The sequence below is a fragment of the Camelus dromedarius genome, chromosome 21 (genome assembly GCF_036321535.1).
Source record: "Camelus dromedarius isolate mCamDro1 chromosome 21, mCamDro1.pat, whole genome shotgun sequence".
In the NCBI taxonomy this organism is placed as follows: Eukaryota; Metazoa; Chordata; class Mammalia; order Artiodactyla; family Camelidae; genus Camelus; species Camelus dromedarius.
Genome location: NC_087456.1, coordinates 11,988,456 through 12,106,838, shown reverse-complemented (window position 1 = coordinate 12,106,838; position 118,383 = coordinate 11,988,456). Strand labels below are relative to the sequence as shown.

At 39.5% G+C, this 118,383-nt stretch overlaps 2 protein-coding genes across 4 annotated transcripts; one reads left to right on the top strand and one right to left on the bottom strand.

The window, feature by feature from the left end:
* Positions 1-31,813: 31,813 nt before the first annotated feature.
* Positions 31,814-116,263, top strand: LPGAT1 (lysophosphatidylglycerol acyltransferase 1). Of its 3 annotated transcripts, none has more exons than XM_010992137.3 (9): positions 31,814-31,914; positions 61,911-62,175; positions 84,838-84,956; positions 87,925-88,020; positions 90,631-90,904; positions 93,921-94,047; positions 103,284-103,331; positions 109,004-109,110; positions 111,445-116,263. In XM_010992137.3, exons 2-9 carry the CDS (start codon positions 61,920-61,922, stop codon positions 111,594-111,596), a joined length of 1,179 nt encoding a protein of 392 aa, XP_010990439.1. In that variant the 5' UTR covers positions 31,814-31,914; positions 61,911-61,919; the 3' UTR covers positions 111,597-116,263. The 3 variants fall into 3 exon arrangements, with proteins under 3 accessions (XP_010990439.1, XP_064333236.1, XP_031294475.1); XM_064477166.1 differs by lacking the exons at positions 31,814-31,914; positions 103,284-103,331 and adding exons at positions 60,447-60,581; positions 60,828-61,016; XM_031438615.2 differs by lacking the exon at positions 31,814-31,914 and adding an exon at positions 60,949-61,016.
* LOC116148606 (small nuclear ribonucleoprotein G-like) lies at positions 107,198-108,072 on the bottom strand. The gene is given in 3 exon segments (XM_064477347.1): positions 107,198-107,651; positions 107,654-107,823; positions 108,068-108,072. Coding segments are annotated over 3 exon segments (228 nt in total). The 3' UTR covers positions 107,198-107,598.
* Positions 116,264-118,383: the final 2,120 nt, after the last annotated feature.

The following is a 118,383-nucleotide window of genomic DNA, read 5'->3' as shown; positions in this document are numbered from 1 at the left end:
CTGCTGCCTATAGAAATGGTCAGTGCAAGAGTAAGGAGTGAAGAAGTGAGATTCACCACTACCTTAGGACCTAGATAATCCTTAAGTAGGTTTCCAGTTAAGGGGTCTACTTTGGAAATCTTTGACACACCAAAGCTTTCACAGGGAAGAGTGTGGATGACAAGACATCAGGGGTCTGTGTGTTTGCTTTGCTTCTAATAATACAATACTGTGTTGCTCAACCACCCAGCCCTGTTCTTTCTATAATTATAGTGCCCTTGGATTTAACCTTTATCATTCACCAACGTTAAAAGTATGATGGGATGTACTGAGAAGTCCGAAAGTCTGGTGAAGTGGCTTGGATTTCCTACCAGCAGCACTCCAGGCGGTTACAGTCTTCCTCTCCATTTCTCGCCCAAGGACACACAGACATTTCCATGCGCTGTCTGTGTATTTTATTGGCATGACTGGCGCTGGTCCACTAACTGTGGTATCTCCTGTCTAAAGTACTTTCATTCTTAATTGTAACTGAGATTTAAGCAAAGTCATGCTTTTTTCCTTAAATAACATACCAAGATCTAGAGTCCTTGATTTTCACATTGTAATGAAGAATGCTAAATATTGTAAATTTACTTTTTTCAAATCTACTACAGTTATAAAATATTTTTCAGTCTACATTTTTCCCCTTATCCTCCTACTTACTTGCTAATGTCTCCCAGAGCAGTTCTCTCCTGTGTAATCATGTTTGTTCAGCAGTAATTGTCCTCTTTGCTTATTATTTAGATCTGGTTAAAGATTGAGAGTTAGTGAAATGAGTTTAGGGACTGTCTTCCTTACAGGTCATGACTGTGGGTCTAACTTCTGTATAATGATACTTAACTGGCGATCTGAGACTAAGAATATTTTTAATTGTTGCTTCCAGATAATTTTTTAAAGTAAAATTAGAAAGTGGAGTTAATACCAAATGAATTAGAACAGTCAGGAAGATGAACGCAATACCCTCAAAAGTCAGGATGGGTTAAAGAAAATCATTGTATGCAGAGAAGAAAATACTCTACTTCACCTTTGGGTTTTCTTAGGATATTTCGTTTGTGGATTTTGATAAAATTTGTCTGTGGCTTATTTGTGTTTTAAAGAAAAGTGTTTAAAATAGAGGACTGTGACAACTAAAATAGTTAGACTGAGTTAGACTGAGGAATTATGAGAAGATAGCAATGTTTAGTTCTGTTTCCTAAGACCGTGGATGGTGGGAGGAGGCTGGATGCCTTGAGTTCCACCCACCTTCCTCCTCACCCCCTCATTGGAAGCAGCAAGGCTAAAGATGCTTCCTGTTTATGTGTCATCTCACCCTGAGGAGATGAGCAAAGTGATGGTGAATTGTTAACACTTGTGTCCCCCACCCTTGCTTCCCCTTCCCCACGCCCATCACCAGCAAAGGCTGATATCATGTGATTAAGGAGGGTCCGCTCTGAAGTACTCCCCCCCTCACCATGACAGGAGAAGTGATGAAAAGCCTACTGTGGCAATGCAAGTGGGGGACAATGGGGGTCCCTGAGCTGGGGTGGGAAATGCAGGCAGAAACTGACAGGGAGAACCCTCAAGCAACTAGTAGTCTCATTTGACAGAAAAGACCTACTTTTAGAGAATGTGGTGAGGGCTTTATAAAAGCTGTTGACAAAGCACAAAAGATGCCATTTCTGAAGTTCTAACAACACCTCTCCTTGTATGTAACAGTCAGGACAGGCTCTTAGGTAATTAAAAAACTGGCCCTCATTCGGCGTTTTCTCCTTTTGCAGCACTTGGAATTCAGTGTCCCTTCCTTTTCAGTGAGCCTCTTTTTGACATAATCAGAGACAACTGGGTACCGACTAGGAAGCCAGAGAGGAACAAAAGAACATGGGGAAAAAGATACACCCCTAAAGTGCAAAGTCAATATTTAGCCTGGAGGAGATAGAGGCTTACTCAGAATTAAATGTCTCATGTTGCAGAAACTGCTGCTGCTTCTGGCCAGGCCATTGGAAGACACGAACCGTGCAATGTCACATTTCAGGGTATGGGGCATTAGGCAGAAATCACTGTAATCTCAGAATCACTTAAGCAAGATCAGCTCTATCCTACTTAGTGGTCACAGCGTCCCTCAGGTTGCTCAAGAGTGTATTAGCCCTGCCTAGAACTGTCTTTCTCAGGGAGTGAGTGCATCTGGAATCTCCTTAAGGGCCCTTGACACAGGAGAGGGCCCACAGGTCTGTCCCAAACACCACCTCCCCCTGCCCTGCTCCCTCATGTGGCAGTCCAAGTTAGCTGATAGAAAGCAATTTTCCTCCATCCTAAGCACCAAGGTAACTCGGCTGACATCACAGGGCACTGTAGCTCAGTCAGTAACCTTTGTCTGTTTGTCTGAGTAGGAGTTTGTAAACTTGGACAGATTTCCCAGATCTGTGTGAAAGGCACAGCGAACAAGCACACAAACAATTTTGAAAACAGGTGATCATTTATTTACTCACCAAGTACTGACTGAACACGTACAGGGTGCTAGGACCTGGGAATACGGCGATGGGCGAGCTCCATGGGTTCATGGCCGTGGCACTCCTTGTTTTTGCTCAGACCACAGACCATCGGAGGGCAGGCTGTGGGAAACCCTCCCTGGCCTTCATTATGCCAGTTGGGCCTGAGCTTCCTCGGTGGTTGATCACTTTCTCCAGTGAAAGGGGAGAGGAGTGGGCCTGGACAGGGCTCTCCAGGTCAGAGTCGCTGCTAGTTCCTGGGTGGCCTTCAGAAAAGCTCTCTCAGCCTGAGCGTCTGCTCCTTTGGTATCTAACCATCTTCTCAGTTCACTAAGCCTTTCTTTATATCCCACCTAAACCCCTCATGACAATCTTAACCTCCTGCTTCAATTCTCTGCATTTGAAGGGATGGAAAGCTCCCCAAAATCTTGGTCATAGAGAAATAGTTCTAATCAGAATGCAGTCTCCCCTTGACCCTAGCTACACCACATTGGAAAACCCATCTAGCCCTCCGGACCCAGCAAATACCCTGGCCCTGATTCCTCCAACCAGACATGATGCTCTGTTTTCCTCTGCAACCAGTATCAAATCCAGTCTTGTGTATGATCTGCTGCTCCCTTGGAGTGGGCCTGAATGTGCATAAATGGTGGCTAAAGTGCCTGTCTCCTGTTAATAGGAACAAACAGCTTCCTCTACCGACCCACGCCCAACATCAGACCTCAAGCTATTCTCTGAGTCTTGGATTCCTCTCATCAACATCCGTAGCTTCCTCATCTGTGAAATGCGGGTACCTGCCTGTTGAATAGTTGTGAAGATTAAACAAAGCCGGCTACTGACGGGCCCACCAAACATTGGTTGCCTTACACGTCTGTGGTCGAGTGGCCGGCGTGGCCTGGTGGCCCAGAGAACAGTGGGGAAAGAAACATCAGTCTTACAAAGCAGAGATGTTTCAGATCAGCTCTGCCTTGAAGGAAGTCGATGTTCCAGGTTGGAGGACTTAACGGGACTAACATTTCTTAGACTCAAGGAATGTCTGCTTTTCTTGTGGGAGGAGGGTGTTTACACCCATAAGGCTCCCCTGTCAGTACAAGCCGTGAGCCCTGGGAGAGGGAAACAACTGAGAATGATGAGCCAACCCAGGCTTCTTGGTCATTCTGAGCTATTTAGCAACTGCAAAAGAAATGGGCTTATATCCCAAGTTGGTCCTTGCCATCTAATATATTGAACATAAGCCCCATGATTCAATGGACATTTACCACCTGACTGATCAGAATGACTTCCCCACTGACAAGGTTTTGGAGAGCTTACCATCTCCCCCAAACACAGACATGAAATAAAAAGACTTAAAACTGCAGTAGAAAAGTTTAGGTTGGGCATAAGGAGAAGTTGGTGAACTGTGAAAACAATTAAATACTAAAGGAAGGAGGCATTGGATTGTGAGCTATTCTGTTTAACCACAGGGATGCATTTGCCAACAGCCTTACTAGAGGCAGAGGGATGGATTGTCTAACTCCTCAGCCCCATTCTACCAGCAGGGACTCATGCAGGCTGCAGGCTGCCCAGCGAGGGTTTTTTGCCTGGGAAATGGGGTGTGACCCAACTTCCCACCAAGCACGTGCCCTCCAGACAGAGGGCTCAGGCATGGCAGCAGATATAAATAACCTCGCATGACTCTTCCTGTCCTTAGAGCAAATGCCTCTGGCCATTGCCCAGGATGGGATCAGGGGAACAGAACAGGAGAAGTGGGAGGAAGTGGGAGGAACTGGGGGGAGGGAGGGGTGGCCTTGACAGCTGAGAGGAGGGGTGGTGAAGAGGTGGTTTTCTCTCACCTCCTAAGTGTGTGTCTGAGTGTGTTTGTATGAGATATGTGTCTGGGCAGGGAGCAGAGCTGTCCTACTTTTGAGGAAGGGGGACTGTCCTTTATGGTGTCACCTCCCTTCTGTTCCCACTACCATCACCCTCGCTCGCAGCCTCGTGATGTCTGCCTGGAATATCGCTTTCATTTCCTGTTTTCTCTGCTGCTAGTATCTGTCTCCTCTCTTCCCACTGCTTCCTAATTCACTCGTCTTGTTCAAAACCTTTACTTCCCCTGGTTCCCAATACAGCCCAAATTCTTCAACGTAAGACCCTCCACGATGAAACTGCAGCCTGGCAGCCAGACCTCTCACCCTCCGTGGATATCCCAGTCTGTAATAAAACCAGCTTCCTGGGCATCCCGTGAGCTCAGTGTGCACATTCTTACCATTGTGACTTTTTTCCTTTTATCCCACCACCTAAACATTCTTTTCTCCACCACTGACACCCCTGTCCATCACTCCATGGTCTGATTCTCCAGCCAGGCACAATACGATAGTCAGGGTTCCTCCATGGCCTGTATCATTTCAACCTTGTGTGTAGCAGTCAGACTGCCTGGCCCTCAGGAGCAGCGTAAAGGTGGACACGTGGTGGCTAATATGACTGTGTCCAGCTGATGAGAACAAACGGTTCCCTCCACTGTCCCCGCCCTCCATGACTGTTCTCTGGCCTCCAGCCCTGGTTCACATCCCTGCATGGAGCAGTCCCGACTGGTCTGCTTGACTCAGCGTTCACCTCAGAGGCAAGAGATGGAGATAAAGTTTTCTACTCTTTCTGAGCTGCCAGCAGGGTAAAGGCAGGAACATAGCCCGCCGACATTGCAGATGCCCAGAGAGGGCCTGGGGTGCATCGCGGGCGCTGATCTGAGGTTGGAGGCTGGACGGAGGGGACCAGAGCCTAGACTCGCAAGAAAGTTTAAAAAAGAAAAAGAAAAAAAACCATTCATCTGTCTTTTTCCTTAGAGTCATGTCCATACTCCTCCAGCAAATGCCTTCTTTCTCTTGGTCAGAATTTGGAATACGTTGTTCCTGTGGGTGATTTGGGTTTCACTGTTTTCCAGCCAGGCTCTTCCCTGTCCACGTTCCTCCCTCCTTCCTTCCCTCTTTCTCAAGGACTAAGCGTGTGCCTGTTGCATGCAAAGTCCTGCAGCAGGTAGAGACCCTGCTCTTGGGAAGCTTTGTCAGCAGCTGTCATATATGTCAGCTTGATCTTTGTCCACGGTGCCGAGGGGCTGCGGTGCCACAGAGGTGAAACTTGAGAAGTCCACCGCGCTGTATAAGGTACTGCCCAGAAGATCCTTTAGGAGGTGGAGTGGGTAATGGAAGGTACCAAGGCAGAGAAAGGCAAGGGGAGGATTCTCTCTGCTCCAACCCAACCGGAGCCAGCTGCAGACCAGACTCAGCTCCAATCTGATGATTTCACTCCTCTGCGGGTCATCTAGCAGATCGCTGGCCAGCTCATGTTTCCCTGTCACCTCCAGTCCCCCATCTGCTCTGATCTACAGCTTCTGCCCCACAAGCTTTAGACCACAGACCTCCTGGGTGGCTGGACTTGTGACAGGATAACCTTGGAGGTCATCCAAGACCATGTTTTTTTGCTATATGTACAGATGATATAAAAAGACAGCCCAACTGAGTTCCTGCCCAAGGTTCCCTGAGCTGACCTTATATCCTTATAATGCAGTGAAATATTCATCTTTGTGCTTTTTTTTTTTTGGACACTCCCCAGCACATGATCTTTCCCTAGTCAGAAGCATCCACAGCGCCCTGAGAAGTAGAGGATTAAAGCAATAATACAAAGACAAAACATAACCAAAAAAAAAAAATGTTCAGTCTTTTTAACATCCAGAATAAGATATTGAGAACATAAAGGGACTGAGTTTGGGCTAAAAAATTGAAAAGAAAAAGAACAGTGGGATAACCATGGCTGCTTTAGACGTATTGACTTTCTCATTGTTCCCTGAACCCCAGTGCCTATCACATCTCCCGGCCTTTGCTGGCACTTGGCATCCAGCATACGATGCTCTTTCCCACATAGTTCTGCCTATCAAGCTTATTCCATCTCTGAAGATGTACCCAGGTTGAAAGTCCTCCTCCCCAAAAAGCTTTCCCTGAAAGCCCCACAGAGCTGGGTGCTACCCTAGCCTTCTGGTCTACTCACCACTTACATACATCTCCTTGCTCACATAGCTCTCTCCTCTTCCACCTAGACTGTGAACATCCAGCAGGAGGGTTGTGAGTTCATCTCTGCATGCCTGGCGTCCACCATGGTGCCTGGCACATAGTTAAGTAGTCAATCAAGTTTAATGACTTGGTGCAGAATTCCGTTTCAAATGACCTAGTCTTAGTACAATTTCTGGTCCTAGGAGCCTCGCCACTGAGAATGGATTGTAAACTCAAGAGCTATCGCCCAGTCAGCGCTGGACATTTCTAGTTCTCAGTCCTCAACTCAATAGCTCAACTGCGGTCCTGCAAAGGGCCCAGCACTCAGGCAGCCTAACACTGCAGCCACGGCTACAGGGATGCACTTGTGACCTGGCCCAGACGCTGCAGCCTCCGAGTAAGAGTCAGACCTGGGCTCGGCTCCTTTGTGACCAAGGTGAAGCTTTGTCTTCCCTGTCTCTGGTCTTTGGTATCTCCATCTGTCATGTGCTCGTAGATCCTAATTAGAAAGCTCTTAGAGGTTCCTGAAAGGACTGTTATTGTACAGCGGCACAAAGGGTATTATGTCACAGTGGTGTAACAGCACGGCAAATAACGTAAACTAGGAATAATAAGGGCACTTATTCCCAGAAGCACATTGATTGAAACCACAAAAGCTCCTTGGAACAGGGCTTGAGGATTATAAAAGCCTGAGCAGTCAACAACCCCTGTGGGAGGGGAGCCCATGCCAGGCTATGCTGGAGAGTTCCTTTGGTCAAGGTGGGCAGGCCAGTTTTTTCCGTCAAGTGATCTTACTTTGGTGAAATTTCCCTGCTGGAAAGAGCCCAGCCTATTTGCTGGGTTCTGGGGAGAAACGGCCATTACTTCCGCAACCTGTGCCTAAGAAGCAAAGAATTGGCCTTAGCACAGCTCGGTTCACTTTACATTCTCTCTAGAAGATGGATCTCCAGACAATGGAAATATCATTGCCACTTTGCTTCTAAAATTCACATAGCAGAAAAGTCATCTGGGGTCACATCTTGACCTGCCATTGCTACCGCTGGATCAGCAGCTTTGGGAAACCACCCAGATGTGCTGTGTCTATAAAAAATAGAGCCACCTTAACAAACAGGTCATCTTGGAGTGGAAAAGTATGTTTAAGCATGGCTCCAACAGCAGGAAAAGCAGAATCTACAAAGAAAAAGAATGATGGTTCTGATTGCACAACTTCTGAATAACAAAGCACCCTAAACCAAACTAAAAGAAAAAAAAAAACATTATGCTAAGTGTTATGTTAAATGAAATAAAACAGAGAAAGACAAATACTGTAGGATCTCACTTATATGTGGAATCTTAAAAAAACCACTCGGATGCAGTGAACAGACTGGTGGTTGCTATAGGTGGGGTGGGTGCAATGAGTGAAGGTGGTCAAAAGGTACAAACTTGCAATCAGAAAATAAAAAGTCATGGGGATGTAATGTACAGAACGGTGACTATAGTTAATAACACTGTACTGTATATTTGAAAGTTGTTAAGAGAGTAGATCTTAAATGTTCTCATCACAAGACAAAAACAGTTGTAACTGTGTGCAGTGATGGATGTTGACCAGACTTACCGTGATTTTACTTCACAATATATACAAATATTGATTCATTATATTGTACATATGAAACTAACATAATGTTATATGTCAATTATATCTCAATAAAAAAAATTGTACCTTCTCTCTGCATCCTTTCCTAACTGAGCTAGCAAGTTGTCTGATTTCATATGTGTGTGTGTGTGTGTGTATGTGTGTGTTTTGTTTCATAGAGAGTCTATTTATTTCCATGTTGCATGCTTCTGTGTTGTGCCAGCCCCAGGAAAGACAATTACTGGGGCTGATCTAGGGTCTGCAGCAGCGGGCAGGGGTGGGTTTCCCTCCAGGGGGCTGCCATTCATGAACCTGCCCTCCCTAGACAACCCCCTTTCTTTGTGTCTCTATATTCCAAATTCCAAATTTCAGGGAGAAAAAAAAACTGGTCGGTCCAATCTGAGCAAGTCACAGCATAAACTTGGTTGCCTGGAAACCCCGAGGGATGTGGAGATGGCACACATATTTGAAGAGGGGCTAGGGGAGGTTGAAATGTTCCCAGAGCAGAGCAGCTGAGCAGATAACCCAGTGTGTCCACTGCAATTCTGAAGTGTGTGTATTGGCCTTTAAAAAAATTTAGATACAATTGACATATAACATTATATTAATTTCAGGTATACAACATAGTGATTTGCTATGTGAATATACTACAAAATGATCACCACAATAAATCTGATTAACATCCATCACCACACAGTTACAATTTTTTTCCTTGTGTTAAGAACTTTTAAGATCTACTCTTTCAGCAATTTCCAAATATACAATACAGAATTACTATATTGTCACCATGCTGCACATTACATCCTCAAGATCTGGCCTTTCTCATTAGTGTCATTAAATCACTGAAATGTGAAAAGCAGAAGGCATGAAGGTGACCGATGATTGCCTTCATATTTATCAAATGTGTGGTAGATTCTATTTGGTTTATTTCTCTCTGATAGTGAAAAGCACCAGGTAATCATTTGCTGTTAAGTGATAGTAGTCGGACTTCTAGGTTACTTTTTGATATAATGTGTGTTACTGTTGTATTAGGTACTGTAAGGATTACATGTCCTGATTTTAAGTCATTCACTCAGCAAGCACGGAGTGAAGCTACGTGCGGAGACATGGTGGCTTTGCTAGAATAGCCCGCCATCCAAGGTAGGAGCTCCTGATGCACAGCGGCAATAAACCAACGGGAGTTAACGTTCATCTTATCTTTTAACCCCTGGCCTGTGTTAGTGATGTTGTACCTGTTTCCAAACAGACAAGATTCCTTACTCGGGACAGTGAGCACAGCCAGCTATTCCAGCAGGAGGTGCAGGAACACATGCTCATTGCAGGTCTGCACTGGGCAGAGCCTTCCTCACATTCTGGGGGCATCAGAGAGAGGTGGAGGTCTATTTTCTGCTCACAGTCTCCTGGAAGAGACAGGTACACGTCCTGGTGGCTCCAGAGTTTCTACACAGGAAGGCCTGAGGGCCCTCAGTGGTTGAAAGGGGGCTTGGGAGCCCACTTGCTGTGTTGGCACAGGATTTTATCCAAACTGGGAAAACATCAGTTGTTCATGACAAAAATGGGGGTGAATGTGTGTGGGGATGGGGTGCTGGTGGAGGTGAACAGGGGGGTGGCTAAAGCCCCCACCCTGCTCTGGAAATCAGCACTAGGCACAGGGAAAGACGCATCCCACATACACGAAAGAAACATTTAAACACACAATGGGAGTTCGAGAACCAGGCCCCCTGGGACAAGCTCCGCCGCTCACAGCCCAGGACAGGTCATTTTCCCACCTGGGCTGCAGTCAGGGCTTTGCTGGCTGCCCATGGCACTCCAGAAGGTTCCGAGGACAGAGGCAGGGCAGGTGTGATGTGTAGCTAAACAAAACAAACCTTGTCAAGCCAATCTCAAGTAAAGGCCACTGCTCACCTGGTTTCTCTGGTCAGGACATCTGACCTGGATTTCAGTGGCCTTGCAGAATCCACATGGCCCTAACACCCAGAGGAGTTATACAACTGGGGGATGTCTGTGGATGACAAAAGGAAGAGGTGAGGATAACAAAATCTGCATGACTGAAAGAAAACTGCATTGTTTAACTGTAAATTTATCCAACCAACTACTGATGTGATGTGATACATGACATGATATGCCATATGATGTGATGTGGTATGATATGCTGCATGACATGGTATGATATGATATGATGAGATAGGACATATGACATGGTATGATAGATGATATAATGATATACTATGCTGGCTTCCAATTCCCTTCTTACCAGCAAATTGGAAAAGCCCCTTAATCAAACATGGCTGAGGATGCGGGTAGAAGTACAGGGTTATATGTCGGAAAAGAACAGAGGTTGGGCTCACCATAAAGTGTCTGGCAGCCCAAATCTGCTACTTACGAGTTGTGCAGCTCAAGGCACATTAGTGGAGATCACGGGATCTCAATTCCCTCATTTGTAATTTGGAGAAAATACAACTACCTCACAGAGCTGAGGATTAGAGGTCAACATGGATACAAAGTATGTGGCATGTATAGATGCCCAGGACCAGAAGCTACTTGCTTTATTCTTGTTTGTAATACATTATTCTTTCTCTTGCACATTCCAGGATCTCCCAGTACTCTCCTGCTGTTCACGTCTCATGTCAAACCAGGCAGCAGTGTCCTTTCAAAAATTCAGGGTGCCTAATTCTGTACGGAGGAAAGTCTACTGTTAGACACTTGTCCCAGCTCTTAGACAGAGTCCCAGCAGAGGCCTGAGTCACCCATCCCAGCCTCTGCCTGCAGTGATGGGACAGTGGTACACGGCCACAGGGTCCCAGCTGAGGAGGTGGGGGTGGACGGAGATAAGCGAGGTCAGCTGCCTGGATTAAGGATAACTCCTCACGTTGCTTCCAAGCCTGGATACCACGACTTTAAAAACTGTCTCTGTTTGCTTCATTGATCCATATAGACTAGCCAAAGCCTTGAGAGACTAGGTGACTCCACCAAGGTCACACAGTGAGCAACAGCAGAGCTGGGATTAGTAGCTCTAGCCTTTGAGCCATTGCCACAGAGCTGGAGGAGACCTTGAGCTCATGCCAGTGGAAATTTCAAACCCAGGCATGCAGTGTCCAATGGGTCAGCAGCATACCATGTCGATTTTTAAAATATCCCCTGGTAATTTTCCCATCAAATAGTTTTTATATTAATTCATTAAAAATTTTTTTCTTTGGCATCAACTGTAGGTAACATACAGTGCCCATTAAGTTCTCTCTGAGAGTATTTATTTCCTCATCCAATGACGTTTCCTAAATGGAAATCAGGAGTGGCAGGCTCTGGCAGGATGTCCTGGCATTCGCCTTAGCTGGATGCCAGTTTATGTTAAATCTCCAGGCTGCTTGCCAGACACAGTCTTGTGATGGATGGGAGAGTAGGAAATAGTGTGAAAGTGAATCAGGCAGAGGCTAGAGGTAAGAGGAGCTTGCGACAGCAACTAACACAAAGGTAAGATGAGCAGAAACAGGATCAGATCTTCCCATGAATACATGGAGATGTGGAAAGATGAATGACCAGAGGGGAGGCGCACCGGGGAGGCAGAAGGACTGGGTGTGGACATGAAGCAAAGAAAAGAAGCAGGAAGCTCCTTAGTCTGGATTCACCCAGTGACATTTGTCTTAGTCAGGATTAAGTTATGGAAGCGGGAATACTATGAGTAATGTGGTACACGAAATTTATTATAAGAATTAGATCTTACACAATTTTGGGAGGAGCTGGGTAAGCAGAGATCTGAAAGTTGTCAAAAGACGACAGAAAAGTCACCCAGCAACCCTGGTGAGTGCAGGTAAACACAGCAGAGCTTATCAAAGCAAGACAGGTCTGGCTGCTGGTGTAGCATCTTTGGAAGGATGCTGGCTCTTTGCAGCTACTGCCTCTGAGTTTGCAGTAAGCCATCTGATGGTGTGTGTGGGGTCGCTGCTGATCAGCAGGACCGGTGGTCACGGAGGAGCAGGGGAGAGAGGGGCCACTCCCAAGCCAGATGCCGCTGCTGCACCGCTGCCTCCCACATCTCACGCAACTTTACTTTTGGCCAACTGTCACCAGAATCACACAGAGAAGTGGATGCTAGGAAATAGTCTCCAGTGTAACCAAGGTGACAGCTGAACATTCCAGCACTGATCTTGGAAAGACGGGAACACACCCAGTTCACAGATACACACAGCCTAGCATTTTTGAAGTTTCAGAAAAGCACATGGTAGAGAAGAAAGCTGTCAGAATGTTTCTGTTCATTATACCTCTGGGTTGCAAGTGAAAGAAATTCTAAAACAAAACTGGCTTAAGTGAAAATGAGGCTTTAAATGAAGCTTTGGGGAGGGAGACCTTGGGGGCAGCCCAAAGAATCCAAAGAATAATGGCCAGCCTAATGGGAGGGAACTTGACACTTCCTTGTTTCCGCCTCTGTCTCTCATAGCCTCATCTCTGGATGGTGGCCTCATTCTCCCAGGCTGCTCACATGGCAGCTCTGGGGTCACAGTTATATAGCAAGTTGACCAGAAAGAAGAGTTTATTCAGAAAAAATCCTGATTTTTTTTTTTTTTTTTGAACAGAGGGATGAGTCCGTTGATGAATCCCCAGACCAATTGCTATGGCCAGCTGAGTCAGATGTTGTTATGGTTAAGCTGGGGTCACATGTCCACCCCTGTGACCCTAGAGGAATGGGCCAGGGTGCTTTGATCAGCATCCCAGAACCATATGGAGGGAAAAAGGAGCAATTCCCCAAGGAAGGAGTTTCTGTCCCCAGAAGAGGGGAAGGACGTGCCGCGCAGACACAAGTAGCAGCTGTCCACCTTGGTGTCCCAGGGACTGACTGAAATGCTCCCCAAATCCATGCCTCTCATTCTTAGTCATTTTCTTTAATGTTACAACCCCTGCAGCAAGTTTCTGATTACACTTCACTGGTGCTCCTGAGAGAACTGCCACAAGGAGGGAAATACTGCCTTGTAAAGGGTGATGATCAGGTGATAATAATCATCTCAGAGACCTAAAGACTAAGCAGTTTGGTCAAGGCCACTCAATTATTTAAAAAGGAGAACTAGGGCTCTGACACATATTCCCAAGCAGTACATTAACAGCCTGCTTTATGGAGCGCCCTGTGGAGATTTGGGCCACTGTGAATCCATTTTCCAGAGCCTAATCAGATTGTTTTCTTGGACCCGAAAGAACAGACTGGGGCCAGAGTGATTACTCGGAGGTCAAAGAATAAAAGACATGATTTACAATCCGACTTCAGCACAGAGGCTGGGGGAGGTGATGCATGGTGTGTGTGGGGGGAGGTGCGTGTGTGTGGACTGCAAGGTAAGAGAAACGTCACTGAAGCAATATACTTCTTTTCTAGGAGGAAGGGAACCTGACATTAGGCTTTTGAGTGCCCTGAAAAAGGCAGGTAATTAGTTACCCACTCTAAACAGAGTTTACAATGCCCAGATAATCTAAGACTTCTATTTTAGCCAAAAGTGTAATTTGTGTCTCCTCTCCTATTTGTCTTTTATACTTTTCCACACTTGGCCGTGCATCAGAATCACCTGTGGAGATTAAAAAAAAACTTCCTGAACATCAGGTCCCAACCCCTAGTCCTCGCACCCTGCCCCGCACGCTCCAATTTCAAGCTCCATGGAGTGCATGCATAGGTGGGGTAGGAAACAGCTCCTCATGGTTCAAAGAGTTCTCCATCCTTCAGAGACATCTTGTGGGCTTTATCTTGCCTGATACCCCACAATAGTGGGAGTGAGCCCAGGCTGGGAAACCAGGGATACAACAGTTAACTGGCATTTTTAAAGGTCAGACAATTTATAAGTTGTGGAACCAGGCAAACCAGAATCTGGATTCTTCTGATCCTGATCCAGTCAAAAAGGGCACCGAGGGCTTCACCTTGACTCACTGCGGAGGAGTAGCCAGTAAAAGAGGTCTAACTAATAAGGGGAGGTCCACTTCCATGAGCAATCGATCAAAGTAATACTCTTAGGTAGCATCCAGAAATTAGCACCTCTGACAGGCAGGGCTCTTCCTCAAATGCACCATTCATGTAGTCTTTCCTTGCCCAATGAAGGTGCCCTCTTTCCTGCTGTGGCAGTTACTGCTGTGTGACCTTTGGAAAACTGCTTGACTTCACTGTTTGTTGGTTTCCTCATCTACACAATGAGAGTGTTGGGCTTGGGTCCTTTCTGCTCTCATGCTAGACTGTTATGTCTTTTGTGAGGAGCCCTTGGGCATGATAGGACTGCAATGGGATGAAAAGAGCCCTCTGTTTTCTTCATGTCCATTGGACAAAGCCCTTTATGTTGCAATATTGTATTTTAAAAAGTGTAAACTGTTATGATCCCTGGAAAAGGTGCATTATGACTCAGTCACAGTCAAGGAAAAACTGAAAATGATTGACAGCAAAGGGAGTGGGAAATGTGTGGAACAGAAGGCAGAGAGGCTGCAAATCCAGGAAGAGGAGTGGGGACAGAGCTGAAGAATCCCTCAGGGGCTGGACTGGACGAGAGAGGAGTAGCAGCAGCAAATGCAGCTGATTCATTCCAATTTTGCCTGAGGTATGTCGGTACTAGGTGGATTATTGGATGAAAATTTGAACTCTAATCGCTTACTTCTGCCTCAGCCCTTCTGGAATGATTTAAGATCATTCCTCCTAGATTTTCCACTACCCCGAGCCCAGCAACCATAAAATAGACATTAGTGCCCTGAAAGAGTGAAACATTTATGTTGGCCCTTGCTCAGCCCGGCTACCAGAACTGGGAGGAGAAACTCGGAAGCTAAGAGGGGGAATTCCAAAAGAGACACAAACCCATCAGAATGATGTCAGGAAGGTTAAAGCCTCTGCAAAGAAGGGCCTTGACAACCATGACCAGGGTAATAAAAAGGCCTATTGGGTCGTGTTCAGAGCAAGGAGATGGGCTCGTCCCAGAGCCTGGGAAGGAGCACAGTGTTAACAAATGACAGAGACAGAGGAGCCATTCAGCTCCCAAGTGCTTGCTCTCTTTCCACTACTGGAGACATGGGCAGATCTCTGAACACCCAGGCTGAGCTCAGGGCCTGCATGTAGTAGGAGTACAATGAAAGTTTGTTCAGTGAATGAAGAATGAATGGGAGGAAGAAGATGAAGGAATGTTTTTCTTGAGCTGAAAAGAGAGCCCAGGATGGTTGTAAAGGTCCTGAGAGGAGAGTCTGTGCTATCACTTTCATCCAAATCAGGAGCAAAAGGTCACTGTGGTCATCAGTTCCTTGGGAAACAGACTGAGATTGAGATTGTGGGCAGGAAGTTGGCTGAGCGCCCTTGGCATTGAGGCCTGTGGGTGAGTGAAGAGAGTAGAAATGACAGAGGGATGAATTGACTGATGCAGATGCAACAAAGGTCTCAGGTCAACCCCATGGGATGGTTTTTGAGAACTAGCTCACCTTGAGGCTAGAGGGCTGGGTCTTCACACTTCCGCATCAACCAGTCACTGGATATAGGTGACGCTTCTGGGGGAGATCTTGGGCTGCCTGTGAACTGTCAGCAGCCAACACTCCCAGCAATTGAGGGAACGAGTAACTCAGTCTTGAAGAAGGGATGTATGGGCACACCACAGCACTCACTATGACAATTAATCCAAGCTTCTCATTTTACAGATGAAAACATTCCAGAGATAAAATCATGTATCTGGTTAAGAGCAGAGCCAGAACATCTCTCAAATGGCTACCAGAAAATTCCCATAGACTTAGTGTGCATGGAACTTGGTACGGGATTTGACAGAGCTATCTGTATGGATGAGAAGGAGAAATGGAGAGTAGATCAGTGGTTCCCAAACCTGTCATCAGAATCATATGGAGGGCTGTTAGAATGCAGATTCCTGGGCCCCCTTTTCAGAGACTCTATTACTGGAAGGTCTGGGGCAAAGCCTGAGAATCTGTATTTTAACAAGTGCTTACATGATTTCTATGTGGCCTAGTTCCCAATCTGCACTTGGGAACCAGTGGCTAAGATAATACAACTCTGGGCAGATTCCAGATTGTTGAACAGTATGCATTTAAAGAGTATTACTAAATGATGTGTCTCTGAATGGAGATCTCAGATGAGTCCAAGGGAGCTCACTCCTAAACTCTGTTCTATTCAACAAATTTTGTCAACATCTTGAAGATTTTAACAGGAGTTAAATTCTCTTCATTTAACCAATGAAGAGAATTTCAAAACTAGAAGAGATTACTAATCCTATGCATAACTGAATCAAGATTTCAATAGATTTCAACATGTGGTTCTTAAGTATGATTTTATAGATTGATATTTATCGACATTGAAAGTTGTTCATATATCTTAAATGAGAGAAAGTAGAGAGGCAGTGGGATATGGTGGTTTAGAGTGAGACTCTGGAACCTAATGGACTGCATGGGTTCAAATCCCAGCCCCACCAATTACTCACTGTGTAGCCCCAGGCAAGGTTTCTTATTTCCCTGTGTCTCAGTTTCATCATCTGTAAAATGGGGACAATAATAGAAAATTATAGTACTTACTTCATAGGGCTATTGTGAGGATACATGAGTTAATATGTATAAAGAATTTAAAACTGTGCCTGGCACATAGAAAAGACTGTATATCCAGCAGTCTCACTCCTGGACATATATCTGGAAGGAATCAAATCAAAAAGATACATGCACCTCAGTGTTCACAGCAGTACTATATAAAATAGCCTAGACATAGAAGCAACCTAAATGTCCATTGACAAATGACGGATAAAGAAGTTGTGGTAGGGGGGACGGAGAAGATGGCGGAGTAGAAGGGCGCTCGCAGGTCACCCTCTCCCACAAATACACCAAGACCCACATCTACATACCCACTCAGCCAACCAGAGCACCTGTGGAACTCCGAAAGAACACCGCCCTCTTCAAAAGATAAAGATGCCAAAAATCTGGTAGGAGAAAAGGAAAAAAGAAAGAACAAGAGGCAAAGCAGCGCGGGACGGGTCCCGCGGGGACGGAGCGGCAAAGGTAGGACTGGCGCTCGCTCGCTGGGTCTCCCCTCTCCAACTGAGAGGCCAGCGGGACGGAGGGGGAGCCTCCGAGGCTCGGATCTGTACAGAGCAGCCCTTGACTAACAGAACTAAGTTAAACGGGCACAGAGCGTCCCCCCGACACCCAGCCTGAGACGCGGGCCGGCAGCCGCGGGCAGGGCCAGGCTGCACAAGCCGGGCGGAGGACGGAAGTGGCTGCACGGAGGCAGCCCCGGGGGAACACAAGGGGCTGCGCGCCGTGGCTGTGGGTGCACAGGGCAGAACAACCTGGGCCCTCCATAAAACAGCAAGGTTGATGTGCTCTCGGGGGAAGGGTGCACACCCCCATCTCTGAAAACCCGCGGAAAGTTTTCGGGGGAAGAGAGGCGGGGCTCAGGCACAGCCGCCATATCCTCCGCGCTGAGCACTCAGGCGGGGGCGGGGGCAAAACCTGCATCCACACCGAAGGGCTTAGCAGCCTCAAAGGCCAGACTGAGACTGGCCTGCAGCCCGGGGCAGATAGGATCCTTCCATCCTGGTCCCTCAGAGAACTTGCTCCACAAAGACAAACAAGGAGCTGGGTTCTGGCTCGGAGCAGGGACAGGGCTGTCCCTCGGTCTTCCCCGAGCCCACCCGCGGAGCGCCGACCAGGGCGGAGCGCGCAGCCGCACAGACAGCGGAACTACAGGTGGCGCAGGTAGAGGGAGAGCGGCCCTCCCGCCTTTCGGGCAGGAACACAGCCCCTGACCGAGGTGCTGGGAGGGGGCACGACCCGCCCTCCTACCCGGCCAGTCTGCAACATCTGACTGCGGCATCCGGAGGGGCAGCGACCTGCCCGCCCACAGCAGAGAGCTGCACCTCACCCAGTGTTAGGAGGAGGCGGGATCTGCTTGCCGACAGGTGGTGGGAGCAGCACAGAAGAGGGCGCCAACGGAGGGCCTCTGAAAACAGCAAGCTGAGCTTCGAAAACAGGACAAAGACAGAAAGACTTCACATTAAAAGCACACAGACTCCAGGAGAACACCGACAAACTGCCCCCCCCCTTTTTAAATCTGTTTTTACCTGTTCTATTTTCTATTACTCTCTTAATCTTTACTTCTTAATTCATTTCTATTTCTCTTGGGTGTTGATGTCCTGCTATTGATTTAGACACAGGTTTCAAATACATCTATTCGTCCCCCCCCCTTTTTTTGTAAAGGTTTCAAAAGGACGTCTCAACCCGATTAATACTCTGCTTCAACTCACTCTTCTATTATTCATTATACACTGTTTTCAAACCCTCTTTCTCCCTTCTTTTAAAATTCTTTCTCTCTCTCTCTTATTTTTTTTTTCTTTTTTTCCTAAGTTCTATTCCTAAATAGGCATCAGATAGATAAAATCCTTAAGGACCAAAATAAACAACTGATACTCCATAAACCACAGTGCCAAAGAGGTATGAGCAAGATGAAGAAGCAGAAAAACCTTTCCCAATTAAAAGAACAAGAGAAATCCCCTGAAAGAAAGATCAACGAAATAGACATCGATAGCCTACTAGATCAAGATTTCAAAAAAGGAGTGATCGAATTGCTGAAGGAATTAAAAGAGATAGTGTTTAGAGATATAAAATATGTCAAAAATGAAATTGAAGCTATAAAGAAGAGCCAAGTAGAATGGGTAAACTCATTGACAGAGATGAGGAATGACCTAATAGCTGTGCAAAGCTGACTAGATAATGCAGAGGAATGAATTAGTGATCTAGAAGACAGGGCAATAGAAAGCACTCATTCAGAAGAACTACAAGAGAAGCAAATAAAAAATAATGAAAATAGCATAAGGGACCTATGGGATAATATAAAGCATCCCAATCTTTGCATAATAGGGGTCCCAGAAGGAGGAGAAAGATCAAAGGGGATTGAAAAGGTTTTTGAAGAAATCATGACTGAAAACTTCCCAAACTTAAAGAAGGAATCAGATATCCAAGTACAGGAAGCTCAGAGGGTCCCAAACAGGAAGAACCCAAATAGACCCACACCAAGACATATCATAATCAAGATGGCCAGAGTCAAGGATAAAGAAAGGATTCTAAAGGCAGCAAGAGAAAAGCAAAGAGTAAGTTACAAGGGAACCCCCATAAGGCTCTCAGCTGATTTCTCTACACAAACACTACAGGCCAGAAGGGAGTGGCAAGATATATTCAAAGCCCTGAATGAAAAAAAGATGCAGCCTAAGATCCTTTATCCAGCAAGGCTATCCTTGAGGATAGAAGGAGAAATAAAGAGTTTCACAGACAAAAAAAAAGCTGCAGGAGTTTAGCAACACTAAACCCATGCTAAAAGAAATATGGAAAGGGCTATTCTAAATAGAAAAGCAGCAGGATGCTACAGAAATGAGAAACACACAACTGGAAAGGTGATAACTCATGAATTACAAATAAAGTAAACATGAAATTATAAAAGAAGACATACAAATCACTGAGAATGGGAGAGGGAGGCAGGGAAATATAGAATATTTTTTTCTTTCTTTTTTAAATTTTTTTAACAGTAGGATGGGTTTGAGATCATGTTACTATCAGTTTAATAAAAACAGTTATAGTAATGGGTTGACAGATTTACAAAAAAGAGTAACCACAAGCCAAAAATTTACAAAGGAGTCACAAAAATTAAATAAAATCCATGATAATACAAAGGAAAATTACCAAACCACAAAAGGAAGAAGAAAGGAACAAAGAGGATATACCAACTCAACTGCAAAGATAAGTTCAAAATGGCAATAAACACACATCTATCATTAATTACTGTAAATGTTAATGGACTAAATGCTCCAGTCAAAAGACACAGAGTGGCAGACTGGATAATAAAGCAAGAACCTTCAATATGCTGCATACAAGAGACCCACTTTAGGGAGAAGGACACATATAGATTGAGAGTGAAAGGATGGAAAAGGATATTCCATGCAAATGGAAAAGCCAAAAAAGCAGGTGTTGCAGTACTGATTTCAGACAAAATAGACTTTAAAACAAAGGCCATAAAGAAAGATAAAGAAGGACATTTTATAATGATTAAAGGAGTGATACAAGATGAGGATATTACACTCGTTAATATATATGCACCCAATATAGGAGCACCTAAGTACATACAAGAATTACTAACAGAGATAAAGGGGGATATTGATGGGGATACAATCATAGTTGGAGATTTTAACACTGCATTAACATCACTAGACAGATCTTCCAGACAGAAAATAAACAAGGCAACAGAGAAATTAAATACTACAATAGAAAAACTAGATTTGGTGGATATTTTCAGAGCATTACACCCCCCAAAAATAGGATATACATTCTTTTCAAGTGCACATGGAACATTTTCCAGGATCGATAATGTACTTGGGCACAAAAGAAACCTCAACAATTTTAAGAAGATAGAAATTATCTCAAGCATCTTTACTGACCACAATGCCATGAAACTGGAAATCAACAACAGAGAAACAAAGGAGAAAAATAGGAAAGCATGGAGATTAAACAATATGTTACTGAAAAAACAATGGATCAATGAGGAAATCAAAGCTGAAATTAAAAAATACCTTGAGACAAATGATAATGAAAGCACAACCACTCAAAACCTATGGGACACAGCAAAGGCAGTGCTAAGAGGGAAGTTTATAGCAATACAGGCCTTCCTCAAAAAAGAAGAACAATCTCAAATAAACAATTTAACCCACCACCTGAATGAATTAGAAAAAGAAGAACAAAAAGCCCCAAAAAGCAGCAGAAGGAAGGAAATAATAAAGATCAGAGAGGAATTAAATACAATAGAGATTAACAAGACCATAGAAAAAAATCAACCAAACCAAAAGCTGGTTTTTTGAAAAAGTAAATAAAATCGACAAACCTCTGGCCAAACTCACAAAGAAGAAAAAAGAGAGAGCACAAATTAGCAAAATAAGAAAGGAAAATGGAGAAATTACAACAAACAAAATAGAAATACAGAATATCATACGAGAATATTATGAAAAACTATATGGAACCAAACTGGATAACCTAGAGGAGATGGACAAGTTTCTGGAAACATACTGTCCACCAAAACTGAATCAAGAAGAATCTGAACACTTGAACAATCTGATCACTAGAAAGGAAATAGAAATAGCAATTAAAAACCTCCCTACAAATAAAAGTCCAGGACTGGACGGCTTCACCGGGGAATTCTACCAAACATACAAAGAAGAACTCATACCAGTCCTTCTCAAACTCTTCCAGACGATTGAAAAGGAGGGATTACTCCCAAACTCATTCTATGAAGCCACCATCACCCTGATACCAAAACCAGGCAAAGACACTACAAAAAAAGAGAATTATAGGCCAATATCACTGATGAACATAGACGCCAAAATCCTCACCAAAATTTTAGCAAATAGAATCCAACAACACATAAAAAAGATTATACATCATGACCAAGTGGGGTTCATCCCAGGGACACAAGGCTGGTTCAACATACACAAATCAATCAGTGTAATACATCACATCAACAAGAGAAAGGACAAAAACCACATGATCATCTCAATCGATGCAGAAAAAGCATTTGATAAAATTCAACACCCATTTATGATAAAAACTCTCACCAAAGTGGGTATAGAGGGAACATATCTCAACATAATAAAAGCTATATATGACAAACCTACAGCCAGCATAGTACTCAACGGTGAAAAACTCAAAAGCTTCCCACTAAAATCTGGGACAAGACAAGGATGCCCACTATCACCACTCCTATTCAACATAGTCCTGGAAGTCCAAGCCACAGCAGTCAGGCAAGAGAAAGAAATAAAAGGGATCCAAATTGGAAAAGAAGAGGTAAAAGTGTCATTATATGCTGATGACATGTTACTATATATAGAAAACCCTAAAAGGTCCACACAAAAGCTACTAGAGCTGATTGAAGAATTCAGCAAGGTAGCAGGTTACAAAATTAACGTTCAAAAATCAGTTGCATTTCTTTACACTAACGATAAATCAACAGAAGAAGAAAGTAAAGAAACAATCCCCTTTAAAATAGCACCCAAAGTAATAAAATATCTGGGAATAAATCTAACCAAGGAGGTGAAAGAATTATACACAGAAAACTATAAACCATTGATGAAGGAAATTAAAGAAGACTTTAAAAAATGGAAAGATATTCCATGCTCTTGGATTGGAAGAATCAATATTGTTAAAATGGTCACACTGCCCAAGGCAATCTACAGATTTAATGCAATCCCTATCCAATTACCCAGGACATATTTCACAGAACTAGAAAAAATCATAATAAAATTCATATGGAACCATCAATAACCTAGAATTGCCAAAGCATTACTGAAGAGAAAGAAAGAGGCTGGAGGAATAACTCTCCCAGACTTCAGACAATACTATAGAGCTACAGTCATCAAGACAGCATGGTATTGGTACCAAAACAGACATATAGACCAATGGAACAGAATAGAGAGCCCAGAAATGAACCCACAAACTTTTGGTCAACTCATCTTTGACAAAGGAGGCAAGAATATACAAAGGAATAAAGACAGTCTCTTCAGCAAATGGTGTTGGGAAAACTGGACAGCAGCATGTAAAACAATGAAGCTAGAACACTCCCTTACACCATATACAAAAATCAACTCAAAATGGATTAAAGACTTAAACATAAGACAAGATACAATAAACCTCCTAGAGGAAAACATAGGCAAAACATTATCTGACATACATTTCAAAAATTTTCTCCTAGAAGAAATAAAAGCAAGAATAAACAAATGGGACCTAATGAAACTTACAAGCTTCTGCACAGCAAAGGAAACCAGAAGTAAAACAAGAAGAAAACCTACGGAATGGGAGAAAATTTTTGCAAGTGAAACCGACAAAGGCTTGATCTCCAGAATATATAAGCAGCTCATATGACTCAATAAGAAAAAAATAAACAACCCAATCCAAAAAAGGGCAGAAGACCTAAACAAGCAATTCTCCAAGGAAGACATACAAATGATCAAAAAGCACATGAAAAAATGCTCAATATCACTAATTATCAGAGAAATGCAAATCAAAACTACAATGAGGTATCACCTCACACCAGTCAGAATGGCCGTCATTCAAAAATCCACAAATGACAAATGCTGGAGAGGCTGTGGAGAAAGGGGAACCCTCCTACACTGCTGGTGGGAATGCAGTTTGGTGCAGCCACTATAGAAAACAGTGTGGAGATTCCTCAAAAGACTAGGAATAGACTTACCATATGACCCAGGAATCCCACTCCTGGGCTTGTATCCAGAAGGAAATCTACTTCAGGATGACACCTGCACCCCAATGTTCATAGCAGCACTATTTACAATAGCCAAAACATGGCAACAGCCTAAATGTCCATCAACAGGTGACTGGATAAAGAAGATGTGGTATATTTATACAATGGAATACTACTCAGCCATAAAATCCGACAACATAATGCCATTTGCAGCAACATGGATGCTCCTGGAGAATGTCATTCTAAGTGAAGTAAGCCAGAAAGAGAAAGAAAAATACCATATGAGATCGCTCATATGTGGAATCTAAAAAACAAAAACAAAAACAAACAAACAAACAAAAACAAAGCGTAAATACAGGACAGAAATAGACTCACAGACAGAGAATACAGACTTGTGGTTACCAGGGGGGTGGAGGGTGGGAAGGGATAGACTGGGATTTCAAAATTGTAGAATAGACTACACTGTATAGCACAGGGAAATATACACAAAATGTTATGATAACTCACAGAGAAAAAAATGTGACAATGAGTGTGTATATGTCCATGAATGACTGAAAAATTGTGCTGAACACTGGAATTTGACACAACATTGTAAAATGATTATAAATCAATAAAAAATGTAAAAAAAAAAAAAAGAAGTTGTGGTATATTTGGAATACTACTCTCAGCCATAAAAAAGCATAAAATAATGCCATTTGCAGCAACATGGATGGACCCGGAGATCATCATTCTAAGTGAAGTAAGCCATAAAGGGAAAAGAAAATACCATATGATATCACACATATGTGCAATCTAAAAAAAGAAAGAAGACACTAATGAACTCATCTACAAAACAGAAATAGACTCGCAGACATAGTAAACAATCTTATGGTTACTGGGGGAAAGGGGATGGGAAGGGGTAAATTTGGGAGCTCAAGATTTGCAAATATTAACTACTATATTAAAAAAAATAGATAAAAAACAAATTTCTTCTGTATAGCACAAAGAACTACATTTAATGTCTTGTAATAACCTTTATGAAAAAGTATATGAAAATGAATGTATGTATATATATGCATGGCTGGGACATTATGCTGTACACCAGAAATTGACACACTGTAACTGACTATACTTCAATAAAAAAAAAGACTGTATAAACATTTGCTGTTATTACATGTAATTGTTTCCATTATCAATTGCTATTGTAACAAACAACCTAGAAACTTGGTTTAAAAGGACAGTTTATTACTTCTTATGATTCTGTGGATTTTTTTGCATCAGTTGGTACTGACTGGGACTCTGGGATGATTGGGAGGTCCTAAAGGACCTTACTCACATAGTTGATCGTTGATACCAGCTGCCAGCTGGGAGGCAGCTCTGTGTGTTCTCAGACACAGGCTTCAGCTCTCTAGGTGGCTGTTGGGCTTCCTCGCATGCTGGTTGGCCTCCATGAAGAGTCTCCCAAGAGATGCAGGCAGAAGCTGACATCTTTTTAGGTCCAGCCTCGAAAGTTACCCTGTTTACTTCCACTACATTCTATTGGTTAAAATAGCCCAGAAATAGGGGAGAAGAAATAGAGCCCACCTTTCAATGTGAGGAGTAGCAAAGAATTGCAACCATCTTTAATGTACCACAGAAGTCTAATCCATTTTTGTAAAAGTGTATGTATGTGTGTGTTCATGCATCAAAAATGATGTGTAGAAGAATATATACTAAATGTAAATGATAATTATCTTTAAAGGGAAGGGTTATAATATAGTTATTTCCTTCATGTTTTGCTTTTTGGTTTTCCCAAAATTTCCATGATGAATATATAATACATTTATTTTTTAAAGTAAGTTCCATGTTTTGAAAAAAATCAAGGATGATTTTAAAACTAATATGAGCCAAAATTATGATAGCTCACCCCTCAAAAGAAAACCTAGCTCAAATTTACACAGCATTTAAAAAAAAAATCACAGTAGCTAGATCTATAACAAGGGTCCTGGTTCCACTCCCCTCAGCAGTCAGTCCACACTGAGTGTTCTGGGCTGGGTTCTGAGCTCTAGGAAAGGGAAACAAAGAGAAACACAATGTATCACGGTGCCAAAGGCAAGACAAAATGTTTGTAAACCATTTCTTGTGGAGAAACACTTCAGGACACCGAAGAGAAGAGGCTCAGAGGGAATATGAGAGAGTGAACCAGGCCCTCATTCTGTGTGGGAGGAAGGCTGCCATGTGGGTAAGGCATTAGTCCTAGTCCTATAGAATTAGGAGCATTTAATGGAAGTGACACACAGGTAGGTTTGAGATTCTTCATACAAAGAAGAAATCCCTAAACAGTTAAAGAATAAAGCTGGAGCAAGCTTCCTAGGAAGGAAACAAGCTCCCTGTTCAAGTAGAAACCAGGTGGGCCCTTGTCTCCGGGAGGGAATCTTGCCTTGCAGAGGGGCCTGATCTGGAACCACCAAGTCCCTCCCAAATCCCAGGTTGTATGGCTGTTGGCCTACCTGAGTGTGGAAATAAAACACCTTGACGCTTAAACCTTATCCTACCCAAAGGCAGTGGCCCGAAATAAATGAGTTCTTGAGATTCCTTTCATGGGTCTATAAATGGATCTTGTCCTTGATGTGAAAACATGATCAATCAATAAATATTATCAAGTGAACGCTTTATGCATGGCAGTGTCCTGGGTGTTCAGATGTGGTCTTTCAGCCCACGGGTTTAAAGTCTGATAAAGAAGAAAGACGTATGATCACCATATAAACTTAACACTGCTAAATACAGCCATTGCCTGTGGGGGTGGCAAGGGCCCAGAGTAAATAATTGATTTGTAATAGCAAAAAAGCTGGGGTGGGGGGAGGAGGGGGTGGGGATGGGAGCTTTAAGCTGTATCTAAGAGATGAGAGATGAGAGGGATGGGATGGAAGTAAAGGAAGAGAGGTCTTGCCCCACATCTTTATGTTAATGTGAACAGCTTTGGTGGTTGGAAGAAGGCTGCCTGGCAGCCTCCTGGATTGGGTTTTCTTAGAAATAGATCACATTCTTTCTTTATTGACTAATGTGGTCATTATAATCACCTCCACTTACTAAGAACCTACTATATGGTAGTTGCTTTACACATATTAACTCCTCAAATCTATTAGATGACCAGCTAAGGCAATGACTGTTATCTTCAGGGTCCAGGGTCTGGAGATATGAAGAACTATGGTTGGCCTCCTTTGGGGTGACTGCCCAGGTCACAAGAACCTTTGCCCTCTGCCACAGTGGTAGCTCCCAGCAGCAATCTGTTCAGTATGAACCTTGCACTCCTTTCCTCTGCTGAGTCAGACCCCTAGCCCTCCCTGCCCAACTCCAGGCATCTGAAACTGTGTCCAAAGAGAAATCCAGGCTTTCCATGGAGTAGGAGCTGTAAGATGGATGCAAGGACACTGTGGGTGACCATATTTTGCTATGCCAAGACAGAGAAGGGAGACAGAGACAGACAGACAGAGAAAGCAGATGCCCAGAGAAGCAGAGACAGAGAAAGTGTACTGCGTGGTTCCTGGTGGGCAGCCAGCCACCAGTTCTAGTCCTTCCTGGGATCTAGTGTTAAGAGACAGCCTTATATCTTTGTTACATTGATCCTTTTCACTTACCCTATCTTGAGTGGCTATTACTTGCAACCAGTAAGTTCTTACTAATGCAAGTGTTTTTTCCATCTGTTACATAAGAAGCCAGGCTTCCAACTTCAGTATGTTTACCTCCAGAGACCATCCATGGCGACCTCTGGTCCTTTCTGCTCCAGAGTGGTAATTTTAGGGTAACACTTCCTAAAATGAGGTTTCATGGAACAGCTTGCTCTTTGCTTCATCAAGGTGGTTCCTGTGCCAATTGGGTAACACCAGTCTGACGAGGGCAAGGGGTTCCCAGCAACATAAAACTAGTTGCTATGGTTCTGTAGTTGTCCAACATCATATCCTCCTAGACTGTTGCCTTTCCCGTACAGCTGTTGCTTTCCAGGTTTCAATGGCCATGGAAGCACTTGCTTTGGGAGCTTGGCTTTCTGAGACCACAGTGGTTGCCCTGCCATCTCAGCCCCTGTGCCTGCTGTCGCCCTGCACCCCCTCTCAGAAGCCTCCTCTTGGCCTGTGCCCTCAGATGCCCCATGTGGTTTGAAGCACCCTGAACCTTGTACCCTTGTCTGTGAGAGCTCTGACAACACATCTGTGCTTTCATTTGCTTAGCCGCCTGCCTCCCACTTCCAGCTACGTGGGCAGGGTCTGTGTCCTGTTTGTTTCTGCATTTTCATTTTCTAAAGTAGTCCCTAGCAGAGTGGATGGCACAGAGTTAGTACTTAGTAAATGTTTGTGGAGTGAATGACTGACTGAGTAACTGAATCATTCAACAAACTCATTTCTTTTTTTCTTTTTTTCGGTTGTGCATTTATTTCAGTTGACATTATATAGTCCCTTACATCTCTTTTAGGGGGTGACCAAAGGCTGTCTTATAGTCCAGATATTTGTGTATCTATATCAAATATAATATTGTATATATTATACTGTATTATATAGTATAGTTTATTATGTAGTTTATATTATGTTGTTATATGAATGATCAAACTGATACTAGATGGAGCATTACCCTGCCTTAGTCTAGGTTTTTTTTTAAATTTTTTTATTGAGTTATAGTCATTTTACAATGTTGTGTCAAATTCCAGTGTAGAGCACAATTTTTCAGTTATACATGAACATACATATATTCATTGTCATTTTTTTTCACTGTGAGCTACAAGGTCTTGTATATATTTCCCTGTGCTATACAGTATAATCTTGTTTATCTATTCTACATATGCCTGTCAGTATCTACAAATTTTGAACTCCCAGTCTACCCCTTCCCACCCCACCCTTGGCAATCACAAGTTTGTATTCTATGTCTATGAGTCTAACAAACTCATTTCTTTTACTGACTCTTTAACAAATTTACTATGCTACATTATACTTCACTGTTTCTTTTAGGATAGTTTTGTCTTCCCTGTTTGTTTTTTTTTTTTCCTTGTCCACTTGAAGGATGATAAAGCAAAGACCTTCCTCCCACTTTCCTTCTCATAACTAGCACAAAGTTGTACGAACAGTAGGTGTTCATTCATGGAGTGTGTGTGTGTGTGTGTGTGTTGGCTTGTTTTACAGAGCTCAGAATAATAATCGTAGTGCTTATTCTCTCCCATATAATTTTGCAGGTGGTGATGTCTTAACTGTCCTGTCCTTTTCCCTCCTCTCCATGTGACCAGCCACCTCCTGACAGTAGACAAAGTCCAGTACAGGGCTTTAGATTCAATGAGAGTGACCTTTGGCATAGGCAACCCAGATGGGACTTAACTCAAATATCCAGAGAGAGAGGCATCTGTTTATTTGTCCTGATGGAAGTTGGGAAAATCAATCCCATCACATTCCTACATTTTCCAACTTGCCTGCACAGAGCAAACAAGAACCCGAGTGGCCACTGGGAGAGCACGTGTTCCCACCAGTCAGGCAGCGGGTGCACACAGCGCAGTAGGTGAACTCCCCCCAACCCCTGCGCCATGCACACCCTGCCTTTGCCTCCAGCCAGCTGCTGCAGCCCTTACAGGCTGTTTCCTTTACACTGGAAGGCAGAGAGAGTGGCTTAACAGGATGGAACTGGAGCAGACAGTCAATGAGGCTAGAGAAGAGAGAGGTGAGTAGAAGCTTGCCAGCCAAGAGAGGTCTCAATGAGTGAGAAATGGCTCTTCATGTTTTATAGTGGCCACCACTGCCCCATGGTGTTCAGGGTGCCACTCCCCAGTGGGCAACTCAAGGTGCTACATTGATGCTGCTGCCTTTATTCTTTGAATCTTTGGGTTCTCTGGGTTGCAGCAGCTCCCTTTGCTCTCCTGTACACATCAATTTTTTTTTTTTTAGGTGAGTCAGGACAGTTCCTGGAGAAGAATAAATACTCTGAAAGGGAACTCACAAGGGAAGGGAACTGACATTTAAGTGCCTACCTTATGCCAGGCATGGTGCAAAGCTTTTCTCCCTCCCTCCCTCCCTTCCTTCCCTCCTTCACTTCTTGTTCTTCTCCCCTCTCTTTCTTCCCCTCCCCACTCCTCCTCCTTCTTCTTTATATTAAAGATCATATCTATGAAATTTTATAGATCTGAAAATAGTAATAATGAGACCCATACAATTAATTTCCACTTACTATGTCTGGCCTAGAAGTTGTTTAAGATCTCAATATTCCACTGTTTAAGCCAGATCCTTGTGAAATTACTTGGCTTTTTTATTTTAATAGATATATACATGAGAGGAGAACTTCTTCCTGTAGTTTTGGTCTTCTATGTAGCTCTGACTTTATGGCAAATATCCTGAGTCTCATTCAATGTTTAGAGTTGCAAAGTAAATTGAAGGCTTGAGATTAAAAATTTGGGGATAAGTCAAATGGCCCACCAAAATCTGTTCTCTCCTTTTGAAATATGCTTTCAGCAGCAAAAACAAAAAATAAACAAGGACTTAGAACAAAGCCTTGTGCAGGTGTGGACATCCCCGATCCTGGGTGAAATGGCTCCCAGCGGCACTGAATCCATCGCCTGGGCCACACTTGCTACGTGCTCTGAAACCTGGTGAGCCAACCACCCCTGCCCCATCAGCGTCTTCTCTGCCACTGACTCAAAGGAAAGCCTTGTGGAGCAGGTTACTGCACTGAAACCTGCTATGCCCCCACCCCCAGGTCTCATCTGGGCCTGAATTAAATCACTCTTGCTCTCTGCTTCAACGCCTTAGCTCTTGACTGCAGTATTCCTGCTGCTGGGCCTCTGGCAAGGAGCATCGCCCAGAGTTCTCTGATCATGTAGAAACAACGGAGAAGAGAAAAAGGAGGGAAGGGAGACAGAGAAAGAGACAAGAAACTCTGCCCTTGTCAGTCGAACGGCACCTCTCTGAACCCTATCACTAATGCTCCCAGGACTTGCTGTGCCCCAGCTCATAACTGCTCAAGCATGAGAGAATAATAAGCCTGAGAATGGCCTCTTGGGGCTCGCTTTCCTTTCTTTCTGCTACAGCTTTCTGATGTCCCTGTGAACCTTCCTTCTATTCCAGATCGAAAGCATATTTTCTCTCCTGCCCCTGGAGAGAATAAAACAGGGCAAGGTCCTTTCAGCCCCCTTTGACCACAGCTCCCCAGCAGTCTCAGAATTGACTTTGGGTGTGGCTGGGATAAGGATATATAAGAAAGGAAGTAGGAGGTTCCAATAACAGAGGGACCTGGGAGCTACCAAAAGCAGGAAGAAATGCATGGCTCATTTCAGTAGCCGGCACTGTCACCTAACCTATGACATCCCACCCACTGAAATGGACAGTTGTTATTCTGTCTGCCCAAATTCAGCCCCCTCCCCACCCCCAACCCCAAATCCTGATTTTTGATAACAGCATTTACAAACACCCTTTCCTCTGGGGAATTTTCTCTCCCCACTCCACCAGAAGATTCTGGTGGGACTGCCCATCACAAAACCCTTCTCCCCTCCCCAGGGTGAGCTTGCAACCCAGATCTGGCCAATTAGAGACTTCCTTGGACTTGCATATACTGATACAGGAAAAGAGAAAATCTTTTCCCCTCTGGGTTGCTAAGCAGAAATGAAACGAAACAAATTGTTTACAAGCATTGCCACCACTTGTATGGAGGAAGCGCACGTGAAAGAAAATGAGGGCCATTAAGAAAGAAGCAGAATTGAGTGTGAATGTGAAGCTATGTATCTATCTCCCCACATCTGTCTAGCTCTCCATCCACCCGTCTATCTATTTATGAGACACAGAGAGAAAGAGATCTGAAAGTCTTTAGTCTCTGGATTAAGTCATAATGAAAACTAACAATACCTCTATGTATTAATACTTTTGGGGGTTGTTTTTCTGTGTGTAAGTGTAAATTTGAGTTGAGTTTTCAATACTTAGAATAGAAAGAATCCTAATAGACTCCTTCTAACGGTCAAAGCAGTCTTATGAAGTAGTCAAGGCTCAGAGAATTAACTTGTCCCAAAGTCATGAATTTTGTCAATCACTGGTGCTCCAAGACTCACTCCTGCTCTCTCTGACCCCTCAGCTCCGCTGCTGGCACTCTGCCAACCTGTCTCCTAAAAACGGGTAATATCTAGTCCTGCCCCAAAGAAGCAAAATCTGCAAGGAAGTTAGATCTTTATAAACCACTCTAAAGCAAGACAGAATACAATGAGATACAAATAAAATTCAGTGGGGTCCACAGGGAAGGGAGTATTTAAGACCACATTGTGCTTGAAGCCAGCCCAGACTCAGCTTTGAGGGATTTCTTAACACATGGATGCCCAGGCTTCCAAAGTCACTCCGGACTTTCAGGGTCACTGCCATTTACTAATGTACAACCAGTAGTTACCACAACCCTGCACAGAAACATATTGCTGCAGGCTTTGGCCACTGTTTGCAGAGCTCAGCATTGTTTGTGACTCTGCCTCTCATTATTTACAGATTCCCTGAGACCTTTGATCAGAACACTCAGTGCCCCCCACACTGCCATTCCTCACCACTGCTCTGCTGCCTGATCGGTCAGACTCCATTACTTTCTGCTACAACCACAGTGAGCCTACAGCTGAGCAGGGGGTGAAAAAAGGTAAGCGTGGATATTTATTTCCCAGGGATCTATCAAGGGAAAAGAGTTTGCACATGCCATTTACAAGCTATTTGCCAAATGTGCAGTACTTTCAGTTGCTTATTCCTCAAGTCTAAGAGTGGTTTTCAACCTTTTCTTTTCCATCTTGAGCCCACTTGAAGCCAGGCAAAATAGCCCACAGCCAATCAACCCCATCCTTTCTCACGTACCAGTGGAAAAATAAGCCAGGGATATGACTGAGGGGCCACTGTGAAGTATATTTGGTGGGATAAGTGTGCATGTGCCTTGGCAATTAGGGCATAAATGATTCATATTCAAATTGCAATGCATAATTGTCTTTAGGTATAATTGCTGGAAAATTAAAGGCCAAAAGTGCATTTGAAGCAAATATGCAACAGTAGTTGATTTAAGGTTAATCAAACAAATCACAGCTAACTTGATAACAATGAAGCTAAGTTAACATTAAAAAATTATAATTAAAAGCAAAAATGGCAGCGATTGAAGACCTTGACCCAGACGTTGCAACAATGACGGCAGACTAGTGACAAAGCAGTGGTCCAGAGACTATCAGGTGTGGGAAAGCCTTCATCAGAGTTTTCTCTGGAAGCCAGGCTTCCTGGTGGGATTAGAGGCCTCAATAAAAATTTGTATCTCATTAATTTTGGTTTATCAATTCCAAATTAGACTTACCCTTTAATAATTTACCTTCCAAGCTACTAGTAAGTAGGTCCTAGATGTACATAAAAAGCAGCATGTATGGATTTGAACTAAAGGAAAGACTTGCTTTCTTGAGTCAGTTTGAGGCCCATCAGGGTCGCCGTGGGTAGCTTTGAGAAACTCTGGTTGGAAGGCTCTGGGATACAGCTGAATTGTTATTCACCAGGTCTAAGGCCAAGGCAGGAGTGAAATATGAGATCTGAGAGCCAGAGACATTTATTCCAATTCTCTTGCCTTCTACAGTAAGAGTTTGCTGGGACCTCGGGAGAAAGTGGAGCGTTCCAACCTGACAATCCCACTTAGGGATTAGCTGGGAGGTTAATGTGACTTGGAAGTTTTTCACATTTCCTGATTAAGACAAATACCTCCTCAAAGCAATGAAGATGGATATTGGTGACTAACAGTAGAGTTATAATACTTTATTTGTGGCTAAAAAATTAAGTGAAGGGGAAGTCTAGGGAACAGTCGGCCAGAAAACATAGCAGTACCAGTCCCCAAAGGATATGATGCCTCGGTATTTCTGCCTTAGAAAACAACACTGTACAACTGCGTAACACTTTCAACCTTTCAAAACACACTTGCATGTGTTTCTTTGATCTCCAGCGAGGAGGTGAAACTTCTGAGGTGACGAGGCACTTTGCAGCTCTCTGACCTCTTTTTTTTCCTTTCTCTTTCCTCAACACTCTCTTTCCTTAACACTCTCTTTCCTTCTCCTTGGGTTCATGTCTCTCCTTGTGTCTCCTTTCTCCCATTCTTTCTGTTCAGTTTCTCAGTGGTTGCTTTAGTATCTGGCCCAGGCCTTGCTTATTCTTGAAATGAACTAACAGGACTTTTCAGGGTTACTCAGAGTTAAAGAGACAGCTGATTTTGTTGAATCAAAGTCTAATTCAATCTTGATTTGGGGGGACCTTTTTAAAAAATTAAAATATATGACTTTTCAGCGGGTTAAAAGACAAAATTCACTGAGTAGATTTCAGGATCCAATTGGCTTTATCTAACAATTCATGAATCGAGCAGTATCCCATCCAGCAATTAGAAAAGAGCTCCCAGGATCATACAAAATTGAAGGCGTTTATGAGGCAAAAAGGGTCAGGGAAAAGAAAGAGCAGATTATGACATCTTTCTTTGGAGGATGGAAGGGCTCTATTGGGGGATTACCACACTACTGCTGACCAGGAAGTTTCAGATTGACTGGTTTAAAATTACATTCCTGGAGAAGGCTGAAACTGTAATTTAATAGGCATTAAGTTTTACTTTGGTGACGGGGGTTTAGCACAAGTGACTCCATTTCGGGCCTGTTTTGTTTTGTCTTTAACAAATGAGTCAGGGAGAACACTTCACGTACAGTCCCTTCATTCTGGGATAATTGTCCTAGGTAAGTGGGTTTATGAAACGTGAGCGACTCCTGCATAGTATAGGCTGTCCCTGCCTCTATCTTCACTGAGTCAGCCAGCACCAGCTTAATGTATCTCTGTTGTGAAACCTACAGTTCACAACAAAGATACTCCTACAGTTGGGGAGCATTATGGGTTGAACTGTGTCCCTCCACCACTCACCTCCATTCTTGTGTTGAAGCCATAACCCCCAGTATCTCAGAATGGGAACTTATTTGGAGACAGGGTCTTTAAAGAGGTGATCAAGTTAAAATGAGATCAGTAGGGTGAGCCCTAATCCAATCTGACTGGTGTCATTATAAAAAGGGAAATTTGGCCACAGAGACAGACTCAAATAGAGGGAGGACAATGTGAAGAGACACAGGGAGAAGCCAAGTCAAGGGAGAGAGGTCTAGAACAGATGCACACCTCACAGCCCTCAGAAGGAGCCAACCCTGCAGATACTTTGATCTTGGACTTCTAGGCTCCAGAACCCATACGTATATAAAAAATAAAAAATAAAAATAAAAAAACCCAATTGAAAAATGGGCAGAAGACCTGAATGGAAGAAGACATTGCTCAACATCATTAATCAACAGAGAAATGCAAATCCAAACCACAATGAGATAGCACCTCACACTTGTCAGGATGACTATTATCAAAAAGACCACAAATAACAAATGTTGGTGAGGATGTCAAGGAAAGGGAACCATCATACACTGTTGGTGGAAATGTAAATTGGAGCAGCCACTGGGGAAAACAGTATGGAGATTCCTCAAAAAACTAAAAATAGAACTACCATGATCTAGCCATTCCACTCCTGGATATATAGCTGAAGAAAATGAAAACACTAATTCAAAAAGATACATGCACCTCAATATTCATAGAGGCATTATTTACAATAGCCAAGATATGGAAACAACCTAAATGTGCATCTATAGATAAATGGATTAAAAAGATGGGAGACACACACACACACACACACACACACACACACAAATGGAATATTATTCAGCCATAAAAAAGAAGGAAATTGTACCATTTGTGACATCATAGACGAACCTAGGGCGTATTATGCTAAGTGAAATAAGTCAGATAGAAAAAAAAATACCATATGTTCTCTTCTATATGTGGAATCTAAAAAAAGCTGAACTTATAGAAACAAAGTAGAATGGTGGCTGCCAGGGACTGGGTGGTGTGGGATACAGGGAGATATAGGTCAAAGGGAACAAATTTTCAGTTAGAAGATGAATAAGGTCTCGAGCTCTAACGTACAGCATGGTGACTATACTTAACAACACTGTATTATATACTTGAAAGCTGTTAAGAGATTTGATCTTAAATGTTCTTACCACAGCCACCACCACAACAAAATGGTAATTATGTGAGTTGATGGATGTGTTAACTAATCTTATTGTACTAATCTTTTGCAATATATGCATGTATGAAATCATCACACTGTACACCTTAAACTTACACAATGTTATATGTCAATTACATCTCAATAAAGCTGGGGGAAAAAATGAAAATTTTAATAAAGAAGTTACTTCCTAGGGCTGCTGACCTTGTAGCCTAAGCTGTGTCCATGAACAGTCAACAGTACTGAGTACTCAGAAGGAAAGCCACCTTCACCTGCTGTTTTGGGGACCCCAGCAAGTAGGCAGTGAGGCAACCATGAAGAGAAATAAAACAAAAATCAATAAGTCAGAGCAGGGATATGCAAAACGACTTCAAAGATAAAAAAAAAAATGAAAGCTCCTGGGTATACAAAACAGGAGTCTCATTTGATTAACATATTAGCATAACTCAAAACAGAATGAGTTCCCGTGGGGCTGAAGTGGGGAGTGTGGGTTGTCAACTAGAAACTTTGGTTAGGAAAGGGAGAACTGAGGTGCCTTTGTCAGCTGAGCCTGGCTAAGAGTGCCTGGACTGGAGATGAAGATATCACACTTTTCTGGGAAGTCTGGGGAAATAAGTCCCTGGGATCATAGGGGACCAGGTGAGCCAGGTGTGGCCAGGAAGTAGTGCCAAGGTAGGGTTCAAATATAGTAGAGTGATTCAGGGCAACAATCCTCTGTCTCTGTGAAACCTGGTGTTGCCGTGTACATTTAAAAAGGACAAAGCAGAGGAAGGAAAATCTGCAAAGGTCACTGTGCTCTAAGTGAAGAATTAAGGATCTCTGGCTAGTGGTCCTTGTCTGCAAAGAACATCGTGCTTGCCGGACTGACCGGCCTTCAGAGTTCCACAGTCCTGGGGACAGTAGTCACCCTTTTGTCCGTTCATTTGAACATTTTTGAGCCAGACTCTGTGCTAAACCCTGGAGATACAAAAATAAATGTTAACATCCAGTCCAACTAAGAACCTTAACCTCCTGGATCTGTGTAATCTATTATCCAGTTCAAACAAGCTTCTGCTGGCTTCCCCCGGGGATTAGGAAGGGCAGCTGTAACACAGAGGAGCACAAGGTTAATCCATCAGAGCAGACGCCATTAGTGGAGTAAAGTGCCAATCTTCCTGGGGACCTGGGTCCAAAGCCTCAGAACCTCCTGCTAGGAACATTAACTGGGACCCATTACAGCAGAAATACAGCCCTAATTAGGCTACAGGTACCACCACTGATTAGCCCTTAGCAAAATTATCATGAGCTAAACAAGTTCAGGTAAGCAGATGTTGACTGAAAAAAAAAAAAAGGCATAACCTAAAAGACGAGAATTATGTTTTATTCTGCAGACTTACTGAGGACTTAAGTCTGGGTACAGCCTCTCAGATAGCTTTGAGGGACCGTTCCAAAGACGTAAAGAAGGAGCCAGGATACATAGGAAGTTTTGCTAGGAAAAAACATGTACTTGAACATCAAGATTACTGCTAATCACAAAACAGACATCTCAAGTCAATGATTTTACCGCTTTTCTATGTATGAAAAGATGTAAAAGTTTGGGTTTATTGAAATCATTCCTTTGATATGCACCTTAACTATCTGGAGCCAGTATCCAGTTCTTCTCCATTTGGAATCCCCTCAAGGCGCACCATCAGGAGCGGCTGCAGGGACTGCACTGGTTGATGGCTTTATGGCCACAGTGTCCTTTGTTTACTAAAATAGCAGGTGACATTCTTTGTCCACACAGATCTTTCCAGAATGCCTGCAGGGGCCTTTCAGATATGTCCACTGACTGCCCCATAATGGGCTTACTTCCTAAATGAACAATCCCTGTTTGGTCCAGACAAACAAACCAATGCAAAGTCACCCAGGGCTCTGAGTCTAGGTGGCACTTTGCTAAGACTGTGTCTCCTATTTTCAAAATTTTGTTGTTGTTCAAGCCAAAGTTTACTGCTTTTTCAAGCGTGAATGTCAAGACCAGTGAACCTAAGAGTCACCTTTCTGGGATCAGAGTGCATGGAGAAAGTATATGATGCTCCACTGTCTGGCAAGGCAAAGGGTATTTTTTATGAATTTTGAGATTTATCTCTGGGTTCCTTTGGCTAAAGGAAACAGCTTTTCCATGGATTTATGCCCCTGCCCCCAACCAAATAGCAACATGTCCTTTTTCCCATTTTGAAATTCTGCTCAGTTATGCCCCTTGAAATTCTCCCTTTTAGGTAAGGCAAAAAGCTGCTGTTTAATACCTGAATAATAGTTTCTCTCTCAGGGCTTTGCATGAATTTGTATATCTCAACATACAACTTTCTATGGCTAGATTCCAAAGCATGATTCAAGTAGGCAAAATTAAACAAAGCAAAGCACTTTAGTCCTATTCCAGATCAGGCCTCATTTTCCTACCTATAAAATACAGAGATTAGTCTTGATAATCTTTATTTGCTAGGTCCTTCTATGCTAAGAGCCACTGAACTATATTGACCTGAAACAGCTAATTGAGACCTACTGGAAGCTATAACAGTTACCTCTCACTGTGAAACAAACTACCACAAAATTTAAAACAACAAATATGAATTGTCTGAGTTTCTCTGGGTCAGGAATTCGAAAGGAGCTTAATAGTTAATAGTTTTGCTCAGAGGTGGCTGTCAGGAGGCTGACAGGGTTGCAGCAATATTAAGGCTTGACTGCGGTTGGAGGATTCAATTCTAAGGTGGCTAAACTCACACAGCTGTGGGCAGGAGGTCTTAGTTCCATGCCACATGGACCTCTCCTCAAGACATGGCAGCTGGCTTCCCCCAGAGCAAGGGGTCCAAGAGAGAGAGTGGCCAAGATGAAAGTCACGTGACTTAGTCTCAGCAGTAACAGTTACTTCCGCCGTATTCTGTCCATTAGAAGGAGTCATTAAGTCTGGTCTATAATCAAGGGAAGGAAGATCAGGTGCCCTTCACCAGTTGAAGGGCAGCAGATCAAAGAATTCGTGGACATAATTCAAACTATCACAGAAGGGAATGGGTGTGCTACACGGGGCTACAGGGTGAGCCTGGAGCAAAATTGTGAACTGGAGTCTCATCTTGTTGCCGGTGTCACCCCAGAGCCCTCATGACCCCCATCCCCACTTTGGCTCAGTGTCTCAGATGTGTTCTCACTGCTCCTCGTCAGCCCCTGCCAGCCCATTAAGGATTTTATCTCTCCCTGTGGATAGCTGTGCCCCTAAGGAGATGGTCGGATAAGCTGATGTACTAATCCCTTCCCAGGTAACGCCAGCATTTCATCAGAGGAACCTGCCTCTGCTGTGAAAGTAAAAGCTATCCTCTTGGAGAGAGAATGAATTTAGAGGCAGCTCCCTGAGGACATTGTGGAGTAAGAGCCCAATGTGCTCACAAATATGGGGTCTCTCCTAGGGAGTCTGTGTGCAGCAAAGAACCAAGAATAAATGTTCAACAGGCTACATACCCCCAAGCCTACTCCGTCCCCTTCTAACCTCTGAGTGAACCTCTGGTGGCGCCCTCCAGGGAAGTCCTTCCTATCAGCTTGGGCTTCTGACCCTGCATTGGGACCACAGACCCAAGGGAGGTGCTTCCAGCCTTCCTGAGAGAGCTCAGTTCTGCTCCCTGAGCCCCCTGTTCCTGTCTCTCATGTTTCATCAGTTAAGCTGAACTACCTCCCATCCCAAAGTGGGCAGCAGATTCACACTTGTTTCTTGGAGTCCTTGTGGGTTGCGCTTCAGGAGCCACCATTAATAACTGTACTCTCTGGGGCCAACCTGCCAGGCCTGGATCCAGCAGGCCCACAGGGAGCTGGACCTGCGGTTAATCATTCTTTCTCAGATCTGCCTCCAGAAGTCAGTTCCAATCACCAGATGATGTTGTTCAGGTGTCCACAGAGAGAGTGGAGCCCACTTAACATCTCGGCTGAGTGCTGAGGGCTAGGTCTCCTCCATCCCATGTTTCCTCTGCTCTCCCTTAACCTGCCCGGGTTCAGGCTCCCGTGACCTCAAACCAGACAATTGCAAGGGCCTCCCTACTGCCCTGCAGGCTCTGCTTGGTGCACTTCAAACCACACGCTGCTTCTGGTTTGCTCGTCCGGTCATGACCCTGAACAAATTTCAGCTGCTCATTAATTTGTCCCTCAAACTAAGGATGCATTCTACTCCTTGATTCAACCACTTGACCCCCATGTGTGGTTATCATCGAAATCTCTGCCGATACCTTCCCACCTCTGCTGTGCTGTCCTCCCATCTGTAATGGCTTCCTTTCTCCTCCGATTCCATTTCTTTCTCCTTCAAATTTCTTCTCACTTTCACTTCAAGCCACATTACTCATGAATAGATAAAAACAATTTCGGCCAAAAGTTGAGCAAATCAAATCTAATGCCATCTAAAGGACAGTATCATAACCAAATAGAGTTTGTCCCAGGAATGTAAGCTTGGTTTAGCATTTGAAAGTCAACCAATGAACTTCATTGTATTCATTTACTATTGCATAAAATATTATCACCAACTTAGCAGTTCAAAACAACACAAATTCATTATCTCACAGTTGCTGTAAATCAGAAGCCCAAGCAGGGCTCAACTACTAGATTTGTTGCTCAGAGTCTCCCCAGGCTGGTGTCAAGGAGTTGGCCACAGCTGTGGTTCTCATGTGGGGTTGGGGTTCTCTTCCAGGCTTGAGATAGCCCTTTATTGTACCTCTTTCTATGGCTTTTTTTTTTTTTTTATTGTAGAAATACTTGTGTCTTTGTCTTATCCCTGCCGCATCCCCTACGCTGAAGGCAGAAACTGTCTTCTTTGTCTTGGTTTTATGAAATTGAACCAAGAAGTCCAAGTGTGCTGGTACTTTCCACCTCAGCATTTTCTAACAGTGAATTAAGAGAGGGTCATTTCAGGTTATATATGTATCTCCCATTTTGCCACAGAACTCATCTGCCTTCCTCCCATTTGGCAGTACTTTCCCCAGTCTGGTAGTCAGCATTTCTGACAACTGCTTGGCATGGCTTTCAATGAAAGACAGCCATCTGTGAAAGGGACATCACCACACAGCCTGTTCCTGCTCCAGAGACAGGGATGGCAGCAACAATCACCATTACTTATTTACAGTCTAATGGCCAAGGCACTTTTTTTTTTTTAATTCTTACCCAAACACGGGTCTATTATTTCTGGATAAAACTTTCATTTTAAGAAATTGCATCCATACAACATTGTAAATCAACTATGCTTCATTAAACAAAAAAGAAAAGAAAAGAAACTGCATCCAGCAAATTGAACTAGTCACAGACATATCTGAAGAACTAGAACAAATACCCGTACCAGCTGGGGGCCCATCCTTCGGCACACAGTTCAAAGCGGTTCTGTGCCTCTTCTCCCATGTCAGCTGTACCTATTTTGAGTCCTTTTCTCACTTTATTTTCATTTCTAAGGGATGAGGCAGACAAAGGATTGTGGTTCTGGGAGCCACCTGGGACTCTCCTTCCCTTCCAGAGATCTCTGTGGATGAAGTCAGCCAGTCCAAGATGTTCAGGTATATAATAGTAGTAGTTAGCTTAGGCTTTGGAGCCCAACTGTCTGGGATTGAATCCCAGGACACGTTTCTTAATATCTTGTACATCAATTTGTTCATCTGTAAAATGGGAACAATCATTCAATCAAGTACTGATCTCATAAGCTTATTCCAAAGACTAAATGAGTTAACTTAGAACAGTAGCACACAGTAGTAAAGGTGAGCTATTATTATTATCTGTGGCACTGTTGTTCTCAACCCTGTCCGTATGTTCAAATTAACTGGGAACATTTTGAAAATGCTGATACCCAGAGCCCCAGAGTCTAGATCAGGGCTTCTCATCTGCGACACTACTGACCCTTTTGATCAAATGATTCTTTCTTGTGGGAGCTCTCCTGTGCATTTGAAGATGTTTAGCAGCGTCCCTGGCCTTTACCCATTAGATGCCAACAGCAAACCTCCCCCTACTCTCAGTTGTGAGAACCCAAAACAGTCTCCAGACATTGCTAAATATCCACTAGAGGGGAAAACTGACCTCAGCTGAGATCTAGGGCCCCAGCAATGAAATCATAGTCTTTGGAGATGGAACTTGGCCACGAATCTTCATTAAGGGAAGATTCAGATTTTGTGGAGCTTGAAGTTTATAAAATTTAGGGGTCCCTCTTTTAGATAACTAATACAAATTACAAAATTAGGTATGGAAGTGAATGTTCACTTAGAATGAGTAAAGAAATCACAACAAAATACTGGTGACTTTTCATATCCTTTTCTCTTGAGATCACTGTAGGCAATTTACCAGCAAAAATTCTTGTTGATGACAACCTGGCTTTCTCTCCCCACAGAGAATATAGGGGCCCTGATGTCTAAGTGTCCAGAGCAAGCTCTGCAGGAGATTTTTCTCTGGGTCTTCCCTTGTTGCACGTAGCACACTGCTTTGGGACAGAGGCCCAGCTGGGCAGAACAGACACGAGGCCCGTGAGGCCCAATTACCTTCATCACAATCCAGGAAACTTGGCACCGGGAGGTAGGTCAGAGGTGGGAAGGAAGTAGAGCAAGACGAAATTGAGATTACAGCCTAAACCGGAAGTCTGGAGAATCGTGATCCTAATCATTAAATAAGTAGTTCCAAAGCTGTGCTGGGTTTTAATTTTCAGCCTCGTCATTGAGATTCTGGTCAATGTAACTGGTCAAAGTTCAGGGCTAGGGGTGGTGAGGCCAAGGCTGTGAGGAGAGATGTGCTTCACAGGTTAGCACAATAACTTTCCATGCATTCCTTAGGAACGCTAAGTCCCAACTCTGCTCGAAAACCAAAGAAACTGGGCAGCACACAGGTCAAAGAGGCACCCAGCAGTTATAACTAGGGAGCCAGACTCCAGGTCTTAGAGAGTAGACTTACTTCTTAGCCCCATGAAGTGAGGTTATAGGGAGAGACTAAGCCTATAAATACTGAACTCTGTTATAGACCAAATGTTTTTGTCCCCACTCACCACCACCCCCAAAAGAAAAGTTCATATGTTGAAATTCTAACCCCTAATGTGATCATATTAGAAACTGGGGCATTTGGAAGGTATTAGGTCATAAGAGTGGAGCCCTCATGAAGGGATTAGTGTCCTTATAAGAGACCCCAGAAGGTCCCTTCCCCTTTCCATCATGTGAGGACACAGTGAGAAGATGGCAGTCTGTGAACCAAGAAGCAGGCTTTCGCCAGACGCTGAATCTGCCGGCACCTTGATCTTGGACTTCCCAGCCTCCAGAACTGTAAGAAATAAATCTCTGCTTTTTATAAGCCACCTAGTCTACGGTGCTCTGTTACAGTAGCCCAAATAAACAAACTCCCTGCCTCAGTTAGAATGGGTTCCAGAACTGTGTGTGAGGAAGACCGGCTAGGACTGCATATAGGAATAAGCCCTGAACCTGGCCGTGATGTGCTGGGAACTGCAGAGGGAGGCAGAATGAGGCCAGGGCTGACACACGGTAAAGACCACTTAACAGATCTCTTGATCCTGTGGATGGAAAATGGGGCTAAATGAACCTCCCAGCTCTTCGTGACATCACTGAGATCGCCCAAGGAGGCACCATGGAACCTGCTAAGATAAAGGGATGAAGGAGGGGGTTTTCTAGACTCATGAAATCCAGAGTTGAACCCCGAAGATAATCCACAATTTGAGTGGGAATGAAGACTATTTGACTGTGAACTTTGCTCCTCAGTGCTAGACATGTAGACCAAAGGTCACATAGGTTATTTCTATGGACTGCCACCTTTAGCACACTTGATAGAGAGTGTCTATTTTATCGATATTATTACTGCTACAGTCCCAGTAACTAAGAGTCCTGACAAGTACTGTGCCTTTTTTGTAAGAAGGACAGATTCTTTTTCATTCAGAATTTCGTTGGTGTAGTTTCAGGTGAGGTTTTGGGGGGGATTGTGTGTGGCATGTGGGTCAAAAGCAAAGAAGGGTTTTTCCAGTCTGACGCCTGGATAACTGTACACGTATCCTCATCCTGTGTTCCAGTTATCCATGAGTATGGCTTCATGTGTTCTAATCTTCATATTACAAACCATCAGGGAAAAGGTGATCAGTAAAGTAAGACATATTTAGCTAATACTGTAGTCAAGTATGTCATCCTAATGAACCAACAGAATCTGTATTCTGGCTCCAAGTGTTCTTCTAACCACAGGTGTTTGAATCACTCAGCTAACCTAGAAAACTAATTTTAACCAGTGATTTCATCCTCTTCCCCATTCTTTTTATCAAAATATCCACTGGGACATGAATCCATCTTCCCCCCTCCTTCATTGCCCACTCATTGGGAATCCTGCAAATGGATAATAAAGTGGTCCAAAGCAGGCAAAGGTAAGAGAAAAAGCAACAGGTTTGGATAATTTTCAAACTAGAACTTCAAACCATCCCTTAAGCCATGAGGATAAGTTGCCTAACATTAGAAGTATGTCTTTCCCCCCCCAAATAATCAGTCTTTCCTGTCATATTCCATCATTCTAAGAACTCATTTTATGGGTAGTTGCTGTCTTATTCTTCCAGGTTTTTCAGGTTTGTTATTTGCAAAGAATGTTCAGATCTTTCTTAGAATTATGTTAATTGTCTAACACTGCCTCTTTCTACACTTTCTCTTTTAACCTCTCCAATACACATTAAAAGCCTGAGGTTTCACTCCACTCCCCCATAAACAAGCTGCTAAAAGGAAGGTGATTAAGGAGTTAGAGCATCAGTTGTGTTGCTTATAAGATCTTTCTTGTCGCTGTTGTCCCACGGTGGGATGTGATCCAAGTCTGAGAGAGCCAGGCACATCTGCCTTTGACACCTGTACTCTCTCCACTCTCCCTCACTGCCCGTTCTCACAGGAGAAGGATGAGGAGAAGGCAAAAGAGGAGGAGGAGGAGAAACAGAGATGCTAAAGTAGTTTGCTTTTGAGGAAATTCAATATCAACTTTTTATACTTTTGAATGTAACTCTCCAGCAAGATATTATTCATAATTAATAAGGTAATATCCTATAAATATCTGTAATAGCTACCTCACAGAATTGTTGTAAGGATACTATTAATATTTAATAAGATAATGGTACCTTATTAATATGTAGATATTATTTAAAGCTACTTCACAGGGTTGTAGTGAGGAATAAATATAAGTATACAAAGGGCCTGACACATAAATGGTATTTATTAAATAGTTATTATTACTGATACTATGAATTTGGTAGAAACACAGGCTCCAACTCTGGAGTCAGACAGACCAGAGTTTGTGTGACCTTGAACAAGTTATTCAAAGTCACAAAACCTCAGCTTCCTCATCTATAAATGGTAGGAAATAGTTCCTACTTCATAGTATTATTGTGACGATTAGATGTAATAATGCTATGATATTTTGCATTGTGCTTGTCACGTAGTAAATGTGGAGTAAACATTAGTTATTATGTGAACGTCGGTATGAGGAGCTTATCATTCTGTTTTTCTTTGTTTTGTTCCTGATGTCAGCACACGTGCTATTTCCTTGTTAATGAACCCACATGCCTTTTCCCCCTCTTTTGGAATATCGATGCTTTTGAAATTCTGAAACCAACTTGGAAGAATTCCACTGGATTCCTTCCTTTGCGCCTCACTGAGTAGACTTTGATTACTTTTTTCCCCTTAAATTCCCTAGGTCCTCTCTCTTTGCCATCATTATTGTAACTTAGGAACTCTCGATGCACAGACCATTATTCAATCCCAGCACATCTTGTATCATGGAAAGTCTGTTCAAAAACAGTCATGCCCTTGATTATAACCATGATACTAGATTCATGTCCATAGCGGTTGTTTTCTCCAATCTTCCACCTTAAGCCTTTATTTTCACATCATGAGTGAGAACCCACCATTATTTTTACATCACCTCAGTGGTACCTCTTCCCAGGTCCTTGGATGACCTTCTCTCACCTGTGGCTGTCATCCTACTTATCTTGTCTCTATTTATTACCCAATCATTCTTAAAATGATTTTTTTTTTCTATTTGTCTTTTTTCTTTGCAGTTTCCGCTTCTTTTTGAGGCTATAATAATATGATTTAAATGTTTGTGCCATTTACTAAACTCCAGATTCCAAATTAAAGAAGTCACTATGCTGAGTGACTTGGCTAGCAGAAAGACATAAGTCCACTATAATGCCTATATGATGATCATGTTCTAAACTATATACTGAGTTTTTGTACATAAAACTTAACTTTAAATATCCAAAAGGGAGTTTATTTCTCATAGTAAATTCCTTTGTAAAGCAGATAACTACCCACTAATTTAGGTTTATACATAAAGATATGAGAAAGATGATACTGTGTCAGATCTGTAATTCATTTGGGATTCTGTCTCCAGAAAGACTTTATGAAGATTGTAGCTATCGGACCTACTTAAAAGTTGGAAGAGATCCTACAGCTTACATTTTTTTGGTCCCATATGGCTAACCATAATTTTTTAAAGTAATGATATATGAAAAATAAATATGCTTCTGGATAACCTAAAGAATTAATCATATTTATTTATCCCTATTTTCTTCCAAAATCTCATTAAAAAGTTAAAGTCATGGGGGTAGGGCAGAGATAAAAAAAAAGATACAAATCTACGAGGGAAAAGACCACAGCAAATGAGAGATAACATTTTGGAAGACGGAAAGAGGGTAGATGATAGTAACTGATTTAGTAGAGAGGAGAAAGCAGAAACACCAAGGCTTTCTGGGAGGTAACAACAAGAACCAAACCAACACCCATGCAGGACCCCAGAAAGACTGTGGAGGTACCTGACTGGGGTGGCACTAAAAACCAAAGGATTGACTGAAGGTTTGTATAGAGGAGTACCAAGATTGCCTGCTGTTTCTGCGCAGGCACAAGTGCACACTTCCCCCACCCTAAGGGAAGACTAGATGGAGGTTTACTCTCTGGAGAGACTGAATCAGAGAGCTTTTGGACTCTGGAATTCCTTGATGTGGCTGAGGTCAGAGGGTGAAGCACTTTACTAAAAACAGAGAAATTACACGAGAAATGAAGAAAGTCTTTGATGGGCTCATTAGTAGACTAGATATAGCTGACGTGGCTGTATCCTGTGAAGTTACCCCTCTAAAGTAAAGAAAAAAAGACTTTCCCAAACAAAAATTGAGGTAATTTGTTTCCAGTAACCCTGCAAGAAATGCAAGAAATGTCCTGCAAGAAATGTTAAAAATTCTTCAAAGAGAAGAAAAATTATATAGATCAGAAATGGGTCTATATGAAGAAATAAAGAGCATTAGAGAGAGAATAATAAAAGGAAAAATAAAAACTTTTATTTTTCTTATTCTAGTTGATCTAACAGATAAAAGTTTTTTCAAAATAATAGCAACAACGTATTTGATTATGTATGCTTATGTAATGTATGTATATGTCTATGATAATATACATATTTGCATTTGCTTATATATTAGTGAACTAAATGACAGCAATGGTACAGGGATAAGAGGGAAGAATTAGAACTATTTTGTTGTTATAATGCACTTGTGCTACCCATAAAGTGGTACGGTGTTGTTTTTAAGTGGATTTTTATTAGTTGTAAATGTATATTGCCAACTCTGACAACCACTAAAAAATGCTTAAGACGAAGTATAATTGATATCTAAGAAAAGAGAGAAAATAAAATCATATAAAATGTTCAGTTAAAAATCACAAAAGGAAGGAAAAAAGTGTGGAAGATGAAAATATGAATAAAGAACAAGGGAAACAAAGAGTAAGCAGTAACAAATATGGTAGATATTAATCCAACTATGTCAATAATCACTTTGAATGTCAATGGTCTAAACACACTAACTAAAAGACAGATTGTCAGAGTGGATGAAAAGTAAGACTTAACTATATGTTGTCTATCAGAAACCCACTTTAAATATAAAGATACATGTAATTGAAAGTAAAGATATGAAAATACATACATATTAATACTAATCAAAAGAAAATGGGGGATCAGCCGTATTAAATTTTGGTAAAACAGACTTCAGACCAAAGAAAGTTATCAGGGATAAAGTCCTCACATTACAAAGTGATAAAGGGGTCAACAGTCCAAGAAGACATAACAATCCTCAATGTGTATATGCCTAACAACAGAACAAAATACCTGAGACACAAGCTGATAGAACAGCAAGGAGAAATAGATAAATCCTCTACTGTAGGTGGAGACATCAACACCCCTCTATCAGAAATGGACAGATGCAGAAGGCAGAAAACAGCAAGGACACTGTTGTACTCAACATCACCATTGATCAAATGAATACAATTGACATCTACAGACTGTTTCATCTGACGACTGCAGAATACACATTCATCTCAAGCTCACATGAAACATTCATCAATATAGGCTGCATTCTAGGTCATAAAGCATACCTTAACAAATTTAAAAGAATAGAAATTATTCAATGTCTGTTCTCAGCCCACAGTGGAATTAAACTAGAAATCAATAACAAAAAGATAGCTGGAAAATCCCAAAATATGTCGAGACTAAACAGTGCACGTCCTGATAACACACAGGATAGAAGAAGAAATCTCAAAATATTTTGAACTAAATGAAACTTAAAATACTACTTATCAATAGCTGTGGGATCCAGCAAAAGCAGTACTTAGAAGTAAATTTACAGCATTGGATGCATTTATTAGATGACAGATCTAAAACCAATGATCTAAACTTCACCTTATAAAACTAGAAAGAGAAAAGTAAACCAAATCCAAAGTAAGTAGAAAAAAATGAATATTAGAGCGGAAATCAATAAAATTGCAAACAGAAAATCAATAGAAACAACCATCCAAACCAAAACTGGTTCTTTGAAAAGATCAATAAAATCGATAAGCCTGCAGCCAGGCTAACTAACAGGGGGGAAAAAAAAAGGAGTAAGAAGAAAAAAATAAGGAGAAAGAAGAAATTAATAATATCAAAAATGAAAGAGGAAACATCACTATAGATCCCATAGACTTTAAATCAGTCACAATCCTAACCTTTCATTTCTAAAGTCATCAGTTAGTCTGTAAAGTTACAATGTTTGCCATTCCTGCTAGAAAGGTGGGACATCTTGCACAGAATGATAAAGTTATCATAAATCCACAATGACAATCATAAGCAAATAATAACTTCCTTCACTGTTTTCAGTTTAGAAATATGGGTTAAGAAGTAAGGCAGAAGCAAATGGTTATTTGGAAATACTGTCAGAAGCACAGTTCTCATACCAATAAAATCTAGATACATCTTTCATGGTGACTATTGGATCACATTCTGGTAAGAGGAAAAGTATTTTAGAGGAGGTGAGTTTCTGGCTTCACGTTGGGGTTAGATGTAGTTGTTAGACTATAAAGAAGACTGTTTTCCTTGGGACACAGGTTGATCTGAGGTGATTTAAATGGCCCTTGCCTGAAGGCAGCAAGTTAAGGCACCACAATTTTTTCTTTACAGCCTTTGATTCTTGAAAACAAGGGTTAGACCAGAGAGTTTATACTTGGGCTAAGGTGATATCCTCTTGGGTCTACCCTAGTATTTCAGTGCTTAGAAGAATATAATTAAAGTAGTTTCTATGTGGGATTTGAAGTTCAGATTTCACTTTTACACTTGAGTTAATCCACTTGGTCTTGGAAAATAGCATTTCCAACCTCTCACCATGTCTTGCCAATGTTACCTCCTAAATTTCTCTCAAATCCATCCTCTTCCCCTCAACTTCACTGCCACCACCCTGGCCCAAGCTACTGTCTTCTCTTGCCTGGGTTCTCCAACAAGCTAACCGGTGTTATTCATTCCATTCCTGTCCTCCTACACTTAGTTTTCCACACTGCAGCCAGATTGTGATCTTTAGGAAAAATTAGGTCACTAGGGTGATCAACCCCTTGGCTTGCCCGGAACTTTCCCAGTTTTAGCACTGAAAGTCTCCCATCCCTCAGTCCCAGGCAAACTGGGATGGTTGGCCACCCTAGAATTCTGCTGAAAACCTGCCAGCGGCTTCCAATCAGCCTTGGAATAGAGCCTTTTATGATGGTCTATGAGGCCCTATAGAACCTGTCTCTTGCCTTCATCTCCAACTTATCTCATACTAGGATCCCCAGTGGGCTGACCACTCCAGGTACGCTGGCTTTATCTTATTTATGAGAACTTATCATGCTCCTTTCCACCTCAGGGCCTTTGCCTTTCATTTCTCTGCAGGGGATGTACTTTCTGCCTCCTTTCACTTAGTCAACACAGGTCCAACCTTTGTATCTCAGCTTAATCCTACCTCACTATGTTAAGTGCCTCTAATGTAAGCTCTGAGAACATTCTGTTTCTTCCCTTCATAGCATTTACCATGGTCATGCCATTTCTCATTAGTAGTTTATAATATCTGACTCCCATACCAGGCTGTAAACTCTGTGAGTGTAAGAACCATGTGTGTTTTTGTTTATCACCGTGGCTTTAACTCCTAGAATGTGCCTGGGATGGAAAACGGGCTCAGTAAATATTTGCTTCAGTTCCACTGCTAATGCCGTGGGCTAGAGTTGAGATTTTTGCAGCATTTCCCTTCTTCTAGCCTATTCACCTTCCAAACCGTGAAGTCCAGTACTGCCAAACTAATACCCTCTGAATTCCCACAGCCATCACTGTCCCATTGGTCTGTTGATGTGCCCCTTTATATAATTAGAAAGAACACATTTATTAAGAGTGTGCTGTACACCTGTACTGTGCTAGATACTTTATATAGTTAATCCAGTTTGCTCCTCACAACCACTCTTGAGGAATGTTCTCCCTGTTTTACATGTGAGAAGACAAAGGCTTAGAGAGATTAGGTAACTAATCTCTCTGGGTTTAGGGCTGGTGACCTGCAACCAGGATGGTGCTTGATGCGTAAATGCCTGCAACTGTGGCTTTCAACTACGTGTTTTATTAATCAGAATTAGGTTTGGCTATGTATGACAGAAAAGTCAAAGTACAGTATTAGTGACTTAAGGAAGATATAAACTTACACCTTTCTCATGTTGAAGAGACCAGAGGAAAACAGTCTGGGGTTAGGATGGCCTGATCATCAGGGACCTAGACTCCTCCTGTGTGGCAGTTTGCTCACCCCAGCTTGTGACTTCCACCTGCTGGTCCAAAATAGCTACTTGAGCTCCAATTTATCTCATCCCTATTTAGTTAATAAGAATGTGGAAGATGTGAAAAAAAAAAAGGTTGTGCCCACATCCTGTAAAGGTACTTTAGAGAAGTCACAGCTGACACTTCTGTTTATATTTCACTGGACAAAATACAGTCATATGATCACCCTACCCCGCAAAGGAGGCTAGGAAATGTAGTCTGTAATTTTGGTTGGCTATGGGCCCAACTTAAGAAAAAAAAAAAATCCTCTTAACTATACTGCAATTTTAAAAAAGATCCTCCTATAAAGAAGAAAGAAAGAATGGATTGGGGAAATAATCAGCATTGTCCAAACACACGCTATAGCGCATTCTACTTCTGACTCTCAAACTATCTCCAATAAGCTTCTTGTTTTTCATCCTTCACTCTCCTTAAACCTTTGCTACAACGAGGCCATTCACTTCTCCATCTCCCAGACAGATCAAGCTCATTTTAAGTTTTACTCTCCTTGCTGTCTCTCCTTGGGAAGGCCTCACCTTCCACGCTTTACCCACCTGCTCACCTCCTCCTTCCATGGAGGTTCCATGAATTTCTCCAGTCAATATACTTCCCCCTTATTTGAGCTCCAACTGCAAACATCAAATGCCCACATAGCATAGAGGCATTTCAACATCTTCTGTAAGTCTTTTCTATATTATCTTTCTTTCTCCCAAATAAAATGGCAGAAGCAAAATTCTGGGCACATAGGAAACATTTAATAAATAAATATTTGCTGATTAATATGTAAAATAGTCTTGTTTATATACACTAACACTAATCTAGACCTCTGGTTTATTCAGGATTTTGTCAATGCAAGTTAGTTTCCACAATGGGCCACAATGGGACTTCCATTATCCCTCTTCCATGAAAATATATCCATCTAATGAATATTTGTTGAGTACACTTTAGAAGTCCCCATGGAAGAAGGCTTGCTCTGGGTTATCCATTGATAGCTCTCACTTGGTTTCAAGTTTTTCGTTTTTTTACTGAAGTAGAGTTGATTTACAATATTGTGTTAGTTTCTAGTGCAGAGCATAGTGATTCAGTTACACATATGGATATGGTTTCAAGTTTTGAGTTAACGTGATGTTGTTTGTTATATTGTAGTGCACTGTTTATCAAACCTTATGTACACACAAACCACCTGGGGAATCTTATTAAAATGCAGATCGTGATTCAGAAGATCTGGAGTGGAGCCTGAGATTATGCATTTCTAATCCATCCCAGGTGACACCGAAGTTGGCCTACCGCACAGTAAACAGCAAGGCTCTGGAGATCTTCAGAGCACCTGACTCAGATTACTTGAAGATGCTTTTTAATGCTGGTGATACCGAGGCCCCACATCAGACCCAATGAGTCAGAATCTCCGGGCTGGGGCCCAGGAATCCACATTTTAACAAGCTCTCCAGGAAATGATTATCTACACCAAAGTCTCAAGTTAAAAAGAACTGCAGATGATTCTTATGACTAGGCACATTTTAAAACACTGAAATAGAGTAGGTACCTTCTTGGAAGAATGTCATTCAATTCAACATGACATGGAATTACTGAAACTTTACCAGAACCTCATATAAGAACTTAAACTATATAACTAATATAACTTGCATGGCTCCAGACTTTAAAAATCCCATACTTTAAGAGACACCATTTTAGCCTCACTCTTTTGCCCATAGCTTTGTTTAATTCCTGGTACTTAAAACAGGAGCTTGTCCCTAGAAGACTACACAATAGGAAACCGAGGGATGAGGGATTCTTTGTTGACAGTTTCCAATTTACAATCAGGTTATATTTCGAGAGAATGGAAGTTTGCATTTCCCCATGGAAATCATATTCTGGGTGAGAGGAGGCAGGGAGCAGGGCCTGTCAGCCTTTGGGGTGATAGGGGGTGGGAGCCTCCCTCCAGGGCCTGCTGGTGGCAATGCTGAGAGGGAGGAGCTGGGATGTCCCCAGCCCTACTCTGGGTTCCTCCAGGTTGTGTGGTTGCCAGCAGCTGATCCCAAAGATCTCCACTTCATTTTATGCTTTGAAGACAAAGTTTAAGAGAAACAAAGGATTTGAAAGGATGTTTTGTAAACTGTTTCTTGAAGACCTTTCAAGAGAAAAACCACTTGTAAAGAAATTCTTTCCTTCCTCTTCTTCTTACTTCTTTCAACCAATAAGTACCTGCCTACCTTAGGTGGTTATTGTCAATATCCAGCAAGGGGTGTGTGTGTGTGTGTGTGTGTGTGTGTGTGTGTGTGTGTGTGTGTGTGTCTGTGTGTCTGTGTGTGTGTGTGTGTGTGTGTGTGTTTGTGTGTGTGTGTGTGTGTAAGAGTTTTGTTGATTGCAAGGCACTGGGGAAATGCAAGGTGGCATAATTTTCATTACAACAGAGTCAGCCAATAGGCTCAGGCCCTGAGATAACAAATCAACCTTACATACATAGTTTAAAAAGGAGCAGGATGAAAATTTCTGCTCAAACCCCTTATGATTTAAGTTGGTGAGAACCTTGGAAAGAGCCAAGCTGCACTGCAGAAAGCTTGGATAAGAGAGGGAAATCTAACCCAGGTGAGGACAAGTAATATGCTTTAGAGGAAACACTATATACGTAATCAGCCCTGAATGGCTTGCTAACCTCTGATATATCAGATGGCCAGAAAGCAGGGGTAGCAGAGGAAAGGTGGACTGGTGGGGGTGGGAAAGCTAGGCCTCTGTAACCTAGCTAAGGGATTGCATGGGGGCCCAGGAGGCCATAGAGGGTCACCAATCATTTGCTAGACTGAGTAGTTTCCTGGCTCTGGGACTTTGAGTGCCAAAATGATGAAAGTCCTAGGTAAGCCAGTAGTTGGTCACCCTAAGACCACATCAGCTCTGTTTCTGGTACATTCTATGATGAACAAGCCACGGAACTTTTCCACACCTCATTTCCTTTGCTCATAAGTGGAATTATCCTGTGTTCCTTTTCTACAGGGGAATTCCTCTTTCTTATCAAACATCACAAATTTCACCACCCCAACACCAGAACAAAGATACTCTAGTGGTTTTGTTTGCAGTCTGAGTACCATGAAACTGCATACCTGGAACTTGTCAAATCTGTACGGTTTATATGCTGAGATCTCCTCGTACTGCAGGCTCATAATCGTGCAGTTAATCATGGCTACTCACTGCAATAAATGTGCAGAAGGAACGTGTGAAAGGGAAGAATGAGGTCAAAACCATGTGGTGCTCCCTATCAATGCAGTAGTTCTTCGGAGAAAGGACTCTGGAGTCCTGGCCGAGAAGACAGGCTTCCTAGGGTTTTTAAAAGATGGTCAGAGAAAAAGTGGGATGGCGTTCCAGGTAGGGGAAGAGCCAAAGCTAAGCTATGGAAAGTGCTCGTTTAAAAATAGAGGAGGCTGTGTCCTAATGCATGCGATGGTTAGGTAAGTAGATACTCTGTGTTGGCTGGTTACATGATTGAATAAACATAATGAAAATTCTCCTTTCAAGTAAAAAATAAAGTAGAGGAGGCTGGCTGGGAAGTAAATGAGAATTGATGTAGAATTTGACAGTGTTTCCCAGTCTTTAACTTCATGGCACCCACTGAAAATGGTGATAATAATTTGGGGTAGATGGAGGCCACCATTCAGCTGCCCTAGAGTGCCAGGTTCTGCCACTGGAACCTTACTGAGATGCAGCAGCACGCCCGGCCCATCAGTTACTGGACTCTGGGCTAACGAGGGAGGAATAGGGTATTGAGGTCCAGAAGAAAACCAGATAGAGACATTCACACAATTTGCTAGGACATGGAAACACAATGTCAAATCTTGAGCAGGAAAATGAAATGTTAAAAATGGTACTTTAAGAAAAACACTACAGCCACATTTTCTACGACGGATAGGGAGTAGGTGATAGCTTGAGAATGGAGGAAGGAAGATATTTTGATAGTAAAAGGAGTAAAATTATTTGGTACAGGTAGTGATTCAGGTGAGGTACTTCTAGCCATGGAAACAATTATTTTTAAAAGACTGAAATAAACTTTAAGATGAAGTGTTAGCACCATTCTTTCTTCTAACTGTGGTTTGATGATGTCACTGTTCAAGGCATCCTACTGTCAACTTAAAAAAACGAAAAGAAAATACTCAGTCTGGATAAATTAAATAAACATTGAATTCAACAATGTTTCCTACCACATATAAGGCACTAAGCTAGACACTGGGGGAAAAAATAATGGGAAAGACAGGTGATACGGAACCTCTAATCTCAGCAGAGAACCTGAAATATAAAACACCCAAGCTTGTTGCAAAGTAGGAAGCACTGGGACATAAGCAGGTGCACAAAAGAATGAATTCTGGGGCTGGGGGTAGGGGCATGGATCCTTCGATATCTCAACTGGATCCTGAGGGATGAATAGCATCAAAAAGACACAGAAAAGGAAAGCATAAACAAACAAAAAAAAATGAGCTTGTAATTGGTGAAGTTGCAACAGTGCATCTTTTCAAGATGGTGAGTACTTTCGGGTGGCCACCATGAGGGACAGGGAAAAGGTGAGAAGGGAGTGATAGGAGGTGAGACTAGAGAAGAGTGGCATCCCCTTGTGCCCTCTCTCTCTCTAGGGAATAGCTTTTCTACCTGTCTCTCCACACACTGTAGTGTGTGGTCAGAATGCACTCTGGAGCCTCAACACTGCAAATCGAGTCACAGGCCTGCCACTTGCTAGCTGAGATCACTTAATCTCCCGACCTATAAAATGTGTATGACAATATGGTCCTTATAATGTCTTTGTGAAGAATCAATGAGTTGATGCATAGAAAGAAAGCACTGAGCACTAATTATTAGAGATATGCAAATCAAAACTACAATGAGGTATCACCTCACACCAGCCAGATTGGCCATCATCAAAAAGTCTTCAAATAATAAATGTTGGAGAGGGTGTGGAGAAAAGGGAACCCTTCTACACTGTTGATGGGAATATAAATTGGTGCAGCCACTATGCAGAACAGTATGGAGGTCCCTTTAAAAACTAATAATAGAGCTACCATATGATCCAGCAATTCCACTCCTGGGCATATACTCAGAAAAGACAAAAACTCTAATTCAAAAAGAAATGTGCACCCCAGTGTTCATAGCAGCAGTATTTACAATTGCCAAGAAAATATGGAAGCAACCTAAGTGTTCACCAACAGATGACTGGATAAAGAAGACGTGGCATATATATACAATGGAATACTACTCAGCCATAAAAAAGAATAAAATAATGCATTTGCAGTAACATGGATGGACCTATAGATCGTCATTCTAAGTGAAGTAAGCCAGAAAGAGAAAGAAAAATACCATATGATATCACTTATATGTGGAATCTTAAAAAATGAAACAAATGAACTTATTTATAAAACAGAAATAGATTCACAGAAAACAAACTAATGGTTACCAAAGGGGAAAAGGAGAGGGAGGGATAAATTAGGAGTTTGGGATTAACATATACACACTATTATATATAAAATAGATTTTTTTGAAAAATGAATGAATTGATGTATGGGAAGAAAGCACTGAGAACAGGGGCTGCAATGTTGAAAGTGACCTATGAATGTCAGCTATTATTTTTATTTTAATGTAATCACCAGTACCATGTCATTATTTTAGTTCTTATGTTGGGAAAAGACTATTTTAAATTTGAATTTGTTTTATTCATCGGGGTACAACACAACTCTGTAGGTTCTGTCAGTGAAGGAACTTGCTGAAATAGCCTTTCCAAAATATCTCATATGAATACTTCTCCACTAAAGCACCTGAGAATCTACTGATAGAATTAAGGTTTAAGGAAGTCCTTTATAAAATGTTAACACTTTAGGAAGAGGGAACACGGGCTTTAGCCACTAGCACCTCAGCATGGATTAGTTTATCACACTAGGCAGGGAAGACAGGACTGAACTGAAGAAATGTAATGTTGGACAGGTGAGACCGAAGGTTCTAGCTTAGAGTGTTGTCTGTTGGGGGTGGGGGAGTCTTAGATGGGGTCTTCAGTGCCCCTTGGAAACTAGGGAACATTTTAGTATCAAGAGGGAAAAAAGGAAATTACTGGAAGAGGAGAAGGACATAGAGAAGAGAGAATTGTTTACTTCACAATATTGCTTAGGACCAACCATGTTAATAAAAAGAGTTGCTGCAAAGGCTTAAATAAAGCTGCAGTCAAGTCTTGATGATTTAACCCACCCTGTCTAAAAAATTTTTAAGGTTATAAGCCCTAATATATTTTATGTAAAATGATTATGGATACTAATATAGAAGAAAATATATGTGTTATATATATTTCATATATACTGATATGTAATATATTTAGAGAGACATGTATTTCCTGTTTGAAGTTCAAGCTGACAACAGTCAGAATGCATGACTCTCTTGGAGTGCTCATTTCTAGGACGCAAATGTTTCTAGTGACGTGGGGGGCCTGTGCCAAGTCATTGCACATTTACAAAACTGCTAGTAGGGTTCCCCTAGAGAGGAAATACTTCATTGGAGCTTTAGTGCAGAAACTGGCACAGGTAGGTGAAACGTTTTCATAATTGCCACTAGGCAAAATAGAGGGCCCTGGAGGATTCTTCTGCCCAAGGGAGCCCCTCCCTGGTTATAAACTAATCTGCTGCGTGTACGTGGACCAGATGGTGGAATTAAACCTTCTCGGGTATTGTGGTTAGATTGTTTTAAAATGTCTGGAGACTCCTGGAAATGTGAGAAGTCATGTCTCTTTTTCAAAGGACCATCCTCTTGTGGTTTAAATGTGGGCTCTTGAAACTGAAAATATCACTCATGTGGCTAAAGGGTGGGGTCTCTTTGTTTTCTTCCTTCCCCTGTTGGGGTGTACTATAGGAAGGCTGTAAAATTCTTGACTTAATGTTTGTATTTTGATAAAGGTGGCTCTAAGGTAGCAGGACAGGGGGCTCGAAGTTAGTCATTGAAGAAGGGCCTTGCTTTCTACAGATCTTCTACTCTGAAGAACTGGCCATCCCAACCTCCTTGTCACAGCCATTCAGCACATTTATACATCTACCTGCCTGTCGTATTGTGCAAATAAGCTACAGAAAACTCTCAGGAGGCTACCTTAGTAAGTGAAAGGTAGCAGGGCAAAAAAAAAAGTATAGGCAAGAGAGAGGTATTATATGTAAGGTAAAAGAATACAAAATACATATCTAAGTGAACTCTGAAGTACACGAAATAAATATGCCATCTGAAATGGTTCCCTGAAGAAGCCAGCTATTGGAGGCACTGAAGTGTCTGGAAACTGAACGTGCTGCTGTGGTCAAGAAAGTAAAACAGATAAGCTCCTCATTCACCCTTGGCCAAAAAACAGGGCATACCTGCCCCTGGAACACAGTGTCCTGTTCTGTGTGCTCAGATTCGAGATAAGTCTAATGAAACGGAGCCAGTGAAGAGGAGACCAGCTGAAATAATCAAGATTAGGGCCCCCGTATCCCTCCCATAGAGAGCTACTGAGATGGCAGGATTGCACAGTTTAAACAACAGAAGGATGGTGTTATGGCTGACTTGTGTCCCCCTAGAATTCATATATTGAAGCATAACCCTCAGTACCTCAGAATGTGACTGTATTGGAGATAGGACCTTTAGAGAAGTAATTAAGTTAACTGGGGTCATTAGAGTGGGTGCTAATCCAATGTGACTGGTATAAGGACTGGTGTCCTTATAGGAAGAGACTGGGACACAAAGAGACAGACACCAGAACATGCATGAAAAGAAAGATGTCTATGTGAAGACACAGGGAGAAGATGGCCATCCGCAATTCAAGGTGAGAGGCCTTCGAAGAAATGAACCCTGCCCATACCCTGATCTTGAACTTCCAGCCTCCAGAACTGTGAGAAAATAAATATTTGTTGTTTAAGCCACCCAGCCTGCAATATTTTGCTATGGCAGCCCTAGCAAACTAATACAGATGTGAACAGATGTGATTAAAAGATTTAAAGTCATGAAGGGTCAAGAAAAGGATATGAATATTTCAGAATACTTCTAGGTCAGTTTCATAAAGCAAGGTTTGTATACTCTACCTACATCAGAAACACTCATATTTTTTTGAAAAGCAGGTTCCCAAGCCCCTTTGGACCTAGAGTATTAAAATCTTCTGGAATGAGGTCCAAGAATCTCTCTTTTTGATAGACACCCCAGGTAATGTTTCTGCACACTAAAGTTTGACACCTGCTATGTAAGGTCCTGCCCAACCTCTGGCCCTTTTCTGGGCGTGACTGATTGGTACTAATTACATCTCAGCAAGTACTGGTGTATCTGGCGCTCTGGCAGATGCTCTGTGATCTAGGAAGCAGGTACAGATTGCATTATAGGTTCTCTCTCTCCAAGTGTGAGCCAGTGTTTGCCAGCATGTGGGGAATGCCGAATGGGATGGACCTATTGGAATCCTTAGAGCAGTTTACTCTTCATTCTTGGGAGAAATATGTGCCTCACTTGTCTTACTCACTTAAGAATATAAGGACATATTTTAAGCAATCTACAGTACATATATTATTTCTCTCATGAGATTTATTTAAAGATGCTATTACCTTGGCACCTAAATTCTCAGAGGAAATACAAGGAACTGAAGGGTCATACTTCACTTTTCTCTTGCCATACAACAGTTGAACTTACACAGAAAGATCTGACAGGGCTTTTGCCTTTTTATACCCTGCGCAGTTAAAACATAATATTAGTGAAATAGATAAAAAACATATATAAATAAAACAAATTAATGATAAATGGAAAGGAATTTAATAAATTATTTCAAACAGGGTCTATGCTTTCCTATTTCCTCATCACCCAAGGGAATAGGAATAGAAAATATTCTTTCATACATCACAAGGTGAATTTTCTTTCCTTCACGTAGAAACCAAAGAGGAGCTGAAGTTAAGGACTGAGGGAGGTGAGTGGAGAGAGAGAGGGAAAGAGAGGGAGTTGGCTGAGAGTCCAAAGCAAACAGTGATAAACGTTTTATAGGCAGAATAGGTGGCTTTCTGATTTAAATATGGCATTTCACTTGGAGCATGTAAAAACGCCCTCCCCCATTTTACAAATGTGATTAAGGGCTATAACAAGATTTTATGTTTGTTTTTTTACAGTGAAATTTAGGTAGGCCATATGAGAATGTTCAGGCACACAGGTCATAGGACTATTTCTCTATTTTCCTTCTGGTGGTCCAACCTGTGAAACAGGATGCAACTACAGTATCCCAGAAGTGACCAGTACAGGGGTACCTATGACCACAATTTTTTGAACACTTAATGACAGTCACTACCTACCTGCTTTTCCCTCCTTGACTAACTAAATTTCAGTATTTCGGTGTAAACCACTCATTCTCACTAAATTCCTTTTTTTGCGGGGGGAGGGGTCGTGGGGGAAGGTGGATGGAGAATTGGAATTGTCATTAATGTTCTAGGTCCTTTCCAGGAGCAAGAATTTTGGCACTTGACATGAATTGATTTTAAACTCTAGACCTGAATACTCTGGAGAGGTTCAGAAGAAAAGCCATGTGAGCAACTGGGTTTCATTAGGAAAGAAAAGAGGACATTCAGTCTTCAAGGAGTCAGCTTCCCAGTTTGGGCAGTGATCGGTTGGTCAGAAGAGAGAGCCCTAACAATGAAAAACGGCTGTTTTGGTTGAAAGGGGGCTCTCAGTTTGGACCAAACAACTCCTCGTGTGATGTAAGGATTGGTGCTCATTCCTTGATCTTTCTGAGCGGTCCCGGGCTCAGCTAGGTCCCGGCCTAGGGGCCAGGCAGCCCCAAGGGCCTTGACCCGCGTTCAAGCGGGATCCCGGGCACCGGCGGCGGCGGCGGCGGGGCGAGCGAGCAGGCGGCGGCCGCGCCTTCATTAGAGGGCGCTCTGGGGGCGCCTTTGCCGCAGTCCCGACTCCCGCCGCTTCCTCCCCGCCGCCCCTCCCCGCCAGCCCCGGCGAACGCGGCCAGGCCCTGGGGACGGAGTCTCGGCGCCGCGGGGGACAGGGCGCGGGCCGCGCCGCAGCCGGAGCGGGACCGGGCCCCGCCGCCGCCTCCTTCCGCCGGGCCCGCCGCCGGCCATGCGTTCTTCCGGCTCCTCTGGCTCCCGCAGCCCCGGCAGGGGCCCGGTCAGCCCGAGGTAACCCCCGGCTCGGCGGGCACAGGCCCCGAGGCTGCTGCGGGCCGGGCCCGGGGAGGTGCTGGGGGGCGGGGTAGGGGTGTCGTCGTCGCGCGGCCCGGGGAGGAGGCGGCGGCGGCGGCATGAGGGACGAGGGCGCGGTAGGCCCCAGGAGGAGGCGGGGGCGCGGAGCATCCGCCCGCCTCCCCGGGACCCGCCCCGGTGACAGGTCCGGCCTTTGAGTCCCCCCCGTCCCTCTGTCCGCAGGCAGCCGCGAGGGGAGTAGGGCGCCCGCGCGCCCGCTCGCGCCGCGCCTCGTCCGCCGCCGCCGCGTCCATGACCGCGACCCCTCGGCCGGGGACACCCGCCGCCGCCGCGCAACACCGCGCCTCGGGCCGCCGACCCCCGGCCCCGCCGGCCCCCGCGCTCCACCGCCCGCCGTCCGCGCCCGCTGAGGTGAGCCCAGCGCGCGCGGGCCAAGACCGCCGCCCCGACCCTTCTACCTCCGCGGAAACCGCTGCGGACTCCACCCGCCCCGCGAGTGCTGCCGTCGCCTCTTCTTCCCGGCTTCTTTCATCAACCCTGGCTTCCCTGCCCTCGGGCCGGGGACCGTGCTCCTCATCCCCGGCCCCTTTGCCTCCACCTCCTTCTGCTATTGCTCCCCTCCCCCTCCTGTCCTTCCTTCTTTTCGCCTTATTATCGCCCACTTTCTTCCTCTCACCCTTTTGCCCTCTTTCCTGGCCCCTTTCTCTTTTTTCAAAAAAAAAACAAAAAACAAAACAAAACAAAAAAAAAAAACAGAAGACCCGATTGCCGCAAACGAAAAAATTTTAGCATAACTCTTCTTGATAATGCAGAAAGAAGAGACCTTTTAAAGGAACGAATCAGTGCAGGAGGATGGTGGTGAGGGTACCGAGGTCGCAGTTATCTGGGAAATCTGATCGAGAGGTCCTTGTTTCCGTCTTTTCACTCCTGTGGTCAGTTTGGAGATACCTGACGGTGTGTGAAGCAAGTGGGTCTATTTTTCTTCCTTAAAGTCCAACAGAAGACTGCAGTCAGACGCGGTGCGGGGCCGGCCACCAATTAGTGGGAATAGTGTTACCATTTGCCAAATACATTGTGACATAGCCTGTGCCTCCGTGAACAGCTCCCTTGACCTTGTGCGGCTCCTCCTCCCTCGCTCCCTGTCCCCCTCTGGAATTTCCCAGACAGATCGCTGAGGTACTACGCGGGGAAAGCGTAGACCCTGGATTTTTCTTATTTTTGTGCCGGAGGTGATTTCTCTGTTGGTGACTATTTAGATGCGTTTAATCCGTTTTCCTTTGTAAGTGAATTTTCTTTTCGCCTCAGAAAGACAGGATGAACTCCAACCTGAGAATGGCTGTGACTTTGGAAGAAGCTCCGTGGTTGGGCTGGATCTTGGTGAAAGCCCTGATGAGGTTTGCCTTCATGGTCGCCAACAACCTGGTTGCTATTCCATCTTACATCTGCTATGTAATTGTGCTTCAGCCCCTTCGAATGCTGAACAGTAAGCGGTTCTGGTATATTGAAGGAATCATGTACAAATGGCTTTTAGGAATGGTGGCTTCCTGGGGATGGTATGCTGGATATACAGGTAAGAGACAGAGCACTTTTTAAATGCATATTAAAATTTTGTAATGTTATGCTTAAGTCAGGAGCCATGATTTTTTAAAATGTATATGTCTATGATATATTTATATTACACTTTGATTGGAAGAAGCTTTGATGCTTTAACCATTGAAAAAATAACTAGAAAGCAATTCCATTGATTTTTTTCCAGAATCCTAATTTAGGAAGGATGATATTTTCAGATATATAATTTCCTAATTATATATTGATAAGTTCCTTAAATAATATTTTTAATGATTGACATCTACTAAAACCAGTACATGAAAGCTCTCCTAGAATAATAGGTATGGCTTTTATAGGACTTCAGGACTTCAGGGCTTCAAGAACAAAGAGGTAAGATATTTAGCCCATAATGATTGGGCCTTAAGAAAAAGAACTGAGCCCCATTTGTGCTAAGATAATTGAATAAGTTTTTTCATTTAATGATGTATTGTACTGTGTTAACATTTTAAGCCAAGCCAAAAATGGCATTCTTTTCTGTTACGTATGTTTCTTTTCTTTACTCGGATCTATATTTTAGTTCATAATTCTATATTAGAATATTAATTAAGTTTTATCTTTGTTAATCTATCTTCTGAGTGTCTTTAAGCAGATTTTTATTTCTGCAGGAGTAATGCCATTCTGAAGTGGACTTTTAAAGAACTGAATGAGAAGTAGTGTTTATTTTCTGTTTATAAGCCTTACATACTTTGAGAACTTGTGCCTCTGCTGTGAAAATTCTGTGCTGTTTATTATATTTATTTGACTTTTTTTTTCCTCCAAGAATTAGGATAATAAAAAAGCACTGAGGTTTCTGGTGCTGGTCGTAGACCCTGAGGCTTTATCATAGAATTTTATAACTGATAAGCTCCTTAGAGATGGTGCCGCAGATGCTGCGGTCAGCAAAGTCTGTAGTTTGTACCTTGGAAGAGTGAGGAGGGTACTCGGCATTGAACAGCAAGCACAGCAGTTCCCCATTTAACATTCTGTCTCCCTCTTTCCGGCCCAGGCTACACCTGCAGATTTTATCCTTGCACACCAGGGCACTGACAGCACACAGCTTCTATGGGGTCTGACAGTCCCTTGCTAGATCAGAATGCTCTCAGTTGCCCCAGATGTGTCCTTTTCTCCTTTTGGTGATGCCATTCATTTTTCTGCAACACCTGAAGCCCCTGGGGTAGTGTATGCATTGCTTCTTTCTGATGTGTCTTGTTGAGATCCTAATGCTCTTTAGATACAGCAGGTGAACTTCCAGTCCTTTTTTAGGACCTGGTGGTAGCAGTAGAGAGAAAAAATGAAGAATCAAGTTTTTGTCTGTGGTGCTGAATTCTTACTTGAACTGCACTGTGTTGTGGAATTACTTTGCTCTGTATAGTTTGAGCTTCCCCAGATACGCTATGCAGTACTAGTGGTTTTGTTCTTCATACAGAATACTTGAGTTTGCTTGTTTCAGGTGAGCTCATAGTGTTTTTAGATACAATCTTGAGATTCATTCTTCTTAAAAATAATGAAATTACTGAAACATTTGTGCTTGTGTGTGTGGAATATTTGTGTACAAGTGTTAGCATGATGAGAAGCTGAAAAATAATTTGGCATTGACCTTGAGATTGTAAGGAGCGTAGCGGTGCTGATTGAAGTTAAAGTTAGTTATCCTGTGGCCACAGCAAGGCTGCCATGTGTTTTTAAGCATATTTTCTTAGGGTGTCTCTTCCTTGCTGACTACAGAACTATGCAGTTTCTTTTGCCACCTGCTTGGAAAGTGGTCTTGGCATGATCTGCGTATTTTAGTCTCTGAAGCATCTGCTCTCCTTCCAGTGACTGCTTTTTGATCATTTGATCAGTTTGTCTCATTTAAATATAGACTATTTTAATATATACATTTTAAATGGTTTTCCCATGGGTAGAATACTTTTAGAGGATCTGATCATAGCAGAACGCAGTCAAAAGGTCAGACAGATTTAGGAATGACTTTTGTTGAAAGCCACAGCTGGCTCTAAAGAAGCAAACGTAAATAGGGATTGATGAGCAGATGTACCCAGGAAAGGGTCTAGGAGGTTGTATTAAGCTTTGTACAGATTAGGTATTTCATTTCTTACCTTTGAATCAAGAGGACGGTGGGCTTAAGTTTTTTCTTTCCCCTTTCCCTATGCTTAAGTTTCACAGATGGAAAATTGAACATTGCCAAAGGAATTCTGCTTAGCAGATCTAATATGTTCATGTTTTAGAATAAAAATTACTAAAGTATTGAAAAACCACTTCTGAGGAAACCTTAAATGTTAATTAATTAAATATTAATTGGGAAGCTAAAAATTGAGTATCAGTATTTCAAATTGTGGCATTCAGTCTAAGGTAAGTCAGTTACTCAGCTACTGCGGACTTATGCTGATTATCTAATCTCCACTGCCCCATATGCTAGCTGCTAGCCATATATGGATATTTAAATGTAAATTAATTAAAATGAAATAAAACAAAATTCAGTTTCTCAGTCACACCAACCACATTTCAAGTGCTCGGTACTAGGTGGTTGGCAGCTACTGTATTGGATGGTGCAGATCTTCCATCATCACAGAAAGTTCTGTTAGATCAAGCTGATAAATAGGTAGGGCTTTCTCCTTTTTCTTAGGAAAAATGCATTTTATCTTTATAGAAGAATATTTTTCTCAACATAGTTCTAAACAGATTTCTTTGGGGGGAAGACATGAAGATGTATTAAAGTTTCATAAAATGTCTTTTAATTTGAGGCAAATGTCACAAAAATAAGTCCTTTAAGTTCAGACATGCTTCTTGGCCGAGAAATGGTTAGGCTGGTAAGCCCAAGGGCTTGACTGAACGTTCTTGTACTTAGTGTGCGTTCTTAGGGCTGGAGTACCATTGTCTGTGGACGTGGAAGATGGAAAGGGATTTTCTGGTCTTTCTGTTTCTGGCTTTATGTCTGTTCAGGGGAACACATTTCTTGAAAGAGCTCTGAGGACACTGGGGTTTCTTCATCTCACATTTCGTTTAGTGGGAGGTGCTGTACAAGCATCTCACTTTGAGGAAAAGTTGTATACTGCCCTACCGTCACATTTTAAGAGCAAACCAAAGGAGATAATACCTTATTTAATGATCTACTTTTACATGCTTTATTCACTTTGGAGATAAATCAGTAAATATACTCCCCTCCCTCAATTTTAAGTGAAGACTGGCAAATCTCAGTGAGAGATTTTTTTTAATTAGATGTGTTTATTTTAAATAGCTTATTTTGATTTTCATTCACTTGTTTTAATAAATTCGTTGTTCCCCATCCAAACACATTTAATTAAAGTCTTCTACACAAATCATTAAAAAATATTCATTGTAAGTGGAAGCTCCAGGATTTCTTACATATGTTGAGAGTTTTTTGGGCCACAGTCTGGCTGTAAGAGAGCTAAGGTGCCAGGGGAATTGCTACCAAGATGTTTTTGCGTAACAATTACTATTTCCCTTAGGTTGGGTATTTACCTGGGTGGCTTTAGACAAGCTGATGGAGACTAGATTTAGCTTACTCCCACTCCCAAGTGACAGCTGTCATGGCTCTGTGCTAGTCATTGTGGGTTATTTGATAGTATTTTAATTTTTTTTTTTTGCTGGGATATTCATTGTGAGAAAAATTATTAGGAATTATTTTTGACCTTGAAATTCTAGAGAGAGTTTTTAAAATATATCTTCTGGAACAGTATTTTTCCACCTTTGAGTCATAAACCAATTTAGTGTGTCAAGATGAACATTTTTTAAAAAGCAAAATAGAAAAGAATTAAATAGAAAAGATCAGAAGTGCGTATATCTGTACTGGGTGGTGCTACAGAATACATTTTTCACTATGAGCCCTGTCAACATTTGAAAGGCATTGTTCTGGTGGAAAGAGCACTGAAATTGAGGAGAACTCTGGGAGTCAGTTGTCTTGATCTAGCTTTAACTTTAACATCTCTACACACCTTTATTGAGCTTCTGTTATGCGTGGGAACAGGTGCCCTGGAGGTGTTGAGATGCACAATGTATAATCACTGACTTTAAGGAGATCACAGCAGCCTTGGTGGGGAAGACAGTGCACTGACAAGGAACACATCCTGGTACAGTGCTCTGTACCAGGAGATGTCCTGTGGGTGAGAGAGGAAGGGCTCCTGATGTTGCCCCAGTGGTTGGTGGTAGCAGAGAGGGAACGGGGAATTTAGGGAAGGAGCGGCTTTACATTCTTTTTTTTTTTTTTTTAATTAGGGAAATATTTCTCTCTGGGGTAATTCTATCATCAGTATTTATAATAGATTTTAAAGGTTTGAATAATGTGTCAGTTCGAAATTTATATCTTTGTGATGATAATATTAGCTAACATTTATTGAAGTATAAGCCAGGCAGTGTTCCAAGTGTTTCAGTCATTTAATGCTCACAACGGTCTTATCAGGTTGGTACTATTATTATGCCCCCTTTTGTTACGGATGTTGAAATCGAAATACAGACATTTCACGGTTACTTCCTCTTGTGCATTAACTGAGTCGATGCTGCCACAAGCTTACTTTTGTACTTAAAGGAGCCTTTGTTGACCTTTATATGATATTCCTTGAGTGTTTCTTAATTATTTACTACCAGCATTTTTGTTTCTGAGGCACGAAATCTCTTTCTGAAGCTACAACTCTTTAACACCTGAAAGCAGTATCATAGCTGTGGATTTCTGCAAGCGGTTAAAAAAATTGTTTCTTCAAAGGAAGTATTTGTAGTATACTATAAATTTCATAAAATCCCACTTCCTTAAGATTCACAGAACAGCTCAACTGAAGTTTTAGTCTTTGAGTGCTTGACAGTAGATTGTCATGGGATTGAGGATTTATTGCATAATGTAAGGTCGACAGCTGATCTTGACATAAATCCAGGCGAGGAGTTTTCAGTACAGTGTTTTGATTTTTATATGGAAAAAAATTTGAATACCATTAAACATAAACATTTTTACTAAATTCTTTAAACTCAGCATTTTGATATCTGGTCTTATTTCAAAGATTGTATACAATTGAGTACTTTATTTTAGATAGTTTAATATATATATTTAATATGTATATATTTTTATTTATATTTATTTATATATATTTATTATATTTATATATTATTATTATTATATATTATTATATTTATTATATATTTTATATATATATAGTGTATTCATTCATGCACACATATCCACATGCAGTATTACAGAAGCACACGAAGCATTATTTGCAGTGGGTAAGACCTCAGATTCCAGAGTCAGAAAGAGCTGGGTGAGACAATTCCTACTTTCTGTTTATGTTTGCCTTGTATATCTCTGTCCATCCTTCTGTTTTCAAACCGTTTAAATTACGGTTTGATTTAGATGTATCTCTAGTCATCAGTGTGGAGATAGGTTTTGCTTTATAAGTCAGTTTGAAAATCTCTTTCAATATTTGTTGAATCCTTTTATATTTATTAATCTGTCAAACATGGTTAGTCTGGGCTCTGTCATTGTATTTTATGTTTTCTGTTTATATCTATCTATCTATCTATCTATCTATCTATCTACCTATCTACCTTATCACCTTTACCTCTTTCTGTTTTAGTCTTTTAATCCCTCAGTTAAATATATGTAATCCTTGCCCAAGCACTTTTGCAGAAGTTTTTCCCAGTTACTCTTTTGTTGGTTAAAGTTCATCTTCTGGTAGTTTCTCCATAAAGAATCATGAGAACAATATGGAAATATTATTCTTACAACACTTTCAGAACTTCTTTTTGTTGCTTTACACTTGAAGGACAGCTTAGCAGGTAATAAAATCCTTGGCTCACTCTTTCTTTCCTTGAGTATCTTACAGATGTACAAATATCTTCTAGCATTAAATGCTGCTCTGGAGATATGTGAAATTTTGATAGGGAGATATGTGAAAACTTGAATGTTTTCCCATTATTAATGATTTGATCTTTTTTTGTCTATCTACCCAAAGGATTCCCTCTTTGTCTCTTAATATTTAGTAAATTTACTAGGATATGCTGGTGTAGGATGTGCTGGCACATGTGTAACATTTTAATACGTTGATTTGAATCTGTTTTTATTTCAGGAAAGTTCTTTAATTATATCTTTAAATATTTATTTTGTTTGATTTTTTATTGAAATATAGTTGTTTTACAATATTGTGTTAATTTCTGGTATACAGCCTAGTGATTCACTTATACACATTATTTGTTCTTTTTCATATGTTTTTTCATTGTAGGTTATTACAAGATATTGAATATAGTTTCCTGTGCCATACAGCAGGATCTTGTTGTTTATCTGTTTTGTATATAGTAGTTTGTATCTGCTAATCCCAAACTCCTAATTTATCCCTCCTCCCCCCATTTCCACTTTGGTAACCATAAGTTTGTTTTCTATGTCTGATCCTTTTTCTACTTTGTAAATAAGTTTATCTGTTTGTTTGATTGTTTTGGTTTTCTTTTTTGGTAACCTAATTATATGTGTGCTGAATCTCCCTTTTTATATCTTTTTTTAGCTATTATTTTCTCTTCAATCCTTTCAAACAATTTTTCATTTGTTTTGTTTCTGTCTTTAATGTCTCTCACTGTGTCTTCTGCCATGTCTCTCTTCTTTGTTCTCCTTTTAGTTTCTTCTTCATCTCTATGACAGTTTTATTTATTCTTGTATTTGTTTCTTGAGTTCTTCCAGTTTGTACTCCCTCTGTTCCTGTTGTCTGGACTTTTCTTCCTTGACTTCTTGTTATTCTTGCTTTGCGATATTCTTCCTAGTTGTGGTGACTTCATTGATTTTCTTAAATTCATGTAAGAATATTTAGTTGCAGTTTTTATCTTCTCCATTGTAATGTTCTTCTGTTGCATATCCTTTGACGGTACATTATGCTGCTCATTTCTACCATTTTTCTTATAGTATCTCCAAGTCAGTGTTGTGCCAGTTACCTTTTTATTCCCTGTAATTTAGTGAGCTGGATTTTCCTCAGTCAGTTATTTGTAGAAGGTGTGGGTGGGGCCAGGGTAGATTTCCAGATTTCTGCCTCAGAAATAGTTTTTTGTTTTTTGTTTTTTACAATTGGCACCTGGGTGTGTTCTCTGTGTTGACACAAGTCCTTTCTGTCTCCAAACCAGACTGAGTCTAGGAGGCTTTTGGCCACCAGTTCTGGACTTCCCACTCCTTCTTTGCAGCTGTGACTAGAGGGACACAGTCACATCATGCCAAATAAACCCCCTTCCTTAAGTATGTGCATTTTTGCCGTTTCTTTCTGAGACCTGCCACGCTTGGGCCCCCTCATCACATGCCACACGTTCTGTCTCTGTCTCTGCTCTCCACTCTCCACTCCCAACATAGATTCTGTCTGATACTAGCTTTGTTTGGTCTCAGCCTGATCTCATGTATTTTGGAATTTTTATATTTTTGTTTTTCCCCTAGGTTTGCTGGAAAAGAGTTTTATGAGGGTTTTTTTTTTCCCCCTCTTTCTCTTTGTTACTGTGTTTTTTCCAGGAAGATTCATGTCTATAACTCTACTGTGTTCATACTAGAAAATGCAATGCAAGATTTTTATTCAACTATATAATTAAAATTCAGGCACCTCTGTCACCATTCTACTGCACTACTAGTTGATTATTTTTAAATGGAGATCAATTTTACTACCTAGTTAATTTTCTTTAAGGTCTGTTCAAAAGCAGAACTAGCTCCCCAGTTTTTTTTTTCCCCTCCCAAAGTTTTTTGGTTTTTGGTTCCCAAACTGTTTTGATTCTTAAAATACTTATCAGTATAGAGTATAGTTAGGATAGCCACTCTGTTTCCCCTTGGCAATAAGAAAATGTCACTGAAATGAATGGAAGAAGTGAGTTACCTTTGATACTTGAGTAATGAATATGCATGAAATCTAACTTTAATACTACTCTCTAGGGTCTGGTATGTGGACCACCTTGAAAACTTTAAAGATGACTAATGCCCCCTAAACTTTGATAAATAGATTTATAGTATATTACATATATTAAATAGGTATGATATATATTTCTTATAGAAAAGTATATTATATATATTAAATATAATATATTTGTAGTTTATTTGTTATAAGCTAGGTATAAGAGTTTCTTCTCAAAGTTTGCAAACTAGTGGCCATTTTCATCAGCTGATACACTTTGTTTGACCTTTGTACTATTTCAACTTTTTAAAAAATTAGTTGCCATCATTTCAAAATTAGTGGGATTTCACAAAACACGAAAAATAAAACCAAGATGACTAGTTCTTGAGAAATTAGAAGTCTGGCCGTGTTGGGCCCTCATGTCTGGCAGCAGTTTCCTGGAGCTAAGTGATGGCTGCTTCCTTTAGATGGGCCTGTGGTCTCTAGTTCACCCAAGAGCCCACTCCTTCCATGTCTTACTCCCGGGCCACTTTGCTCATTTATATTACCTGCCTGGATCCCAGAGGTGTAGATGATGTTCGTTTAAAATACTCAAGCAATAATCAGTAGTCTGTTTCTGCTGAGCATATGATAGTTTTGAATTTATATGCCTTAGGGGTGCCTATAAACTAATGAGTTCTACCATTAAAACTGAAAGTTTGTTAGTGACCTCAGCTGCTGATTTCATGTAGCAGAGGCACGTGACGGGAACTGAAAAATGAAGTGACTTTAGTAAGAACTGTAGTCACAAGGTTTTTCAAGCTTCATGTACCATATTACTAACTTACTGAAATGTTTCCTGTTATTTGTGCACTCATTTCCTCTTATGACTATAATCATGTAAAATGTAGGCTATTAAAAATTGGTTCTTTCTCTTTGCTTTTCATATTTTAAATATGAAAAACAAAGCAAGTCTAGTTGATTTTTGTTCCTTTAAAATATAGTGCAGATAATTTTAAAATAGTATTATAAAAAGCATGCCTAAATTTTAGTTGAGGTTATATTTTCTCTTAAGGTTTAGTAGATCTGATCAAGTTTTGCTTGCAAAACACTTTCCTGAAACTTTTTTTTTATTACTCATTAAACTTTAAGAAACCATCATGAATCATGTATATAAGACACATTTTTCATATGTCATTAATTAGAAGTTTCCATCATTTGACACTTTAAGGGAAAAAAATCTATAAATTTAAATATATCAAGATGTTTCTGAATTATCAAAAGTCTGAACTATGATCAATATAGCTTACTGTTAAGAATATATTATGTGGTGGGGGAGAATGTAGCTCAAATGGTAGAGTGCATGCTTAGCGTGCACAAGGTCCTGGATTCAATCCCCAGTACCTCCATTAAAAAAAAAAGAAGAAGAATATATTACATATACTTAAATTGAGATAGAAATCACATACCATAAATTTCACTGTATTAAAATGTACAATTCAGTGGGTTTTTTTGTTTTTTTTTTTACTGTAGTCACAAGATTATACAACCATCAGCACTGACTAATTCTAGAACATTTCATCATCCCCAAAAGAAACCCCAAACCCGGTCATTCCCCATTTCCTTCTCCCTTCAGCCCCTGGCAACCACTAATCTATATTCTATCTCTATGGATTTGTCTATTCTGGACATTTCATATAAATGGACTCATGTAATATGTAGTCTTATGTGTCTGGCTTCTTTCACATAGCATGGTGTTTTCGAGGTTCATCCGTATTGTAACATGTGTCAGTATTTTATTCCTTTGTATGTCTGAATAATATTCCATTGTATGGATAGAACACATTTTGTTTATACATTTGTCAGTTGATGAACATTTGGGTTGTTTCCACATTTTGGCTATTGTGAATAATGCTTCTATGAATACTTACATACAAGTTTTGGGATGACCATATGTTTTCAGTTCTCTTAAACCTGGGAGTCTAATTGCTGGGTCATATGGTAATTCTACGTTTAACTTTTTGAGGAACTGCCAAACTATTTTCAATAGCAGCTGTCCCATTGTACATTCCTACCAGCAGCGTAGAAGGGTTCCAATATCTTTACTTACTCATTAATATTTTATTATTTTCTGGGGTTTTGTTGCTGTTTTAATTTGGCCATCCTAATGAATTTGAAGTGGTAGCTCATTGTGGTTTAGATTTGCTTATCCTTAATGACTAATGATATTGAGCATCTTTTCATGTGCTTATTAGCCATATGTATCTATGAAAAAATGTCTATTTGCCCATTTTTAAATTGGAGCTTTTGTTTTTTTATTGTTGAATTATAAGATTCTATATTTCATATACTACATCCTATCTATTTTTTCATTCGTTGCTTGTGCTTTTGGTGTCATATCTGAGGAACCACTGCCTAATCCAAGGTCATGAAGAGTTGCATCTATGTTTTTCTTTTAAGAGTTTAAGTTTTATATTTAGGTCTTCGATCCATTTTGAGTTAATTTTTCTCTACGGTTTAAGGTAGGAGTCCAGCCATCCTTTTATTTGCATGTGGATATCCAGTTGTTCTAGCATTGTTTGTTAAAAAGACTATTCTTTCCACATTGAATGATCTTGGCACCCTATTGAAAATCATTTGGCTATATGGGTTTATTTCTGGGCTCTCAATTCTATTACATTGGTCTTTGTGTCTTTCCTTATGTCACTATGACACTTATTACTGTAGTTTTGTACCGAGTTTCAAGTGTTAAGTATATTTTGTTGTATTTTAATTCTTTAAAAATAGACGATCCTTTTTGTTATGTATTATGACTTAATAATGAGGCTAGTTCACTAATCAGATCCTAGTTTAAAGCTGTTTTGCTTTTAAAAGTATTTGCTGAGAACAGTGTTTTTCAAGAATTATTAGTCATATTTGGGTTGAATCACCCCTTCCTACTTCTGTGTTGGGGAAATTCTTACTAATTATGTATTTCACTAGGAGTTGTCTAGAAATAATGTGATTAGGAATAACAATATTTATATCCTGTTTGCTCTCTCAGGGAAGCAGGACCTTAGTTGTAGAAGTATCTTACATGATTGATCAGTCAAATGTTTATTGGCTGTCTACTGCCAGTTAGCAAAGTTATTGATTTGTATAATATTGTGCTAAAGAGTGATTTAGATTAATTTCTACCAAAAGAATTTTTGGCTTAGTTTCTATTTTGATAAGATGGTTTTGGGAATTGTTGAGTTTGCTATGAATTATGTGTCCAGAATGGTCCTGTGAAAAGTTTCTGAAAAAATGGAAATCAGTATGTACATTTTCCCCTAATGTGATGGTTCCATTTTTTTTAAAGTTAATTGAGGCCTTTGCAGAGAAGAAAATTAACTGGAAGCTAAATTTATTTTGTAGAATAAAGTATAGATTACATGGATAGGGAACAAGGGTGTCATTTGAAATGAGTTACAAGCTGTTTTTTAGGAGTGAGATAGAATTGGTTTTTATGTATGAGAGACTGAATCAGGTAGTCATTTTAAAGCTGAAATAATCACTTAAAGCTACTCTAAGCCTCAGATACCTATATACAGATGTTGTATTTTTAACAAATAATAGATATGACTGAATAAGTATGATATTAGAGATAGCATGATGTATTAGAAAAAAACTGACTCTTGAGTTAGTATGAGTTTGGGTCCTGCCACCACCCATTGCTGGTTGTGTAACTTTGAACTAGTTACTTGGCACTCTGTGAGCCTCCGTCTCATCATCTTTAAAAATGAAGCTTATAATATTTATCTCTTATGAAGCTTAAATGTAAAGTGTTTACCATGATATTTGGTACTCTATAAATAGCTTACTATTACCATTATTATTATTATATTAATGCCTAGGAAAACAATTATGTTAACCTTCTGGGGAAAGGTATGTCTAAATGAGTAAAAGCTAACTTACGGAATAGTTTTACAAATACATTTGAGATTACTCAAAGTTAGCTAGTACTATGCCTCAGTACAGTTCTTGCTTTAATCAATAAATAAAAATAATTTATTGTTAGTAATTTAAACCATAGTCTAAAATATTAACTAAATTTTGTGTTTATAAATTATTGAATGCTTCAAAGCAATTTATGTTTAACTGTCCTCTGATTAATTCAGTCACCTATTCCAATACCAGATATCTGAGTACCGTCTCTGTCAGGCTGGTGATAGAAGAACAGTGACAAATGAAACAGGGCAGCTCCTGTTCTTCTGTAGTTGACTGTTTCATGTGGGAAACGGGAGTCACATGATAACCATGTAATCAAAACTGTGAAAGGGGCTACAAAGAACACAGTAGGGGCTATGAGGATAAGTAACAGAGAGCTTGTCCTGGGGATGATGGTGGCAGGAAGGAATGGCCTCCTTGAGAAAGTGACATTAAGACTGAGACCTCAAGTATGAGTGGCCCAGGTGATGCCAGGGAAGGGGCAGCATGTACAGAAGATGAAAAGAGTTTGTCATGTTTGAGGAACAAGGGGAAGGCCAGCTGGAATGAATGAGGAGCAGAGGAGTCGGGGTGGTGGTGGTTGAGTGCTGCGTTGATGGGGCCAAATCCACTGAGGCCTTTTAGGGCTTGCTAAGGATTTTGAAGTTTATCCTGAAAGGAAACTATGCAAGGGTTTTAAGCAAGGAAATGATGAGATCAGATTCATATCTGTAGTTCTGTACTCTGCCTGCTTTGTGCAAGTGAATTAGAGAGAAGTGAGAGCGTATAGGAGAGACCCTCTGGAAGAGTCTCACCTGAACCAGGTGAGGTGATAGTTTACTTGGTCTAGGTGTGGTGGCAGTGGAGATGGAATGGAGTGAACTAATTAGACAGTTTTCTAGGAAGAACATTGTTAGGAATGCTGAGGGATTGGACATAGAGGATGCAATACGTGGGCAGGTGACAGGATTGACCACGAGGTTTCTGGTGTGAGATGCTGGGTGATTAGGGAAGCCCAGAGAAGGAGCAGTGTTGAGAGGAAAGATAAAAATTGAGCATAGGTTAGGTGAGAAGCATCTGAGTGAAACTCTGAAGTAGGCATATAGATATATATAGTCTAGAACTCAGAAGACAAACCCAAGCTAGAAAGATAAATTGGGAAATTACCAATGGTATTTAAAGCCATGCAGATGGATGAGATCACCTAGGGAAATTGTAGGTACTGAGTGGTGAGGGGCCCACTGTCAGACTCAGAGGGCATGCCAGCATTTGGAGGTTGGGGAGAGGCAGGTGGGAGAGCCTGGGAAGGAACAGCTGGAGAAATGGAAGGAATGCCTGCCCTGCAGGTGTGTGTTAGAAGTCAGCAGTGTTCCAAGGCAGGGGCTCTCAGTGACTGCTGCTGAGAGTTTATGTTTCGTAAGATGAGAGCTTATTTAGCCTTTCAGTGGTTTGGTAAGAGCAGGTTTGTTGAGGTGGTAGAAGTGGAAACGAGGTTGGAGTGGATTAGAGATGAATGATGATGGGAGGAGATAAAATGGAAACATAAACGAATGACTTTCCAGAAGTGTGGCTCTGAAGGAATTAGGGGGTTGCAGGAGAGAAACTGGGTCAAGGGAAGGCTTTTAAATTTTTTTATTTTTACAGTTTGAAAGTCTGGATTTTGACCCACTTAGAGTTGTACCTGATGAAACCAGGGTCATTTACATACACAGCTCAAATATTTAGTAAACTATTCTTAGTGACGACTGAATGGGAGAAGGTTTTTCAGGGCTCACTGAGCCGATGAAACAGGGAAAACACTTAAATGTTGGCTCTGGTGGCCGAGGCAGGCAGCAGGGCGGAGCCACCATCATTTGATCCTATTTGAACTGTTACTTAGTAAGGCTGCCCTCCCTCAGCCCCTCTGCCTTTTCTCCTTGATATTCTTCCTGTCCCTAAAATCTGTTCTTCAGTTTCTTTGAAAATTTATGCCTACTTATCTAAGCCCATGAAATCCTTTCTCACTACTCTAGTTTCTACTGTTTCCTTCTTTCTGAACCTCTTTGGGATCTGCTCTGTAGTTGTGATTACTAAGCTTTGGGCTGAGAGTTCCTGCCAAGCTTCAGAGTTCTCTCAGAGGGTCAAGAATCCACACCCACAGTAAGTACCATCTGAGGATGAATAAATAATGGGTCCTATAAATATGCGTTAATATTTTTCAAATATATGTGGCTGCTGTTTTGATTAATAAGAAGTCCCTTAAAAGCATTATAGACTTTTCAGTTGCTTTCTGTTATAGATCTTTTCCCTCAGAGCTCAAAGGACTACGATCATAGATGTCTGCCACATTTTTTGACACTAAGAAAGACTGTTTATACTTGAAACAGTTAAGACTCATTGCTCTACCACATAAAACATCCACAATTCTGCTTCTTCTTTCTCACCACTGTCTTACCTTTGCTGTTCCTATCTCTTTTTATTTTTATTTATTTAATGGGTGGAGGTAATTAGGTTTATTTATTTACTTTTTCTTTTTAAATGGAGGTACTGGGGATTGAACCCAGGACCTCGTGCATGCTAAGCACACACTCTACCACTGAGCTATACCCTCCCCCCATTCCTGTCTGTTTTAACTAACTTCTCAGTTGCTTAAGGACAGGGGTTATGGTTCTTTCTTCTTCTTTACATCTTCCTATAGAGGTTGGCAAGCTACAGCGTTTAGGCCAAATCTAGCCCACTGCCTGTTGTTTTGTAAGTCTTCTCCAGCTCAGGATGATTGTAGAGATGACTATTTGCAATTGATCTGATGATCGAAAACACTAACTTTGAACCCAATTAACTGAACTCATACCCCTCCCAAGAAAGAATTTCATTCTTCTCATTAGCAGACTGATACTGCAAAAAATTGTATTGAATTATTTTTATTTTTTGAATTTTGTCAATTAAAAGATTTGTAGAAATTTGTTGGAAAACAAATTTATTGTGTAAATACCTATATAACATCCTCAGCTTTGCCTCCTGACCTGCATATTGTAAAAGTTTTACTATCTGACCCTTTACAAAAGAAGTTTACTGATCCCTGCCTTATAGTCTGGTTCTCAAATTGTCTGCACATCTGCACGCTCAGAGGAGCGTTAAATATGTATGTGAACTTATCTAACCTGGAGATTCTGATTCAATACTGTGCGATGAAGCCTGAGAACCTATATTTTTAACAAGCTGTTTAACCGTTTGGAATTACTTGGGAATGCCTTTTAATGCACTCACAGGGTTGAACTCCAGGAGATGATGAAATGAATACTGGATTGGGTATCAGAGGACAGCTTCTTATTTTTTTTACTAACTGTGGAGACTTATCCAAGTAACTACTTGTTCTGCTGGTTTTTTTAAAAAAATTCTAGTTCCTTTGTTTATAGACGGTTTTACTTTATCCTGTACAATAGGGTGGTACAGAATAGTAGTTCTTTGACTTTCTGGGGTTCATGAGAACCTCTTTTAGAATCTGATGAAAGTTATGGGGCTTCCCCTCAGAAAAGTGCACCTGTATTAATTTCCTATGACTGCCATAACAAATTACCACAGAAGCACTTAAGGCAACAGAAATTTATTCTGTCATATTTCTGGAGGCCCAAAGTTCAAATCAAGGTGTCAGCAGGGCTGCACTCCCCACAGAGGCTCTCAGGGGAGATTCCTTGCCTATTCCAGCTTCTGGTAGCTGCCAGCATTCTTGGGCTTGTGGCTGCATCACTCCAAGCTCTGCCTCCAGGGTCACATGGCCACCTCCTTTTATCTCTGTCTGTCCTCTCTGTGTCTATTATAAGGACACTTGTCATCAATTGAGGGCCCATCTGGATAATCTAGAATTGGCTCCTCCTCTCAAGATCCTTAACTAAATCATATCTTTTACCATATTATAGAGTAATGTTCACAGGTTCCAGGGATTTGACATGGTGCCTTGTTGGGTGAGGATGGGGGACATTTTTTGGCTTACCACAGCACCTTCGCATGTGCTCACAGTTTTACAAACAGTTTCGAGAGGCTCACAACTCTTTAAAGTCCATTTATGGACCCCATGGCCTCCAGGCTTGAACTCCAGCTCAGTGAGAAGAACCTTCCACCTCTGGTATATTCTAGTCTCTATTTTCTCTCTATGTCATGTTCTTACATTCATGTCCTGTTCATACCAACCTCAAAATGATGATGTTTTCTTCTTGTGACTTCTTGAGTCTTCAATTTATAGTTTGCTTTTTGAGTTAGTTTCACTGATTCCTTTAGAAACTATCTTTTAATAAGATTTGTTGATAAAAGAAAAGAAAAGCCTTTCCCAGTGCTTTTTACTTAATTCTGTAGCAAGGAGACTAACTTCTATGCAAATCATAGGTAAGTCTTCCAGTGAGAAGAGAAACTTACCTTGATTGAGTACCTGATATGCCAGGCCTTTCAGCAAATGATTACATGTGGCATCTTATTAAATACTAACAACAGTCCTAAGAGGGAAGTAATATCAACCCCATTATATAAATGAGAAAAGGAAGACTTCTGGAAGTTAAGTCACTTGCTCAGTGTGGATGATAGAGCTAGCAAGGGATAGAGCTCATTTCTGGATGAAGGTCTTCTACTCAAAAGCCTGTGTATTTTCATTATACCTTGAAAACAGCACACTTCCTTTTTAATTGAATGGTTAATAGTTTCATTAGACAGGGGTTATCTATGCTTTGGTCTCAGAGGTCAATAGACCTAGATTTCAGTCAGATTTATAGGGCTTACTTGCAGTATTTACCTTGTATATTATCTTCTCTGATCCTTGGCTTTAAGTAAGATTGACACATGGCCTGTATGCCTTATAGTGCTGCTGTGGCAATTGAGAGAATATGAATGAAAGCCCTTTAAAATAGGAAAGTTCTACTAATATGTAGTTTGATTAATTGGGGGGGGTATTAAGTTTGTTTATTTATTTGTTTGTTTATAATCGAGATGCTGGAGATTGAACCCAGGAACTGATGCATGCTCAGCACACACTCTGTGACTGAGCTGTACCCTCCCCCACTAAATAGGAGGTTTTTGTAAATTAATTGAGATATTCTACAGAGACAGTTACTGCCATTTGTGAATATGGGCAGTCTTATTTCTTCCTTTCCAACTTATATGACTTTCATTTTTTCTTTTTTTTTCTCTTTCTTTTTTTTTTAACATTTTTTTATTGAGTTATAGTCATTTTACAATTTTGTGTCAAATTCCAGTGTAGAGCACAATTTTTCAGTTATACATGAACATACATATATTCATTGTCACATTTTTTTTCTCTGTGAGCTACCATAAGATCTTGTGTATATTTCCCAGTGCTATACAGTATAATCTTGTTTATCTATCCTGCATATGCCTGTCAATATCTATAAATTTTGAAATCCCAGTCTGTCCCTTCCCACCCTCCTTTCCCCTTTCTTTTAAAAATGTCATTATTGAACTGGCTAGGACTTCTGGAATAATGTTAAGAGAGGCGAGATGGGACAGCCTTGCCTTGTTTTCAATCTTAAGGAGAAAGCATTCATATAATTAATACTAAGTATTATGTTAGCTATAGGCTTTGTGTAGAAACACTTTATCACATAGAGGAAATTCCTTTCTGTTCTTAGTTTACTGAGAGTTTTTGTCATAAACGGATATTGAAATTTGTTAAATGCTTTTTGTGTGTTAGTTCATATATGTCATAGTCTATTTGGGCTGCTATAACAAAATGTCACAGGCTGGGTGGCTTATAAACAATAGAAATTTATTGCTCACAGTTCTGGAGGCTTGGAAGTCCAAGATCAAGGTTCCAGATTGTCACCTTCTGTAAGTCCTCTCCAGCTCAGGAGGATTGTAGTGTCTCATTTTCTTCAGTTGTGCATTAGCGATGATAGTGTCTGTACATTTGGGATTTTGTGAAGATTAAATAAGAAAATAATGTAAATTATTTTCTATTACTGATTACTAATGTCTGGCACATGGTAAACATTCTATAAATGCTGGCTATTAAGATTATTAGTATTTAATTATATAGCTATTTAATAGTATAGGTTACTATTATTCTTTTAGTTAAACAGCCTTCCAAAAGTTACACCTTGAGCCTTGTCTCCTCAGGTTTACCCTCTTAAATTTTAAGTGCCCAAAAAGGGGCACTAACCACAACTTCCTGGTATGTTCAGTATACTTGCTTTAAGAAAGTGAAACAGAACTCATCAGCACTTGAATTCCAGTGGTACTTATTTATGAGTATACATCAGATTCACCCAGGGGACTTTTTCAAAATGCCTGGACCCTGTTTGTGAATTTTTAAATCAGTTACCCCTGTCCTCACCAGTCTCCCCTCCATCAGTCAGCACTGCAAGCTGCTTTCTCATGGCCCCCCTTACTTGATATGCTCGCTCCCTTATTATTTTGCCCCATATGCTCTGCTAACCCCTAACTTTGGATGACTCCAATCCTGTCTGCTTTTAATGTGGGCTACTGAAAGCCACAGTTCTTGAGCTACATGAGATTCTTTCATGTGTTTTTTTGCTCTTTAATCTTTACTGTTCATATTAGAATACCTGACCTTACATGACACTTTAGTTAATAGTGATTTCAAAGGTAACTTCAGCTGTCAGTACCCCGGATGTCTGTGATTCTATTAGTTACAATTTCACAATGTATTTGAGTAGCATAATGATATGAATATTTTTAAGTGAGAATACTGAGGTACAGAATGGTAAAATAGTTTGGGACATCAGCTTGCAGGCATAATTTTTTTTGAACTTTGAAAAGTAAGCTATTATGGTCATGTATTAAGCAATCTTTCTTCTCCACATTGTTCTGTGGGTTAGTATAATGTTAAGGAATTTGTGATGGTTTATTGTTGTTTTATTTTCTTTTTGAGATGTGAACTATCCTGATCAATTCTAGTCTAAAACTTTTGAGGATGGTTTATTGATATGTTAGAGCGTGTGTGTGCGCACGTGTGCATGCGTGTGTATGTGTGTGTGTGTAGTGTAGGTGATGATCTTTGGCTTTGGATTTTAAAAAGAATTTTAAAAAATTCAATTACAACTAGAGAACCTTTCTTCCAGTTTTTACTCAGTTGTCCTTCATTCCCTTTGAAATAGTGGACCTGACCCAATTCTTATTTGAGAATTCGTTTCACAGAACAGTGTGTTAAAATATTTTTGTCCTTCTAATCAAGTGCAGTGTAAGTACTGGCAGCCATCCATAGCTTCTGTTCTTTAACATGAAAATAATTCTATTCCTTGGTTAAGATATTAGCTCCATCATTGTACTTACTGGTTCTGGGACAGCAGGTTACAATTTGAGGAACATAGCTATTTCATACATAAAATAAATGTTTTTTCTCTACAAGCATTTTTTAATCTCAATTTTGTTATGTCACTTTCTAACAATGATCTTTGAAGTATATAATGACATGGTAAAAAGTATTGATTGAAGAAGAATACCATAGACACTAGAAATGAAATTTTTGAATAAAATTTAGATTATTAAAATTCAACATGACTTTATTGCTACATTAAGATAATTTCTTTGAAAAAGTTGATCCAGCTATCTTCACTTGTTTGATTTCGTATGCCATGTTAGTCTTAGGAAACTGACATTTAGTTTGAACATTGAGTGTAGCTAAGTTATTGCTGAGAGATAAAATATATATTGGATTAACTCTTAATGATTACACTTTGAAAGTATTATAGAAATGAACATTGAAAACCATTTATAATGCATAATATTAGATTTCCGTTATAATGTTCTAGATGTTTAAAGTACAGTGCCATTGTTCTTTTCCTAGAGTTGATTAGAAAAAAAAAACTATAATTTGTGGGGAATAGAATGAAAAAGAGAAAGGATGAGGGAAGTTGAGGAGGGCGGAGTATACTAGTTTCAGAAAGCTGCCTTAACAAAGTACCACAGACTGGGTGGTTAAAACAACAGGAATTCATCTTCTCACACTCTCGCAGTTCCAGAGGTTAAAGTCTGAAATTGCAATGTCAGCAGGGTCCTGTTCCACCTGAAAGCTCTAGGGGAAGGATCCTTCCTTGCCTCTTGCTTGTTTTGGGTGGCTGTCTGCAGTCCTTGGCTTGTAGACTTATCACTCCAGTCTCTGCCTCCATTGTCATGGTGTTCTTCCTGTGTATCCCTGTCCAAATTTCCCTCTTCTTATGAGGACACCAGTCGTGTTGAGTATTAGGGCCCACCCTAATCCACTATAACCTCATCTCAACTTGATTACATCTACAAAGACCCTGTTTCCAAATAAGGTCACATTCACAGTTTTGGATAGATGTAAATTGTGGGGACACTATTAAATTCAGAACAGAGAATTCTAAATTTGGTTTATATTTTGAGATTTAAACCAACACACTTACTAGATTTATCTACTTTCTATAAAGTGGACAAGTAAGATGCATTTTATGTAGAAAACTTATTTTTATTTGCAATATATTCACATATATCCTTTCCTATAGCACACACCTAGGTGTCTAGAATTTTCTGTTCATGTAGCAGAGATTGCATTAGAGGAATATTTGGTTATGAAACATCTATTTATATAGATGGGGAACCAGAAGACTTTCCACATTACCTCTTAATAAGCCCAATATTTATAGAACCACGCTAGACTTGAGTATTTTAACTACTATTAGGATAATACTTTTGTTCTTATTTATTTTATATCCACAATACCTAATAGTGTCTGATGCTGATTTGTTGAGTGAAGAATAAATTAATGAAAGAATGGTTGTGTGAGTGTGTTTGTGTGTGTCTGTCTGTCTTCATTGAAGGGTTGTTAACAGAGGCATGATGTGGGGAGTTTTCATTTAATAAATATATGCTCTGCCTTAAGCCCAACTGGTGGCATCCTTTATACTTTGCTTTTATTACTTACAGTACATTATTGCATATTAGTGTGTAAATGCTATGATTGCATAATATTCCATTACATAGACATATTATAATTTGTTTAACTAGTCTCCCTTTTTATTTTTAATTGTGACAAAATACACATAACATAAAATTTACCATCTTAACCATTTTTAAGTGTCAGTGTTGTTAGGTATATTCACATTATTGTGTAACCAATCTCCAGAACTCTTTTGTTTTATGAAACCAAAACTCTATACTAATTTAAAAACTTCCCATTTTTCCGTCCTGTCAACCACCATTTTTTAAAAATTTCTATAAATCTGAGTTAGTCTCTCTTTAGTTGTTTTCATCTTTGCTCTTATAAACAGTGCTGCAGGAAATAGCTTTGCATGGGTATCATTTTACACATAAATATGTACCTCTGTAAGATGAATTCTTAGAAGTGGAATTTCTGGGTAGAAAGATTTTCACATTCCTTAGCAAAATATATATTGTCAAATTGACTTCCAGAACTATTGTACCAATTTATACTCCCCCCAACAATGTATATCAGCTGTTCAAATAAGTATGTTTCAGTAAAGTTAGCTTGTCAGCCAGACTTCATTGGGATCTTGGGAAAGGAAAGGCAACTGCGAGGGAAGGTTGGTGCTGCTGGGCTGTCCCCCGTGTTCCACCTCTATTCCTTAAGGACTACTTGACATCTCAAGTATAGTTTCCATACTGCATTCATTTAAAAAATTTAAAGTAAAATAATTTCCTCATACTGTGTAAGCTATTTATGTATTGGTGATAACTTCTGAGAGAATGATTGTAAGTAGGTACCACAACTTAATACACGTTTAGTCCACCTGAAATTCCCTTAATACAAATTTTTTAAATGTTTAAAATGAATGCACAGATGCTTTGTTTAAATGGGTTTTAATAGAAAGAAAACATTAGCAGAATTCTTCTCACATGAACTCTTATGAGAAGCTCCACTCTGTTGGGGTGACAGTGAAGGGTGCCGGGGGAGGGAGGGAGGCTGACAGGGGTAAAGCAGGTGAGCCCCACGTCTCCCATCCCTGTTTCATCCAGAACTATTACACACAGATGGCTCAGCTTCTTTCCTTATAGCAGTGAGTAAGATGACTGAATACTAATATACATTCAGCCTCTGGAGATTCATGTCAGACTTTTGAGGAATCTAGAAGCTTCTTTGTAGAATCCTGATGTTTGAAGCTGATGCTCAATTTTATTTTTTGTATGTAGTAAATTAACTATAAAATGAGGTATAACTACTTGGAGATACCACTTTTTTCCTTGGAGTGTACATACAGGTTTTGGTGCAATGGCTTTTCATATGGAGATTTTTTAATTATGTAACATCTTTATTAGTTTTCTTATTTTACAATGACAATGCTTACATATTTTTATAATATTTGCATATATTATTATAAAGTAGAATTTAAGGAGCTTTGAGAACTAGTTCCCAATGATAATCAGTATTAGTAGTTTTGAATTCATTCCCCCTAGATTTTTTTCAATGTACTAAGTAACATGTAAGTTTTATTCCTTCTTTGAATAGATGGTCTCATGCTATATATACTGTTTTGTGATTTGCTTTACTTGGTAACAAGTCGTTTGGGGGTTAGTGCATAGAGATATCCTTCATTCTTTTAAAGGATTTATACTCTTTCATGATATTAAAGTTTTCTTATCCATTCCCCTGTTGGTGACTATTAAAGTTGTAATAAATACCCTTTATGCATTTCTTTGCCTATTTCGGCAATGTTTCTGTAGGATAAACTCTAAGAAGTAGAATTTCTGAATCAAAGGTATGACCATTTTACATTTTAATGGATATTTTGGGTCTCTATAAAATGTTATAGGAAATAAACTTAGTTCTAAACTTTCAGATGTTTTAGCTAGGTGATGTATCATCACTAATGTGCACCGGTTTTTCTAACATAAGGTTTCTGGTGATGTAGAAATCTTTAAAATGACAGCGCTTAAACTTTTTATTCTTACAGTGATGGAGTGGGGGGAAGATATTAAAGCAATTTCAAAAGATGAAGCAGTAATGTTGGTGAATCATCAGGCAACAGGAGACGTGTGCACTCTGATGATGTGCCTGCAGGACAAAGGACTGGTAAGCCGCCCTGAAGGCAGGGGCAGATTGCGGGAGTCGGGGTTGGGGGCAGGCTCAGTTTAACTGCTTCACTGCGGCTGGGAATATAGACTTAAACTTTAATAAGGTATACCTTTCCTGAAGTTTAGAAAATTTTGAAAAGAAAAATATCCCACGTATACAATTCTGAATCACTCCAGAAGAGGAATTTACAGACTTAGAGAAAAATAACTGGGGTGATGTGGATTATATCTCCACCAAGATGTTTTTTAAAAAACATAACTGAAATGAAAGCAAAGTTAATACGGTTCAGTGTGGGGCTGTCTTGAGGTGAGAGGTGGGTTGCCAGTTTGAGAAGTACAAGCACGAGAAGCAGTTTGCATAAGACAGAAGAGTAAAATTGGTCAGGGCATTAAGTGATCTTGGGGATCTTTAGCCAGAGGAGAATATGGTAAAAATTATTTTGGATTTCACTTAGAAAGCAAATTGAAAGGAAAGATGTTAGGCCCATTTTCTTTAGTGTTGCTGAGGCTGTTTGAACTGGTGATTTTACGTGGCTTATATTGATAACTAAAATATATCTATAAACTGGGAGGGTTTAAAGTAAAATCAGTCCTTTACGTTAAAAGGATTATCACTTTAGGAGAAGGTAAAAAGGGAAGTAAATAAATAGAAAGTATATACGATTAGTGGAGTTAATATTTGGCCCAATAGTAAAGAAACAAATCACTAAATGTTTAGTAAGTGTTTCATATCATGGTCACTGACTATAAATATAGAATATCATCCTATAAGACACTATCCTCTTAACGGAGCTAGTAATTGAGTCATTCATGTAAGCCTCTCCAGATGTTTTGATATATAGAAATTCTGTGCTTCCAGGTAAAGAATAATTGGTATAATTTTGTCCCTGGGAAATACCTAACAACGTTCCAAGTGACAGCATGTGAAATGTTGACAGAGCTGATTCAGGCAGCTTGTGTTTACTGACCTCTTTTTTGAGGAATATGAAACAAAGGATTAATTGTACTTTCTGAATGTGCTGGTACCTTTTTAATAAGTATCTGTGAAGTGAGGAGTCTTGCCCTTTCGTGGCAACTGATGATAAAACTAAGAATTTTTATTTCTATCCAAAGAACTTTATTAAATATGTAATAAACATTTATTGACTTGTAACATTTCCCCGAAAATAAATTAGAACAGAATTATCCATACAAATCTCAGAAGATAGCTTGGTTGTCTTATTTAATTTGTTTCAGGTGACCCTTCTGACTGAGGCGGTAAATCCACTATAATGTAAGATTAAACATAAAAGCTAGTTACTTTAGTGTTGCTATTAAACACAGAGACCAATAAATTGCAGCTACACTTTATATTGTATATAAAGCTCAAGGTTTTATAAGTTGAATCCACTTGGTTTTTGTTTTGTTCCTTAGGATACTTTTTAGCAAATTCCATTTAGTTCAGATCTCAATTTGTTTAAACAAAGTAGTCATGATTACAAAGCAAAACAGGATTCAAAAATGAGATGTTGGTGATTATTTTATTCTGTATTAATTGACTAGGGGAATCAGTCCTTCACTGGGCATGTATCTTTATTTTTTAAAAGTGATTTAACGTAATAAAACTGATGGACTAGGAGTCATGTAATAAAACTATTTAGTGGTCCTGAAAAATTAAGGCATAAGCTTTAATATTATATTATTTGTGGGCTTTTATAATGCTTTTGTAAAAGCAGCACATGGGTATCGACGCTTAGTTTTTTCCTTTATATGTTAGTTCATATAATTTGGTGCTTAGAGATTAAGTTTACATTTGTTAGTCCTCTAGGAACCAAGCTAGAGCTCTGTGGCATTCTTGATTGCTGCTGTAGTTTTCACTTTATTTATTTAAGGCTTATAAACCAGGAATGCTATTTCCTCAGCAGGGAAGGACAGTTAACCAGTTCATTAATTAGATCCTGTTTACACTTACTTTAATTTTGAAATCAGCTTGAAATAAAATCTTCTGCTTTAGATACGGGTATTAACTCTTTTTTTTTTTTCCCTCCCACTGGATGATACAGGTATTGATTCTTATCAGCAATGGATAATATTTTTGTGTTTAAGAAACTGAGTATTTTTTGTTGACAAAGAGTATGGGCTTGCATAAACTAACAAATATTCTTCATAGCATGATAGAATGTATAAATCATTCTACTAAATGAAATTTTTTTTAATTTACAGTATATTTATTGACTAAATAAATTCTTTGATGCTCTTTTATTTTGGATCTTACTTTATTTTTTATACAGTTTTTATATTTATATATTGATATTTTATGACTTTAAATACTTTAGCCTTTAAGATAAAGTCACATTTTATAAAGCCTTAGTGCTTATTAATTAAGCTTATAGCCCTCATTTGGTAACTTTAGGTATATTATATTGTTTCAAAATAACTTTACAAGTTATATAAGAATTACCAGAGATTTTGTGTAGGTAGAACACATTGGAAATCATTAAGTTCAAAGTTAAGAAGTTCAGGGGAGGGTATAGCTCAGGGTATAGAGCACATATTTAACATGCACGAGGTGCTGGGCTCAATCCCCAGTACCTCCATTTAAAAAATAAATAAATAAATAAATAAATAAATAAATAAATAAATAAATAAATAAATAAATAAATAAATAAATAAATAAATAAATAAAATCTAGTTATCTCCCCCCAGCAGAAAAAAAAACAAACCAAAAACAAAGTTAAGAAGTTAATTTAGCTTGGGACACAGTGATATGTATACACTTGTGACTTAGGATCCCAAGACTTGGAATCAAGACCTATAATTTTTCACGTAGTGTTTTATTTGTAGAGATAACATTAAATTTAAGATACTTAGGTTAATTAAAAGTATGCTTGGGTGATTATTACATTTAAAATTTAGAGACTTGGCTAGACTAGAGTCAGGCTTTTTCTGCCCAACATTTAATTATTTCTTGCTTTTAAATATTTTAGGTTGTTGCTCAAATGATGTGGTTGATGGATCATATTTTTAAGTACACAAACTTTGGAATTGTTTCTCTAATTCACGGAGACTTCTTTATAAGACAGGTAAGTAATGAGCACTTTTTTCACAGTGATAGCCTGATCAATCTGATTCTTTGTTGTAAAAAGAGGCATAACAAAACCAATTATAAGAGATAGAGACAGTTCAAGTATCTGAGGGAGCTGGGAATTTTTGCTCCCTAAATCATTCATTTCAATCTGAATTTGAGTATGCAAAGCATTGAAATGCTGATAATGCAAATAGTTTCATTTCTACTGTCCTCCTCCCTTCTAAACAGTACAATGTTTTTTAGTAAATGTTTATCAAGCACCTGCCACATTCTCAGCTCTTCTGCTTCTTAGCTGTATGAATTGAGCAAGTTATTTAACCTCTCAAAGTTTCCTTATTTTTCAAGTGAGAATATTGGGTACTCCTCTCATAGAGTTGTTGTGGGGATTAAATGAAGTCATACGTGTTGCGTACTCAGAACAGTCTCTGTGACTTTCGTCATCATTTTCATCGTGACCACTACTGTCATCATCTGTACTATCACTTTATTTTTATTTACAAGTCACTGTCATGTGATCAGACGGTCTCTAAATTAGCTGTAAGGGGATTGTTAAATAAATAAGCAGGGATATTATTAAGTAATTAAATGGCAACTTCACCCTGGATTGTGCAGCACTCTGCGCATAGTGAGTACTTAATGAATAGCTGGTAAATGTAACTACACCTCTTCTGAGAACCACAGATTCAGAAATAAGATGGAAGTCTGTAGAAAAACTTCTAAGTGCTGTGAAAATAGGTGTCCCAAAGCACATATTCTTTGTTCCAGACAGTTTTATGTACAAAACATATTTTGGTTTTTCACATGCTGTGTAATTGTCTAATTTCTTCTGGAAAATCCCTTGGTTTTCTGAGCAGAGAGATGAAAAAAAGCACCTCAGGAAGAATTGGGGATAGAGTTTGGCCACAACACAGCTGAGACAAAATAAACAGTGATCTCAGAGCAACTTAACAAAGAAACTAGGCTAATTTCTTAAGAGTGTAGCTGGAGGGAAAGACAGCAGAGCCAACAACTGAAGCAGTCTTGGGGGAATCCAGAGGAAAAGCCTGCTGAACCCCTTACATCATGAGAGGCTGAAGAAATTACTGAATTTATAGTGCAGTGTAACACTTAACCCTAATGATGATCTTCAGGCATCAAGAAGAGGCTAAATTATACAAAATTATCAGTGTACTTTAAGGAGTTGAAAATACAAAAATAATATACTTCAAAACATTTTCCTTTTTATTGCAGTGTAAAGTTTTGCATACTTAAGGACTATATTTCAAAGTATTGAAGAGATTTACAAATTCATTTCTAAAGAGCAAAAAAGTTTTTCCCTATTAGATAGTAATAAAAATCTATGGTGGAAGGAAGGAAAATGTATTAATGTTAAAGAAAGTCTCTTGGGACTTTGCTACTAGACATTTTTGTCAAGATATTTCCATGAGTATTAAAAAATATTTTACATGTAGTCTTGAGAACTAAATAAATAAATAAAGCTTAATCATAATTAATTCAGTTCCATAAATTAGCTAAGGAAATTTTTACTTGTTTTTCGTTTGGAATAATTTAATCTAAAGACTGAAGCATACAAATTATTTTGAGGAGCTTCTGTAATTGTGTTGACTAGAAAATTATTAGCAAATTGACCATATTGAAAGGAAGAACCTTTGTAATATTTAAGTCTTGGGTTTGGGGCTTTCCTAAAAATGCTTCTGGATTCTTTTTAGTTTCCAAGTCATCCTCTTTCCTCTCTTTCCCTCACAACTAAGATTCAGTCCATCAGAATATCCTGTTAGCTTTCAGACTTTTTTCAAATGTTTTCCTGAATATTGCCACCTCTCATCAGTATACTATAGTTGAATCTCATCACACTCCCTGTCCAGACTCTGCAGTGGTCTCCCATTTTATCTCCTGTAGTCTCTTTGTCGCTTATTTTAATGTAAATAAGATCATGACACTCCTTTGTTCAGAAATATTTAATGACTTCCCATCGCAAGCTACTTACCAAGCTCAAGGCCCTTCTCATATGCTCTCTGCACCTCTCTGCAGTTTTCAGCCACACTGGCCTTGCTACAGTTCGCTGAACATGTCAAGCTTGTTCCCCACCTCAGGGCCTTTGTCCTTTTTGTCCTCATCAGCTGGAATACTCTGCCTCTCATCTTCACATGGCTTGTTCCCTCATTTCTCAGATATCACCTCCTCCGAGCTGCATTCCCTGACCCTGTTGAGTTTCTCTGACTTCTGACTCTTTTCTTCCTAACACTTACCAACAATTGAATTTATACTCCTTATTTCTATCTTCCACACGCAAGTCAGCTCCATAAGGGTCTCTTACTTCTCTATCTCCAGGACAGTGCCTTCGAGTAAGTAGTAGGTATTGAGTAAATAAATCACTGATAATGAATGAACTTTCAGGGACAATTAGAGCAGTTTTTTTTTTCTTATTTACGTAAGTGCTAATAACTTCTTTTTGCCATTATGGTGAAAAGGGGAAGTAAGTGGGGGTCGGGGCTGGGGGATCACTGTTCCAGCCCGTGATTGGGATTTACTGTAGCAGCAATTATTTCTATTTAATTTTAGGTCTTTAAATTAAATACTTATTATGTGTGTGTCTACCTTCTAGGGAAAATCTCATCGTGACCAACAGCTTCTTCTTCTCAAGAAGCACCTGGAAAATAATTACAGGAGCAGAGATCGAAAGTGGATTGTTCTGTTTCCAGAAGGCGGCTTCCTCAGGAAGAGGCGAGAAACCAGTCAGGCATTTGCCAAGAAAAACAACTTGCCATTTCTTACACATGTCACTCTGCCGAGGATTGGGGCAACAAAAATTATTTTGAGTGCACTTGTAGCACGACAGGAAAATGGAAGTCCAGTAGGAGGAGATGCTAAAGAATTAGGTATGATGGTTTTTAGCATTTTTTCTTTTCTTGGAATTAAAGAATTTTCTGGATTTCCAGAAGATAACATTGTTGTTCTTTTTTATATTTATAATTTTTGTCAAATAGAAATAATACTGAGGGAGAAGACGAAAATATAATTTTTTAATGTTTCTATGTATAAAAGTAGTCCACGCTCATAATAGTTTATTCAAATAATATGGGAATGTATAAAGTCAAAGGTATCTTGCCCTTACGCTAACCTTACTCCTGGCCATTCCCACTGCTGCAGCAAACACTCCTATAAATATCTTTATATACTTGTGGAAGTATGTTTGTCACAGATTCCTAGAAGTGGCATTGCTAGGTTAAAAGATATAGGAATAGAAATGACTAATTTGAAAAACCAATCATAGATATGCAAATGGAATCATGATGATATGTATTTTTTTCATTTACCAAATTTAGAAAGATTTTTTTTTGTTTTTAATACAGAGAATGAATTTAATGCAGTTTGGCAGTATTTATTAAGAGTCTTGAAATGTTGATAAGTGACTCAGTTATTCCACTGCAAATAATACTTATCAAAAGGAAGTAATTTGAAATGCTAGCAAAGTAGTTAATCACAGCATTATTTGTAATGGCAAAAAATTGGAAACAGAAGGAAGAACAGGTAAGTAATTGTCAAGTATCCGTCTAACAGAATACAGCACAGCCATTGCAAATGATATTCATGGAGAGTTTTTATTGGCTTGGAGAATAGTTTATGATCTATAATGTTAACGGAGTGGGAGGAACATAAAACTCTATGCAAACAACATGAACTCAAATATGTAAATAATAAGGCAGTAGAAAATCAGTGGAAGGAAAAATTCCAGAATATTAGCAGTGATGGCTTCTCTGAGTTGTTACATTTATGGATAATTCTTCCCTATTTCTTAATACTTTTCTGAATGAAAAAAGTAGTATGTATTACTTTTACAGCCAGGAAAAAGTAAACCATACTCAAAGATGCAACTATCTTGGAGATCACCTAGTGAATGGTGAAGATTTGCAGAAGATATTTGTGCCAACAGCATGAGGACTGTTTTGAACAAGTTTATCTAAGACACTGAAAGTTTGGTGATAAGTTGTAGATTAAAAAGCTGAAGGAAACTCACTGGGCCTTTTTCCTTAGTACCATTTTGCTATTTCTTTTGATATTCTTTAGATAAAATAAGAATGGCAATGATTGGCTCTCAGAAATAGATGTTTTTAAATGACAGTGAGGACGAGGCATAGAACTGATGCCTGTGAGATTGTGCTGAGTTTTCCTTAAATTTGTTTTTTTTCTAAACAGATGCTTGGTAGTCAGCTCTCTGAATCTTTCACTGTCTATTAAAAAGACAAATTGAAAGAGTCTTTTAATAGAAAAATAAAGTTCGAATAGCGTCTCTGCTGGAGGAACACTGGCAATGTCAGCCAGGCCAAATCTGAAAGGCAGAGGTCTTCCAAGTAGGATTAATTGCACTAATAAAGACTGCTATTTTTAAATAGTTGTATCCAGTTTGTACCCGGCGGTACCTTAGATCTCAAAGGTAGGGGCATTTGTCATACTGATTACACAAGAGTGAAGAAAAATGTTTTTTTTCTTTTGGAGAGAAATAATTTTGTTTATAACCAAAACAAAGTAGTTTATTATTTATCTTACCTTAGTTAAAATTTTTATTCTAGCAATTTAGGAAAACTCACAAGGAATTCTAGAAAACTGTATACCCCCAAAACTAGTTTTACTTTTCTTTTACCATTTTCTTCTCTATGTTTTGATATTTTATATTTCATTTTCTTTAGTTTTCATATTCACTATTTAGTGTTTTATTTCATAAAAACACAGACTATGCCATCATGTCTGTTTTAATATGTGATCCATACACATACCAAAATTAAGTTGTGTCTAATTAAAAGGATTAGGCTTTTTTTGTTTATTGTATGATTTGATAAATATTAAACTGAACTCTGGTGATTTTTTTTTCCCAACCATTTTGTTACAAAATTTTTCAAACATACAAGAAAGTTTTTTTCTTTCCTATATGAGAAATTCTTTCTTGTATTTCTTTCTTTCATTTCTTATATGAGTATTTTTTCCCTTCAGAATGTTGTCTAAAATTTTTAAAGAATTTAAGGCCAGTTTTTAATTATTTGATTTTTAAAAGTAAAATATTTTTGATTCCCATTGTACATTTGGCCTTATGTTTGAAAATAAGTTTTATGTTTTTAGTGATCTCTTAAATACTTCAGAGGATAGGCCATTACACTTTAAAGTCTAGCTCTCAGCATTCTCTGTGAAGGTTCCTCTCAATTCTTGCTCAACTCTGTACTCCTAGGAATAAAAACAGCGTGCAGAGGACCAGAGTAAACAGAACTTCCCCATCCCCTCTCACAACAGTAGTTCCCTGTTGTACCTACCAAAGTACAGAGTGGACAGGTTTATTGCTTTATTTGTATATAACCCTTGCTAAAAGGAGAGGAGTGTTTTGTTTGTTTGTTTTAAACAAGAATAGCAACTGATGATCATGTGTGTCAATAAAAAATGCTTAATTTTATTGCCTTATTCCAATATTTATTAATGTCTCCCAAGTATCACAAATCTTGGTGTTTGTATTATATTTTGTTATATTTAGTGAATGGATTTTGTTGTTGCTTTGATATCTGCTTTTCGCTTTTGTAATGTGATGCTTCAGCTTCTGACTTTTTATAGGCCAGTTTTTATGAGTGATAAAATGTAGATTAGACCTTGATAGTGCATAATTGTATTGAATGCTTACATGATGCATGTCCAGTATATAACAGTGCTCTATTGTTTGTTAATTTGGGATTCAGCCACTTTCTAGTATAAAGGAAATGCTTAATTTCATCCTAAGTGCATCATATAGAACAGTAACACCAAAGTTCATCCTCTTGAACGAAAGATATATCAATATGCTTTATACCTGTAATCTATACTATGTTACTTGCTGCCAATAATATAAAAATTGATCCAATTTTATATTTTTCTCAGACAGCAAATCAGAAGGCCTCCAGTGGATAATAGATACAACCATAGCTTATCCCAAGGCTGAACCCATAGATATTCAAACCTGGATCCTTGGATACAGGAAACCAGCAGTCACACATGTACATTACAGGTAAGAATTCCACATTAGTACTCAGCATTAATCCAGCATAAAGTACTAACTCAAGATAGTACCAATGTTTTAGTATTACATTTTTAATCAGTAGTGAAAATAGTCGCCTCCTAATTTTTCTTGTGTTAAATTTTTAATATGAACATACCATTTGAAGTAGTTATTTTCATTGAGTGATAAAAGTCTCTAAAAATGGCTTTCTAGAGGCTCTGTGATTGATTGCCTGACCCTCTTGAATGAAAGTAATTAACTTAAAGGGCAAAAAGCAAGGGTAAATATGAACTCACTTGGGTTAAGTAAATTTGTATTAATAGAAATGGAATTTGTTTTTAAATCAGTAAGCCCTATAAGATTTTCTGAATGATTAAATTGATAACTTAGCTATGACTTTCACTTCCAGATTTTTAATACTTTATGATGCATATGTCATTTGCATAAACAGCAGCAAAAACATTTATTGACTATTCTGTTCTAGCCCGTTGAGATTTTTTGATATAGATTTTTGTTTTTGAAGAGTTTCAGGTCAGTGTGCAGAGGTGTTCATATCAAAGCATGATGCTGTTAAGACCTGCTTAGATTTGATCACTTTATAAGCCATTTATCTTTGCTCTATTTCCTGGTGAAAGATCTTAGCACATGGCAACTGGGTTGCCAAGTGAACATTTGGTCCTAAGGAAGATCACAATTTGCCACAAAAGCCCTTCATTCAAGAGGAAAACTACTCAAATTACATATCCATTGAAACAGTAAATAGGTAGCGTATTTTCATACGTGTAAACCACTCAAGTAATTCTTAATGATTGTTCTGACTCTATTCCACATATGTTGTCCATTTTCCTTATTTTATTGAGCATTTACTATATACAAGGCAAGGTGCTAGGGCCTGGAAGAATTTCTCCAGGAGCAGCTTTATTTTCATTATGTATGAAACACATCTAACCTTCACTAAGTTTTTAAATTGTAATCTATAAATAAAGCTCAGTTTTAATGCCCAAGCCCAGAATATATGGCTGTTGGATATATGTTTTGACCACATGTATCTGCATTATACCTGCTTTGGATATATGTAGCTCTTCCTAGCACATCATACCCAAAACAAATTCAGACAAGGAAGAAAACATTAAGTTACACATGTGTTCTTTATTATTGACCTTGCTTTTCTTTTTTAACCAATAAATAGAAGAAATTATAATTTATAGATACTGAGAAAAAAATGAATAGAGTCATAAGGGATCTTAAGAAATTACCATTTTTAGCAAAATTATTTTAATAAGAGTACTACAAGGCTCTTATATTCACTTAAAGCAGGAGTACTTAACCCTGGGTCTCATGGATGGACCTCAGAGAATTTTTTAACCTAATCTCTAAGCAAATTTTGTGTGTGTGTATAATTTTCTGCAGAGACATTTCATAGCTTTCACTTTATTCTCAAAATAGATTAAGGATTAAGAAAAGATTAAGGGCCCCTGATTTAGAGATCAAAACCAAATATTGTAGTATATAGAAGATGAGGAATTATTAGTTTGATATAGAAAAATACTTCCATTAAGAAAATAGGAGCTTCTCAAATAAATTGTTATAGAAACTTTATTACAGACATAGCAATAATAAAGAAAATTCTAATATGTTAAATTACCAGAGATTAAATTGTGTTATAGAATCATACTTCAAAATATTAAAGCACAAACTATGCCTGATTACTTATACACATACACACTCAATCCTGTGAGTCTTGGGACAGATGGGGAGATATACTTTTCTTCCCAGAAATTTAGTAGAGATCATTGTCTAACCAATGTTAGGAAAAGGGAAAGACCTGTGTTCAGGTGGGAAAGGGAGAGCAGGTGAAAGGTGCAGGAGAGGACAGGCGTCTTGGTGTCAGGAAAGTTTTGAGGATTTGCAAGAAGCTTGTGAGAAGGGATGTGGGCCATGTCCTTAGCAGCTCCCAGGAATAAGTCTCTATCAGCCATAGATTGACTGGATCTCCTCATGTGTCACTTTAGGCCACCTATTCCCACCCTGGGGGGTAGGGAAAGAAAGACTGGATTTTTATTCAGTTGGTTGGGTTTTTTGTTTTTTGGGTTTTTTTTGGCTGTTTTAAATTTTTTTACTGCCCCAATTTCTCAGTTTCAAAATAATCTCTTTATTGTGTATCCTGGATTTGTCCTGTCAGAAATAACACCATTGAAATTAAAATAAATTTAAGCAAACGTGGCGCTTCCTACTCATTTTTGGTTTTGTTTGTTTGTTTAGTGTTCTCAGAAAGATTGGTTTCTGTTCAGACTCTCCAGGTGTTTGGTTATATTTAAAAAATTTTTTAAACAAGGATGAGATGTTTCCAATTAGAAAAAGAGATTTAAAATGGAATATTAGAAATCATATATATATAAATGTGAATAATACAAATAACTGGGGTTAGATCTCTTTCTCTTTGAATGTGGGGAGACTGGAAAGAAAAATTAAACAGCATTGACTATTTAAATTGGGGACTGGGGCCCAGAGAGATAGGAAAAGGTGGTCTGGAAACTTTAAGCTCACCGAAAAAGGGTGGTTTTGCTTAATACTGAGTTGTTTATCATCACCTATAGGCAGATTTAAAAATCTATTCATGAATGTATTTTTTTTCCTACAGTTAAGCACAGTTTACCCAGAACATTACTGTTAAGCTAAAATTGGTACAAGTCAATTTTGCTTCACATGACATAGAAAGTATTTGTTTTCTTCTTAAGCCCAGTTGACTTATTTTTAAATAAAGCAGCACCCATTCATAGAGAATATAACTGAAGTGATCACTTTGGTGATTTGGTGTAGTTGGACAAGTTAGTATTATTGGTTTTTTTTCCTTCAGTATAATCTAGAGGCATATACATGTGAGAGTCAAAAGGAATTATTCCATTCTGCTCAGTATTTATCAGATCCCACTTAGAAGAGAGAGAGTGAGAAGCCCTCGGCTCTTTGCTATAAATGTCATTACCAGCTATTACATGAGAACCAAAAGGGAGGTGAATCAATCAGAAACATCAGTTGATATTTTATGATTACATTAAACACTGAAAAGCATTTGATTGAGTTCTTATATTTAATATAGGCTTTAGTCTATGTATATATTTATATACACACACACACACACACACAGTAAACGTTCTAGTCAAAGGAGTGAGAAAAGAACACAAGCTACAGCTAAATTCCTGCCATAGGGCTTGGCTCATGGGTTTTATTTACCAAATATTTGTTGAGTTAATACATAATCTAAGTATCTAGAAAAAGAATATTGCATGTATTTTAACTTCTCTATTTCAAAAGAAATAATACAGTTAATAAAAGGTTTGAAAAGAGCTAATACAGGTAAATCCTCGAACAGTGGTACCACTTCAAAGGCAGTCGTTTTAGGTCAAACCTAAGCAAATTTGGAGATAGTAGTAATGAAATGAAACAATTCCAAGAGAAACTCTAAGTCGGAAGTACAAACAGGTTAAGGAGTTTAACAATTCATAAGCACTAAGTTTGTAATACGTTTCTGTAGACAGGGAGTACTTTTATTATACTTTAGGAGAATTTCATGGGAGGTGGTAACTGTCCTTTCCTGTGTAGTACATCCTGGAGCCTGCTAAAAGCAGCAGAATGTGCCTCTGGATGGCTGGAGCACGCTGTTACTATGCTGTAACATTCCTGACCATCAGAATGCACTTGGGAAACAATACAATTGCCGTCATTTATTTAACATTAAACATTGGTTGGGCCACTTTCTATTTCTTTAATAGATTTCTTTTTTCTTCTTGGAAATTATTGTCAAGGCTACCAAGTGGATTCCACTACCCGTTCTGTACCTTTTTAGAACATACTGTGACAGGTGTATGGAGGTCTCTGAACAAGAAAAGGCATTTTCCTTACAGAGAGACTTCAGTGTGTTAGTAAAATGAAGTGCTTAGAAAACATTTGGTCTTTATTTAAATAGGAAAAGATTAACTAGTTAGCAGAGTATACAGCAGAATGTTCTGATGCTTAGGGAAAAAAAGGATAAGAGTGCAGTAGCTAATTTTAAACGTTCTGAAATAAACCGTTTTTCCTTCCAGTAGCAGTTTTCTGCATTGTCAATTCACTTCTTACTTGTTAGGCTTATGTTGGTTTTTAGGATTTCTGAAAGAAATGAACTCCAGATACACTTGTTATTATACTCTGTGAAATACTTCCCTAAAATGCCACATAAATGAGAAAGTAAAAATTTGTGACATGGTTATTTACTGGATCCTGTCTTACAAACAGGTAGTGTTGTTTTCTTTCACAAGTTGAACTTTTAAGACAAGTGCTTGGAGCTCATTCCTTAGGAAACTTGTGGTAAATGGTGATTAAGTACCCAGACCACTCTGCTAATTAAACCCAATAGCTCCTAAGGCAGCTCATCCTGGGACCTTGATGGTCAGAGGTTGCCCCACTTCAGTAAATACATTGTTTGGGCACCAAATGATACATTGATTTTAAAAAGTGTTTTAAAAGCTACAAATATGAAGTATTATTATTAAGATATCTAAAGTGTGTATGTGTTATTGATAAATCCAGTCCTAGTAAATTAGCATTTTCTAAATTCCCAACAGATTGGAGAAGGAACTGAGGCTTAACTATGAAAATGGTTTGAGAAGAACTATTTTTTCCTCCCCTTCATATTACTATCTCACTGGAAGACAGCTTATTCCTATTAAAAGAGTAATGGGCACAGTGTGCTGCTGTTAAGGGGATAATAGCAAAATTAAGCATGAATTAGATTTTAATTATGGAGATAGAATGTTTATAGCAATAAAAGCAAAAGTAACCCCTGTCCTTAATGTAAATGTCTGCTTCACTCCAAATTAGGAAAGTGAGTTAGAGAAGATGATTCTCTTGTGCAGAAATTACACAATTTTCATTTTTAAAAAGCTTAAAATAAGTGTAGTGGCATAGATTACTAGAGGCAGAAGTGTTACTTTCATGTCTAATTTGATTGGAACATTGATAAATTTGGAGAAGGCATTCAATTAGGGACTTTGGACAACAAGTTATTTTCAGTTTGGAGGGAAATTAATTCAGAAAAGGAATATTTAACGAATATTTTTAAAGAAAATATGCTCACTAGTAAGAATGGACAAATGTTAACATGCTGACATATTTGCCTCAGGGTATTTTTGTCAATAAAGGAAATCCCACATTTCTAGTAAAGTTAATTTCCCATTGTCCCCCGTCCCAGTTCCATACCCCTTCTGTCCCACCTTCGAAGTCGCTGCCATCATAAATGAGCTGTGTATCCTTCTTGTCCTCATACCCTTACTACATAAGAATGTGTATAATATATAATCCTGTTTTGTATGTTTTAAAAAATGTATAATGCCATATATGGTATATGATTTTGCAACACATGTTTTCCACTCTGTATTATTTTCTAGATCATTTTGTCTTTACACCTATGGCTCTTTTCATTCAGTTGAACTATTAACACTATTAAACTATTCTACTGTCATCGTATAATTGTCACACATTATCTGTCCATTCTCCTGTTGTTGGAACCTTGTTTTCTCAGTCTTTTTGCTATTATAATGTCACAGAGAACATTTTTATACCTGTTTCACTAAACATAAGTGAGTAAACATAGGTAAGTGAGAGTTAAAGTAAGATGCATATGTGTCCAGCAGTGGCATTGCTAGGTCATAGGCTATGCACATTTTCACCTTTACTAGATATAGTCAAATAGTTCTCAAAGTGGTTGTATCAGATTGCAGTCTCACTAGCAGTATATAAGAGATCACCTCTTCCTTCATCTATGCCAAAGTCATTTGATTTTTTGCAAAGTTGATAGGTTTGAAATGGTATATCATTATCATTATTTATGCCTCAGGCTTCATATTTATATAATAAGAAATGAGTATAATAATCCTCAACCTGGTATTAAAAATGCCCTGCTATGAAACAGATTAGGATGAAGTAGCATCTTTATCTAAAACTTCAATCATTACTGGAAATCTTAATAGTTTATTCATTGGCGTCTGCCTTCCTTGTCTAGAACACAACCCTGTGAGAGCAGGTACTTAGCCTGTCTTCTTCTTAGTTATATTTATAGAACATTTCTGGCAAACAGTAGAAACTCAGTACTTATTGAATGTATGAATGCTCAAATCATGCTATCTAAACATGCCCTGTCCAGTTACAACAGCCACTAGCCATGTGTGGCTACTGAGCACTTAAAACGTGATTAGTCTGATTGAAATGTTCTGTAAGTGTAAAATACACAGTGAATTTTAAAGACTAGTAGGAAAAGAGAATGTAAACCATCTCACTAATAATTTTTGTTGATGATATGCTGAAATGATAATGTTTTAGATTTAGGGGATTAAAGGATTAAATTTTTTTCTTTAATATTATTAGATATTCTCTATTGTGTACTTTGTAAAAATATTAAATTTATTTTTAAAAATAAAAGCATATTACTATGAAAAACACTTAATAGAGGGGAAAAAATTTTTCCCAGCATACTCACATAAAATTCCTTTTTATATTTCCTTTTAATATTTATTTTTATGTGCGTTTTTAATGTAGCTATAATTGTAATATGCATAAAAATTATTTGTTGTACTTTATACCACATAGCTTTTTAATGAACATTAAACCTGTACTACATATATACTAGTTGTTAAGACTACAAATATTATAAGTATTTGTAAGTTCTGTTATGAAGTCCTGACGTTTTTAGTGGCTTTCCAAAAACTATCTGGTTAGTAGATACATTTAATTCCCTATTTCCCTATTGACCATAGACTTTTCAGGTTTTATTCTTGACTTTAATAACACTATGCTGAATATCTTAGTATATACATGTAGCTCCCCCCACCCCATACTTTAGTTTTTTGATAATAGATATATTTAACCTTTTAGTGCTAATGTTAGATTAGAGAATGTTATTAAAATTATATCTGAATTGCAAGTGTTCATCAAAGAGATGAGGGAAGAACTTACTTATAAGAGAAATTATCAACATTTAAAAATAGAGTATAATTATTTTGATAATTTTATTTGTAATTTTATATTTGTGATTGATATGTCACTTTGGTTTTCCTTTCTACTTTTTCCTCCTTAAAACAACTGAAAGTCGACAGTTTTTATAAGTTTTAGGGGCTATAACTTCAGAATTAGTTTTTTCCCTCTAAAACTTTCTATATGGAAAATTTCAAAATTGTAAATTAAACCCCATGTACTGATCGTCCACTTATGGTGAATGTTGTTTCCTCTGTGTTACTTCCCAGATCCTACTGGATTAATTTGAAGGAAGGCTCAGGCATTATATCATTTCATTTATAAATATTTCATTATGTATTCTCTAAAATGTCAGATTTCTTTCTGTAAAAATGTTACACATTATCATACCTAGAAATATTAATAACAATTCATTAATATTTTTAAATACCTAGTCAGTTATCAAATTTCCTAGATTGTCTCATGAATTATTTTTTTAAAACAGTTTGGATTCAGTTAGATTGCAATTGGTTGGTGTATTTCTTAAGTTTCTTTTTATATATAGATTCCCCACTCTCTTTTTCATTTTCCTTATAGTTTATTTTTTGAAGATACCAGACTACTTGCCTTGTAAAGTTTATACAGTTTTGGTTTTGGATTGTATCTTGTGTATCCCTCCGTTACCTGTTTTGCCTATAAATTGGTAGGTAGATACTAAACTTTATCAGATTGAGGTTTGAATTTGCATGACAAGAAATACTTTATAAGTGGTGTTGCTTACTTCTTCTATCAGGAGGTAAATAATGTCTGGTTGTCTGTCAGAAATAGTTTTTGAATGCTGTTTTTAGTTTAAATTTTTAGTCAGTACAGTGCTCTGAGGGGAGAATGATACCTACTCATTTTATCTCTTTCACTCCAGACAGTGATGTCAGGAATTTTAATTTAGAATTGAGGCCCCTTCTGCCATGTGACACATAGAGGATAGTTTGCTTAAGATACCCTCATAGTAATGGTATAAGAAGGTCCATAGTCTTATATTGTTTGATGAGCCATTAAAAGAGGTTTTTCCCTACTGTGTCCCAAACTATAAAGGTGTTGGAAATGTTCTAAACCTATTTGAAAAATGAGCTATAAATCATCCATTGGAATGACAGATATTAGTCAAGGTTCTTCAGAGAAACAGAACCAATAGGATATACAGAAAGATTAGTTAGAGGGGATTTCTCATAGGAGTCAGCTCTCATGGTTTTGGAGGCTGAGAAGTCCTGTAGTCTACTGTCTACAAACTGGAGAACCAGAAAAGCCAGTGGCATAATTCAGTCTGAATCCCAAGGTCTGAGAATGGTGGGGAAGGGAATCTGAAAGAACTAGAAGTACCGATGTCCTAGAGCCAGAGAAGGTGGATGTTTAGCTCAAGCAGGATTTGAATTTACCCTTCCTCCGCATTTCTGTTGCATTTGGGCCCTCAGTGGATTGGATACTGCCCATCTCATTGGTGAGGGCAGTCTTCTTAGTCCACTGATTCGAATGCCAGTCTCTTCCAGTGGCGTCCTCACAGACGTTTTACCAACTGTACGGGTATCCTCTAGTCCAGTCAAGTTGACATGTGAAGTTAACCACCTCAGTAGTCTACATAGAAAACCCAAGAAACTGAGTTTACCATCTGTATGTAGAGTTCAGCAATCTTGATATAAAATTATTACAGAAAAATCAATATTATCCCTTTATCCTGCAATAAATAGAAAGTGTAATTTTTTAAGAAGATGCTATTCTCAGGAGCAAGACTATAAAGTATCTACCAATAAAACTTAACAAAAAATGTATAAAGCTTTTATGAAGGAAAATATAAAACTTCATTGAAGAACATGAAAGACCTGAATAAGTAGAAAGAGATACTTTGTTCTCTTAGAGGCGGAGGCTGAAAATTATAGACATGTCAGTTCTCCCACATTAACCCATAAATTTAACATAATTGCAATTACATTATATTCAGGAGTATTTGGAATCAGAATCCTGGAGGGTTTTTTTTTTTTTGAAACTTGACAAGTGGTTCTAAAATTCATTTGAGAGAGTAAGATAAATGAATAGCTTAAGATAGTTTTAAAGATGAACAAGACAGAGAAATCCTTCCTGCCACATGTCATGGCTTAATATAATTAAAGCAGTGCAGTATGGGGGCAGGGTCAATGAAAGATTAGAAAGTCCAGATTTTCTTGGGAACTTGTGTGTGACTGATGATTTTCTAACTACATTTCTTATAGGTTGATGGTTAGAAAAGTGATACTTGAAGCCCACCCCATAGAGAGAAAGTAAGTGTTACCTCTTAGAATTAATACCTGAAAAACACAGTAAGCAAGACATCACATACCGTATTTCATCCATTAAGATGCTTATTTTTCACATATTAACATCTCTGAAACTGAGAGACATCTTAAGATCAGTATAATAAATCCTTAACTATAATTTAATTGGATATTTGGCATGCAGCACTTAAGCAAAAGTGCAAAAAGTGATTGCTGCCTCTCCTATGTCCTCCCCAGCACAGACTGCTGAATGGTTGGTATTGACAGCAAATGCCTCTGGGGAGGGATGCTTACCTCTCTTTGTACTACTTGAGGCTTTTATTTTTTTTTTTAAAAACAATGTGAGTATTAATTCTTCAATTTAAAATTCAGTTATTCAGCATAATGAGGACCAAGTTTCAGGTCACCTTTCCCCAGTAACTGTGTAACTCCAAAGTGGCTCACCCCTAAGTGGTGCACACTAGATACTAATGATGAAGGTTTAGGGGTTTACCACCCTGAGCCTCAGCCCCAGCCCCCAAATTACTCATAAGGTCATAAGATTACCTCTTGAACTAAAAGTAGTGTTCTTTTTCCCTAGCAGAAGGAAACAGTGTCCTGTCTTTGGTTTTTTTTTTTTTTGTGCTGGAGCTTTTCTCTATCACCTCTTACAATTATTACTTATCTCACCTCTACTTCTGCTGTCTAATAATTCTCTTCTTCCTGTCAGCTTTTCTTGTCAGCTCTTATCTTCTGTGGCTTAGCCTCTGTGTCCTGGCTTTTCGCTGGAAAAGGCTGGGCATTTTAGTCATCAGTCACTATTCAAAGCTTCCAGTTGGAAAATGGAAAGTTAGACATTAAACTTAATCTTCAGGTTTTTAGTTCTGATTACCACTTTTTTTTTTAATGTTCACCACCTCCAAATTCTTTTTTCTTTTCTGCACCAATAGTTTTTTTTTTCTTTAAGAAAACAAAACATTTTAGTTTGTCACTATTCAGGATGCTGGAGACATTAAAATCTTAATTGAGGTTTGACCATATTATAGATTGCATTCTGTATTTCTGTAATGAAGTTGAAGATTTAAAAGAGGTAAATCATCATTTCAAATAAGATAAAATCTTCATTCTCTAGTTAGAACATATGCCTAATTTCTTCTCAAATATTTGTAAGAAGGTATAATATGAAAGATATTTTTTACTGTTAACATTGTAAAGAACCAAGACGTAACCTAAAATCTAATTTACTAAGTTATTTTCAATATATGAATCTGGACATAATATAATTCGGAGAACTATAATAAGCTTTGGAAATGAAGTGCTCTGGTTCCTATCTTCTTGGCCCTTTGGGGGTCACCTTGTCTTTTTCACTTCCAGATTTCTTCAGAGTCAAGAACAATGACTGTCATTGGTATTCAAAAAGTACTTTTTGTAGGGGAGGGTATAGCTCAAGTGGTAGAGCACATGCTTAGCATACATAAGATCCTGGATTCAATCCCCAGTACCTCCTCTAAAAATAAATAAATAAATAAACCTAACTACCCCCCCCAAATTTTTTTTAAATACTTTTTGTTTTCTAATTAAGTTTTGTTAGAAATATTATATCCCCCCCAAAAAATAATTCTTAGAGTTTAAATTTTAATTGGTTAATAATGGTTAAGCATAACTCTCACTGGTGATCATTATTTATCTTTTAGTTACTTGAAGTCATTAGGGGGAAATCTCTGTACCTTCCCCTCAATTTTGCCGTGAATCTTAAACCGCTATAAAAAAATAAAAATCTTAAAGGAGAAACTTTAAAAAGCCATTAGACTCGTGGAAAGCATAATAGTGATTCTCTTAAGCAAATATACCACTGTTCAGTTTTGCTTACCGGAGAGTTCAGTTCATTTAGCAAGCATTTGTGCTTCAAGGGATGTAACACGAATAAAGGTATAAGTTTGAGGTGCTACCAATGCCATCTCATTATTTATACCTTCAAGTGGCGTGTTGGTTAGCTACAGCTTTGACTATTATAAGGAGCAGGACTCAAGGGAAAGGGGTACCAGGCTCAGTTGTCCCTGACTGTGAAGGGAAGAGGTAGCCCCAGTGCTGAGTATTTGCTGCCTTCCTTTCTACACAGACTTCAAGTCACTCAAAATTCTCTCCTATATGACCCTAGATTTGCTACCTGAGAACCTGTTTTTCCCTATATTTGAAGTGGGTAAAAAGTTTATATCTGGGTTGCTGAATTCTATTTTCAGATTACTGAGTGGTTGTTTTTTTTTTAAATCTTGCTAGTGAAGTCAAGGGAAAGCTATAAAAATACTACATTTTAGTATGTTGAGGATGAGGCCTGAGCAGCTTACCTAAGGATGATGGATCAAAGCGAACTTCTGGAAATTGACTGCTGGGAGATATTCTGATATATTAAATTTGACAATATCTATTCTTGTCCATAAATCTATTTTTGATGACAAGTGGTTTCTGCATTTCTGAATTATCCTTAATGTCCTTCTAACCCTGGTGATGTCAGCTAACCATGCCCATGTGTTTATGGCGGTTACAGATGGTACCTTGTAAAGTTTTACACTGGTGGATTACTTTGAATTTACTTCGGTTCAGCAAACATGAGTTCCTACAAAGGAGCAGGCGCTGATTTACACAATAGGTGTGCAAAGGTGAATATGGCACGGTCTGATAGAAGAAACAGACACAAAGGGAAATAAAGAGAACATATACTAATAAGCATAGTTACAAAGGACAGAGATGACCCTGAGGAGGAATTATTAACTCTGCAGGAGAGGAGGAGGAGGCAGAAGAAGACGAGGACAGAAGTAGAAGAGAGCCAGGTTCTTACCTTCCAGGGTAGGAGGTTAGTGAGTACATTTTAAATTGGATGATCTAGAAACTGTGGTGTTATTTAGCAGATTTATACATGGTGTGGAGGTGAACAGGGATTCTATCTGGGAAACAGGTATCTAAGGAGGGAAAAAATAAGCCCTATTATTTTTTTATTGTAAACCTTGTAGTACTCTGACTCTTGAAAATGGTATACATATTGTTACTTTGTTAAAAAATTGTAAAATGTTTTTTAATCCTCCTCACTCTTTTAGGCCAACTCAAGTGATACCTTTTCCACGTATCCTGTGTCCTAAGTAGACATGCACACCCCTTCATTTGAAATTCTTTAAACTCCTTATACAACATTTCCCACATTCTGGTTTTAGATTACTTGCTTTCCTTATCCCTCTGCTAGATTATTAGGTTTTAGAAAGCATGAACTATTTATCTTCTTCAGGGCTGAGTAGCTCCTTACATGTAGATGGCATAATTGAATTGAGGGTTTAGCCATGTTGTTTGTCAGCTCACATTTCGGAGTCTTGGTGGCATGAAATACTAATATTCTAACGAGAATGTATAGAGGTGCCATCTGCTAAGCATGATTTTATATCTTTTTATTAAAGTATGATTTATCTAGTACTCGTAAATCTGATTCTATGGATTTTGGTAGAATACTCTGTATTTAGGAGCACGTTCTAGATTACTGATAATAAGAATTTTTGTTTCTTGAAAATTAAGAGCTGGTTTGTCATTTGTTTAGCTATTGGTATTGGAAAGGTTTATTTCTGTAATTTACTTATTTATGTCCCACAAGAACTCCTTTTATTTGCTTCCAAGATGACTGGTATTCAGTGCATTTGATACTCTGCCATTTTAGGAGATTAGTCGTTTTAATATTTTAATCCCATGGTGACCAAACAATGAGTAATAGAGGTAGATTACTCTTGAGGGAGCATTTGGTCTGCCCTCCTGCCTGTCTCCTAAAGCAAGAGAATGTCCAAGCTATTCTAAGCAGATGGTAGGAGAGATTTTCTGTTAAAACAGAGCCCTACTCCCACACTCACCCCATTTTGATTAGATACCTCATCAGCCTCACCACATTCTTTCAAGAGTTCACTTGGTAAACCCACATTACCTCTGTTTAAGTCAGCTTTTTTTTTTTTTTTCTTAATGGAGGTACTGGGGATTGAACTCAGGAGCTCGTGAAGGCACGTGCTCTACTACTGAGCTGTACCCATCCTCTACATCAGCCTTATTTTTAATGTCACTTTTCTCCCTATAAAGATGTTTTAAACACTATTTCAAGATATTCTTTAGCTCTATGGCTATTTATTTATTTATTTACTGTTACAAAAGCTTATTTAACAAAAAAATGTTCAATAAGAAAATGTACATGACCCAATTTTTATCATAGTAAAATGTGGGGAAGAGACATGTGGAAGCAGCTAATCTCTCTGGTGAACACAGCCATTGTTCATAGTTGTTCCAAGGCTTCTAACGTGATGATACCATTTCCTTATGTTACCACATTCCGGTGTTGTTATGTTGCCCACTCGTTGCCATCTCCACACATTCATCTATCACAAGATTCACGAAAGGATCAAATTCCTGCAATATTCCTTGGACATATCTGCTCCCATTTAATTTCAGTGATAACTTCTTGTCTATAAATTTCTTCAACTCAGGAGGGTGAGCTTTGCTGTCTTTCCAGTACAAAGCAGAGTAGAATAGTTGGGACAGAGATCATAATAGCTTGCAAAGGCTAAATATTTTCTCTCTGGCCCCTTAAAGGAAAGTTTGCAGACGTGATCCAGAGAATTGATTTTAGACAATTGGCCCAGCGTTTGTGGTTGAACTTGTTATATGTACCTAGAAAACAATGCAGTTGCTTAACACAGGGAGAACAAAAGTCGGATAGGAAAGAAAAAGTAGTCATGGTTTACTCCATGACTTAGCTTTGAATATGTTTACATGATGATAATAGTGTAAATGTCAAATATTGTAGTAGTTAAAATGACCATACAACTGCATTGGGAAGGTGGTAAGGACGTGCTCATGTGGTGGGAACAGGAAAAGGAAGGAGGTTAGTCCTCATCTCTGATAGTCAGTGGATAAGCCCTAAAACTGAAGAAGAAACATGGTGATAAATACGAAGAGGTGAAAATCATTTCCCCTGGGGAGGAAGAAACAAAGGGCAGAGGGGCAGGGACTGCATTTTTCACACAAAGAAAACTTTTGCAGACTTTTAACAATGTACCTTTATACCTACGATGAGGAAAAAAATAACACCTCCCCCATTGGAAAACAAAAAAGAAAAGAAAGAAGCACTTTTTCAAGGTCAACAAATTATAGTACTTAATCCTGCTGCCCCTTTCTGTTCTCACTTGCAATGGGGAGACATCACTGATCACCCCATTTCCTGTTGAGTAAGGACGTGGTTGCAGAATGTTCAGGGTCACGTTCCAGCAACTACGCCCGGTCAGTGAGAGTTGGCTCTGCAGTGAAACCAGTATCTGTGATACAGTTAACAAAAAAGCACCAATTTAGGCAGATTCTGTCCGGTTCCCAGACATTCCCACCAAAAGAACATTGCTAAGATGCATTATTTGGCCTAGCATTTGAGTACTATACATGTGTTCTAAAGAAGCTGCATTTTAAAACTTCATCTGTTCCAAAAACCGCTCCTCCTTAAACCTACAAACATAGGAAGACAGGCGTTTCTCAATAATTACTCATAGATTCAGGATAATCTAAAGCTGAATTGTGTAGCAGAGTCGCGCAGCAGAAGCATGCCAGGCCCATAAAGCTGAATTGTGGTTCTGAGTGACTCTGACTCCTGAATTAAAGTAGTTTTTGCTTTTTTCCCCTGATCTTAATAGGATCTTTCCAGTTAAAGATGTACCCCTGGAGACTGATGACCTTGCTGATTGGCTCTATCAACGTTTTATTGAAAAAGAGGACCTCTTGTCACATTTTTATGAAACAGGTACACAGAATCCTACTACGTGCATTCCTGAAGTTACTGATAGTTTCAAAGGTGTATCTGAACCATTTTTTGATTCTTCAAATACCCTAAAGGAATCAAAGTATTTCTGTATAGAAGAATTTCAGCTTAGAATTTTTATAAAGACAAATTTATGCTAAATTTATTCAGGCTCTTGCTTCATCAGCCAGTGTGGAAAAATCAAATGATGAGTAAAAACATTGTATACATGGATCTCGTTCAAGAAAGTACACAATCTGTGGAAGACTGCAGTTATACATCCATGATTATATGGGCCGTTTTATGAAATAGCAAATATCATTCATGTTTTGGCATTGGACTTGATCGTTTGACTAATGCCATCACCTTGTAGTCATTTCAGATCATTTTTAACTGCATTTTCACGTGCTTGTTCTTTTCTTTACACAGAGGGATAACATTTACCTTTTAAGTTTTCATGGATACAGCCTTATTACATTTTTCTCCTAGGGAGAAAAAAGTCTATTTACCTTCAGATCACTTTTCTATACTCAGTATTCTCTACGTTCTATGAAAACTAAAATGCAGTGAAAAAGACATAGGAGGGGAGGAGGGGAGGAGGAGAGAGGGAGGAGGGGAGGAGGAGAGAGGGAGGAAAACAGGTAGTTAGGAAAGAAGAAAATTAACCTTGGTAGAATGCCAGGCACTTCCAGAGTGCTTCCCCAGACAAGCTGTGTGGTAGGCCTATTTGCTAGAGCCTGCAATAGGAATAAAAAGATGAAGAGAAAGTTGTCCCAGGTCTGAGGATCGCCATGGGGTTTTAGATTAATAGAGGCCCAATTTTCTTCCCACTTAGAGTTTTTTGGTACATAATTAAAATAGATATTAAATCAGACTTGGGGGGAGGATATAGCTCAAGTGGTAGAGTGCATGCTTAGCATGCTTGAGGTCCTGGGTTCAATCCCCAGTACCTCCTCTAAGAATAAATAAATAAGTAAACCTAGTTACCTCTCCCTACAAAATAAAAACAACAACAACAAACCAAAAAAAAAAAAAAACAACAAAAATAAATCAGATTGTCAAAGATCTAGTACTAATAAGCAAAGACTGAAACTGTTAATTACCTCTAAGGATTTTGTCTGTGTGTTTAAAATTGCTTCACTTTGTCCTCAATAGGGTTCCTTTGTCATTTTATCTTTCTGAACCTGAGGCTTTGGAGTAGTGCGTGTTAATATGACATGAGTAGGACACTGTATGCCGTTAGAATTCCTAGTAAGACTCGTTAAACAGGATGCACCTCTGTGCTGCGCACATTCCTTGGTTCTTACTCTAGAATTTAAAGACAAGACAGGTTGGATGTGTAAGAAGGCATCAGGTAATTAAGAGGCCAACAAGATCTCTCTTTTACAGTCTCAATCTCTATGATATTTGGTCTAAATCGTAGCAACAATAATGTAAACCTCTTTTGAAGAAAACTATTTGCATAATAGACTTTGAAACTTAAAAATGTTCTCTGTAAATTGTTGGAAGCAAATCCTTTCAAGAATCAGCTTACCCTAGGGGATTATCAGCAGGGACAAAGACTGTTTGAAAGGCTGAAGAGTGTTTTCAAGATGACCTTAAATATTGCTCCAAAGTAGTCTAGCTTTCCTTTCTGGAAAAGAATTTAAAGACATTTGTTTACGTGGTGTTTCTCCTTTTTATTATTAAGATGTATTCCATAAACCAAATTGCCATTTGAAAATAATATCAGTAATGTACAACCTCTTTTGTGGCAAAAACATTTCATTTGTAAATAGAGGAATTAGTGTAAGTTATGTTATTTTGGAAATTATTTAATTGATTTCACATATCCTGTATCCTAGCCATGGTGGAAATCTCTAGGGATACCATTGAAAACAAGGCGGCCCGAGTGACTGCTCTCACGCAGTTTAGATTCCAGCAGGAGACGGAGAGTAAACCAGTCTGTAGGAAAGAAAAAAAAAAGAGAGATAGATCAGGATCAAGATACAGATTGTAAAAAGTGCCAAGAAGGAAATGAGCATGGAGTTGAAGGTGACTGGTGGGCAGAAGAGATGGGTGGTATTTTTCTGATATAGGAAGAATGCACGGAGCCTGCCATTCACTGAGATGGAAGAGGGGGCATTCCAGGCCGAGAAGGCAAAGGCTCAGCGGCAGGAAAGGGCTCGGCAGTTTGAAAATTGTGTTTCAAATGATAATCTCTCTTTAAGAGCAACGAGAAGTCACAGAAAGTGCTTTTAAAAAGCCACAAAAAACTAGTTAGACTAATATTCAGCTTTTGTTCTAGGACACCTACCACCACAGTGAAATAAAGTAATATTTTATCTTGTCTTTTAGGGGCTTTTCCACCTCCCAACGGCCGTAAAGAAGCTGTTTCCAGGGATATGACCCTCAGCAACATGTGGATATTTCTCATACAGTCTTTTGCATTTTTGTCAGGCTACATGTGGTACAACATCTTTCGGTATTTTTACCATTGCCTGTTTTAGGAATTGACTTGAACTTGTCAAGGTCACCACAGGAGTTCAGACTTTCATAAGCGTGCATTATTTTACATGCGCAAAACAAAATATATAAAAAAAAAGCGAAGGAAATTCAATGGATGGACTAATATTTATCCCCCTTTGGGATATTTTAAAACTCTACTAAAATGAGGATCAATAATATAATGACCTGCTAATGTGTTTTAAGGACTTTTCATGTTTTCAAAAGATACACTCTACCACACATTTAAGCAAACATCACATTTGGAGAAGAGGAAATCATAAGACCATCCTAGGAGACTCTCTGAGAGAAATACCTGATAATCTAGTTCAAACTCAGAGCAAGTTGTACGTATTCGTTCCACTTAGCTAGCCGTCTCTATTAGGGCAGTGCCGTAGAGCGCGTCATTTCCCCCAACCTTTGCTGTTCCTAGTGACCTTGCAGGAAGCTGGTTGGCACCTTCTGAAGAACTGTTCCCTGTTGTTTGCAGCGATGCTGCAGTCCTCAGCAACTCTGTGAGGTTCGTTGTCAAGCATGCCCTGGGCGGGGAAGCAGTGTCCATGGGCATATTCTGGTACTGGAATGTGTTCTTTAGAAAGACTAGCTCAGTCCAGTGCCGTGTTTACATGCGCTAGGGCTTTTCCTTGTATGAGGTGGGGTCGCTTGATGTCTCCTCTTGTATAGAAGGCATATCATAGACTGATATTTGTCTTTTACAAAATGCACTTTTATCAGATGCATCTATAGCAAAGGATTAGTAACGTAGCCTGAAAACAAACATAAGCGTGAACAGTGAGTGGGGCCTCCAGAAGCTGCCTGTCTGCGTGTTCATCTGTGTGCGGACGCTCTCCAGCACCACCTGCGCTGGGCATCACATTGAGGCTTCTGTCCAGAGCAGAGCCTTTTTTCCCCCTCCATTTTGCATATTAGCATCAAATGCATTTGGGATTGGTTGAAACAAATTAATGTAAAACATTTAAATGATCAATTTATGGCAAAATAGGCTAGCTTATTGGAAAAGTATGAGCCAGAGCCAGGTACTGGTTTAAAATGGTGACACGTTCTCCCATGGCACCCCCATTACCCATGTTCCGTTATCCCGTCATGGAGCTGCCCATGTCAGAGCGGTGTAACCAGGAGACAGACCAGCAAAAAGGCTTCCCAGTCTCTTCCGATTGCTTTTGAAAGGACAAAGTCAGGTTTTTAGTTCTAGAAAACTGTTATTGTATTTGTCACTATGTTCATGTGGTTTACCTCACAATAGAACCAAACTCTTCTCAAAAAGTACTGGCGCTGCCTCGGTCCGTCACCTGCGCTCCCAGTGTTAAGAGAGAGGGTATTTTTGGGTTTGGGACTGTAAGACCATTTAGATCCTAGGGAGTCAGTGCTAGTTAGCTGTGATAGGAGCATTGTAGATTCCCCTGTTGTCACTAATCACACAAATGACAATTTTGAGAAGTAGGCCAGAAAATAAAACTAAAGGCTATTGTTTTCTATGTTTAAATAAACCAAAAAAAAAAAAAAAAAACTGAAAAGATGTGAATTTTTCTCCCAGTTATGTGGGAAAGGCAAAGCAACACCAAATAAAAGCCCACTGCAGCTTCATCTTTAGGCTAATTCAGTGCATATATGAAAGAGAATGACGTGCTAACTGAAATACCTCATTGAATATTCCACCACTGCTGGTGGAATGCAGAAGACAGTGCTAATGTGTTTGATTTGGTAACGGTTGTTGTAAGACGCAATTTTTTTAAAAATCTGAGCAATTCGTTATATATCTTACAGTGACAGTAAGTAGGTGAAGCCAGTCTGAATTGAGAGGTGTGGCCGATGATCGGAAGCCAGATAGAAGCTTAGAGATGCTTCTGTTTGAGGCCCCGCAAGCACTACTGGACTACAAGATGAAATTGTTCATTTGAGAGGCTAGTCAGCCATCTGGGGGGTAAGGTGCTCACTGTTGAGTGTGGCCTGCATACCCCTGGCCAGTAGACCTTTTCCTCATTGCTAAGCAAGCCACAGGTAGAGTGGCCAGTTCTCCTATCAAAAAAAAGAAAGAAAGAAAAAAAGAAAAGAAGTGTGTACACGCATATGGAATTGTGGTTTAGGGCCACTTTTGCCATCACTGTGCTCCAAAGGAACATGATACAGTTTAATACACTGTACACGTTAAGCAGACGATTCTGTAAGACACTTTACTTTTCAAGCGCGGTCATTTCAGCTGTCTCTAGAGTGACAAATAACCAATAGAGGTGTGAGTCAATTTTTGAAAATCGATCTGTGAGTTGTAAATAGATGTGTATTTGATCTGCCCTGTCCCTCTTTGATTCTTTATCAACATGTCCTCTGTCTTCTGTTGGCAAAATATGTTTGTTTGAGAGCATTGATAGTGTTTTCCTTATCAGTAACTGGAGTTCTCCTGCTTGCACTTGGGGCTGTAAAGAGAGAATCAGTGTTTTTATATGGGAATCAGGGAAGCAGCAATATGCCACTCACTGTACAGAACTGAATTAAAACTCCTGATTTGTATTTGCTTTTCAAAGTGAGATCAAAGGGTGTTTAGAGAATATACATTTTGTCAAGGGGAAAGAAAATAAAACTGTGCCAGTTTTATGCAAGTAGCTTGTAGACTCTCAGCACTTCTTGGGCTCAGCTGATCTGCCTGGATTCACACAGCAGAGAGGTTGAAAACTCCCTGCTGGATCCTGGTCTCAACAAGTCACAGTGACGGAGCATCTGCTTGGCCACTGGCAGGTGCAGTGACCACAGACGTGACCGCCCCGGCAGTGCACTCTTAACTTCAGAAACTGTTACTGGTATTGAAATATACAGATATTGTGGAGAAACCTATATGCCAGTGGGAGGTAAAGAAAAATTACAGCATGGAAAATGATGTTTTGGGTGGGCATACAAGTTGAGAATCTAAATAGTAGATCTTTTTAAATAGATACCTATGAGTTCAGATCTGTCATATTATTAAGAAGTTTTTAATATTACAGCCAACCCTTAACTTTCCACAGTAAAAGAACTAGAGATTACTGGATAATTAATCCAGGAATAAGTCCTAGTAAGCCAAAAATCGAATTGTATTTAGGAATCTTGAAGTTTTATTCTCAGCAAATTTTTTTTCTTCTAAGGATGCTTATTAATTTTTTAAAAATGATTTGAGTTGTTTATTAATTTTTCTTGCCTATATATTTATGACTGTTAATGAGTAGTGAAAAGATTTGGGAAGACAGCTTCAGGGAGAGGAAACACAAAAGCCTAAATAATCCATGGGCTGGAAAAGGGATCCATGAATAATCAAGACAGCGGTATTGTAATTTTTCTCAAGCCTTTTTGTGAAAATGAAATATTAAGTCACCAAATGCAAACCTCAGAACATCACCGTCGCGTTAACGTCGTTTGGATCAACGTTAAGAATGCCTCTTTGTTCTTCACTCACGTCACCTGCTTCTTGTAGGTTTGTCTTAGCAACGTTTTTTTTGACAATCACTTCCCTACAGACTGTTCTGAACTAGTGGGACCTGGTTATGATCACAGGAAGTAGACTTTAATCATGAATCATCTTGTTGGATTCTTTTTATATTTAAGAAGATGTTGTTTGCATTACTGAATAGGAAGAGTTAGTTATTTTCTTAATTATGCAGGACCCCACTCCAGAGTTTCCACTATGAACATGTCAGCTCTGGTCCACAGAGGGTGGATAAAAATGATGAGTCCTACTTTTTTGCAATGTAGTGCTGTGCATTTTACGTCTGTTAACACGAAAGGCAAGGGCAAAGCTGCCCTGGGCAGAAAATCTACTGGTTCATTTTATGAGGCAATAGAGACTAGTATGTTTGGGACCAAAACCACCTAAGTTAGACATTTCTAGGTCACAGAGGGGCTGGTTGTTCTCTGGAAAAGTCACTGGTTGGTGCTTTATTGTAATCATTTTTGCATTGATCCCCAACAATTAGGAACTGGACCCTGGGAATAAGCTGAGGGTGCTGAACTATTGGGGGAGGGTGACTGTAGACACACGGAAGATAAAATAAGGGTTTTTCTGCAAAATTTCCATTTGAGGATTTTTACATTTAATATTTTTTTAAAACAGTTAAAAGAGCAAAAAAAATTTTTAAGTGTAATCTAGTTGCAAGGTATACACACATATTTTGAATGGCTTTATTTTTATTGTGTAAAACTGTTGAACACATGACTGTGATGCACAAATTCTTTACATGTAAAGAGTCTATGCATTTTACAGTGACTTACTTCATGACTGAGTAATGAAACAGTTATACATGGACCTGCCATTGTTGTATTAAGTGCTTTCATTTTCTTTACAGTTATTACAAAGTTGTATTTATTTTATACAGGTGGATTTTAGTTTTCCTGATGCCATAATGTTTACTTCAGCTTGTTGACCTGTCTCTTTCTTTGTGTATCTGCATGTAATAATGTATAATAAGAATGAATGTAAAGGCTGTGGCAACTGTAACTAAATTTTGTAAAGGGCTGGTCACATGTGGATCTGGTTTGTGAATGCATTTGGGTTTATTATAGTAACCAGACCACCTTTTCAGAAATATAGATGTGAATGCCAGAAGAAGCATTTTCTCAACAAAAATGAATAGCTGGTTCTATTTTTTTTAACCTAGAAAAAAATAAAGTTGATTTTTTTTCAAGTAAACTGCTTTTAATTCTTAGTAGTGGGGGTAGGGTGTTTGTATTTTACTGGAGATATTTTGGCATTAATATCTGTGGATGTGTGTCATGGCAGTTGGATGCTGAGGGCAAACTGAAAAACCAAATGAAAAACGTACTTCCTTCTTTGGTTTTAAACTATTCTCACTCCCTCCCCATTTTCCCCATCCAGTGGTATACTGGTAAATGTTTAATATTCTGCTCTCCTAGAAAAAAAAATTATGTATACAAGTGTACACAAGTTTGCTATAAATTTTGCTGATGGCAAGGATACCTAATACAATTAACAAATAATAATAAAATGTACTTTATTGTAAATTCCGTATAGCCAGTTGATTCTCCCAGGATGCTTTAACTGATTTTTGCTGAACTCTTGCCAATCTGATTGTAATTCAGCCATGATTTGAAAAGTAGAATTACATCCTAATCTGTTTATTTGTCATATTTATTGTCATTCACTTTGATATGTGATCTATTAAACTATGTCTTACCCTTGTACAAATTATACCCATTAAAGTGAACCACTTATAGCTTCAGCGCTCATTGTAAGCTTATATAATTTAACTTGAATAACAACTATTTAGCAACTACTGGCAAAATTCTAAAATTTAACAATCAGCTCTAGGGAGCCAGTAGGAGCCGTCTTCAGCACACCACTGCCCTGTGCTTTTTTTTTTTTTTAAACTGTTTGTGTCGAGTGAACGTACTGCTCTCAAGATGTTCCTATCACTGACTCTTGCAGGGGCTTTAAAGAGTGGGAAATCATTAATATCAGTCCTTCAAGAGGGTGCTTTGGTTTGAAGAATTTGACAAAAGCTTCCTGAAGTGCATGGGAAGCTCGCATATTTCTAAAGTTGGTTCTATGCTTTCATTTTTCAGAGTTAAGTATACTGATAATAGGCATCTCTAAGATCGTGTTTTGAGCATTGAAAACATTTATTGTTTAGATATTTGTTTGGAGAGTATGTTTGATCCCATTGAAAACTTCTAAACGTCTTTAAGTATCTTACACAATCTACCAAATAAGTTAAATTGTACAGTTCAGTCTACCTCTTCTTTTCCTATCTGGATTTCGGCTGCTGTTTCAGTGAGGCTGTAATTTCTCCCCGCCCCAGTGTGGTTTGTGTGGAAGACAAAGAACAAACTGAGGGCAGAGCCCTGAAAGCAGATTTGAAGCTCTCTGAGATCTGTTGCTGACCAGTCCTATTCATGAGTTGGGGGAAAAAAGAAGAGCCATTGTTTTTAATTTCCACTTAATACGAAAATGTTTGTTTTTTAAAAATGTTTCTTCCTGCTGAAAAAAAATTGTATTTTTAAAAGGAAAAAAATTTCCTCTCTTGGCTATAAGAAAAAGTCAGCTGTATGAGCAGGTGTGACCATATCATAACATGCTGATACGATATAAATCAATAAATTTTTACCTCTCAGGACTTGGACAACCTTGTTTTTAACTCTTGGAGGCATAAGAAACATAAACCAAGTTATCAATTACCCAATTCACATATAAACACACACACAAATGGACCATGGGAGGAGGGTTGTCTAACCTCTGAAAATGAGACAGGTTGTTTTCACAGTCAGAAAATTAATTAGGTATGATAAACCCATTTAATGAAGGAAGAAATTGGAACGATGTTTTCTTAATAGAAAATGTGAACATACCACAAAGCTCATTCCTGAGTTTTTCCCTCGAAATTTTCCGTTGCCTCTCCCTGGACTACTTTCTGCCTTTTAGGTGTGCGATTCACTCTGGAGACGGTAGTAAAATTCTCACTGATAAGGAGCGCTGGGCCATCCTTGTGGCTAAAGCAGCTGCCTTAGTGGTGTCACTGAGAAATCACGTTCCTATGATACCTCCCCTAAAATAACACTTGCTGCATCTTCACTCCTTTGTTTCATTTTTGATGCAGAAACTCCCTGAAAAAGTCTTAATGTTCAGTTTTCTTATCAGTTAACTAACGCCTAACACTATATCAGGATCAGCTGATGGACAGTTAAGGGAAAAGAAAATAGACACCTAGAAGCAGGGAAAATCAGAAGAACTTGGGGTACCAGGCAGAAGAACCCAGGAGTGTTAGAAAGCAAAGGGAGTGTTGAAGTCTGCTG

Excerpts from the sequence above, each read along its gene's own strand:
- LPGAT1 (XM_064477166.1), top strand. The coding sequence starts at position 60,897 with ATGACCGCGACCCCTCGGCCGGGGACACCCGCCGCCGCCGCGCAACAC. Across the intron at positions 90,905-93,920 it reads AGGAGATGCTAAAGAATTAG|ACAGCAAATCAGAAGGCCTC; the intron begins GTATGATGGTTT and ends TATTTTTCTCAG. Across the intron at positions 109,111-111,444 it reads GTCACATTTTTATGAAACAG|GGGCTTTTCCACCTCCCAAC; the intron begins GTACACAGAATC and ends CTTGTCTTTTAG.